This window comes from Oncorhynchus masou, chromosome 28, assembly GCF_036934945.1.
Source record: "Oncorhynchus masou masou isolate Uvic2021 chromosome 28, UVic_Omas_1.1, whole genome shotgun sequence".
NCBI lineage: Eukaryota > Metazoa > Chordata > Actinopteri > Salmoniformes > Salmonidae > Oncorhynchus > Oncorhynchus masou.
The window spans coordinates 15,863,080-16,007,258 of NC_088239.1; the positions used below are offsets into that span (position 1 = coordinate 15,863,080).

Consider the following 144,179-nt stretch of genomic DNA (forward strand, 5'->3'; position numbering starts at 1 on the left):
GTAATAATTATTGTGTGAGTGCATGGGTGGCAGAAGTTGGTGTCTGTATATATACATTTTAGTGTGCTAGTAAATTCTCCTATGGTATCTCTCAGCTATATTTGGATACAACTAAAAATCTACTTCCACTACACAGCTGGAAATAAAGTGATCCCACAAGAGACCGTTTGGAGATGATGCCCCTGCCATCTTCAAGTATTCAGGGTCCCAAACTGGAACCAATTATCATGTGATCAATGGTGTGTTTGTTGTGAAATTTAATTGTTTTTCATACAATCATTCATAATTGGAAAGTCAGTCCATCTGATACCAATGTGAAGCGCTCTCTGCATTTCATCTGCATTTAATAGTCAATCTGCCAGCGGTCTATTTGAACAAAATCTGTCTGCCACATTCAGAGAGAAAAAGCACATTCATGAGAAACAGAGTTTTATAATTTTATCCTGCCAAAAGCACTGAATCTAAATGTTAGTTTGGACAGATATAAAAGGCAGATTGATGTTTATTATACTGATGTCCATCAAAAACACACACGTGAAATCATCCTCCATTGATGAATTTCACAGGCCCATTTAGTAGGCCAATATGGTCAATGCAGAGGGTCATTGACATACCCATAGCCATTTTTAAAATAACATAAAAACCCCATAGAAGGTTTTGAGTACCTTGACAGCCACACATACTGTACAGTAGCATATTCATAAAACTCCAGAGTTACATATTAGTGTGTATATGTCATGTGCTGGGTTTGTGGGAGGACTAAAATATGTTGCGCATATGAAGACTGCACTGCTTGGTGGACTAAGCAGACTGGCAATAAAACTGAGCTGTGACTTTTGAAACATAGGAACACAGTGTTCCGGCATACAGCTTAGCTCTACCTGTGGTATGTGGAATAGGTGGAGGACCCACTCACTTTGGCTCTCACAGAGCCCGAGTCTATACTATCTGGTACGGTTAAAAATGGCACTGCTGGCACTGGGGGCCAGTAAATTAGTGTTTTCTCTCTCAGGCAAACAGTATGTTGTGAGTGGAAGCGAGGGTGTGAATGAGTTCTTTGATAAATCTCTGTTGGCCTGGGGCTGTGGGCATGCGCTGTAGGGGGCCTCTGGTCAGACTGACTCTGCTATGCTCTGTAGGGAACATCTGGTCAGACTGACTCTGCCATGCTCTGGGGGTGACTGCAGTTCTTTATGTCCAACACCCCTGTTGCTCTGCTAGGTCAGAGATGACATCTGAGCTGGACTGTGAGTGCACATCTACAACCTTTGACCTTTTAGGGGGAGGGTTTTGTGTGTGTGTGTGTGTGTGTGTGTGTGTGTGTGTGTGTGTGTGTGTGTGTGTGTGTGTGTGTGTGTGTGTGTGTGTGTGTGTGTGTGTGTGTGTGTGTGTGTGTGTGTGTGTGTGTGTGTGTGTGTGTGTGTGTGTGTGTGTGTGTGTGTGTGTGTGTGTGTGTGTGTGTGTTAGTGACTAGTCAAGTCAGTTAAGAACAAATTCTTATTTAAAATGACGGCCTACCCCGGCCAAACTCGGACGACGCTGGGCCAATTGTGAACCACCCTATGGGACTCCCAATCACAACCATATGTGATACAACCTGGATTCAAACCAGGGACTGTAGTGAAGTCTCCTGCACTGAGATGCAGTGCCTTTGACCGCTGTGAGCCCTAGAAGCAAGTCACGCCTAAATGCAATGTAATCCAATATACTGAGCCAATTGCAATTTTCCTAAATCCCTCTTTGTGGCACCTAACCACACGACTGTACAGCACTCCAGGTGCAGCAAGACTAGGGCCTGTAGGACCTGCATTGTTGATAATGCCGTTAAGAAGGCAGAGCTGAGCTTTATTATGGACAGACACTTCCCCAACTTGGCTACTGTTGTATCAATATGTTTTGACCATGACAGTTTACAATCCAGGGTTACTCCAAGCAGTTTAGTCACCTCAACTTGCTCAATTTCCACATTACTCATGACAAGATTTAGTTGAGGTTTAGAGTTTAGTGAATGATTTTAGTTGTATTTTATATTTAGGACTAACTTATTCCTTGCCACTCATTCTGAAACTAACTGCAGCTCTTAAGTGTTTCAGTCATTTCAGTTGCTATAGTAGCTGACGTGAAGTGTTGAGTCATCCGCATACATAGACATGCTGGCTTTACTCAACACCTGTGGCGTGTTGTTCGTAAAGATTTTAAAAAGTAAGGGGCCTAGACAGCTGCCCTGGGGAATTGCTGATTCTACCTGGATTATTTTGGATAGGCTTCCATTAAAGAACACACTCTATCCACAATATAGCAGGGGGTGTAACGCCATAACACATGTTTTTCCAGCAGCAGACTATGATCTATAATGTCAAAAGCCACACTGAAGTCTAACAAAACAGCCCCCACAATATTTTTGTCATCAATTTCTTTCAGCCAATTATCAGTCATTTGTGTAAGTGCTGTACTTGTTGAATGTCCTTTCCTATATGCATGCTGATAGTCTGTTGTCATTTAATGTAAAATAGCATTGTATCTGGTGAAACACAATTTTTTTCTCAAAGTTTACTAAGGGTTGGTAACAGGCTGATTGGTTTGCTATTTGAGCCAGTAAAGGGGGCTTTACTATTCTTAGGTAGGGGAATGACTTTTGCTTTCCTCCAGGCCTGAGGGCACACTTTCTAGTAGGCTTAAATTGAAGATATTGCAAATAAGAGTGGCAATATCGGCCGCTATTATCCTCAGTAATTTTCCATCCAAGTTGTCAGACCCGGGTGGCTTGTCATTGTTGATAGACAACAATAATTCTTTCACCTCTTCCACACTCACTTTAAGGAATTCAGAATTACAATGCTTGCCTTTCATAATTTGGTCAGATATACTTGGATGTGTAGTGTCAGCATTTGTGCTAATCTTGCCAATGAAAAAATCATTGAATGTCGGTGGGTTTTGTGATGAATGAGCCATCTGATTCAATGAATGATAGAGCAGAGTTTGCCTTTTGGTCAAAATTTCACTTAAGGTGACCAAACATTTTACTATCCTTTGTAATTTTTATTTGTTTAACATCATAGCTTCTTCTTTTTATTCACATGATTTCTCAATTTGTAGTATGTTTGCGCAGCCAGACCTATTTGTCATTTCTTTTACCTCATTCCTCTTAAACATACAATTTTACTAGGCAAGTCAGTTAAGAACAAATTATTATTTTCAATGACAGCCTAGGAACAGTGGGTTAACTACCTTGCTCAGGGGTAGAATTACATATTTTTACCTTGTCAGCTCAGGGATTTGATCTTGCAACCTTTTGGTTACAAGTCCAATGCTCTAAACACGAGGCTACCTGCCACCACTCATCAATCCATGGGGATTTAACCATTTTAACAGTCATTTTATTAATGAGTGCATGCTTATTTGTACCTGGGATAAGCAATTTCATAAATGTGTCAAGTGCAGCATCTGGTTGTTTCTCATTACACACCACAGACCAATAAATATTATTTACATAGGAATCACTACAAAACTTATTGTATGACTTCTATATTAGGCCCAGCATTTGGAACTTTAATTTTCCTAGATATTTCTACTATATTGTGATCACTACATCCAATGGATTTGAATACTGCTATCAAGGACATTTCTGCAGCATTAGTGATCTGTGATCAATACATGTTGATGATTTCATTCCTGTGCTGTTTGTAACTACCCTGGTAGGTTGACTGATAACCTGAATCAGGTTGCAGGCACTAGTTACAGTTTGATGGTTTCTCTTGAGTGGGCAGCCTGATGAAAGCCAGTCAATATTTAAATCACCCAGAAAATATACCTCTCTGTTGATATCAAATACATTATCAAGCATTTCACACATTATCCAGATACTGACTGATAGCACTTGGTGGTCTATAGCAGCTTCCCACTAGAATTGGCTTTAGGTGAGGCAGATGAACCTGTAGCCATATTACTTCAATAGTATTTAACGTGAGATCCTCTCTAAGCTTTACAGGAATATGGTTCTTTATATAACCGGCCACACCACCACCTTTGGAATTTCTGTCTCTTCTGTAGATCTTATAACCATGTACAGTGCCTTGCGAAAGTATTCGGCCCCCTTGAACTTTGCGACCTTTTGCCATATTTCAGGCTTCAAACATAAAGATATAAAACTGTATTTTTTTGTGAAGAATCAACAACAAGTGGGACACAATCATGAAGTGGAACGACATTTATTGGATATTTCAAACTTTTTTAACAAATCGAAAACTGAAAAATTGGGCGTGCAAAATTATTCAGCCCCCTTAAGTTAATACTTTGTAGCGCCACCTTTTGCTGCGATTACAGCTGTAAGTCGCTTGGGGTATGTCTCTATCAGTTTTGCACACCGAGAGACTGAAATTTTTTCCCATTCCTCCTTGCAAAACAGCTCGAGCTCAGTGAGGTTGGATGGAGAGCATTTGTGCACAGCAGTTTTCAGTTCTTTCCACAGATTCTCGATTGGATTCAGGTCTGGACCTAGACTTGGCCATTCTAACACCTGGATATGTTAATTTTTGAACCATTCCATTGTAGATTTTGCTTTATGTTTTGGATCATTGTCTTGTTGGAAGACAAATCTCCGTCCCAGTCTCAGGTCTTTTGCAGACTCCATCAGGTTTTCTTCCAGAATGGTCCTGTATTTGGCTCCATCCATCTTCCCTTCAATTTTAACCATCTTCCCTGTCCCTGCTGAAGAAAAGCAGGCCCAAACGATGATGCTGCCACCACCATGTTTGACAGTGGGGATGGTGTGGTCAGGGTGATGAGCTGTGTTGCTTTTACGCCAAACATAACGTTTTGCATTGTTGCCAAAAAGTTCAATTTTGGTTTCATCTGACCAGAGCACCTTCTTCCACATGTTTGGTGTGTCTCCCAGGTGGCTTGTGGCAAACTTTAAACAACACTTTATGAATATCTTTAAGAAATGGCTTTCTTCTTGCCACTCTTCCATAAAGGCCAGATTTGTGCAATATACGACTGATTGTTGTCCTTTGGACAGAGTCTCCCACCTCAGCTGTAGATCTCTGCAGTTCATCCAGAGTGATCATGAGTCTCTTGGCTGCATCTCTGATCAGTCTTCTCCTTGTATGAGCTGAAAGTTTAGAGGGACGGCCAGGTCTTGGTAGATTTGCAGTGGTCTGATACTCCTTCCATTTCAATATTATCGCTTGCACAGTGCTCCTTGGGATGTTTAAAGCTTGGGAAATCTTTTTGTATCCAAATCCGGCTTTAAACCTCTTTCCAACAGTATCTCGGACCTGCCTGGTGTGTTCCTTGTTCTTCATGATGCTCTCTGCGCTTTTAACGGACCTCTGAGACTATCACAGTGCAGGTGCATTTATACGGAGACTTGATTACACACAGGTGGATTGTATTTATCATCATTAGTCATTTAGGTCAACATTGGATCATTCAGAGATCCTCACTGAACTTCTGGAGAGAGTTTGCTGCACTGAAAGTAAAGGGGCTGAATAATTTTGCACGCCCAATTTTTCCGTTTTTGATTTGTTAAAAAAGTTTGAAATATCCAATAAATGTCGTTCCACTTCATGATTGTGTCCCACTTGTTGTTGATTCTTCACAAAAAAATACAGTTTTATATCTTTATGTTTGAAGCCTGAAATGTGGCAAAAGGTCGCAAAGTTCAAGGGGGCCGAATACCTTCGCAAGGCACTGTATTTGCATTATCTAAGTGAGTTTTATAGATTGTCAGAATATGCATGCCATCTGTTACGAGCAAATTATTGATTTCATGAACCTTGTTTCTTAAGCTACATATGTTAATGTGGGCTATTTTGTAGCACTTTCTGGGATGCTTGATGGTTTTTATTGCTTTACTGGGAAGCTTGGCTGAGGTAGACATGCTCAGGTTATTTGTGATAGTGCGGGGTGAGCTGCACACAGTGGACATTCTGCTAGAGCACACCGCCTCAGTGCTAACAGTGTACAGTGCCTTCGGAAAGTATTCAGACCCGTTCACCTTTTCCCACAATTTTTTTTTACAATTGATTACATAAATAAAAACACGCAGCAATCTACATATAATACCCCATAATGACAAAGCAAAAACATTTTTTTTAACATTTTTGAAAAAACAGAAAAAATGTATTTATATAAGTATTCAGACCCTTTGCTATGAGACTTGAGATGGAGCTCAGGTGCATCCTGTTTATATTGATCATCCTTGAGATGTTTCTACAACTTGATTGGACATGATTTGGAAAGGCACACACCTGTATATATAAGGTCCCACAGTTGACAGTGCATGTCAGAGCAAAAATCAAGCCATGAGGTTGAAGGAATTGTCCGCTGAGCTCTGAGACATGATTGTGTCGAGGCACAGATCTGTGGAAGGGTAACAAAAAAGGTCCCCAAGAACACAGTGGCCTCCATCACTCTTAAATGGAAGAAGTTTGGAACCCCCAAGACTCTTCCTAAATTTGTCTGCCCGACCAAATGAGCAATCGGGGGAGAAGGGCCTTGGTCAGGGAGAACTCGATGGTCACTCTGAAAGAGCTCCAGAGTTCCTCTGTGGCGATGGGAGAACCTTCCAGAAGGACACCTGAAAATAGATGTGCAGCAATGCTCCCCATACAACCTGATATAGCTTGAGGTGATCTACAGAGATTAATGGGAGAAACTCTCCAAATACAGGTGTGCCAAGCTTGTAGAGTTATACCCAAAAAGACTCAAGGCTGTAATTGCTGCCAAAGGTACTTCAACAAAGTACTGAGTAAGGGGTCTGAGTACTTATGTAAATGTCATGTTTCTGTTTTTCATTTTTATTATTTGTAATAAATTTGCAACATTTAAAAAATAAATAAAAAGTTTTTGCTTTGTCATTTGTCACTACTACCCAGGGTCTCGAGCTTGATGACGAGCTTGGAGGGTACTATGGTGTTGAATGCCGAGCTGTAGTCGATGAACAGCATTCTCACATAGGTATTCCTCTTGTCCAGATCCCATTCTCTCATGTCGGGTTAGGGCAGTGTGCAGTGTGGTTGAGATTGCATCGTCTGTGGACCTATTTGAGCGGTAAGCAAATTGGAGTGGGTCTAGGGTGTCAGGTAGGGTGGAGGTGATATGGTCCTTGACTAGTCTCTCAAAGCACTTCATGATGACGGAAGTGAGTGCTACGGGGCGGTAGTCGTTTAGCTCAGTTACCTTAGCTTTCTTGGGAACAGGAACAATGGTGGCCCTCTTGAAGCATGTGGGAACAGCAGACTGATATAGGGATTGATTGAATATGTCCGTAAACACACCAGCCAGCTGGTCTGCGCATGCTCTGAGGGCGCGGCTCGGGATGCCGTCTGGGCCTGCAGCCTTGCGAGGGTTAACACGTCTAAATGTTTTACTCACCTCGGCTGCAGTGAAGGAGAGACCGCATTTTTCCATTGCAGGCAGTGTCAGTGGCACTGTATTGTCCTCAAAGCGGGCAAAAAAGTTATTTAGTCTGCCTGGGAGCAAGACATCCTGGTCCTTGACTGGGCTGGGTTTCTTCCTGTAGTCCGTGATTGACTGTAGACCCTGCCACATGCCTCTTGTGTCTGAGCCGTTGAATTGGGATTCTACTTTGTCTCTGTACTGACGCTTAGCTTGTTTGATAGCCTTACGGAGGGAATAGCTGCATTGTTTGTATTCAGTCATGTTACCAGACACCTTGCCCTGATTGAAAGCAGTGGTTCGCGCTTTCAGTTTCACGCGAATGCTGCCATCAATCCAAGGTTTCTGGTTAGGGAATGTTTTAATCGTTGCTATGGGAACAACATCTTCAACGCACGTTCTAATGAACTCGCACACCGAATCAGCGTATTCGTCAATGTTGTTATTTGACGCAATACGAAACATGTCCCAGTCCACGTGATGGAAGCAGTCTTGGAGTGTGGAGTCAGCTTGGTCGGACCAGCGTTGGACAGACCTCAGCGTGGGAGCTTCTTTTTTTAGCTTTTGTCTGTTGGCAGGTATCAGCAAAATGGAGTCGTGGTCAGCTTTTACGAAAGGGGGGCGGGGCAATGCCTTATATGCGTCGCGGAAGTTAGAGTAACAGTGATCCAAGGTTTTTCCGCCCCTGGTTGTGCAATCGATATGCTGATAAAATTTAGGGAGTCTTGTTTTCAGATTAGCCTTGTTAAAATCCCCAACAACGATGAATGCCGCCTCCGGATAAATGGTTTCCAGTTTGCAAAGAGTTAAATAAAGTTCGTTCAGAGCCATCGATGTGTCTGCTTGGGGGGGGATATATACGGCTGTGATTATAATCGAAGAGAATTCTCTTGGTAGATAATGCGGTCTATATTTGATTGTGAGGAATTCTAAATCAGGTGAACAGAAGGATTTGAGTTCCTGTATGTTTCTTTCAACGCACCATGCCTCGTTAGCCATAAGGCATACACCCCCACCCCTCTTCTTACCAGAAAGGTGTTTGTTTCTGTCGGCGCAAAGTGTGGAGAAACCCGCTGGCTGCACCGCATCCGAGAGCGTCTCTCCAGTGAGCCATGTTTCCGTGAAGCACAGAACGTTACAGTCTCTGATGTCCCTCTGGAATGCTACCCTTGCTCAGATTTCATCAACCTTGTTGTCAAGAAACTGGACATTGGCAAGAAGAATGCTAGGAAGTGGGGCACGATGTGCCCGTCTCCGTAGCCTGACCAGAAGACCACCACGTTTCCCTCTTTTTCGGAGTCGTTTTTTGGGTCGCTGCATGCGATCCATTCCGTTGTCTTGTTTGTAAGGCAGAACACAGGATCCGCGTCGTGAAAAACATATTCTTGGTCGTACTGATGGTGAGTTGACGCTGATCTTATATACAGTAGTTCTTCTCGGCTGTATGTAATGAAACCTAAGATGACCTGGGGTACTAATGTAAGAAATAACACGTAAAAAAACAAAAAACTGCATAGTTTCCTAGGAACGCGAAGCGAGGCGGCCATCTCTGTCGGCGCCGGAAGTTCCTGACTTCCTGACGGGCCGCCCCCAGGTGGTGAGGGTAGGTAACAACATCTCCTCCCCGCTTATCCTCAACACTGGGGCCCCACAAGGGTGCGTTCTGAGCCCTCTCCTGTACTCCCTGTCCACCCACGACTGCGTGGCCACGCACGCCTCCAACTCAATCATCAAGTTTGCGGACGACACAACAGTGGTAGGCTTGATTACCAACAACGACGAGACGGCCTACAGGGAGGAGGTGAGGGCCCTCGGAGTGTGGTGTCAGGAAAATAACCTCACACTCAACGTCAACAAAACTAAGGAGATGATTGTGGACTTCAGGAAACAGCAGAGGGAACACCCCCCTATCCACATCGATGGAACAGTAGTGGAGAGGGTAGCAAGTTTTAAGTTCCTCGGCATACACATCACAGACAAACTGAATTGGTCCACTCACACAGACAGCATCGTGAAGAAGGCGCAGCAGCGCCTCTTCAACCTCAGGAGGCTGAAGAAATTCGGCTTGTCACCAAAAGCACTCACAAACTTCTACAGATGCACAATCGAGAGCATCCTGGCGGGCTGTATCACCGCCTGGTACGGCAACTGCTCCGCCCTCAACCGTAAGGCTCTCCAGAGGGTAGTGAGGTCTGCACAACGCATCACCGGGGGCAAACTACCTGCCCTCCAGGACACCTACACCACCCGATGTTACAGGAAGGCCATAAAGATCATCAAGGACATCAACCACCCGAGCCACTGCCTGTTCACCCCGCTATCATCCAGAAGGCGAGGTCAGTATAGGTGCATCAAAGCTGGGACCGAGAGACTGAAAAACAGCTTCTATCTCAAGGCCATCAGACTGTTAAACAGCCACCACTAACATTGAGTGGCTGCTGCCAACACACTGACACTGACTCAACTCCAGCCACTTTAATAATGGGAATTGATGGGAAATGATGTAAATATATCACTAGCCACTTTAAACAATGCTACCTTATATAATGTTACTTACCCTACATTATTCATCTCATATGCATACGTATATACTGTACTCTATATCATCGACTGCATCCTTATGTAATACATGTATCACTAGCCACTTTAACTGTGCCACTTTGTTTACATACTCATCTCATATGTATATACTGTACTCGATATCATCTACTGTATCTTGCCTATGCTGCTCTGTACCATCACTCATTCATATATCCTTATCTACATATTCTTTATCCCCTTACACTGTGTATAAGACAGTAGTTTAGGAATTGTTAGTTAGATTACTTGTTGGTTATTACTGCATTGTCGGAACTAGAAGCACAAGCATTTCGCTACACTCGCATTAACATCTGCTAAACATGTGTATGACAAATAAAATTTGATTTGATTTGATGTTATTTGTCACATGCATCGAATACAACAAGTGTAGACCTTACCGTGAAATGCTCACTTACAAGCTTTTAACCAACAATGCAGTTCAAGAAATAGAGTTAAGAAAACATCTACTAAATAAACTAAGGTAAAAAAAAATTACAAAAAACTTGCACAAGAAAATTACATAACAACAACAACAGGGGGTACCAGTACCATGACAATGTGCAGGGGTACAGATTAATCAAGGTAATTATCTGACTATGCATAGATAATGAACAGCGAGTAGCAGCAGTGTAAAAACAAAGGGGGGGAGCCTTTTGGTCCTAGACTTGACCCTCCGGTTCCGCTTGCCGTGTGGTAGCAAAGAGAACAGTCTATGACTTGGGTGACTGGAGTCTTTGACAATTTTTTGGGCCTTCCTCTGACACTGCCTAGTATATAGGTCCTGGATGTCAGGAAGCTTGGCCATAGTGATGTACTGTGCCATATGCACTACCTTCTGTAGCGCCTTACGGTCAGATGTCGAGCAGTTGCCATACCAGGCGGTGTTGCAACCAGTTAGGATACTCTCGATGGTGCAGCTGTAGGACTTTTGGAGGATCTGGGGACCCATGCCAAATCTTTTCAGTCTCCTGAGGGGGAAAAGGTTTTGTCGTGCTCTCTTCACAACTCTTTTGGTGTGTTTGGGCCATGATAGTGCGTTGGTGATGAGGACACCAAGGAACTTAACTCTCGATTCGCTCCACTTCAGCCCCGTTGATGTTAATTGGGTCCTGTTCAGCATTCCTTTTCCTATAGTCCACGATCAGCTCCTTTGTCTTGCTCACATTGTGGGAGAGGTTGTTGTTCTGGCACCACACTACCAGGTCTCTGACCTCCTCCCTATAGGCTGTCTCATCATTGTCGGTGATCACTGTTGTTTCGTCAGCAAACTTAATCATGGTGTTGGAGTCGTGCTTGGCCACACAGTCGTGGGTGAACAAGGAGTACAGGAGGAGACTTAGCACGCACTCCTGAGGGGCCCCAGTGTTGAGGATCAGCGTGGCAGATGTGTTGTTGCCTACCCTTACCAGCTGGGGGCGGCCCGTCGGGAAGTCCAGGATCCAGTTGCAGAGGGAGCCGTTTAGTCCCAGGGTCCTTAGCTTTGTGGGAACTATGGTGTTGAACGCTGAGCTGTAGTCGATGAACAGCATTCTCACATAGGTTTTCATTATGTCCAGGTGGGGAAAAAAACAGACTTATAATGTTGTGGATCACATCCTCCTTATAATATGAGCTTTGTTTCCAGAAGGTATCAACATTGTCAATAAATGTTACACTCACAGAGCTGCAATCGTCTCGAAGCCAGTTAAGGAGGGCTAAAAGTCTGCTGAAACGTTCAATGCCACGATGTAGGGAGGGCAGATGGACAGATATTATAGGGCGTTTGTTGGTGTCGGGTAGTGACCCACTAAGTTCTTTAAAATCCATCTTCAGCTATTCTGAGCTGTGCCACGTAATGTCATTGAATAGCACATTAACTATGATAAACTCAATTTCCTGAAGCTGGTTTAAAATGTTTGGGAGCAGCTTATTGATGTCCTGATGCAGGTTTAACATGTTTGGGAGCAGCTTATTGATGTCCTGGTGCAGGTTTAAAATGTTTAGAGTACGCAGCATAGAGTACGCCCAGAGAAGGGGAAAGGAGCCGAAACTTGACGACGAATAATAGTTGGGAGTTAGCACCGCCGTCACAGACACAGGCAGTCCCAGCAATGAAAGCGCAGGTAGATCAGGCACCAGTGCAGCGGAGCTGTTCCTTATGTCAATCTGCTCCAAGCCTCCTGCAGTCTCTCCCGTCCACTTAGCAGCATACCGCTGCTTTCGGTTTCCACGACTAGTGACATGGGACCAGCGCTGATTGGAACACTCATCTTGCTCTTCTCCGTCTACTTCACTACAGGATGGAGGAGGAGAAGCAGATGGAGATGACTTCCTTGACAGGAAAGTTCCAGGTAGCACAGGCCATTCTGATAGGGAAAGATGACAAGGCCGGGAAACATCCACCAGGCCCGAGCGGCGTCCTACCACAGTTGGCCTAGCTAAGCAGCTGAATTTAGATGCCCTTTTGAGGGCCTAGAATATTCTCTAGACATTAGGGACATCAGAGTTGATGGGAAACACACTAGACTAGATCCAGAGATTCACTCTATGGTTAGTGAAGAGGTCGCACCCTGATACTGGATATAGAGATGTCGGGGATAGGCCTACATAACACCAACGCCTATGGGGAAAGACGACAGAGCTGCATTTGACAGAAAAAGAACATCTGCCATCCACAGCCTTCCATCTGCACACACACAATTAGTGAAGAGGACATCTGTTAATAGAAAACAGTGTGTCTGTTACTGGTGCTAAAAATATGACAGGGCAGCATAAAAGACTGAAGGTAGTTTAAAAAAGTGTCCAATGTTGAACTCAAAGGCACCTCACGATTGCTCTTCATGGCTGTTAACCACAACCACAGTCCCACGGTCTCGTATTGTGTGTGATTTAGAAACTTAATATGAGGTTAGTGAGTGGGATGTGTGAGGGAAGAGGTCTGTCTACGCTGACATTGGGATGATGAGTACAAAAATAGATGTGGTTGAGGTTAGCTCGCCCAGGGTTGGTGTGATGTTGTCAAGAGCAACATGTTTAGAACTTCTACCACCATTCATCCTGCAATGGTAGCTATACCACACAACACCAAACACAGTGTGCTTGATTCCATTTGAGAACTAGCCATAGAAGTAGAAAGAGTGGGGAATGCTACCGCCACTGCTTTGGAAGCATTAACATCTGAACTCGTAGCTACACGTACCATGGTCTTACAAACTAGCAGTGGTGGAAAAAGTACCCCATTGTCATACTTGAGTAAAAGTAAAGATATGTTAATAGAAAATGACTCAAGTAAAAGGGAAAGTCACCCAATAAAATACTAATTGAGTAAAGTATGTAATTGCTAAAATGTACTTAATAAGTATCAAAAGTCAAATTAACAGTATAAATCATTTTAAATTCCTTATATTAAGCAAAGCAGACAGACAGACACATTTTCTAGTTTTTAGTTATTTATGGATAGCCAGGGGCACACTCCAACTCTCAGACATCATTTAGAAATTAAGCATGTGCTTACTGAGTTCGCCAGATCAGAGGCAGTAGGGATGACCAGGGATGTTCTCTTGATAAGTGTGTGAATTAAACCATTTTCCTGTCCTGCTAAGCATTCAAAATGTAATGAGTACTTTTGGGTGTCAGGGAAAATTAGTAAAAAGTACAATTTTCTTTAGGAATGTAGTGAAGTAAAAGTAGTCAAACATATAAATAGTAAATTAAAGGGGGATTGTCTAGTTTGAGAAACAGACGCCTCACAAGTCCTCAACTTGCAGCTTCATCAAATAGTAGCTGCAAAACACCAGTCTCAACGTCAACAGTGTAGAGGCGACTCCGGGATGCTGGCCTTCTAGACAGAGTTCCTCTGTCTGGTGTCTGTTCTTTTACCCATCTTAGTCTTTTATTTTGGCCAGTCTGAGACATTGGCCAGTCTGAGACATGACTTTTTCTTTATAACTCTGCTTAGAAGGCCAGCATCCTGGAGTCGTCTCTTCACTGTTGACGTTGAGACTAGTGTTTTGCGGATACTATTTAATGAAGTTGCCTGTTGAGGACTTGTGAGGCTAATCTAAGTTTTTTTAAATGAAAAACTAATTAGATCACCTAACACAACGTGCCATTGGAACACAGGTGTGATGGTTGCTGATAATGGGCCTTTGTAAGCCTATGTATGGGGGGCGGGGTTGCTAAATGTTGCACTTACATTTCGGACTCCACCATTGGGTTTGCTGAGTCTGTTGCCACTATCAGCCACGTGGTAGCTACTGTAAACAAGCAAGATAACGAGTGGGGTTGGGATCTATTTGCATGGGTGAAAACTAGCCTGGTTTCCTAGCCGTGGTTGGAGTCCTTGTGCTATCATTCTGCCTGTTCTCATGCCTGATGGCCTTGGTGAGGACTTAGTGGTCTGTTCTCATGCCTGATGTCCTTGGTGAGGACTTAGTGGTCTGTTCTCATGCCTGATGACCTTGGTGAGGACTTAGTGGTCTGTTCTCATGCCTGATGACCTTGGTGAGGACTTAGTGGTCAGTTCTCATGCCTGATGAACTTGGTGAGGACTTAGTGGTCTGTTCTCATGCCTGACGACCTTGGTGAGGACTTAGTGGTCTGTTCTCATGCCTGATGTCCTTGGTGAGGACTTAGTGGTCTGTTCTCATGCCTGACGACCTTGGTGAGGACTTAGTGGTCTGTTCTCATGCCTGATGACCTTGGTGAGGACTTAGTGGTCTGTTCTCATGCCTGATGTCCTTGGTGAGGACTTAGTGGTCTGTTCTCATGCCTGACGACCTTGGTGAGGACTTAGTGGTCTGTTCTCATGCCTGATGACCTTGGTGAGGACTTAGTGGTCAGTTCTCATGCCTGATGACCTTGGTGAGGACTTAGTGGTCTGTTCTCATGCCTGATGACCTTGGTGAGGACTTAGTGGTCTGTTCTCATGCCTGATGACCTTGGTGAGGACTTAGTGGTCTGTTCTCATGCCTGATGTCCTTGGTGAGGACTTAGTGGTCTGTTCTCATGCCTGATGACCTTGGTGAGGACTTAGTGGTCAGTTCTCATGCCTGATGACCTTGGTGAGGACTTAGTGGTCTGTTCTCATGCCTGACGACCTTGGTGAGGACTTAGTGGTCTGTTCTCATGCCTGATGACCTTGGTGAGGACTTAGTGGTCTGTTCTCATGCCTGACGACCTTGGTGAGGACTTAGTGGTCTGTTCTCATGCCTGATGTCCTTGGTGAGGACTTAGTGGTCTGTTCTCATGCCTGACGACCTTGGTGAGGAGATTGTGTGAAACAGCAGTATCTCCTCCCCATCAGAAGTAAACTTTTATGACCTGACAGATCTCACCACTGGTTTGCCCTTTATTGGGGATCCATTTTGCCCTATTAGAGATGATAGTGCTTTCTGCCATCGAAATGACCCCATCCCTATGAACCCCCCTTTTCCCCGGATTGTTATGATTAAATGACCTTTTAGGAGTTCCATTCAGACCTCCCCTTTCTGGGTAAAATGCCAATTTCCCAGAAACCAGAGTATTTTCAATTCAGTCTGACAACAGCTCAGATATATAATGTATGGTGATGCCTATGGTTTTCATGGCATCAAAAGGGGGAATTGTGGTGACAGAATTTGGGGTGAGCTGATGTAACTTCTCACGTGATATGTTCTGTGTTGGACTGTGACGTTATGCCTTGTATAGACTCGTGTTATGTCTGTGCCCTAACAGAAGGCCATTGTGTTCTGGAACTGTTGCTTGTATAAAATAACTGTTGTGTAACAATATGATTGTATTATTACCTCCCACTATAGAAGAGACATGTAACATTTGCTCTGAGTTCTTCCCTGTGAAATCAGAGGTGGATCTCCCATGCAGCTGCTTGTATTAAAGATGTTTCTATTATATCATTAAATAGTCTCTTAATCTTTGGATCTAATTTTGCACGACAACAGGATTGGAACTTACCACAGATATTGTATTACACTGCAGGTGGAACACAACCATTTTATATTTCCAATGTACACTACCGCTGAAAAGTTTGGGGTCACTTAGAAATGTCCTTGTTTTTGAAAGAAAAGCACATTTTTTGTCCATTTAAAATAACATCAAATTTATCAGAAATACATTGTAGACATTGTTAATGTTGTAAATTACTATTGTAGCTTGAAACAGCAGTTTTTTAAATGGAATATCTACATAGGCATACAGAGGCCCATTATCAGCAACCATCACTCCTGTGTTCCAATGGCACTTTGTGTTAGCTAATCCAAGTTTATAATTTTAAAAGGCTAATTGATCATTAGAAAACATTTTGCAATTATGTTAGCACAGCTGAAAACTGTTGTGCTGCTTTAAGAAGCTATACAACTGGCCTTCTTTAGACTCGTTGAGTATCTGGAGCATCAGCATTTGCGGGTTCGAATGCAGGCTCTAAATGGCCAGAAACAAAGCACTTTCTCCTGAAACTCGTCAGTCTATTCTTGTTCTGAGAAATGAAGGCTATTCCATGTGAGAAATTGCGAAGAAACTGAAGATATGGTACAGCGCTGTGTACTACTCCCTTCCGCTCTAACCAGAATACAAAGAGGAGTGTGAGGCCCGGTGCACAACTGAGCAAGAGGATAAGTACATTAGATTGTCTAGTTTGAGAAACAGACACCTCACAAGTTCTCAACTGGCAGCTTCATCAAATAGTACCCGCAAAACACCAGTCTCAACATCAACAGTGAAGAGATGCTGGCCTTCTAGACAGAGTTCCTCTGTCCGGTGTCTGTGTACTTTTACCCATCTTAGTCTTTTATTTTGGCCAGTCTGAGACATTGGCCAGTCTGAGACATGACTTTTTCTTTATAACTCTGCTTAGAAGGCCAGCATCCTGGAGTCGCCTCTTCACTGTTGACGTTGAGACTGGTGTTTTGCGGATACTATTTAATGAAGATGCCTGTTGAGGACTTGTGAGACTAATCTAAAAAAATTTTAAATGAAAAACTAACTAGATTAGCTAACACAATGTGCCATTGGAACACAGGAGTGATGGTTGCTGATAATGGGCCTATATAAGCCTATGTAGATATTCTATAAAAAATCTGCAGTTTCCAGTTACAATTTACAACATTACAACATTTACAATGTCTACACTGTATTTCTGATAAATTTGATGTTATTTTAATGGACATAAAATGTGCTTTTCTTTCAAAAACAAGGACATCTCTAAGTGACCCCAAACCTTTGAATGGTAGTGTATATTATAAAGCTGTAGCCCCCTCTTTGAGTCGAAAATGTGGTGTTGCTATCCTTTCAAAGGCACTTAGATATAATTGAAATCTTGAGTTTAGCTTTTTCTGTCAGTCTTTATTAATTTGATGTTTCTAAAGTATTACATATCTTCAACCTTTTAGAGTCCCAGAGAACTTCTGTATGTTACGGTGGGTAATTCCTTTAACAACCCACATGTTTGTCCTGATCTGAAGGTGTGATTAGTCTGATAAATGGGTATCAGGTTCCAGGTCCGAGGCCAATCTAAGTGATGCGTGATGGAGGTCTGTTGTGCTTGGCCCAAAATGTATCGAGTGTGAATGGTTTAAGGGGCATCACATCTTCAGTACCACTAATGGCACTTTCTGGCAATAGCAAGTCACCAGCAGCACCAATACATGAATAATCTAGATGCTAACTAGAGTGCAAAGTCATGGGCAATGAACTGCCTGGATTCGGCAATTGACCTGCATTGGCATTCGTATAAATGTCAATCTGTCACCAGTGCCCTGTGGATGCTCTTCAGACCCTAATATGTTAGTACAGGCCTGGGTTAGATATCAGTGAATGTAGTCAAATTGAGAATCATATCCCTTCTCACATACAGTCCCTCACCTGAAGAAAGGATTGTAGAGTCCTTTTGTTGTTCAAGCCCTGATACTGACCACTACCCTATGGTTGATATTATCATTGTCATTGCAATAACTTCAATGGCACTATGAGTTCTTCTTGCCATGTCATGATGAGAAGGCACTACATTTACTCAAATAGCAGTTGCTTCCTTTGGTAGTAGAACAAAGATAGTATAATCTTTGGACATTGTAAATTGGGCATATAGACCAGGGTTGGGTGATAAGATGAATTAGGTTAGTTACAACTGGGGTTGGAGTGTGAACCTACAGGAGGGTAGATCTCCAGGAACAGGGTTGGAGAGCCCTGATATAGACCAGTACTGGTTCCAGTACTCATTGTGGGTGTCGGTAGTGTTTACATTTAGGCGCAGTAGCTCCACAATACTTTTGAACTAATATTCTATAAGAGGAACAGGAGCTCAAGCACTGCATATATGTTAATAAATAAAAGCTTACACACAGAAGAGTTGAACTGGTCTTTAAGATAATTATTGAAAGCAGTCCAACCATGAAAAGTAATGTTTCTAAGAAATATTTTTTTAAATCGTGTATTATTTAACCTTTATTTAACTAGGGAGGTCAGTTTATAACAACGTATTATTTACAATGACGGCCCACACCGGCCAAACCTGGATGACGCTGGGCCAATTGTGTGCCGCCCTATGGGACTCTCAATCACTGCAGGTTGTGATACAGCCTGGAGAGCAAAAGACTAAGATAGTGTTTTGTGTTCAGTTCCAAGAAGAATACTTGAACGGCAGTTTGTGGACTTCAGTTGTAAATTTGACTGTCGTAAAGAAAATGAAGTGTCCAAAACATGGACTGAGTGATTGATTTATAACAATGTAATAACAATGTTGTGAACTCAAGTCAGTGTATTACAGTAACTGATATTATATATAAGACCACTAGAGGGTAGTGTACCTCGAGGTTTAACCTACATACTACCCCCAAAGATTTTGTCTCCTTCACTGCCGCCCCTCTCGATAACTTCCGCGTCAACTACATTTGTACTTTACTGTTGTTTTGACTTTAGGCTTTTGAAGAAATGGTTCAGAAGACCGACGTGACTCTGGAAATGTAGCTACATTTTGCCTTGATATTTAAGTCTATTGGATTCATAAGGACCTGGATCATAAAATACATCTGGAAACCTTGAAGATTAAAGTAAGCACTGATCTGGCTGTTATTATACACTTTCGATTTCAACTTGCTAGCCAGTCATTTAGTAATAAATTAGCTGACGCATGGTCAGATTAACACTTGCCGGCCAACTACATTTTCCACTTCAATTTCAGTACATGTACTAACTGTAAAGTTTACAGCTATCTAGTGTCACTGTGTCATTTTGAGATAATAATAGCTAACTTCAATCTTCACAGTAGAGAGAGTAACGTTAGCTACATAGACAGTACACTCAACTAGCAAGCTAGCTACATTGAAGACAGTACTAGGTCTACCTACAGTGCATTCGGAAAGTATTCAGACCCTTTGACTTTTTCCACATTTTGTTACACTACAGCCTAAAATGGACTGAATTGTTTTCCCCCTCATCAATCTACACACAATATCCCATAATGACAAAGCAAAAAAAAGTTTAGACATTTTTGCAAATGTAAAAAAACAAAACTACTCATATACAAATCAAATCCAAATGTATTTGTCACATGCGCCAAATTACTTACCAACAATGCTGTTTTAAGAAAAATACCTACAAAAAATAAGAAATAAAAGTCACAAATAATTAAAGAGCAGCTGTAAAATAACAATAGCAAGGCTATATACAGGGGGTACCGGTACAGAGTCATTGTGCAGGGGCACCGGTTAGTCGATCTTATGGCTTGGGGGTAGAAGCTGTTTAGAAGCCTCTTGGATCTAGACTTGGCACTTCGGTACTGCTTGCCGTGCGGTAGCAGAGAGAACAGTCTATGACTATGGTGGCTGGAGTCTTTGACGATTTTTATGGCCTTCCTCTGACACCGCCTGGTATAGAGGTCCTGGATGGCAGGACCCGTGTTGAGGATCAGCGTGGCGGATGTGTTGTTACCTACCCTTACCACCTGGGGGCGGTCCGTCAGGAAGTCCAGGATCCAGTTGCATAGGGAGGTGTTTAGTCCCAGGGTCCTTAGCTTAGTGATGAGCTTTGAGGGCTCTATGGTGTTGAACGCTGAGTTGTAGTCAATGAATAGCATTCTCACATAGGTGTTCCTTTTGTACAGGTGTGAAAGGGCAGTGTGGAGTGCAATAGAGATTGCATCATCTGTGGATCTGTTGGGGCGTTATGTGAATTGGAGAGGTCTAGGGTTTCTGGGATAATGGTGTTGATGTGAGCCATGACTAGCCTTTCAAAGTACTTCACGACTACAGACGTTAGTGCTACGGGTCAGCAGTCATTTAGGCAGGTTACCTTAGTGTTCTTGGGCACAGGGACTGTGGTGGTCTGCTTGAAACATGTTGGTATTACAGAATCAGACAGGGAGAGGTTGAAAATGTCAGTGAAGACACTTGCCAGTTGGTCAGCGTATGCTCGGAGTACACGTCCTAGTAATCCGTCTGGCCCTAAGGTCTTGTGATTGTTGACCTGTTTAAAGGGCTTACTCACATCGGCTGCGGAGATTTATATAAGTATTCAGAATCTTTACTCAGTACTTTGTTGAAGCACCTTTGGCAACGATTACAGCCTTGAGTCTTCTTGGGTATGACGCTACATGCTTGGCACACCTGTATTTGGGGAGTTTCATCCTCTCAAGCGCTGTCAGGTTGTATGGGGAGTCGTTGCACAGCTATTTTCGGGTCTCTCCAGAGATGTTAGATCAGGTTCACTCAAGGACATTCAGAGACTTGTCCCGAAGCCACTCCTGCGTGGTCTTGGCCTTGTGCTTAGTGTTGTTGTCCTGTTGGAAGGTGAACCTATTCCCCAGTTTGAGGTCCTGAGTGCTCTGGAGCAGGTTTTCATCAAGGATCTCTCTGTACTTTGCTCGGTTCATCTTTCCCTTGATCCTGACTAGTCTCCCAGTCCCTGCCGCTGAAAAACATCCCCACAGCATGATGCTGCCACCACCATGCTTCACCGTAGGGATGGTGCCAGGTTTCCTCCAGACGTGACCTTTGGCATTCAGGCCTAAGAGTTCAACCTTGGTTTCATCAGACCAGAGAATCTTGTTTCTCATGGTCTGAGAATCTTTGGGTGCCTTTTGGCAAACTCCAAGCGGGCTGTCATGTGCCTTTTACTGAGGAGTGGCTTCCGTCTGGCCACTCTACCATAAAGGCCTGATTGGTGGAGTGCTGCAGAGATGGTTGTCCTTCTGGAAGCTTCTCCCAACTCCACAGAGGAACTCTGTAGAGCTCTGTCAGTGACCATCAGGTTATTGGTCACTTCCCTGACCAAGGCCCTTCTCCCCCGATTGCTCAGTTGGCTGGGCGGCCAGCTCTAGAAAGAGTCTTGGTGGTTCCAAACTTTTTCCATTTAAGAATGATGGAGGCCACTTTGTTCTTGGAGATCTTCAATGCTGCAGAATTTTTTTGTTACCCTTCCCCATATCTGTGCCTCAACACTATCCTGTCTCGGAGCTCTACGGACAATTCCTTCAACCTCGTGGCTTGGTTTTTGCTCTGACTGCGCTGTCAACTGTGGAACTTTATATAGACAGGTGTGTGCTTTTTTCAAATCATGTCCAATCGATTGAATCACAGGTGGACTCCAATTGTGTTGTGGAAACATCTCAAGGATGATCAATGGAAACAGGATGCACCTGAGCTCAATTTCGAGTCTCATAACGAGTCTGAATACTTATGTAAATAAGGTATTTCTGTTTTTGATTTTTATAAATTTGCAAACATTTAGAAAAACCTGTTTTTGCTTTGTCATTATGGGGTATTGTGTGTAGTAGATTGAGGAACATTTATTATTTAATCCATTTTAGAATAAGGCTGTAATGTAACAAAATGTCGAAAAAGTCAAGGGGTCTGAATACTTTCCGAATGTACTGTATATCAGCCAACAATCCCAGCCCAGAGTTTACCATACTGTCCTTATTTATCTCTCTCTCCCCCAGAGTCTGAATGATGAGTACCCAGTCTGTCCCATTTGAGGAGGTGCGGAGGAGAGCTGAGTCCCTCCTATCCTCTTCAGGCTCTGCCCAGGTGGTAAAGGATGATGTCCAGGTCATGGCTAACACCCCCCTGTCCCTGTCTGACAAGTTTCACCACATCACAGCGCAGACCATGGTGACAGAGAACATCACAGGGCACAGAAGGCAAGAGGTGAGGCATGTTTTGACATTCAACTGTATTCCTTGTTTCACATTATGTGCCTCCTTACCGTCTTCACATAGCGATGCTCTCTTTCTCCCTGTCTGCGCTCCTGCTCCCCTCCCTCCACAGGTCCTAGAGTCTTTGGGTCGGCTAATTAAAGCCTTGAGTATCCTGGAGAAGTATGGCTGTAACCTGACCAGCCCCAGCAGGCCCAGGTACTGGCGGAGCGTCAAACACAACAACCCCGTTTTCAGGACCACCGTGGACGGGATCAAGGTGAAGAGACAGACAGGACTCTCTAAACCCTGTCAGCAACCCTATTCTTACAGTATAATGATTGACTTCCTTATGCGTAGTACAGATTAGAGTCTGAAGGTCATCTCATCCATTGATTTCACTATGAATTGTCAGATGGTTGAAAAAGGGAGTGGATCAATAAGAGATGTTTAGAGTGCCTTAGTAGGTCATAGACCGACTGATATTAAAAGCATTTGAGTTGACTTTTTCACTCATTTGAGTCAATGGGCTGCTTTCTTTTCTACAGGGTGGCAAGTCAGTCCTATTTCTTTACGGTTACACCAATCAGCAGCCAGACGGGCTCAGCTTCCCTGATGATGTCACACATCCAGACGTTGAGAAGGTTGCTGCGGTGACCATTGAGGTCATGATCCTGCGCATGGAAATGGACATGCTCATCAAGGTGTGAAATCTATTTTTACATTTGTGTCATTCTCAATTTGAATATGACCACAAAGACATGTTTCCATGTTTGCTCTGTTATGAGGTAATGTGTTGTTTTTTGCCTGTCAGGGTACACATGCTCACCCAGAAATGTACAGCAATATCCTCTCATCCCCTAATCTACAGAAGATAACCCAGGTCTGTGTAACATACAGTTGGTGGTTCATCGGTTCGTCTGTTTCTACCTCTACCTCTTTCTGGTTTTAGTGTTGTTATGCTGACTAATGGCTATTTGACTCTCCTCAGGATGAACCAGAGATGATGTCTGATGTGGTGGTCATTCCACTAGGAGAGGAGCACGGGGACAGGGGGAAAGACCTTCAGCCGCTATCTCCTCCACCCAAACATGCTACCAGTCCTGGACATGTCCCCACCACTCCTACTGGTAAGACAAGCAGCCATTCCCTGTACCAGTCTACCTGTCACCTTGCTTTCTGCCCGCCAGCATTTATGTCACCTGGCCAATGTGTTGTACTGTCAGCGGATGAAAAACCCATTATTTCTTCTTTCTTTCTCTCTCTCTTTCTCTCAAAGATGGGATGTGTGATTTGTGCGGTGCCACTCCCTCTCTCCTCTGCCCAGCCTGTGGTTCTCTTCCTTTCTGTCAGTCATGTGACCTCCTCTACCACCACCACCCGTCCAGAGCCAATCACAGGAGAGATAGAATACAGGGTAAGATATGGGTCATAGCTTTGACCATCATTTCAGCTCAATTGTAACTTTTTAAGTTAGATTTCTTTGAATATTCCATCCTATCAATATGTAAAGCAACACTGACCATCACCCCCCCCTGTAGAGACCTGTATCCTCTGTGGTGTGTCCCAAGTCTCTGCCCATTGCTCCACCTGTTCTCAGAGGCTGTGTCTGGAGTGTGACAGACTGTACCATTCTCACCCTGACCGCGGGGGTCACAACAGGACAGTGGTTGCCAAACCAAAAAGAGCTTTAAGGTTAGAAATTAGGAAGGGTTAATATTTTACTCCACGCGCGTGTACGTACTCACTCACACCAAATCACTTCTTCCTCTCACTCGCTTTTCTTCTCTTTTTCAGCCACTCTTTTTCCTTGTGGGAGTGTGCTCAGTGCACTACAGTCAACGAGGTGAAGGCCGTGCTGTGTGTGACCTGTGAACGACCCCGACTTGCCCTCGCTTCCCTTATAGTTCAGGAGGACCCTGGGCAACCGCCATCCAGCGCAGGTCACATTCCATATACACGGGTCAACTGATGAATAGTTTTCATGTGACGTTCATTAAAACAACATGTCAGTCACCTATCCTATCCTGTTTGAGGTGTTCATGTCATCTGTGCCTCCATAGCATTGATAATACATCAGTAATGTAATTATACAGACATAGCTAGAAACTGAGCTAGATCAATACCAGGTTCTGTTTATCTAGTCTATCTGACCTCTCTCGTAGAGTGGCAGTGTAAGAGCTGTACTGTCGTGAACCAGGGCAGCAGTATACTGTGTGAGGTGTGTGAGCGCCCCCGTCTGGCCACCCGTCCCTTTATCACGCCAGTACTCCCCAGTACTCCAGTACTCCCCAGTACTACAGTACTCTCCATGCAAGGACCCACGTCAGATAACGAAACAGAGGTTTGACCCCCCCAGTGGTTTAAATACTCTCTACAATTGGAATGCTCTGAGACATAATCATTCCAGTGTATCTTTTCTGTTTTAATCTTTCACTCCCCCCCTCCCATGCTGTCTCTCTCGCTCTTTAGTGGATGTGTCAGTTCTGCACCTATGTGAACTCTCAGCCTGTAGTGGTTTGTGAGATGTGCAACTTGCCGTGTAAAGATCCTGCAGGCACCAGCCTCAAGTCCCTCCCCCTGCAGTCTCCGATCAAAGACTTAGCCTCACCTTCTACGCCCCAACTCCATCCCCAGATCCCTCCCAGGGTGAACATCGACATCAAGAGACAGAACCTGATGAGGGATGAAGGGCTGAAACTTGTCCATCAAATACGAGTAGGTGGAGTACAAATGGACACAATGTGAATTAAAACCAGATTAACTGCTACTATATTTTCTAACTTTTAACCTAATGTTCTTCCTCAGGAGGGAGAGAAAAATGGAGTGGGACCAGAGGAGGTCTACGCAGCCCTTTGCGTTTCCGGAGGCAGCAACGTCAACCCCTGCGATTGGCTGAAATCAGAGCTGCCCCACCTACTGGATGAGATCTGTGCCATGGCGGCTTCGGCTGCTTTGCAGAACTACAAAGCAGGGGTTTCTGGGCCGCAGGATAACACCGAGCGGGATGGAGGTTCGACAGAGCAGCAGAGTCCCAGTGTGCTGCTGGGTGAGGGGGTGCGGCTGTCCAGGGTTGAGGCCAAGCAGGCATGGCTGGCAGCAGGAGGCGACACTGAGAGAGCAGTCCGTCAGCTGCTCAGAGACAGACAGGTCAAGGTGAGAACCAGACATGTCACCTGACCCAAATGGTCACTCTAGACAGATATGACTAAATACTTTTGATATCAACTCAAGTAACCAAGATCTTAGAGTTTACTGAGTTTGTCTGTTTAAGCCTATATGCAAAGTACATCCACTGCGTCTGTCTCTGGTGTGTGTAGATGCGCGAGCTGCGTTCTCTGGGTTTCCGGGAGGCGTCCCAGTGTGAGGAGGCTCTGCGTCTGAGTGGAGGAGAGGTGCAGGGGGCTCTGTCCGTGCTGCAGCGGCCCCTCCTGGAGCCCTTCCACCAGCGCATCTGGAGCGACCAGCCAGTGGCCCCTATCGATGCAAAGAGCCCCGACAAACAGGTGTGTGTGTATACGAGAGCCAGCAGAACTCAATGAACTACATTTTTCAAGACCACACACACAAAACAAATAACCTGATTGTTAATCACCATGAACCTACATTGTGTTACCTAAGCGGATGTGCAGGCGCCTGCTGGCGTTGTACGAGCTGCCCAGCTGGGGGCGCTGTGAGCTGGCCCTGTCTCTACTCCAGGAGCCTGATGCCCAGTACTCCCTGGAGGACGTCATCCAGGCCGTCAAGGAGTCCCAGGACAGGGAGTTCCTCCGCCGCCTCCTCAACAAGGAGTGCCCCTGCTGCCTCAGCATCTTCCCCCACAGCAAGGTGGGCTGCTAGGGCTCTGTCTTTGCCTTGGGGTGGATGATGAGCTCTTATTACCTCCTCCCTGTATCTGTATTGCCTTGTCAGTCAATAGTCCTATGGACTTTAAATTGTTACTTTTTATCCTGTATGAATTCTCTGTACCTCTCACAGATGCAGTCCCTGACCTCGTGTCAGTGCTCGGTGTGCCACGAGTGTTTCACGCAGCACTTCACCATCGCTGTAAGAGACAAACACATCAGAGACATGGTGTGTCCCGTGTGCGCAGGACCAGACATCAACGACCCCGAGCACCTGGACAGCTACTTCTCCACCCTGGACATCCAGGTACATACATACATAGAAAAATTTAGAGATACAAGGGAGGAAGGTTATTTTCTACATTTGACATTTTTACATTTAGCAGACACTCTTATTACAGTAGTGCATTCATCTTAAGATAGCTAGGTGGGACAACCACATCACAGGCATAGTAAGTACATGTTCTGTCACGTAGAGTAGGCCAGAAGGCTAAACTGGATAACCTAACCTCTATCAAAATAAAAAGATGGCGGAACCGCAAAAGTTCTTCTGTGCAAAGGTGTTTATTTACAAGTGATTCCGGAACAAAAAACAACAGTACTGCCATCAACGTCTACCTTATGGGACAGCTTAAAAACAATGCTGCCCCATCCACAGCTCAATCCAAACTGCCGTTCCATGACTGAAAGAGAGGCTCCTTTTGTAGGGCTAGCCCCTCCCCTCAGAACAATTAACCCTAATTAATTAATCAATTAACAATACAAACCTACATTTTCCATGAACTAAACATACTGAAGGATATACATTGCAACACGGTTTTAAACAATATCACAACATAACATTTACAACATTACATCACTACTGACAATATCTTTCAATATGCCCATATGCATTAATGAGCCATTTGGGACAGGCACTATAAAGCCAACCCAATTCCCTTAGCTCGGGTCCTTTTCCAGCATACCCGGAAGCTACAGAGAAGGAGAGAGAGGAACAGAACAAACAAACAATGCGCTCATCCACAACATTGATAAGTATAATAATTATTGTATCTCTCAAATATGAACATTGACAAGTGTGAAATGCATGCACCAAGACAGAAGTTAATTTGTGTGTCGACCCACATTGTTAACTTATCTTATAATGGCGCAGGGAGGAGTGATGAATATGTGTGTGCGTTAAAGAACCAAATGCTGCCCGCGGCCAGTGACGGACTTCTACGTCACATTACCTTCCTCCTCTCCTGAAGCGACCATGTTCGGGAGCCTTGATAGGTAGTCCACAGTAACATTCTCTTTTCCTGCCTTGTGACGGACACAGAACCTGAAGGGCTGGAGCTCCAGATACCACCTGGTCACACGAGAATTCCGGTCCTTCATGGTCTGGATCCAGGTCAGTGCTCTGTGGTCCGTGTGCAGGTCAAATTCCCTCCCAAGAAGGTAGTAACGGAGGCTATCTAGGGCCCACTTTATAGCCAGGCACTCCTTTTCGATTGTAGAATACCTGGTTTCCCTGGGCAACAGCTTCCGATTCAGGTACAGCACAGGAAGCTCTTCTCCTGGCTCCCCTTGGGCCAGTACAGCTCCAATTCCTACAGCCGAAGCGTCCACCTGCACGAGAAATCTCTTCTGAAAATCAGGGGTCTGGAGAACAGGGAATGAGCACAGTCGTTTTTTCAGTGTCATGAAGGCTTCCTCACACTCCTCAGTCCACTTCACAGGGTTGCTGGCCCCCTTCGAAGTGAGGTTGATCAGAGGGACAGCGATGGTCGAAAACTGTGGAATGAATCTCCGGTACCACCCTGCCAGACCTAGGAAGGACTTCACTTGTGTCTTGGTATTGGGTCGAGGGCTATTCCTGATTGACTCCACTTTCTCCACCTGAGGCCGAACTTCACCCTTACCCAGCTGGTAACCCAGGTACTTTGTCTCCTGTTTCGCCCACTCACACTTCAGGAGGTTAAGCGTGAGGCCTGCTTCATGGATCTTCCCCAGGACTCTGCTAAGATGCTGTATGTGCTCCTCCCAGGAGTGGCTGTAGATCACCACGTCGTCCAAGTAAGCAGCACAGTAATCGTCACAGTCCTGGAGGACCTTGTCCATCAGCCTCTGGAAAGTCGCAGGGGCCCCATGAAGGCCAAACGGCATGACCTTGAACTGGAACAGGCCCATTGGCGTCCGGAATGCAGTGTAGGCCTTGGATTGTTCATCCAGGGGCACCTGCCAATACCCTTTGCAGAGATCCAATGTGGTGATGTAATGAGCTCTACCTATTCTCTCCAGTAAGTCGTCAATGCGGGGCATGGGATAGGCATCAAACTGGGAGATGGCATTCACCTTACGGAAGTCCATGCAGACGCGCAAAGAGCCATCCTTCTTTGGGACAATGACAATAGGGCTGCTCCATTCACTTGAAGATGGCTCGACAACATCCATCTCCATCATGGTGTGGACCTCTTCCTTGAGGGCTACCACCAGCCTCTCAGGCACACGGTAAGGATGCTGGCGGACAGGGTTCTGGCCAGGTTTCAAACGAATGACGTGTTCTAGGACTTTGGTTCTTCCTGGTCTCTGACTGAAGAGGGCCAGATACTTGCCAAACAGCTGCTTCAGCTCATCTTGCTTGTCTTCTTCCAGGTGAGCCAGTATGACTTCTGCTCGTTCTTTCCATGCCTCTGTGACCCCATCCGACTCATCCTCTTCTACTCTGCGGACCAGAAAGGACTTTCCTTTGGAGAGTTCCTCTTTCTCCTCCCAGGCCTTGAGAAGGTTCACATGGTAGGTTTGCTTCTTCTTACCCTTGTCCGGGTGCAGCACCTCGTAGGTCACTGGGCCCATCTTCCTCCCGATTAGGTACGGTCCTTGCCATTGCGCAAGGAGCTTGCTGGTAGACGAGGGAAGGAGGAGCAGGACTTTCTGTCCTGCCTCAAACTCTCTGTGGCGAGCGTGCTGGTCATAGCCTCTCTTCTGGGCTTGCTGAAGGTTTGCTCTAGCTTCCTCTCGGTACCGTTCCAACCTGTCTCGCATCTGGAGGACATACTGGACAATCCCCTGTCCTGAGGTAGCTACTGGGGAACCTTTCCAGCACTTCTTCAGCAGGTCCAGTGGTCCTTGCACTGGCCATCCATAGAGGAGTTCGAATGGCGAGAAACCTGTCGATGCCTGAGGCACCTCCCTGTAAGCAAAAAGCAGAAAGGGTAACCACTTATCCCAGTCTTTACCAGTGTCAGCCACAAACTTCCTCAGCATGTTCTTGAGCGTTTGATTGAATCTCTCTACGAGCCCATCCGTTTGGGGATGGTAGGGAGTAGTCCTCAAGCCTTTAATGCCCAGCTGTCGGTGGAGTTGAACCATCAGTCGCGAGGTGAAGTTTGTCCCTTGGTCCGTCAGGATTTCATCTGGGATTCCTACACGAGAGAAGAGCTGAACAAGAGCACTGATTATTTTTGGAGTGGTTATGGAACGGAGTGGGAAGGCTTCTGGGAACCGGGTGGCATAGTCACAGATCACCAATATATACTTGTAACCTGTACTACTCTTCTCCAAGGGTCCAACAATGTCCATTGCAATTCTCTTGAATGGGGTAGAGATAACTGGCAGTGAAGATAGAGGAGCCCGTTCAGACCTACGGACAGCACTGGTTTTCTGGCACGTGGGGCATGATTTGCAGTATTTTTGTACATCAGTATACATGGAGGGCCAAAAGAAACGGGAGCCTAGCCTAAGATAGGTCTTATGTTGCCCTAGATGGCCTGCCCATGGAACTGTATGTGCAAGGTTGAGAACAAGTGGTCTACAGGTAGATGGCACCACCAACTTCCTGCTATCTGCCTCTGACCCAAGGTAGAGTATGTGGTTGTCTACTGTGTAAATCCCCCCACATGAAGATTGACTGTCCCCAGCTAAGGCCTTGTCAAATAAACATTTCAAGGTTGCGTCAGACTTCTGCAGTGTAGCAAAATTTTGTGGAACATCCCATTGCACCTCTAACCCAGACACATCAGCAACAGGTACAGGGGTTCCCACATACTTCTCAAGACGCCGCTGGCGGCGTGACTTTCTGGGCCCTTTGGTTCCCCCTCGCACAGACTATCACACAAGTCAGGCAGAGGTTGTAAACCAGCTTTGGCCTGGGCACGAGTGACAACTGAACATGCCATCTGAACATCAGACTGGCAAACTGACTGCCCATATAGCTGACCCCCACACTTCCCAACAGATCAGAGAGTACAGGCACATCCCTCCCCAAAATCATCTCAAAAGGTAGCTTCTCCATTACCCCAACTTTGAGGTGGTATTTCTGACCCTGAATCTCAACTGTGAGTTCAGCTGTGGGCTGCTGTGACTGGTCACCATGGACACATTGGATCAGTGTCTGATGACCATAATCAATGTCATTAACAGGTACATTACCTTTTCTGATCAATGACAGGGAACTGCCGGTGTCAATCATTGCAGTAAGACTTTTACCATTCACTTTTACAGGTACCAAGCATGACCCTTCCCGAGTCTGTCTATTCTGAACACCATCCCCCTCTCTGGGTACATAACAGTAACCTGAGAGCTTGGATTTACGTAGCGGACACATTGAAGCTTTGTGCCCCTGCTGCCGGCAGTAAAAACAGGTCAGACCCCTCCCATCAGAGCAAACTGCATGATCCCTTACCTCCCTCCCAGACACATAACCCCCAGAGTTACCTCCACCATCTCTGGCGTTTCTGATGTCCCTTGTGTCTCTGAGACTCCTTGGAGCGGGTGCTGCAGGTTGTGGTGGGCCCCCTTTACGTGCATTAAGATACTGCAGTGCAAGCTTGGCCGCCATAAGCCCGTCCTTGGGCTCGTGCTCTCGGACCCAGGTTCGAATGTCGTGTGGTAGAACCTGTAGAAGTTGCTCGAGGATGATGACCTCCCCGATTTCGTCCTGTGTCTTCTCCCCGGTCGAACCCATCGTCGTTAGAGACCCTTGAGGCGGTGGTACGTCTCTGTCGGCGACTCACCCGATGGCGTTGATGCAGCTCTGAAGCGTTGACGGTAGGTTTCCGGTGAGATGTCAAACTTCACCAGCAGCGCTTCCTTCAAGCCCTTGTAGACATTGGACAGCCCCTCATCCATTGCTGTGTAAGCCTCTAAGGCCTTGCCCGTGAGCAATGGGACAAGCCTGCAGGCCCACTCTACCTCAGGCCACTGCCACGTCTTAGCCATGCGCTCAAACCTCAGCAGATAGTTTTCAATGTCCTCCCCTGCTGGTATGAGGGCATCTTTGGCTCCTTCCTCAGGAATGCTGGAAGATGGACGTTAACACTGCTGGACTGGTCTCCTGGTACTGGCCTCATTACTGCTTGGGGTGCCTGCTGTGGAGTTGAAGTCCCTGCTGCATCGAGCCTTTGTCGTCCTGGTGTTGGAAGACCCAAGCTTGGGCTCTCACTGACGAGTTCCGCCTGGTGGGGAGCTGTGAGGATAGATTGGCGTAGGCCACGTCCCTCCTCTCAAGGCAGGTGAAAAGTTGCTGAAAAAGGGTTACCATGGTTGGGTGTGGTTCTGGTCCCCCAACTGCTCCTTCAGTCAGCAGCTCACCCAGTTCTGGTTGTCTTTGGCCCCGCGGTCGGGCCCCTAGTTTCTCATACTTGACCTCTTCTTCACCAGACGATTCCATGGTATTCCACCCCGGTTCAACTTCAGGTACCTTTTCTGACAGTTGATGCTGTTGCTGAGAACGCAATCCTGTACGCATTCCTTTACCTCTCTTGTTGGAATTCACTGATTTGCGGTACGCCATCCCACCACTGCCACCATATGTCACGTAGAGTAGGCCAGAAGGCTAAACTGGATAACCTAACCTCTATCAAAATAAAAAGATGGCGGAACCGCAAAAGTTCTTCTGTGCAAAGGTGTTTATTTACAAGTGATTCCGGAACAAAAAACAACAGTACTGCCATCAACGTCTACCTTATGGGACAGCTTAAAAACAATGCTGCCCCATCCACAGCTCAATCCAAACTGCCGTTCCATGACTGAAAGAGAGGCTCCTTTTGTAGGGCTAGCCCCTCCCCTCAGAACAATTAACCCTAATTAATTAATCAATTAACAATAGAAACCTACATTTTCCATGAACTAAACATACTGAAGGATATACATTGCAACACGGTTTTAAACAATATCACAACATAACATTTACAACATTACATCACTACTGACAATATCTTTCAATATGCCCATATGCATTAATGAGCCATTTGGGACAGGCACTATAAAGCCAACCCAATTCCCTTAGCTCGGGTCCTTTTCCAGCATACCCGGAAGCTACAGAGAAGGAGAGAGAGGAACAGAACAAACAAACAATGCGCTCATCCACAACATTGATAAGTATAATAATTATTGTATCTCTCAAATATGAACATTGACAAGTGTGAAATGCATGCACCAAGACAGAAGTTAATTTGTGCGTCGACCCACATTGTTAACTTATCTTATAATGGCGCAGGGAGGAGTGATGAATATGTGTGTGCGTTAAAGAACCAAATGCTGCCCGCGGCCAGTGACGGACTTCTACGTCACATTTTCCCTCAATAAAGTAGCTATCAGCAAAGTCAGTGCTCGTAGGGGGGAAAAGTTAAGTGTGAGTGTTAGTTGTTTTGGTGCAGTGGGATTATTTAAGATACTCTTTGAGAGGTTGGGTTTTCAGATGTTTTATGAAGATGGGCAGGGATTTATGAAGCTGGTTCTACCATTGGGGTGCCAGGAGAGAGAAGAGTTTGGACTGGGCTGAGCAGAGTACTTGGGTTGGGGTGTAGGGTTTGAACAGAGCCTGAAGGTAGGAAGGTGCTGTTCCATAGGTAAGCACCATGGTCTTGTAGTGGACTCGAGCTTTGACTCGAAGCCAGTGGCGTGTGCGGAGGAGCGGGGTGACATGGGAAAATTTGGGAAGGTTGAACACAAAGCGGGCTGCATCGTTCTGGAGAAATTGCAGGGGCCTGATGGCACCAACGGGGAGCCCAGCCACCGAGTTGCAGTAGTTCAGACGAGAGATGACAAGTGCCTGGATTAGGACCTGCATTGCTTCCTGTGAGGTAGGGTCGTACTCTACAGATGTTGTAGAGCATGAACCTGCAGGAGCGAGTCACTGCGTTGGTGTTTGCAGAGAACAACAGGGTGTTGTCCAGGGTCAAGCCAAGGTTTTTTGCACTCCGGAAGGGGGACCCTGTGGAGTTGTCAACTGTGATGGAGAGGCCTTGGAGCGGGCAGGCCTTCCCCGGGAGGAAGAGCAGCTCCATTTTGTCGAGGTTGAGCTTGAGGTAGCGGGCCGACATCCAAGCTGAGATATTTGCTAAGCATGCAGAGAGGAGGACTGCCTTGAGAGGAAGACTGTCGTGAGATTAGTCGGCAAACAGCCTCTAGTATAGATGAGGTCAAGAGCATTGCCTGCCACATGAGGGGGGGGGGGGGATTGGGAAAGGGTGAAGTCAAAAGAGGTAAGGAATGGAAAGAAATTAATCCAAGGCAGATGCCGGGAGGTTGAAGTCACCCAGTACCAAGAACAGTGAGCCATCTTCAGGAAAATAGTTTATCAAGGTGTCAAGCTCATTGAGGAACTCTCTAAGGGCACCTGGTGGGCAATACAGTAGACAATAATCTTAAGCTTGAGTGGACAAGTGACAGTGACAGCATATAATTCAAATAAGGAGATGGACAGGTAAGAGAGGGAGAAAAGAGAAAATCTCTATTTAGGATGAATGAGTAGCCTTGTGCCACCATCGACCAGATTCTGTCAGGCTATGAGAGAGAACATAGTCAGATGAAGAGAGAGCAGCTGGAGTAGCAGTGTTCACTGTGGTGACGTTTCCATCAGGGCCAAGAAGTCTAGGGACGGAATAAAGGGCAGCATAGGCTGAGATGAACTTGGTGATCTTTACCGCAGATCAGCAGGTCCAAACGCTGCCGGAAACCAGGAATTCCTCATGGGTTGTGTGCGCAGGGTACACTACATTAGAATGGCTGCAGCCAAGGGATGGGGAGAGTCTGTAAAGCCTACAGGGAGAGGAGCAAACTGGGATAGAAAACACATAGTTGCCAAAACTACAAAATTGTTTTGCTGACGACACCGCCGCTGACTGATGACCAAAACAACAGTCCCAAATTGCCCCGCCCCTTCATCCTGGTTGATGTGTCAACAATCATCTGCTAGTTATGAGCAGTGAGCAGTTCACACACCTAGTAGACTACTGGGGAGATTCAGCACCTAAAGTAGATGGCCCTAGCTAGCAAAAAAAACAGTACTAGACAGCAACATATTAAAGGAATACTTGATGCCCTTTATCTACTTCCACATAGTCAGATGAATTTGTGGATACTGTGTCCAGTATGAACGAAGTTGGAGGTAGTTTCGCTAGACAATGCACTGGAAGTTTATGGGAATCTGCAAGCATGCTAGTACAGTTGAAGTCTGAAGTTTACATACACCTTAGCCAAATACATTTAAACTCTGTTTTTCACAATTCCTGACATTTAATCCTAGTAAAGAACCCTGTTTTAGGTGAGTTAGGATCACTTTATTTTAAGAATGTGAAATGTCAGAATAATAGTAGCGAGAATTATTTATTTCAGCTTTTATTTCTTTCATCACATTCCCAGTGGGTCAGAAGTTTACATACACTGTGGCAAAGAAGGGGGTCGAGTGGTAAATGGCAGATATGTGAGAGCAGAACTAATAAACGGGCTCTGCCCGATCACTAAAATGGCCACCCCTGTCAGAACTACAGATCACAAAATGGCCGACCACCAAAACTACAAGTCCCAGAAGCAAGGGGAACCCTCAGAAGGTGGAGCCAACCCACAGATAAAGGGTCAATAAAAACCAGGAAGAGGAGAAGATAGTGCTGGAAGGATCTATGAACAATAGAGAAAGAGACAATAGAGATTGGCTGGATTTACCGTGTATGAGCTGGACTGTTTTGGACTTACCTGTTGGCGTTTGGACCTGGACCTACCAAGAACCCGATTCGTGTACCGAACCCTGCTATCCTTGACCTCGCCTACGGCCTGGGTGGACCAGGACGGAGAAACAAACACACAGGTACTGTCCTGTTCGAAAGAACTCTCATTCTTGGGTGATTTGGTGACAGTTTACCACTTAGTTTGTGACAAACGCTCCTAACCTTGAAGAGGTTTGCCACACGTGGTGGAGGATGCGGACATGGACTAACCATACCACTGGTTAGGTAGAAGAAAAAGAAAAATGTTCAGTTAGCACTCCAAAGGGGAGTCAGGTTTTTTTGTGGCTTTGTTTGGTTAGGACAGTTTCTCAGGAAAATGAGTATGGAGGGAGCCATACAGGCCCTGTTACAAGCGGCGGCCGCCCAACAAGAGGCAACTAGAGCTCAACAAATAGCTCATCAGGATGCAATGCGAATGTATCAGGACACGTTACAGGTCCAGCACCGCACCAACCAGCTGCTTAGAGAAGAGCAAGAGAGAAACACCCGGGAGTTAAGAGAAGGCCTAAAGGGTCTAGCGGACCAAATTGGGGCTCAATTACCAGCTGCAAATACCCAGAGGAGGGCCAATCATTTTCTTCAAAAAAATGACAGCGCAGGATGATGTGGAAGCATATCTTACCACCTTCGAAAGGACGGCAGAGAGGGAGAAGTGGCCAAAAGAAGAATGGGCAGGGCTTCTGGCACCATACCTGGCAGGGGACGCTCAAAAAGCGTATTTCGACCTGGAGTTGAAAGATGCACAGGATTACGATAAACTACAGGGAGAGATCCTGACTAGACTGGGAGTGACCAATACCGTGAGGGCACACCGCTTCCACCAGTGGTCCTACCGACCGGGACAACCCCCACGAACACAGATGTTGGACTTGATTCACCTGGCACGGAAATGGTTACGACCAGAGACCCGGTCATCCGCCGAGATCGTCGAGACCATCGTACTCAACCAGTTTCAGCGAGGTCTACCCCAAGAAGTGAGACGATGGGTTGGCCAGAACGAGGTACTTTCCACCGACCATCTTGTGGGCCTGGTTGAACGGTATTTTATGGCAGGAACAGCTGAGCAGGCACAGGAGGAAAGATTCCCGTTCCCCAGGCATGGACAAACCAGCGGACAGGGTAAGGCTGTCCCAGCATATAGAGGGGGAAGAGAGCAGCGTGGGGCCATGAGGAAAGAATCAGAATCAGGCCGAGACATTAAGGGAAAAAACAGAAACCGGGACTGGGTGTCGAGGGGGTCTCCCCCCCGAACCCCTATTATCTGTTACAATTGTAATCAACCAGGACATATTGCAGCCTACTGCCCTATTAAAGAAGAGCCATTGCAATGTAACCTCGGTGAAAATGAAGATGATATACGGTATGCATGTCCTGTTGTAACCACTGTACTTGAAAGATCAAGAAACAAACATATGTGCAGGGTGAAGGTTGAAGGGAAAGAGGTTGAAGCACTGCTGGATTCCGGCAGTATGCTAACCCTGGTCGTTGCAAGCCTAGTGCCGAATCATAAACTGGATACAAGACAGGATATCAGTGTTACATGCATTCATGGGGATACCCGTCTGTACCCCACGGCCTTAGTGAGCATACAAACAGAGGACGGTCTGCTGGATTATGAGGTTGGTGTGGTCCCAAAGATGCCATATGATGTAATATTGTGTAGAGACTTTCCTAACTTTGCGAAGTTAGGCCACAAGAATGGCATATTTGAGAAGCCAACAACCCTGACCAAGCAGGAAGAAGAATGGGGCCTTCAACCAAAGCCAGGAAAAGAGGTCTCCCAGGGGACAACATCACAAGTGCTAGTAGGGGAGGAGGAGGATGAAGTGGCAAACCTCGCTGATAACGAACAGCCTGGTACTAGTGGGGCTGGGGTCGGTCTGAATCCAGAGGACGACGATCTAGAACCCGCAGACCTGGCAGGTTCCTTGACTAATTTTGGGACGGCCCAAAACCAGGATCCAACCCTGCAGCAAGCCAGAGCAGATGTGCAGGTCGTAGATGGTACTCCCATAAATGTTGGTATGATGCCTAATAGTTTCCCCCACTTCATCATGAAAAAGGGTTTGGTGTACAGAGTCTCGAAAATAGGGGTTGATGTGGTGGAACAGTTGTTGGTTCCCACTCGGTACCGGAGGACAGTACTGGATCTAGCTCATGGGCACATTCTGGGTGGACACCTTGGTATCGATAAAACCCGAGACCGGATTGTAAGGAGGTTTTACTGGCCAGGAATTCAAGCTGAAGTGGCTCGGCATTGTGGAGAGTGCCCGGAGTGCCAGTTAACAGCTCCCCGACCAGGTGTTAGAAGCCCGTTAGTGCCACTCCCCATAATCGAAACACCATTTGAGAGGATAGCGATGGATTTAGTGGGCCCACTACCCAAATCCGCCAGAGGGCACCAATACATTCTGGTCATTCTAGATTATGCCACTCGCTACCCAGAAGCCATTCCCCTTCGGACGATGGCTTCCAAGAATATTGCAAAGGAATTAGTGCTCTTGTTCACCAGGGTAGGGGTTCCAAAGGAGATCCTTACCGACCAGGGGACCCCTTTATGTCCCGAATTATGGCGGACCTTTGTAAACTGTGGCAGGTGAAACAGTTGAGGACATCGGTTTACCATCCTCAGACGGACGGGCTGGTCGAGAGATTCAACCGGACCCTGAAGTCAATGCTCAGGAAGGTAATCGATAAGGATGGGAAGAACTGGGATTGCATGTTGCCGTATCTGATGTTTGCCATTATAGAGGTTCCTCAAGCTTCGCTGGGATTTTCTCCCTTTGAGCTGGTATATGGGAGGCATCCCCGGGGAATCTTAGACATCGCCCGGGAAACCTGGGAGCACCAATCCACCCCGTATATTAGTGTCATAGAGCACGTCACAGCAATGCAAGACAGGATAGCCATAGTCATGCCCATCATCAGAGAGCACAGGAGCACCAGCGGCACACTTATAACCGGCAGGCTACCCTGAGGGAATTTCAACCGGGAGATAAGGTGTTAGTGCTGATCCCCACGGTAGAGTGTAAACTACTGGCCACATGGAAAGGACCATATGAAGTACTGGAGAGAATAGGAGAAGTCAATTATCGGATCCGACAGCCAGGTCGACGGCCCCAGAAACAGATTTATCACATAAATCTGTTAAAATCATGGAGAGAGAGAGAAACACTAATGGTCACATACCCCACACACACTCAGGAGACAGCCGAAGTAAATATCTCACCCACTCTGTCCCCAGCACAAGTACAGGAAGTAAAGACCCTGATCCAGAAGAACAGAGATGTGTTTTCAGAGGTACCTGGCCGAACTGAGGTTACGGCTCATGATATCGTTTCCCTACCAGGGAGAAAAGTGAGTATGAGGCCATATCGGGTACCCGAGGCTCGACGGGCCGCGATTAGAGCAGAGGCGGAGAAAATGTTGACAGCTGGAGTGATCGAAGAGTCACATAGTGAGTGGTCTAGCCCAATTGTGATGGTCTCCAAGCCCAATGGGTCTTTGCGGTTCTGTAACGACTTTCGGAAGGTAAATGAAATCTCCAAGTTTGATGCCTACCCCATGCCCCGAGTAGATGAACTACTGGAGAAAATTGGTAATGCTCGGTACATTACGACTCTTGATCTGACAAAAGGGTACTGGCAAATTCCTCTGACCCCCAGGGCCAAAGAAAAGACAGCCTTTGCAACACCTGACAGTTTGTTTCAATACACCGTCATGCCATTCGGCTTACACGGGGCCCCAGCCACCTTTCAACGGCTCATGGACAAAGTCCTAAAACCGTACAAAGCATATGCCGCAGCTTATTTAGATGACGTGGGGATCTACAGCCCAGATTGGGAATCCCACTTACCCCGGGTACAGGCAGTGTTAGACGCCCTTAGAAAGGCAGGGCTCACGGCAAACCCTGCCAAGTGTTATGTGGGGTTAGAGGAAAGAGAGTATCTGGGATACACTGTGGGAAGAGGGTTAATCAAACCCCAACATAAGAAGGTGAAGGCAATTAGAGAATGGCCGAAACCAGTAAATAAGAAGCAGGTTCGAGCCTTCCTAGGGCTGACGGGTTACTACCGGAAGTTCATCCCAAGTTATGCCACAGTGGCCGCCCCACTTACCGACATGACTAGAGCCAGAGGGCCAAACATGGTCAAATGGGATGAAAGGGCCACCAAAGCATTTAGGACATTACAGGAGGCTCTCTGCTGTAATCCAGTGCTGGTGGTACCAGACTTTGAGAAAGAGTTTATGGTTCAGACGGATGCCTCAGAGGTCGGCTTGGGAGCAGTGCTATCCCAAGGGGTAGAAGGGGTGGAACACCCCATCCTGTTTTTAAGCAGGAAGCTGGAACCACGGGAAACCAACTACTCAGTCGTTGAGAAAGAGGTGCTGGCAGTAAAGTGGGCTCTAGAAAGCCTGAAATACTACCTGCTGGGGCGCCACTTCACCCTCATCAGTGACCATGCCCCACTCACCTGGATGCATAGGGCTAAAGAGAAGAACGCTCGGGTGATGCGGTGGTTTTTGAGTCTCCAACCGTTTTATTTTGACTTGAAACACAGAGCAGGGAAGGAAATGGGAAACGTGGATGGGTTATTCCGCATGCACGCATATTTTGCTGCGGTAGCCCGACCTAGGGGGTCGGAGAGATGTGTGGCAAAGAAGGGGGTCGAGTGGTAAATGGCAGATATGTGAGAGCAGAACTAATAAACGGGCTCTGCCCGATCACTAAAATGGCCACCCCTGTCAGAACTACAGATCACAAAATGGCCGACCACCAAAACTACAAGTCCCAGAAGCAAGGGGAACCCTCAGAAGGTGGAGCCAACCCACAAATAAAGGGTCAAGAAAAACCAGGAAGAGGAGAAGATAGTGTTGGAAGGATCTATGAACAATAGAGAAAGAGACAATAGAGATTGGCTGGATTTACCGTGTATGAGCTGGACTGTTTTGGACTTACCTGTTGGCGTTTGGACCTGGACCTACCGAGAACCCGATTCGTGTACCGAACCCTGATATCCTTGACCTCGCCTACGTCCTGGGTGGACCAGGACGGAGAAACAAACACACAGGTACTGTCCTGTTCGAAAGAACTCTCATTCTTGGGTGATTTGGTGACAGTTTACCACTTAGTTTGTGACAAACGCTCCTAACCTTGAAGAGGTTTGCCACAACACTCAATTAGTATTTGGTAGCATTGACTTTAAATTCTGGGTCAAACGTTTCAGGTAGCCTTCCACAAGCCTCCCACAATAAGTTGGGTGAATTTTGGCCCATTCCTCCTGACTGAGCTGGTGTAACTGAGTCAGGTTTGTTGGCCTCCTTGCTCACACACGCTTTTTCAGTTCTGCCTACAAATGTTCTATGGAATTGAGGACAGGGCTTTGGGATGGCCACTCAAATACCTTGACTTTGTTGTCCTTAAGCCATTTTGCCACAACTTTGGAAGTATGCTTGGGGCCATTGTCCATTTGGAAGACCCATTTGCGACCAAGCTTTAACTTCCTGACTGATGTCTTGAGATGTTGCTTCAATATATCCACGTAATTTTCCTACCTCATAATGGCATCTATTTTGTGAAGTGCACCAGTCCCTCCTGCAGCAAAGCACCCCCACAACACGATGCTGCCACTCCCGTGCTTCACGGTGGGGATGGTATTCTTTGGCTTGCAAGCCTCCCCCTTTTTCCTCCAAACATAATGGTTATTATGGCCAAACAGTTATATTTTTGTTTCATCAGGCCAGAGGACATTTCTCCAAAAAGTACAATCTTTGTCCCCATGTGCAGTTGCAAACTATAGTCTGGCTTTTTTATGGTGGTTTTAGAGCAGTGGCGTCTTCCTTGCTTAGCAGCCTTTCAGGTTATGTCGATATAGGACTCGTTTTACTGTGGATATAGATACATTTGTACCTGTTTCCTCCAGCATCTTCACAAGGTCCTTTGCTGTTGTTCTGGGATTGATTTGCACATTTCACACCAAAGTACATTTATCTCTAGGACACAGAACGCATCTCCTTCCTGAGCGGTATGATGGCTGCATGGTCCCATGGTGTTTATACTTGCGTACTATTGTTTGTACAGATGAACGTGGTACATTAAGGCGTTTGGGAATTGCTCCCAAGGATTAACCAGACTTGTGGGGGTCTACAATTTTTTTTGTGAGGTCTTGGCTGATTTCTTTTGATTTTCCAATGATGTCAAGCAAAGAGGCACTGAGTTTGAAGGTAGGCCTTGAAATACATCCACAGGTACACCTCCAATTGGCTCAAATGTTGTCAGTTAGCCTATCAGCAGCTAGCCATGGCATAATTTTCTGGGATTTTTCCAATCTGTTTAAAGGCACAGTCAACTTAGTGCATGTAAACTTCTGACCCACTGGAATTGTGATACAGTGAATTGTAAGTGAAATTATCTGTCTGTAAACAATTGTTGGAAAAATGACTTGAGTCATGCACAAAGTAGATGTCCTAACTGACTTGCCAAAACTATAGTTTGTTAACAAGACATTTGTGGAGTGGTTGAAAAACAAGTTTTAATGACTCCAACCTAAGTGTATGTAAACTTCTGACTTCAACTGTATATATCCATAGACTTCCAGCCATTGTGCTAATGCTAGTTGGCATTGGCTCTTGAAACGACTTCTTCCTTTAAACTGGACACATAGACATACAAGTGGTATCCACAAGTTCATCTGACTCTGGGGAAGTAGATAGATGGCCTCATTGTCAAAATCCCAAAGTATCAATTTAAGACAAAAAAATTCTCTGTTTGACATTTCTGTAATTTTGCAACCCTATTAGGGATATAGGCAGATGGAAATGGGGAGATCATGTGTTGCTGAAGCTTGTGCAATTGTATGGTTATTACATAGTTATTGATGTTGTGTGTTTAGCTGCGAGACTGTCTGGATCGTGAGGTGTACGAGCTCTTCCACAAGAAGCTGACGGAACATGCTCTGATGAAGGACCCCATGTTCCTGTGGTGTTGTCACGTGAGTGGGTTTCTAACCAGCTCCATCACATATAAAGTTACTTCTCTCCTGACCTTTTCACCCACCCCTCTCTTCTCCTCCCTCCTCAGTGCACCTTTGGGTTTATCTATGATGGAAACCAGTTCAAAGTCACCTGTCCCACGTGTATGAAGAGCTTTTGCAACCAATGCAAAAAGCCTGTAAGTACAAAACATGCATGTTGCTGCCTTGCCTGCCATCTATTGTGTAATTTCATAGCTACATGTATGTGGAACCTAAATAATGATGCCTGTCTCTCTCTCCATCTTTCTTTCTCCTTCTCTCTCACGCTCTCTCACCCCCTCCCCCTCTCTCTCTGTGTCAGTGGGAAGCTCAGCACCAAGATGTATCCTGTGAGCAGTTCCAGTTGTGGAAGAGAGAGAACGACCCTGACTACCAGAGACAGGGGCTGGCCGGGTTCCTGCGGGACAACGGCATCAGTGAGTCAGTCAGCCTAAACAGCCTGCAGTTATTGGCCCATATTCACAAAGAGTTTGAGAGTAGGTGCTGATCTAGGATCAGATTTCCCTTTTAGATCACAATAAATAAGATTATATGGACAGACAGGACCTGATCCTAGATCACACAATGCCATCTCACCACCATCATCATTATTATAACACCATGATGTGGTCCTTCTTCTTATCTCTCTCCATAGCCTGTCCTCACTGCAGGTTCCAGTATGCCTTGACCAAAGGGGGCTGCATGCACTTCAGCTGCTCCCAATGCAGATACCAGTTCTGCAGCGGCTGCAACAATCCCTTCCACACTGTAAGTCACGCACAGGGATATTATCTAGAACAGTGGTCCCCATCCTTTTTTGGTTACTGTACCACCAACTGAATTGTGCTCTGCCCGGAGTACCCTTCAAGTACCCCTGTGCATTTTACCAGTAGGCCTATGGTCTCATGAATCTTCTCATGTACCCCCTGGTTAGGAACCACTGATCTAGTACAGAATGTCTTACTAAATGGATTCAGTAAGAGGGAAGGATCTCTCTTTCTGCCAGGGCTTTCTCATCATCCATCCTCATGTCTGTTTCCTTTCTCTCTTTCCCTTTCTCACCCCTGTCCCTCCCTCCACTTCTCTCTGTCAGACGGCGTGTAAGACAATCCAGTGTAAAATCACAGGTCTCCATGCTCATCACCCACGAGACTGTCTCTTCTACCTCAGGGACTGGGAGCCTGTCAGACTACAGGCCCTGCTGCAGGTACAGAGACAATAAATGTTCTGGGAACGTTACAGGGGAAATGTTCGGGGAACTTTACAGACTGAATGTTCTGGGAACATGACAAAGGGAATGTTCGGGTAACGTAACAGACTGAATGTTCTGTGAACGTTACATGGGAAATGTTCTGGGAACGTTACAGGGCTGTCATTTCAATGTTATGTTTCTGAGGTGAGGTGTTTGTATTTTGTCCACAGAGGAATGCTGTTGTGTTCAACACAGACCCCCCTAATGGGACTCAGACTGGTAAGAGTGACCTCCTGTTTATCCTCACTTACAGTGCATTCAGAAAGTATTCAGACCCCTTGACCCCTTTTCCACATTTTGTTGCCTTATTCTAAAATCATTTTCCCCCCTCATCATCTACACACAATGCCCCATAATGAAAAAAAATCACATTTTTTTTGCAAATTAATTAAAAATTAAAATATCACATTTACATAAGCATTCAAAACCTTTACTCAGTACTTTGTTGAAGCACCTTTGGCAATGATTACAGCCTCAAGTATGATGCTACAAGCTTGGCACACTTGTATTTGGGGAGTTTCTCACATTCTTTTTATTTATTTATTTCACCTTTATTTAACCAGGTAGGCAAGTTGAGAACAAGTTCTCATTTACAATTGCGACCTGGCCAGGATAAAGCAAAGCAGTTTGACACATACAACGACACAGAGTTACACATGGAGTAAAACAAACAGAGTCAATAATACAGTATAAACAAGTCTATATACGATGTGAGCAAATGAGGTGAGATAAGGGAGGTAAAGGCAAAAAAAGGCCATGGTGGCGAAGTAAATACAATATAGCAAGTAAAACACTGGAATGGTAGATTTGCAATGGAAGAATGTGCAAAGTAGAAATAAAAATAATGGGGTGCAAAGGAGCAAAATGAATAAATAAATTAAATACAGTAGGGAAATAGGTAGTTGTTTGGGCTAAAATATAGGTGGGCTATGTACAGGTGCAGTAATCTGTGAGCTGCTCTGACAGTTGGTGCTTAAAGCTAGTGAGGGATATAAGTGTTTCCAGTTTCAGAGATTTTTGTAGTTCGTTTCAGTCATTGGCAGCAGAGAATTGGAAGGAGAGGCGGCCAAAGAAAGAATTGGTTTTGGGGGTGACGAGAGATATACCTGCTGGAGCGTGTGCTACAGATGGGAGATGCTATGGTGACCAGCGAGCTGAGATAAGGGGGGACTTTACCTAGCAGGGTCTTGTAGATGACATGGAGCCAGTGGCTTTGGCGATGAGTATGAAGCGAGGGCCAGCCAACGAGAGCGTACAGGTCGCAATGGTGGGTAGTATATGGGGCTTTGGTGACAAAACGGATTGCACTGTGATAGACTGCATCCAATTTGTTGAGTAGGGTATTGGAGGCTATTTTGTAAATGACATCGCCAAAGTCGAGGATTGGTAGGATGGTCAGTTTTTCAAGGGTATGTTTGGCAGCATGAGTGAAGGATGCTTTGTTGCGAAATAGGAAGCCAATTCTAGATTTAACTTTGGATTGGAGATATTTGATATGGGTCTGGAAGGAGAGTTTACAGTCTAACCAGACACCTAAGTACAGTGCCTTGCGAAAGTATTCGGCCCCCTTGAACTTTGCGACCTTGTGCCACATTTCAGGCTTCAAACATAAAGATATAAAACTGTATTTTTTGTGAAGAATCAACAACAAGTGGGACACAATCATGAAGTGGAACAACATTTATTGGATATTTCAAACTTTTTTAACAAATCAAAAACTGAAAAATTGGGCGTGCAAAATTATTCTGGTTGTTGTCCTGTTGGAAGGTAAACCTTTGACCCAGTCTAAGGACCTGCGCACCCTGGAGCAGGTTTTTTATCAAGGAAACCTCTGTACTCTGTACATCTTTCCCTTGATCCTGACTAGTCTCCAAGTCCCTGCCACTGAAAAACATCCCCACAGCAAGATGCTGCCTCCACCATGCTTCACCGTAGGGATGGTGCCAGGTTTCTTCCAGATGTGACGCTTGGCATTCAGGCCAAACAGTTCAATCTTAGTTTCATCCAACCAGAAAATCTTATTTCTCATGGTCTGAGAGTCTTTTTGGCAAACTCCAACCAGGCTGTCATGTGCCTTTTACTGAGGAGTGGAACAGAGGAACTCTGGAGCTCTGCCAGAGTGACCATCTGGTTCTGGATCACCTCCCTGACCAAGGCCCTTCTCCCCCGATTGCTCAGTTTGGCAGGGCAGCCAGTTCAAGGAAGTGTCTTGGTGGTTCCAAACTTCTTCCATTTAAGAATGATGGAGGCCATTGTATTCTTAGGGACCTTCAATGCTGCAGACATGTTTTGGTACCCTTCCCCAGATCTGTGACTTGACACTATCCTGTTCTCTGAGCTTTATGTACAATTCCTTCAATCTCATGGCTTGGTTTTTGCTCTGACATCCACTGTCAACTGTGGGACTTTATATAGACAGGTGTGTGCTTTTCTAAGTCATGTCCAATCAATTGAATTTACCACAGGTGTGTCCAATTAAGTTGTAGAAACATTTCAAGGATGATCGATGGAAACAGGATGCACCTGAGCTCAATTTTGAGTCTCATAGCAAAGGGTCTGAATACTTACGTAAATAAGGTTTCTGTTTTTAATTTTTTATGAATGTGCAAAAATTGCTAAAATCCTGTTTTTGCTTTGTCATTATGGGGTATTATGTGTAGGTTGATGAGGAAAATGTTTTATTGAATCCATTTTAGAATAAGGCTGTAACATAACAAAATGTGGATAAAGTTAAGGGGTCTGAATACTTTCAGAATGCACTGTATGTGAGAACTTTCGTCTTTTTTTTTCTCTTTCTGTCCATACTTTCTATTTATCTTTCTGTGTGACTCAGACACATGTGGAGTGATGGAGCAGAAGGATGAGGGAGGTCAGCAGATTGACTCACCCTGTGGAGTCCAAACTCAGCCAGGAGAAGCTGGACTCTGCGAGTGAGTCACACACACAAAATACCTAATTGTTTGTTATTTGTGCACTACCACACACATATCCTGTGGGTTTAATTGTATTGAAGACATGTCATGAGAAGTTTGTGATATTCACTTTTAAACAACCTTTGTTGGCTGTTCTTGCTTTGTCTCTGTTTGTGGCCATTGTTCTCACTATGTCTGTCTCTGTATGGCCATTGCAGTAAACACTACAGAGAGTACCTGGTTAGTCTCATTAACGGACACACCCTGGATCCCGCTCTTGTCTATGACCAACAAGAGGTGATAGTTGCCTGCAGGAGGTACCAGGTGGAGGAGCAACAAGGGGAGGGGGAGGACGACCGGGTGTACCAGGATCGACTGCTGAAGGTCAGTCATCCATCACTCAGTTAGGCTTGTGGCCTCGCTGGCAGTTTGCACTAAATAGTTTCAATCTTCATTTTGATGTTTTGTTTTTGTTGTGGTTCAGATTGTGTGAAAGTGTATACAACTCTTTCTTTACAGAAACTGATGGAAGTTCCACTTGGAGAAAGGGTTCCTCGGATGAGATGAAAACTGGTTAATAAAATATTTTAAATCCTTCTAAGGAAAGTACAGGTATCCTATTTGCAAACAGCATGAAGTGAAAGAGTCTGGTTTCAAACCTCCCACCACATAGCATTACCAACCAACCAACCAACCTGCTATATTACATCTCATTGAAGTTTAACATGTTTTGTTCTTCACATGCTTCATTAGATTTATGACATCTACAGTTACTCGTATCAAAATTCCTCTCTGTAAGGATACAGTTGCAAAGACAGACATTTGTTGATTAGCCTTTCTTGTTTATTTTTTATTAAAGATATAAAATATATTTTCAATATGTCACTAAACAACTTAAGAAATAATCAGAAGGTGTTTGTCAACTTAAACATGACAGTCTATATTGTGAGATATTTTCAAAGTGTAAATGCCGGGTATACCATGTAATAAATAGGCTACTCATGCAATAAAGTATTTTATTGATTTGAAAATTACTTTTATGACAGATCTCATTTTTCTATTCTCAATTGCTGTCTCTGGGGGTGCGTTCCAAACACGTAAAGTCCACTTACCCTCACCTATTGCCCTTGGGGGAATTCCCGCAGCCATGTTTGCCGTCAGTCCAAACAATTAGCCAAGCAAGGGAAGTTGACAATGTAAGACCCTCAGCTCTCGTTTGTGATCGAGTGCAATTGTGTTATCTCCGAGGCCTGAAACACCCCATAATTAAATTTGTGATGATTGAACATCAGCTAAGAAAAGTCAGACAAAACTTAACTAACATCAATATGAGAGTAGTCAAAATAAGTGTAAGTAAAAACAATTGTAAATAAGTTACAAATTGTGCTAATAAGGCACATGACGGCACTAACATGTTTGATAAAAGTTGTGATGCTTTTGTTTGGTTAGCTAGCGCATACCTGTGGATGGCTAGTATTCAATGTCTGTGGATGCGTAGTCTTCTAGCCAAGATATAGCCCAGATATGAAATGCCACCATAATGGACTGAAGCGCATATTCAGGACACACAACCGCTACCGAACTCCAAAAAGTTCTGGGACACTGTGAAGTCCATGGAGAACAAGAGCACCTCCTCCCAGCTGCCCACTGCACTGAGGCTAGGTAACACGGTCACCACCGATAAATCCATGATTATCGAAAACTTCAACAAGCATTTCTCAACGGCTGGCCATGCCTTCCGCCTGGCTACTCCAACCTCAGCCAACAGCTCCGCCCCCACCGCAGCTTCTCGCCCAAGCCCTTCCAGGTTCTCCTTTACCCAAATCCAGATAGCAGATGTTCTGAAAGAGCTGCAAAACCTGGACCCGTACAAATCAGCTGGGCTTGACAATCTGGACGCTCTATTTCTGAAACTATCCGCCGCCATTGTCGCAACCCCTATTACCAGCCTGTTCAACCTCTCTTTCATATCGTCTGAGATCCCCAAGGATTGGAAAGCTGCCGCAGTCATCCCCCTCTTCAAAGGGGGAGACACCCTGGACCCAAACTGTTACAGACCTATATCCATCCTGCCCTGCCTATCTAAGGTCTTCGAAAGCCAAGTCAACAAACAGGTCACTGACCATCTCGAATCCCACCGTACCTTCTCCGCTGTGCAATCTGGTTTCCGAGCCGGTCACGGGTGCACCTCAGCCACACTCAAGGTACTAAACGGTATCATAACCGCCATCGATAAAAGACAGTACTGTGCAGCCGTCTTCATCGACCTTGCCAAGGCTTTCGACTCTGTCAATCACCATATTCTTATCGGCAGACTCAGTAGCCTCGGTTTCTCGGATGACTGCCTTGCCTGGTTCACCAATTACTTTGCAGACAGAGTTCAGTGTGTCAAATCGGAGGGCATGCTGTTCGGGTCCTCTGGCAGTCTCTATGGGGGTGCCACAGGGTTCAATTCTCGGGCCGACTCTTTTCTCTGTATATATCAATGATGTTGCTCTTGCTGCGGGCGATTCCCTGATCCACCTCTATGCAGACGACACCATTCTATTTACTTCCGGCCTGTCCTTGGACACTGTGCTATCTAACCTCCAAACGAGCTTCAATGCCATACAACACTCCTTCCGTGGCCTCCAACTGCTCTTAAACGCTAGTAAAACCAAATGCATGCTTTTCAACCGATTGCTGCCTGCACCCGCATGCCCGACGAGCATCACCACCCTGGATGGTTCCGACCTTGAATATGTGGACACCTATAAGTACCTAGGTGTCTGGCTAGACTGTAAACTCTACATGACCATCTGATCATTTATCACTCCAGTGCTAATCTGCAAAATTTTAATTATTCGCCTACCTCCTCAGGCCTTTTGCACACAATGTATATAGACTCCCCTTTTTTGTACTGTGTTATTGACTTGTTAATTGTTTACTCCATGTGTAACTCTGTGTAGTCTGTTCACACTGCTAAGCTTTATCTTGGCCAGGTCGCAGTTGCAAATGAGAACTTGTTCTCAACTAGCCTACCTGGTTAAATAAAGGTAAAATAAAAAAATAATAAATAAAATGATGACAGAAATCCGTCGGGACGAACGAGTGACGAATGTCCGGGCAAGGGCGGTCCATTTAAAATGAATCCATTCTTCCCTCACCCCTTGCCCTGCAAGTGTCAACTCATCATGTGTCATGATACGTCATCTTCTTTGGTGGGGTTTATCGGTAGTTGGCATTCAACGTTATGGTGCATTACCGCCACCTACTGTACTGTAGTGTGGACCAGCAACAGTGTGTGAAAACCTTGTGAAGACTTGCAGAAAACGTTTGACCTCTGTTATATACCCTTTGTTGGCAATGACAAAGTATTGAGATAAACTTGTTATTGACCAAATACTTATTTTCCACCATAATTTGCAAATAAATTCATTAAAAATCCTACATTGTGATTTTCTGGATTTTTTTCCTCATTTGTCTGTCATAGTTGAAGTGTACCTATGATGAAAATTACAGGCCTCATCTTTTTAAGTGGGAGAACTTGCACAATCGGTGGCTGACTAAATACTTTTCTGCCCATATATATATATATATATATATATATATATAAAATATACACACACCAAAACTCATAGACCAGGCAAGGAGGGCATTAATCAGAGAGGCAACAAAGAGACCAAAGATAACCCTGAAGGAGCTGCAAAGCTCCACAGCAGAGATTGGAGTATCGGTCCATAGGACCAGTTTCAGCCGTACACTCCACAGATCTGGGCTTTACGGAAGAGTGGCCAGAAAAAAGCCATTGCTTAAAGAAAAAAATAAGCAAACACGTTTTGTGTTCTCCAAAAGGCATGTGGGAGACTCCCCAAACATATGAAAGAAGGTACTCTGGTTAGATGAGACTAAAATTGAGCTTTTTGGCCATCAAAGAAAATACTATGGCTCAAACCCAACACCTCATCACCGCGAGAACACTATCCCCACAGTGAAGCATGGTGGTGGCAGCATCATGCAGTGGAGATGTTTTTCCATCGGCAGGGACTGGGAAACTGGTCAGAATTGAAAGAATGATGGATGGTGCTAAATACAGGGAAATTCTTGAGGGAAACCTGTTTCAGTCTTCCAGAGATTTGAGACTGGGACGGAGGTTCACCTTCCAGCAGGACAATGACCCTAAGCATACTGCTAAAGCAACACTCAAGTGGTTTAAGGGGAAACATTTAAATGTCTTGGAATGGCCTAGTCAAAGCCCAGTCCTCAATCCAATTGTGAATCTGTGGTACGACTTAACGATTGCTGTACACCAGCAGAACCCATCCAACTTGAAGGAGATGGAGCAGTTTTGCCTTTAAGAATGGGCAAAAATCCCAGTGACTAGATGTGCCAAGCTTATAGAGGCATACCCCAAGAGACTTGCAGCTGTAATTGCTGCAAAAGGTGGCTCTACAAAGTATTGACTTTGGGGGGGTGAATAGTTATGCACGCTCAAGTTGTTTTTGTCTTATTTCTTGTTTGTTTCACAAAAAGATATATATTTTGCATCTTTAAAGTGGTAGGTATGTTGTGTAAAGCAAATGATACAAACCCTCAAATCTATTTTAATTCCAGGTTGTAAGGCAACAAAATAGGAAAAATGCCAAGGGGGTGAATACATTTGCAAGCCTCTGTACATGGGCCTCAATGAGGAATGCTCACTCCTTCCCCGTCAGACAGCACACTACATTTAGCAACTTCTTACACTTTCCAACCACTCTCTCAATGTGTTCTGCTCAGGTCAGTCTAGTGTCAAATAGGGTTTGGCCGGGGTAGCCCGTCATTGTAAATAAGAATTTGTTCTTAACTGACTTGCCTAGTTAAATAAAGGCAAAATAAAATATCCCACCTTCATCCTCTACAGAGAACCTGAATCCCCACATTAATGCCCACCGCTCTACCTCATGATATGTCATTAGAACCTACCCTAACTAGAAACCGTGGATAGAACCACCGCATTTACCATGGAAAGATGACTGGGAATATGGCCGAATATAAACAGTGTAGTTATTCACTCCACAAGGCAATCAAACTAGCGAAATGTCGGTATAAGGACAAAGTGGAGTCGCAATACAACGGCTCAGACACGAGACGTATGTGTCAGTGTCAGTGTCTCCAGGCATTCACAGGCAATCACAGACTACCAAAAGAAAACCAGCCACGTCACGGACACTGACATCTTGCTTCCAGACAAACTAAACACCTTCTTTGCCCACTTTGAGGATATTAGTGCCACCGACGCGGCCCGCTACCAAGGACTGCGGGCCCCCACTCGCCTTCTCTGTGGCCGACGTGAGTAAGACATTTAAACGTGTTAACCCACAGCATCCCTAGCCACGTCGTCAGAGCATAAGCAGACCAGCTGGCTGGTGTGTTTACGGACAATCTCTCCCTATATCAGTCTGCTGTCCCCACATGCTTCAAGATGGCCACAATTGTCCTTGTACCCAAGAAGGCAAAGATAACTATCGCCCCATAGCACTCACTTCTGTCATCATGAAGTGCCTTGAGAGACTAGTCAAGGATCATATCACCTCTACCTTATCTGCCACCCTAGACCCACTTCCTTTTGCATACCGCGCCAATAGGTCCACAGACGATGCCATCGCAGTGCACAATCCCATCTGGACAAAAGGAATACCTATGTAAGAATGCTGTTCATTAGTACCCTCCAAGCTCAACCCCGCTCTGTGCAATTGGGTCCTGGACTTTCTGACTGGCCGCCCCCAGGCGATGAAGGTAGAAAACAACATCTCCACTTTGCTGATCCTCAACACTGGGACCCCACAAGGGTGCGTGCTCAGCCCCCTCTTGTACTCCCTGTTCACTCATGACTGCTTTGCCTTGCACGCCTCCAACTCAATCATCAAGTTTGCAGATGACACAACAGTAGTGGGCTTGATTACCAACAACGACGAGACAGCCTACAGGGAGGAGGTGAGGGCACTCCGAGTGTGGTGTCAGGAAAACAACCTCTCACTCAACATCAACAAAACAAAGGAGATGATCGTGGACTTCAGGAAACAGCAGAGTGAGCACCCCCCTATCTATATCGACGGGACAGCAGTGGAGGTTAAGTTCCTCGGCATACACATCACAGACAAACTGAAATGGTCCACCCAGACAGACAGTGTGGGGAAGGTGCAACAGCGCCTCTTCAACCTCAGGAAGCTGAAGAAATTTGGCTTGACACCTAAAACCCTCAAACCTTTACAGAAGCACAATTGAGAGAATCCTGTCGGGCTGTATCACCTCCTGGTACAGCAACTGCACCGCCCACAACCGCAAGGCTCTCCAGACTGAAAAACAGCTTCTATCGCAAGGCCATCAGACTGTTAAACCGCCATCACTAACACAGAGAGGCTGCTGCCTACAGTCGTGGCCAAAAGTTGAGAATTCCCCAAACAATCAGAAAGGGGATTCATCAGAGAAAATGACTTTACCCCAGTCCTCAATAGTCCAATCCCTGTACCTTTTGCAGAATATCAGTCTGTCCCTGATGTTTTTCCTGGAGAGAAGTTGATTCTTTGCTGCCCTTCTTGACACCAGGCCATCCTCCAAAAGTCTTTGCCTCACTGTGCGTGCAGATGCACTCACCTGCCTGCTGCCATTCCTGAGCAAGCTCTGTACTGGTGGTGCCCGGATCCCGCAGCTGAATCAACTTTAGGAGACGGTCCTGGAGCTTTCTGGACTTTCTTGGGCGCCCTGAAGCCTTCTTCACAACAATTGAACCACTCTCCTTGAAGTTCTTGATGATCCGTTAAATGGTTGATTTTGGTGCAATCTTACTGGCAGCAATATCCTTGCCTGTGAAGCCCTTTTTGTGCAAAGCAATTATGTCGGCACGTGTTTCCTTGCAGGCTACCTCCTGACCCCTCCTGTCTCAGCCTCCAGTATTTATACTACAGTAGTTTATGTGTCGGGGGGCTAGGGTCAGTTTGTTATATTTGGAGTACTTCTCCTGTCCTATTCGGTGTCCTGTGTGAAGTGTGTGTTCTCTAATTCTCTCCTTCTCTCTTTCTTTCTCTCTCTCAGAGGACCTGAGCCCTAGGACCATGCCCCAGGACTACCTGACATGATGACTCCTTGCTGTCCCCAGTCCACCTGGCCGTGCTGCTGCTCCAGTTTCAACTGTTCTGCCTTATTATTATTCGACCATGCTGGTCATTTATGAACATTTGAACATCTTGGCCATGTTCTGTTATAATCTCCACCCGGCACAGCCAGAAGAGGACTGGCCACCCCATATAGCCTGGTTCCTCTCTAGGTTTCTTCCTAGGTTTTGGCCTTTCGAGGGAGTTTTTCCTAGCCACCGTGCTTCTACACCTGCATTGCTTGCTGTTTGGGGTTTTAGGCTGGGTTTCTGTACAGCACTTTGAGATATCAGCTGATGTACGAAGGGCTATATAAATAAATTTGATGTGAACCATGGTTGACAAAGGAAGAACAATGATTACAAGCACCACCCTCCTTTTTGAAGCTTCCAGTCTGTTATTCGAACTCAGTCCATCAGCATGACAGAATGATCTCCAGCCTTGTCCTCATCAACACTCACACCTGTGTTAACGAGAGAATCACTGACATGTCAGCTGGTCCTTTTGTGGCAGGGCTGAAATGCAGTGGACATGTTTTTGGGGGATTCAGTTCATTTGCATGGCAAAGAGGGACTTTGCAATTAATTGCAATTCATCTGATCACTCTTCATAACATTCTGGCGTATATGCAAATTGCCATCATACAAACTGAGGGAGCAGACTGTGAAAATTAATATTTGTGTCATTCTCAATACTTTTGGCCACGACTGTACATAAACTCGAAATCATTGGCCACTTTCATAAATGGATCACTAGTCACTTGAATAATGTTTACTCATCTCACATGTAAACTCAGCAAAAAAAGAAAAGTCCCTTTTTCAGGACCCTGTCTTTCAAAGATAATTCGTAAAAAGCCAAATAACTTCACAGATCTTCATTGTAAAGGGTTTAAACACTGTTTCCCATGCTTGTTCAATGAACCATAAACATTTAATGAACATGCACCTGTGGAACGGTCATTAATAAGACACTAACAGCTTACAGACAGTAGGCAATTAAGGTCACAGTTATGAAAACTTAGGACACTAAAGAGGCCTTTCTACTGACTCTGAAAAACACCAAAAGAAAGATGCCCAGGGTCCCTGCTCATCTGTGTGAACGTGCCTTAGGCATGCTGCAAGGAGGCATGAGGACTGCAGATGTGGCCAGGGCAATAAATTGCAATGTCCGTACTGTGAGACGCCTAAGACAGCGCTACAGGGAAACAGGAGGAACAGCTGATTGTCCTCGTATTGGCAGAGCACGTGCAACACCTACACAGGATCGGTACATCCGAACATCACACCTGCGGGACAGGTACAGAATGGCAACAACTGCCCGAGTTACACCAGGAACGCACAATCCAGCCATCAGTGCTCAGACTGTCTGCAATAGGCTGAGAAAGGCTGGACTGAGGGCTTGTAGGCCTGTTGTAAGGCAGGTCCTCACCAGACGTCACTGGCAACAACGTCGACTATGGGCACAAACCAACCATCGCTGGACCAGACAAGACTGGCAAAAAGTGCTCTTCACTGACGAGTCGCAGTTTTGTCTCACCAGGGGTGATGGTCAGATATGCGTTTATCAAAGAAATTAGCGTTACACTGAGGCCTATACTCTGGAGTGGGATTGATTTGAAGGTGGAGGGTCCATCATGGTCTGGGGTGTTGTGTCACAGCATCATCGGACTGAGCTTGTTGTCATTGCAGGCAATCTCAATGCTGTGTGTTACAGGGAAAACATCCTCCCCCCTCATGTGGCACCCTACCTGCAGGCTCATCCAGACATGTCCCTCCAGCATGACAATGCCACCAGCCATACTGCTCGTTCTGTGCGTGATTTCCTGCAAGACAGGAATGTCATGTTCTGCCATGGCCAGCAGAGAGCCCTGATCTCAATCCCATTGAGCACGTCTGGGACCTGTTGGATCGGAGGGTGAGGGCTAAGGCCATTCCCCCCAGAAATGTCCAGGAACATGCAGGTGCCTTGGTAGAAGAGTGGGGTAACATCTCACAACATGAACTGGCAAATATGGTGCAGTCCATGAGGAGATGCACTGCAGCACTTAATGCAGCTGGTGGCCACACCAGATACTGACTGTTACTTTTGATTTTGAAACTCCCCTTGTTTCGGGACACATTGTTCAATTTCTGTTAGTCACATGTCTGTGGAACCTGTTCTGTTTATGTCTCAGTTGCTGAATCTTGTATGTTCATACACATTTTTATGCATGTTAAGTTTGCTGAAAATAAAACACGTGAGAGGACATTTCTTTTTTTGCTTAGTTTATATACCATCTATTGCATCTTGCCTATCCCGCTCGGTCATCGCTCATCCTTATTTATATGTACATATTCTTATTCCATCCCTTTAGATGTGTGTGTGTATTTGGTAGTTGTGGAATTGTTAGATTGTTGGAATCTAGAAGCACAAGCATTGCTACACTCACATTAACATCTGCTGACCAAGTGTATGTGTCCAATAAAATTAGATTTGAAGTGTCCACTTCATTTGAGGGCTGAGGGGTGTCTGGTGTTTTTATGCATTCGGGTGTTAATTGTGGGAGGCTCTGCCTGGGGAGACGAGCATAGGCCATATTCTGAGCATAGGCTATATTTTAAGCGATATGTTGCCCCCTGGCGTCACAACAGTACCTAAGTTAGTTCTGTAGAGTCACGTGATTTCTGGGAAAAGGAACGTCTCCCTCTGCTCTGTGCGAGGCAAGTAAATAACTTCTGGATTTCCAGTCAAAGAGCTATGCGGGGGTGCGCTCAGCTGTAAATTAGGAAACGGAGGAAACGCAACCTAAGGTAAGCGAAACCAGGTCACCCAATAACATACATTAATGACAATCATTCTAAATCTGTGGAAAATATGTATGTTTCGCTTCATGAGCAATCTTGATTTATTTAGTTCGCTATTTTTAGACGGAGACGAATAGTTTGATATATATTTCATACCAACCGATGCAGAATAAAAAGTAATTACTTTAGGATCATGATCAACGTGATTAGGTTGCAAGTGGCTCAGTTGGTCGAGCATAGCGCTTGCAACACCCGAGTTGTGGGTTCGATTCCCACGGGCACCCGTACCAACAGAAAGAAATGTATGCACTCACTACTGTAAGTCGCTCTTATCGGCGTCTGCTGCATTTATAAAATGTAGTTATTTCATGCTTTATCATGAATACACAATTAAATATATTGTAATGAAACAGCAGGGAGCAGGTATCGACTGTGCCGTCAAAGAATGCTCCTGCGGGCAGAGCCGATTTCCGCGTTTATAAACCCAGGTCGTTACACTATAGTATCGTCTCTACGTGTAATCACAGTCAAACCATTTTTGGCAGAATATTTACTCACCAATAATAAATTATTTAAAAGTCCAGTAAGTAACAATGTGAGCGACCCGACCAAATTCATATAGAAATGTGAGTTATGGATATGTCATTTTCATTGAAAGCAAGTCTAATAAGCTGTATATCCATTCTTTGTGCGCTACTTCTATGCTTACGGCTAGCTCATCTTTTTACTTCCGGTTTTGTACACCATCTTCAAACAGCTAAAAATAACTTTTGTTATTTATGCACTACCACACTTATCACAGCTAGCACTCTTCATGTATTCTGTTTGGTTTATTTATTTTCCATTGTATAGTGTATCGTTTTTAATCAGACACAAAAATGTGTATTTCCAAACTAGACTCAAATAAAGTTATACCGCGTCTTCACAGCTATGGCATCTGGGAAAATTCGCTCCACGCGCAGACTTCGCGCTTGGATGGTAGAACAGGTGAGTGTTTGTGGAGGATGGGCTCAATGGTCAAATGTGTCTTAATTGTAACAGCTGATTACAGTGAGTGTTTCAGCTGGTATGTCATAGTGATAGGTAGAGTCAATGTACTGTCTGGGAAATGGGTCGAGTGTTTCCCAAGCAACACTCACCACATCTTGTTGAATGTATTGGTGCAGGTCAGCAGTGGGAAGTACCCTGGCCTGATATGGGACGACGACGACAAGACCATGTTTCGTATACCATGGAAACACGCCGGGAAACAAGAATTCCGCAGCGAAGTGGATGGTGCCATCTTCAAGGTCCTGACACTAACAACTTTATGACTACTAGTTCATTGACATTTTACAGTAGGCTTGTCATGTATTATCTATTTAAAACACAGTAGTAGATATTACTTCCTGTGTCTAAATGCCTTCCTCTTTCTACTCCTCGACAGGCGTGGGCAGTGTTTAAGGGGAAGTTGTCTGAGGGGTGTAATGCGGACCCTGCCTCCTGGAAGACGCGGCTGCGAGTTGCTCTCAATAAGAGCCCAGAGTTCAGAGAGGAACCTGAGAGGTCACAGCTGGAAATCTCCGAACCATACAAAGTCTACCGCCTCGTACCCATCAACGAACAAGGTGAGACCAGCACACGCGCTGTTAGTTTGTTAAACTATGTTTATTTCTACCCCTCTGCTAAGATGTTCCAGCAATTATCTTTTGATCCTTTGTGTAGACATCTATAACAACATCATACCTACGATCTGGCAATAGAAACTGGGTGTAGACGCGTACATTCTTTAAATTTCACTCAAGGTTGAGAAGATTGACATTTGACAACTTCAATACTCTCGTCCACCCAGTCATTCCAAAGGTTCATAGTCATACCAGAGTCAACCGTGACAATTAGCACAACAATAACTCCATTTACTTTGTAGCTATGGAGACAACTTCAAAGCAGGGCAGTAAACAAATTCATGACCTATGGTCCATTTTCTCTTCACAGCATTGGGGAGTGTTGACATGAAGGTCCAAGCCAGAGCAGGGGGGAGGAAGAGAAGGAGCCGCAATTCAGACATCGAGGCGGAGGAAGATGTGGTGAAGGTCAAGCACATGAAAGAGGTTACCACCTCCCTACCAATCACCATGGTAGGTCTGACATTTTGAGGGGAAAATAACAATCCAATGGAAACAAGTTATATAAACTTTTGGATGCATCTCTATTAGTTATGTCAGTCTCTCTCACCGACATGTTTGATGTTTCTATTTATCAGTCTGTTCAGGAGATTGAGGAAAGTGTTCTTACAATCCAGCTAGACCAGGTTGATCAGCCCTCGGTCATGGTGAAGAGTGCTGGGAGTAAGTCTTATGTCTTACTAACGCAATATCATGTCTGTCAGACACTGAATCTCTAATGTTAGTTGATGCTGGATCTCTCAGCCACTCTCTCTTAATTCTGTGGAGTTCCAATAGCGTGTGGTTGATTGACATGCTCTTGACATTTTTGTCTTCCTCTAGCAGTCAATGAGATCCAGGTGAACTTCACGATCGAGACCGTCCCTCCCCCTGGAGGTAATGCTACTGATGCTGCAGTAAATGCTAGACAGAGTATATCAGAACTGTTTTTCATCACATACACTGAAAATGCAGTCTGCTGTCTCTCATTCAATCTCATTCTCTCCCCCAGCCCGGGACTCTTTCCATGTCTTAGTGAAGTACATGGGAGAGGAGGTGCTTAAACGTGGGGTCATGGGCAGCGATGTCCGGATTGCCTATCTGCCCTCTTCGCCCGTTCCCCCCACCCTGATGGTGGCTGGGTTCCCCCGCATCCCCCTGCCCGATCCCCCTTCCACCTTGACCTCCAGCATCGGGCCCCAGTTCCAGGCCCTCTCCACCCTGCTGCCCTTCATGGAGAAAGGGGTGATCCTGACCTCCACGAGAACAGGGGTCTATGCTAAGCGCTACTGCCAGGGCCAGGTGTTCTGGACAGGGCCACATTCAGCCACGGCTGGACCGCACAAGATGAACCATGCTGTGGAGCCCGTGCGGCTCTTCGATAGAGAGGCTTTCAGAATGAGTGAGTGACATGGGGCTGTTCACTCTCTCGGTGAGGATCACCCCACTTCTTTTTTGTCCCCTTAATGGATTTGAGTTTCTGCAGTCAGTGTGTATTTACTGACTGTTTCCTTAGAACTAGACCACTTCAGCAGCCACGGGGGAGACCCTCCTCAGTGTGGCTTCACCTTGTATTTCAGTGACAAAGAGGACCCATCCAGCAAACTCATCATCACACAGGTACAGCTGACTAAGCCATTCCCACACTCATAAAATAACTGTTCAAATGTAAACAAAAAGGTGTAGCAAATGCATACCCTAGAATGTTAATACTAGTCTATTCAATCTGCATCGCAGAAGTTCAGCTTTACAGCGTAATTGAAATTTAAAGGCAATGTTTCTGCTTTAGGGAAGACTGCATTTGTCGGCTCAATCTGAAATTACCTTTAAAATAAAAATTGGGGAATCTGTTAACAGCTTTACAGATGGAATAGATCCCTAAAGTTTATGAAAGTACAGCATTGCTACACCTTATTTTTCCCTGTGAAATAAAGAGGGATTGAACCACCCACCCCCTCTCCTCCAGATAACCCTACCCTGGGCTCAGCAGCAGGTCAAGGAAGCTGAAGACTTCCGGGAGTCAATGACCTACTTCCGCAACATAACCAGCGAATCAGGAGAGGTCACCATCAACCTGGTATCAGGTTCATTGCTATCCGAGATCCTTGGGACGTCCCTACCTTAAACATTTAAAAATGTCAACTTCAAATAGGGGCGGGATAGCACGTAAAAGTGGCCTTTAGCATCCAATCACAGGACATCTTGTATAATTGACTAGTCTTCTACTCCTTGTTGCAGTCTTTGAATGCTGACTGGTACTGCATCAGACACCTCTGTGTCCAAATGTTGCATACATAGGTGTACCTGTTGACCAAGTTGTTTTAAGTAGCATATGAGAGAAACACTGACAGGCTCTGAAGCCATAGTAGGCTGAAGGTCAGTGATTTGATCATCACCATGCCAACCGTTATGAGGCGGGAAACAAACTTGTCTTCGTTTTCTGTTTCTGAAAGTGGTAACGCACATTTCTATAGAGGACATTAATATTCCTAGATTTTGAAGCAGGCTCCTTCACTGGAGACATTGGACTCTTAAATGTGTTTGCAAGTATGTATTCAAGAGCAAGTGAGTTTGTTTTGCATTTGTTAATCTTCTCTCCATAACTCAGCACTTACTACTAGTCCCAACCGTAGGAAGTTAGTGTTAATGAGATTGGCCCAGTTTTGCATGGCAGGTCACTTTACAGGTTTACCCAATGAGTAAATTACACAAGCCACAGTATAAAGCAGGTGTGGAGACTGTTCTAGGGACCATGTCTGAAAGGTTGTTTTCTGCACCTTTGAACTGGCAATCTGTCGTTCGATCTTGCTCTATTGCACAAATCAAGTATGTTTATATATAAGGTCTACTTAAGCCGTTAAGTGCACAAGGCGATGGCCGGCCAGCCGGCCTCGTCAGACTTTTTAGAGCGTGGTTAGAGCGTTGGACTAGTAACCGAAAGGTTGCAAGTTCGAATCCCCGAGCTGACAAGGTACAAATCTGTCGTTCTGCCCCTGAACAGGCAGTTAACCCACTGTTCCTAGGCAGTCATTGAAAATAAGAATTTGTTCTTAACTGACTTAGCTAGTAAAATAAAGGTAAAAAAAAGGAAGAAAAAACAAGTAGAAATTAATGTGAATTGATATTTATATGAACATAGCACATGAACACTTGAAGTAGTTTGTAGATGTAGTTTAATAAATGTATATAAGGTTACACAAAGCATTGGGACAGGATGCACATAATGTGATGCCATTAGCAGTCAGTGAACTATGAGTACAGCTTTGTCAGTTGTAAGTGGGTTAACAACATGGCTACTGGGTTTGACAAGGCACACTGACTGAGAGACCGGAAGACTGCACAGATTTGTCAAACTGTAAATATGTTATTTATGCTTGTCTTTTATTCCATGTTCTGTCTGACCGCATTAAATGTATTTCATATTATCTTGGATGATGTGCACATATTTGACTGTTAGATGTTAATAAAAATATTCTTAATTTGTAGTATCAGTAGGTTTAAGACAAATAATTCAAACTTTTTCAAAGTAACAAATTAAACCAAACTTATCTCAGACATTACCATTGGCTGGTGAGGCAAGCTCTGCTATTTTGGCATTGAGTTTCTGATTTGTCCAGTCCCTAGTGATGTCGTCCAAATGGCTGTCAAAATCCACTAATAATGAGTGATCTCCAGAGTCCAGCAGCTGATTGGCTATTTCCCGAGTCTCCTCCCACTGCCGCAGCATTATCCTGGAAGAAAAACAAAGGTAGCTTTAAATGAACCTGTACTTCCCTCTTCAGGTACTAACACTAACCATGTTTCCATCCAACCTTTTTATGCAAGTGAAGTACATGACAGATGAAAAATGTCACAACAGGCCTGATGGAAACATTACATTTGGCGGTGCACTTTCCAAATGTTGACAAAACATGCTAGACAAGGTGGGATCTTTTTGTCTTAAATTGTGTAAATGACAAAACACTTCTGCACATTGATAACCATATGAAAGTAAACTTGGAGTCAGGCGATATGTTATGTTGTCCTCCCACTACGACTTGGGAAAGTATGCAATTTATTAGGCAACAGATGAAATAAGTTATGATATACTTCACAAGGTGGTGAAAGTGCAGTGATGAGCTTTATGCTCCTTTCCAATAAATATTGAGGGTCTAATTCTGGTGACATGCTTGGCAGCCATTTCAAAGATAATCTCTCTTTTGTCCTTAATACTCATGTAGGTGTAACCGATGTGAAATGGCTAGCTAGTTAGCGGTGGTGCGTACTAATAGCGTTTCAATCGGTGACGTCACTTGCTCTGAGACCTTGAAGTAGTGGTTCCCCTTGCTCTGCAAGGGCCATGGCTTTTGTGTGTGCAAGAGGGTCCCTGGTGCGAGCCCGGATTAAAGTTATACTGTTACATAGTGCGGGTATAGCCTATCTACCAGCTAGAGCACACGTGCCAAGACCAGAGTGGGCACATTCATTATATAACGCAACATTTTGTGACAAAACCATCAGAAGAGTTGAAAATGTGATAAACCCATTTAACTTGTACTTTTTATTATTTCGGTACATGGGAATTTAACCAAGTTGTTTTTATGTGCACTAGGTCATCACACACAGCCTTTTATCTGCAACGAGTCAATTTGATGGAAACATCTCTGGTGGGAAAATACACATTGTTTTTATGCAGATTTTAGAATATTCGCATGAAAATCTGTCACCATTTAGATGGAAACCTAGCTACTGACTATTGGAATTTAGTTCCATGCTCACTCAGATGCAATGTATGTAGTCATATGCAGTTGATAAAAGGTGTGCTATGAACAGAAAAGCAAACTGTAGTTCACTACAGTATCTTGAAAGAAGGATAGTAGATGTCCAGCTCTTACGTATGTTTGTCTTTGAGGGTCCAGCGGGTGTCTTTCCGCTCATACATCACTATGGGAGGCACCCTGTAGTCAGGTGACATCTTTCCACCATCAATCTGAAAAGCCACATAGATCAGAGATAAGTAGATGGCACACACCATAAAGATTTACCAAAAATCTGCATTGTGACCATGTACACACACAGGAATTTAGACTAAATTTTCGTGGATACTTACCATTAACAAAACTGCATTGTGACACTGCTCGGCAATCTTATCGGCAATCTTCAATGCACATGGCGTAGGGCTGCCCAGCGAAGGAGAGAGAGAAGGAATGGTTAGTGTTTAACACAGGTGATATTTTTATTTAACTAAGCAAGTCAGCTAAGAACAAATTCTTATTTTACAATGACAGCAGTGCATGACAGCATATGCATGTGATAAGCAGGCAATCAGCCACAATCTACCTAATAGAGAAAATAACATCTACAGAGGTGAAGCTGGACCACTATGGGACACACCTGTTGTCTGACACACAAGCGTTGGCTTGGTAGTATCCTACAATCCTTTGCTGTGTCTGTGCACACCATACATCCACCTGAAGCAAAAGGTATGATACATTACAACATAACAAATACATTAAGTCAAAAGACAACCACAATGTACATACACCACTGCCAGGTAAGGATGAGTAGTTAGGCTAACTGTATTGGTCATTTCAGACATGTTTGACAGTGAAGACCACTCAGAATATTAAATGGTTACCTGTGTGAGACCCAGCTGGGTGATGGGAGCCAAAGGTAAGTGAGAGTGGAGCAGGGGAACACAGTCCGTCACACACACAGCACCACCTGCTGGACTGGACGACAACAGCAGCCCATTGACACTACACCGTGGAAACAAACAGCCGTGCAGGTACATCTTCACATAGGCCAGACAGGACAGCTCAACCTCCCCCATTGCTGCGGACAGAAAAGGGTGCACAGACCAGAGAAAATGCAGCAAACTACATTTAGTGATGAATACGTTGTTATAGTGACTTGGAATAACTACAATAAAACACTATTGCTGGATGGATTTGAGCATTTTATGGCAGAAGTCATGAAAGCTGAGATGGTAATAAATAGGTGTAACAGCTATGGTAACTAGCTGAAATGGTAGCCAGCTGGTTAGCACACATCTATGGTCGAAGGGCCTGCCTACGTAGATAGTAACTACTATTGGCCATAACTATCCTTTTATTAAAATATAACTGGGAAAGTCTATAGTGTAGATATTGAAAAAATATATATATTTGATAGGATATATAGGCGTTCATCACTAGTTAACGTTACGTTAGCTAGCTAACAGTTAGTAGCAAGCTAGGCTTACCGTCAATGGATATTATTTGCTGGGATGAAATTTCAGAAGTCCAGTAAAATAAACGTCTTGTTTGAAACTCATCTAATAGTGCATGTTAATACACATATAACTGAATATTGATCATTTACAAACGTTTGCACTGTGGAGCTGAAACTGCATCATTCATTAAGACCATTTCCTGTTCCGTGCCCGCCTACCAACAGTACATCTGCATTTGGGTTGGTAACAATAGCGACTGTCTAAAGTTTTATTGGCGTCTCAGTATGCCAATCATTTGGAAGTGGATCCGTTCTTCAAGTAGTGACGGTGTCTCCTCCTGGTGGACAGAGTTTGACATACCTTGTAACCCAATCATGCGTTCGTGTTTTTTTGACACATTTACAAAATATGATATATCTCGTATAGCCAGATCTGTTTGTGCCGTCTTTTCAACTCCTATAGTCAGTGACATTAACATAAATATTGTCAGAGAATGCAGTAAATAGTCTCTCTTTGTAGAAGTAAACTCAGTTGACAATCTGTCTTTCAACTACCAATACAGTAGACAAATATATTTATTTTATTTATTCAATTCTAGATACAATCAACATCAGTCACTAAAAAATATATATACTGTAACTACAGTCAGACTGTTCATTGGACACAGTACTCTTTTCAACCCAGCACCCTTTTCAACGCAATATCCATTGCACTCCTGTTGTGCAATAGAAGCACACCTCCACCAACCATTTACTGATATTTGGACTAGTTTGGACCAGTGTTGCTGTATGACCTGTAAAATACTTGGCAGGACAAGTAAACTCTTAATTGAAAAAAATAATAATGAGCTGATATGTTTTCAGTCATCACATAAATACACACATATTGCAAAGGAGGCTGGTGAGGGGAGAACAGCTCATAATAATGGAAACCATGTGTTTGATACCGTTCCATACATTCTGTTCCAGCCATTACTATGAGCCTGTTCTCTCCAATTAAGGTGCCACCAGCCACTGTGCAGATGCTATCTGACACAATTAAAAACAGTTATGTAAAACAGAATAGCAGGCACCATGTTAAATAGTTCTGTTTTTTTTAACAGTGCTTCCCTTGCAATGTCAACTCGAGCATTAGAGGGGAGATATTCCAACAAGGTGTGTTGTGGTGACTGTTCCAGTTCCAGCCACACAACGACACTTGGTAACTCACTGGCACCCTTTGTTGGCTATTCAATCCATTTTCTGAAGATGGGTGGGTTTCTGAAACAGACTGCATCTGGGTGAGGAGTTTAGGGTTATGAGAACTCCTCTGTGAACCGCTTATGAAACTCCCTGATCTTTTCTAAAACGAGCTTCAGTTTTTCAGTTGCAGGCAAGATGGTCATCCTACAGAAAGAATGAATTTTACGGTGTTATCATCGTACCTTAACCATCACTAAACACTGGCATTGACACTGTACAGTAGCAGTGAATAGGTCTAACCTGAAGTGGTAGGTTCCATCCCTCTGTCCAAAGCCACTCCCTGGGACCAGACAGATGCCCATCTCCTCCAGCAGTTTCATACAGTAGAACATGTCTGGAGCCTGTTCCTGTTCCTACACACACCAAGGGTGCAGGGAGCATATGAGTTGAACAACATTGGAAGAATCAAAACAACAGAGAAGAGCATCAGAAACAGGCAGATCATTTAAATACAAGTAAAGGGGGGTTAGAGAGCGAGGAAGAGAGACCTTGGCCGCCTTGATGGCTTTTTCTGGCAGTGTGAGGCGGGGGAAGGTGTACATGGCTCCCTGGATAGGGTTACAGTGGATCCCTGGGACTGTGTTGAGGACATGCTCTGTCATCTTGGCCTTCTCAGACAGGATATGCAGGTTGGCAGTACGCTCCTGTAAACAGGTCAGGTTAATACCAACAAGTTGGTATATTTTATTTTACATACAAATAAAATAAACAGCACTTGTTACACTGTAATAACCTTCATGGAACATTTATCCTAACTGAACAGCCACATCATGTGTATGCTGACCTTGATGAAGGTGGCGGTTCGTCAGGAAGGTTCGTCAGGAAGGTTCGTCAGGCTGGGGGGGGGTTGACTACCAGGTTCAGTAGGGCCTGCCCAGGGATGGAGGGGCACAGCTGCACAGACACCAGCTTAATCAGCTGCAACTTCACCTCAGGGTCCATGTTAATCACCTCCATGTATCCTCCCCTGAAACCACACCTGCAGGACAGTCCGTGACAAACATCAACATGGTACATTAACTTATCCCTTGCAGAAAATTGGAGAACACTTCATTCACAGCCAACGTATCAAAAGGTACGTTTTTTTATTTTTAGAAAGAGCCAAGTAGTGCAGTCAGTCAACATCTGAGAATGTATGGGTGTGTAGCTAAAGACTTACTCTCCCATGTAGCATTTGGAGGTGGAATGGAAGGAGGCCAGCTCCACAACACTGGAGTACTCAGATCCCATCTCAAATAGAACCTTCTTAAAGGAGTGGAACTGGCAACCCTCCATGTACACATTATCCTGGTAAACCTATCAGGAACAGAGGGAGGGAGTCATACATATTGAGTAACTAGTCTAGAAGAAACACCTTAGAGAAGGGGGAGAAAGGTCAAACCAGAAACCAGAAACAAGAGATTGTATTATTATTAAATTACCTCATCAGCCATCAGGAAAAGGTGCTCCTCAGCAGCGAATCGGATCACATCTTCAATGCACTGCCTATTCTGGACTTGACCTATCACAGTGAAGGGAGTACACTAATCAGAACAGAGATTGGGTATAAATTAAAAAGGACTCACAGATCACTAATGTTTTGGAACGGAAACTTTTCCACATACCTGTGGGGTTTCCAGGGTTGATAATGCATAGGGCGCGGGGGTTACAGTGCTCCCTGGCTGCCTTCACAGCCCTCCTCAGCTCACCAACGTCCAGGCTCCAGCACTTGTCCTCGTCCAGGTAGTAGCTGATCTGGACAGCCGCCAGCTCAGCCAGAGCAGCAGAGTAGAGGGGGTACTGAGGGATGGAGATCATCACCCCTGTACGGGTCTTCCCCTCGCCTGACATCAACAACTTCAGCATGGTCTACAGGACAGAGGGGGGAGATGTGAGGGAGGTAGAAAGGACTGAAAGGGGAGAGTCATGTACTACAGATCGAATTGCCATTGACCGGAAATTAAAATAAAGGTTGTCATCGTCATTCTTACCACTATAGCATCACTGGCCCCAGTAGAGGGGTAGATGTCGTCATGGTTACTGGGAATTCCACTGTCCCGCTTCTCAATGTATTTAGCAACATCTTGTCGTATGACCTCAATGCCTGAACTAGCACTGTATGCACCTGGAGTGAAAATACAAGTTCAGTGGATATTTATCCAATGTTTGTCATTCAGAATGTACACACTGCCTGCCTACAGTAGAACTAGTGGTGTTTCACCTAAACTACCCCCTCCACAGGCCTGAAGGATGCGCCGTGCTCAGTTTTTAGCGTCCTCTGGAAACTTGTCGTCTTCTAGGAGATCCGGGTACACGCACAGCGCTATAGCCTGACAGGAACAAAGCAGATCAAGTCATATTTTGTAAATAGTCATCTGTAATAATGGGACACTTGGATATAAAAATGTACCACAGGTTTAGAACAACAATTAACAGACCTGTCTGAACAATGTGATTGGTTTCTGGCCCATGACATGTGCATCACCTATGTTGGCTTTAATGACCTCAGTGAAGGGCTTCTTAACTCGCTGCAAATAAAACACAGGTACAGTTATTACACAGATATGGTTATCCACAGTGCATTCAGAAAGTATTCAGAACCCTTGACTTTTTCCACATTACAGCCTTACTCTAAAATATATTACATTGTTTGTTTGTGGGTAGGTAGATGCAAAAAAACAATGACAAAGGGATAAACAGGTTTAGAATTTTTTGCAAAAGTATATAAAAAAAAAAAACTGAAACACATAAGTATTCAGACCCTTTGCTTTGAGACTTGAAATTGATCTCAATCTCAGGTGCATCCTGTTTCCATTGATGATCCTTGAGATGTTTCTACAACTTGATTAGAGTCCACCTGTGGTAAATTAAATTGATTGGACTTGATTTGGAAAGGCAGACACCTGTGTAATGAAGTTGGCCAGGGGGGGTAGGTTTATGACAGTCATAAATACCACTTTCCCCCTTTTTCCTCTCTCTACCCTACTGATGTTAGATTTGCAAAATCCTTGGTTAACATAGAGATTCTGGGAACATCAGAATGTGGGGGGAAATTAACTATATTCTAGTAATCTGACCAATTGAACATATGCGGTGGTACTTAATGAATATGATGTCAGTTCGGTTGTCATCTGAGACATTCTCATCAATGATAAGATGACAAACTCTACAGTGGAAAGTCTACACAGAGTTATCGGATTGACATGGAATTGTTGTTCAATTTAAAATGAATATGAAATTATTTGTGATGGGATGAAATGTGATTTTAGCTTCTAAAATGTGAGATTTGGGTTTTCATAAGATAGGGCTCTGCGGCCCGCCAGTGGCCCGCCCCTGTGAAGGGACATGGGCTATAAAACTTTTCAAACACACCCTCCTCTCCCTTCCTATATAAGCCCTTGACGGTCCGATGTCAGAATGGTTCAGATAATAACTGCAGAACGATGCCAACATCAGCATGAGCTTTGGTTGCGAATGGTATGAACTTGAACTCTTATTCACGACAGACGTGATACCTACTAGCCGTTGAGTTAGCAACAGCCGCTGCAAATGAGGGTTAGGAAGGAACAGACAGAGTATCCCGTCTACCACACAACGACGTTACAACAACGTATTCAATTTACCAGCAGATACATTCTTCAAAGGACTTGGTTGGGCAGCACGGCCTGCTATCTACCACCAACCTACCGAAGCGCAGCTCAGAGTAAATATTTATTGCATTTTCCTTTTCCAAATGGCCGGTCATTTAGAATGCATAAGATACTGTATTTACGATAGCACAGCGTCGCCCTTTGTTTCCCTCAGTCTTCCCGCTCTTTCACTCAAACCCAGCCCATTTTCTTTTGTGTAATAAGCTGTCATATCTGTTCCGCCCGCTAGGGACGTTTTCCTTTATGAGGGTAATTTGTAATCAAGTTATGATTTAATTATGTGTATGTGTAATTCTGTGTAATTACTTAGGTATTTAGTAAATAAATAATTAAACCCAATTTTGTATTGCTGGTTCAACTTGTTAGCCAGGGTTCGTGCAGATATCTGAAAGTTGTAAAATCTTGGTTGAGACTGAATTAAGATGACCATTAATATTGACTGCTATTGATGTAAAATATTACTAGGTTAAGAGTTTATTTCGGAAGATAACAGCTCTATAAATATTATTTTGTGGTGTCCGACTCTCTAGTTAATTACATTTACATGATTAGCTCAATCAGGTAATATTAAATCATTTTATAGAATAGCATGTCATATGACTTAATCCGGCATAGCCAAAGACACGACACCTGTCTCGATAAAGGTCCCACAGTTGACAGTGCAAAAACCAAGAGGTCAAAGGAATTGTCTGTAGAGCTCAGAGACAGGATTGTGTAGAGGCACAGATCTGGGGAAGGATACCCCAAAAGAAATTGCAACATTGAAGGTCCAAGAACCCAGTGGCCTCAATCATTCTTAAATGGAAGAAGTTTGGAACCACCAAGACTATTCCTAGAGCTGGCCATACTGAGCAATCGGGGGAGAAGGGCCTTGTTCTGGGAGGTGACCAAGAACCCGATGGTCACTCTGGCAGAGCTCCAGAGTTCCTCTGCTGAGATGGGAGAACCTTCCAGAAGGACAACCATCTCTGCAGCACTCCAATCAGGGGGGAACAATTATTCTAAAATAGATTAAAGGCTGTAACGTAATTTTGGGAGGAAAAAGGTCAAGGGGTCTGAATACTTTCCAAATGCACTGTACAACAAAGTCAGATTTAGTGCACAACAACCTCAAACAGCAAAACTTGTGCCAACTAAGATGACAACTCTAAACTTGGTTTAAAACCTGTGATACTCACACTGTGTGGAGGACTGGGGAGGAGGGGAACGATCTGGGTCAACAATAAGGTTGCTGTGCCAATGCCTTTCTTTCCCGCTCTTTTCTCTCCTTCTCATTCTGCCCCTGCTCAAGGGCACTCCATTTCCCTCCAGTTCTCATAATTTCATTCAAACTCGTGATACTGATGGAAATTTGCAATGCAACAGCTTGATTTCCCAAGAAAACAGGGACAAGAACCAGATTGTGGAACCAGTGTGTAACATGACATTGACATGTTATTTTGTGTAGATGCGGTAGGCCTAGTAGTCATTGAACAGCATAATGTGATAAGCCCCTGAATAAGGCACCCATGTTTCTACTGTGCAGCAACTCAATTAGTGGGGTTTAACATTCATAGTCCCTGGGGTGTTATCTAGGCTACACACTACAGAATATTAAAAAGAGAGTTACACATGGAGTAAACAATTAACATGGCAATAACACAGTAGAAAAATAAAAAAAGAGTCTATATACATTGTGTGCAAAAGTCATGAGGAGGTAGGCGAATAATTACAATTTTGCAGATTAACACTGGAGTGATAAATGATCAGATGGTCATGTACAGGCAGAGATATAGGTGTGCAAAAGAGCAGAAAAGTAAATAAATAAAAACAGTATGGGGATGAGGTAGGTAAAAATGGGTGGGCTATTTACCGATAGACTATGTACAGCTGCAGCGATCGGTTAGCTGCTCAGATAGCAGATGTTTGAAGTTGGTGAGGGAGATAAAATTTCTCCAACTTCAGCAATTTTTGCAATTCGTTCCAGTCACAGGCAGCAGAGAACTGGAACGAAAGGTGGCCAAATGAGGTGTTGGCTTTAGGGATGATCAGTGAGATACACCTGCTGGAGCGCGTGCTACTGGTGGGTGTTGCCATCGTGACCAGTGAACTGAGATAAGGCGGAGCTTTACCTAGCATGGACTTGTAGATGACCTGGAGCCAGTGGGTCTGGCGACGAATATGTAGCGAGGGCCAGCCGACTAGAGCATACAGGTCGCAGTGGTGGGTGGTATAAGGTGCTCTAGTAACAAAACGGATGGCACTGTGATAAACTGCCTCCAGTTTGGTGAGTAGAGTGTTGGAAGCTATTTTGTAGATAACATTGCCGAAGTCGAGGATCGATAGTCAGTTTTACTAGGGTAAGTTTGGCGGCGTAAGTGAAGGAGGCTTTGTTGCGGAATAGAAAGCCGACGCTGACAGTCAGCATGGAATCGTTTTACTTGAGTCAACTCCATTATTTTAACCAACTGATTCCCCTCATTCTATAAATGAACAAAAATATAAAATGTAATGATTTTACTGAGTTACAGTTCATAAGGACATCAGTTGATTTAAAATAAATTCATTAGGCCCTAATCTACGGATTTCAAAAGACTGGGCAGGGGAGCAGCCATGGGTGACGTGGTTACATGTGGTCTGTGGTTCTGAGGCCGGTTGGACTTTCTGACAAATTCTCTAAAATGACGGAGGTGGCTTATGGTAAGGAAATGACCATTAAAATATCTGGCAACAGCTCTGGTGGACATTCCTGCAGTCACCATGTCAATTACATGCTCCCTCAAAACATCTGTGGCATTGTGTTCTGACAAAACCACACATTTTAAAGTGGCCTTTTGTCCCGAGCACAAGGTACACCTGTGTAATGATCATGCTGTTTAATCAGCTTCTTGATATGTCAGGTGGATGGATTATCTTGGCAAAGGAGAAATGCTCACTAACAGGGATGTAAATTAAATGTATGCTTTGTGTGCATATGGAACATTTCAGCTCATGAAACCTGGGACCAACATATTTTTGTTCAGTGTAATTACCATACAGATCTGGACCTGAATCCACAAAGCATGTCAGAAAAGATCCTAGGAATCCTGTTAAAAAGAGACACTGCCCAGAAAAAAAATGAGCCAGGAGTAAAACCAACTCAAATGTTTCTCAGCAAGTAAAACAACAGGTATCGCAAAGGAAATACAAATGACGCTCATTGCATGGTTGCAAATTACGGGGAACAACTAATCGCGATGAGGCATGGACAACGGCGGTGAACACTATAGCACGCTTCAGACAACCGAGTCACGACGTCAAGTAATTTTATTGAAATTACGTGGAAACCTTAATTCAACCGGTGTGTGCCCAGTGGGAGTGAATGTGACCGTACAATCAAATGTTGCGATGGTAAAACGTGATAATTTGCCTGACATAAAATCACTTTGCCTACTCTTAATTATTGGCCAATATGTAGGAATGCATTTTTTTAATCAATTCTGATGTTATTAAAAGCACAATGGACAATTACCGTTATGTCAACACACTCGTCACTCCCGTTTCACAACTAAATTGCTTTGAGACTGTGGGCATCAAGTCACTTGCCGATAATGTTGCATACAACATTTGAAAAGTCTCATTACATTGGGTTCTAAGTTAACATAAGCCTTTGATGCCTTCAATTGCCCAACTTCAAGGCATGACGAATTTATCCTCCAAAAGGGATAACTTGAAATAACAAATCGACAGAAAGACGTGCTTATTTATTTGCCTAGTTATAACTATTTAGGCACAGGCCTATCATGTGAAATGGGCCTCACGTGAAATCACTTTCAAAAGCTTTGTGGATGCGACCCCTAGTTTGACTGCCGTCGTAGAGTCCTAACACTCTTGTTATTCCCATAATTAAATCAGAATCAATGACATTTGTGGTCGCTGCTTCAGCCAGTGTCATTTAGCTAGCCAATGTGATTTGGGACACATGGTAATTGTTGTATAAGGGTAAGCAAATAGCACTTATTATTCACACAGGGGCCTGTTTAAATCTAGCCTGATTGCCGTCTGTTAAGCCATCACATTCCACTCAGAAGTGGAACGTTCCCTATTTTTTTTTTTTTTTTAAAGACTGGTGCCCAGACTCGTTTGAGTCACCATCATGAAAAGAGCCTTCAGGGTGCCAATACTTCAGACTGGTCAGTCATTTACACCAAGGCTGCATCCAAAGACCAGCCTAGACCAGCCTACTTTGGATGCAGCCTAGGTGTAAATGACTGACCAGTCTAAAGTAGAGTCCACACAAAATGACATAATACATACTTGCCTTCAATTGAAAGTCTAATTGTGCCATTCCACTTCAAACCATACTGATCTTTGTCCCATCTGTTGTGCTGAGTTATCAACAATTGGCACTGGCCAGTGCCCTGACAAAGTATCTCAGCTGACTAACCAATGGCATGAGCCAACTGTAGCTTATCAAGCTCATTACACATACGTTATGGCTGGAGGGAGAGAAAACAGGTGCAGTTGTGTTTAACTTGAGACCTACTGTACTTTCTGGCTAACCTGATCACCCTATGACACTCCTTAGAAAGAAACGCTGGGGTGATGTCACAAGGGGAACCTGCTCGACAGTATTAAGCTGTTAAGACGTGGCACAAAGCCCAGTGAACTTTGCTCATAGAATTAGAAGTGACAATAAACTGAAAATATTTTAAAAAGCACAACATGCAACAATTTTACTGAGTTAGTTCATAATAAGGAAATCAGTCAATTGAAATTCGGCCCTTATCTATGGATTTCACAGGACTTGGCAGGGGCGCAGCCATGGGTAGGCCTGGGAGGGCATAGGACCACCCACTTGGGATCCGGGCCTACCCACTGGGGAGACAGGCCCAGCCAATTAGAATTTGTTTTTCCCCACAAATGGGCTTTATTACAGAGAAATACCCCTCAGTTTCATCAGCTGCCCGGGTGGCTGGTCTTAGCCGATCCTGCAAATGAAGAAGCCGGATATGGAGGTCCTGGGCTGCCGTGGTTACACGTGGTCGGCAGTTGTGAGGCCAGTTAAACAAACTGCCAATTTCTCTAAAACTGTTTGAGGTGGCTTATGGTAGAGAAATGAACATTCAATTATCTGGCAACAGCTCTGGTGGGCATTCCTGCAGTCAGCATGTCAATTGAATGCTCCATCAAAACTTGAGATATGTGGCATTGTGTGACAACTAATTTTAGAATGGCTTTATATTGTCCCCAGCACAAGGTAATGTAATGATCATGCTGTTTAATCAGCTTCTTCATATGCCACACCTGTCAGGTGGATGGATTATCTTGGCAAAGGAAAAATGTTCACTAACAGGTGTAAACAACTTTCAAAAGCTTTTTGTGCGTATGGAAAAATTCTGGGTTATCTTTTTTCAGCTCATGAAACATGGGACCAACACTTTACATGTTAAGTTTATATTTTTGTTCAGTCCAAGTAATTTAATAAGGATATATATGACTCTGCTCTACACAGATTCAGACCAGCCCAAGGGAGAGAGCCAATTCAAAGACAGGGATGTCGAACATACCCAATATCTACTCTAAACCAATCCAATGTCAACTCTGAAACATTTGGTTCTTATCCCGACCTCAAGCCATAAGAGGGAGTGACATCTCCACTCCTTTCAGTTGATTGCATTGTATTCGTATGTGACGCCACTAGTTGTAAAAATCCTTTAGGAGACTACTGCCTTGAGAGAACAACGCAGCGTCTCCAAAAGAGCAAGTGGGCATTAGATTCAGTGCAGCCCAGGAGAACATCACAGCCCCTCACAAAGACTAATCCTTTGCCTGTGTTTGTATTTTCTCCTAAGGAAAGCATAGCACTTATCATAGATCAGTGTCACCAATCTCAAATGTTTACATTTAAGTCATTTCGCAGGCACACTTACCCAGAGCGACTTGTAGGGTTAAGTGCCTTGCTGGAGAGCACAGACAGATTTTTCACCTATTCAGCTCAGGGATTCAAACCAGCAATGAAATACCTTCTGGTTACTGGCCCAACGTTCTTAACCGAATGACCTTCTTGATCCAAATCAGTCAGGTTTCAAGACTAGTCATTCAACTGAGACTGCTCTTCTCTGTATCACGGAGGCGCTCCGCACTGCTAAAGCTAACTCTCTCTCCTCTGCTCTCATCCTTCTAGACCTATCGGCTGCCTTCGACACTGTGAACCATCAGATCCTCCTCTCCACCCTCTCCGAGTTGGGCATCTCCGGTGCAGCCCACGCTTGGATTGCATCCTACCTGACAGGTCGCTCCTACCAGGTGGCGTGGCGAGAATCTGTCTCCTCGCCACGCGCTCTCACCACTGGTGTCCCCCAGGGCTCTGTTCTAGGCCCTCTCCTATTCTCGCTATACACCAAGTCACTTGGCTCTGTCATAACCTCACATGGTCTCTCCTATCATTGCTATGCAGACGACACACAATTAATCTTCTCCTTTCCCCCTTCTGATGACCAGGTGGCGAATCGCATCTCTGCATGTCTGGCAGACATATCAGTGTGGATGGCGGATCACCACCTCAAGCTGAACCTCGGCAAGACGGAGCTGCTCTTCCTCCCGGGGAAGGACTGCCCGTTCCATGATCTCGCCATCACGGTTGACAACTCCATTGTTTCCTCCTCCCAGAGCGCTAAGAACCTTGGCGTGATCCTGGACAACACCCTGTCGTTCTCAACTAACATCAAGGCGGTGGCCCGTTCCTGTAGGTTCATGCTCTACAACATCCGCAGAGTACGCCCCTGCCTCACACAGGAAGCTGCGCAGGTCCTAATCCAGGCACTTGTCATCTCCCGTCTGGATTACTGCAACTCGCTGTTGGCTGGGCTCCCTGCCTGTGCCATTAAACCCCTACAACTCATCCAGAACGCCGCAGCCCGTCTGGTGTTCAACCTTCCCAAGTTCTCTCACGTCACCCCGCTCCTCCGCTCTCTCCACTGGCTTCCAGTTGAAGCTCGCATCCGCTACAAGACCATGGTGCTTGCCTACGGAGCTGTGAGGGGAACGGCACCGCAGTACCTCCAGGCTCTGATCAGGCCCTACACCCAAACAAGGGCACTGCGTTCATCCACCTCTGGCCTGCTCGCCTCCCTACCACTGAGGAAGTACAGTTCCCGCTCAGCCAAAACTGTTCGCTGCTCTGGCCCCCCAATGGTGGAACAAACTCCCTCACGACGCCAGGACAGCGGAGTCAATCACCACCTTCCGGAGACACCTGAAACCCCACCTCTTCAAGGAATACCTAGGATAGGATAAAGCAATCCTTCTCACCCCCCCTTAAATGATTTAGATGCACTAGTGTAAAGTGGCTGTTCCACTGATGTCAGAAGGTGAATTCACCAATGTGTAAGTCGCTCTGGATAAGAGCGTCTGCTAAATGACTTAAATGTAAATGTAAATGTAACCGCTAGGCTACCTGCCGCCCAGAGCTCACCATCATTATGCAGCGCTACACTATTTGACCGTGTCTGTGCACGCAACGCTTTAAAACCTTATAGTAAATAGGTTGACTGTGAGTCTGACATTGCCTGTGTCACAACTTATTTAGCATGCAGGGTTGTGTAAGTGTGCAGCCTGGTCTCATAGACTAGACATAGCATTGTAAATGTAAATCTGTGCAACTCAAATTAGTATGATATGGAACCAAACATAATATAAGAGAAGGATACTTACGCAGGACTAGACCGAGTTATTTGCCCAGTTATAGCTCATTTCTGGTCAGCAATAAACATCCTGTAAAAGTAATGGTGTGCGCATCACCTGCGTTTTTGCCAGTGGGCCATTGCCAGAGGAGCGAGAGACATTGCGCAGCAGTTAAAATAACTATATATCCTACAACAGACTAACTAGATAACCATCCTAACTACAGAATATGTATTGAATTAGCTAACTCAGTTTTTTTCTTTTACCTTTATTTAACCAGGTAGGCTAGTTGAGCAATGAGCAGTAATAGATGAAACAGGGAGCAGTTCGGTAGTCGATTACTACGCTAGGCGAGCGGGAGACCTGGCATTCAGGAAGCTAGCGGGCCGGGGGTAGCAGATGGATCATCACCAATATCCACGACGCAGAGTCCGGTTGAGAGCACATCGGCCGAATTATGTCAGCAAACCAGTAGTGATGGATCGGCGGGGCTCCGTGTCGACAAAGGGTCCAGGCCAATTGGTAAGAGAGGTATTGTAGTTGGTGTACTTCGTTTGCTAGCCGGGATATGGGCCTTGCTCAAGGCTAGCTTGAGGATAACTGGTGCATGCTTCTGGACAAAGGCGTTAGCCACAATAGCCACTCGGTAGCAACTAGCTAGCTGCGAAGATCCGGTGTAATCAAATCAAATTTTATTTGTCACATACACATGGTTAGCAGATGTTAATGCGAGTGTAGCGAAATGCTTGTGCTTCCAGTTCCGACAATGCAGTAATAACCAACAAGTAATCTAACTAACAATTCCAAAACTAATATCTTATACACAGTGTAAGGGGATAAAGAATATGTACATAAAGATATGAATGAGTGATGGTGCAGAGCAGCATAGGCAAGGTACAGTAGATGATATCGAGTACAGTATATACATATGAGATGAGTATGTAAACAAAGTGGCATAGTTAAAGTGGCTAGTGATACATGTATTACATAAGGATGCAGTAGATGACAGAGTACAGTATATACGTATACATATGAGATGAATAATGTAGGGTATGTAAACATTATATTAGGTAGCATTGTTTAAAGTGGCTAGTGATATATTTTACATCCTTTCCTATCAATTCCCATTATTGAAGTGGCTGGAGTTGAGTCAGTGTGTTGGCAGCAGCCACTCAATGTTAGTGGTGGCTGTTTAACAGTCTGATGGCCTTGAGATAGAAGCTGTTTTTCAGTCTCTCGGTCCCAGCTTTGATGCACCTGTACTGACCTCGCCTTCTGGATGATAGCGGGGTGAACAGGCAGTGGCTCGGGTGGGTGTTGTCTTTAATGATCTTAATGGCCTTCCTGTAACATCGGGTGGTGTAGGTGTCCTGGAGGGCAGGTAGTTTGCCCCCGGTGATACGTTGTGCAGACCTCACTACCCTCTGGAGAGCCTTACGGTTGTGGGCGGAGCAGTTGCCGTACCAGGCGGTGATACAGCCCGCCAGGATGCTCTCGATTGTGCATCTGTAGAAGTTTGTGAGTGTTTTTGGTGACAAGCCAAATTTCTTCAGCCTCCTGAGGTTGAAGAGGCACTGCTGCGCCTTCTTCACGATGCTGTCTGTGTGAGTGGACCAATTTAGTTTGTCTGTGATGTGTATGCCGAGGAACTTAAAACTTACTACCCTCTCCACTACTGTTCCATCGATGTGGATAGGGGGGTGTTCCCTCTGCTGTTTCCTGAAGTCCACAATCATCTCCTTAGTTTTGTTGACGTTGAGTGTGAGGTTATTGTCCTGACACCACACTCCGAGGGCCCTCACCTCCTCCCTGTAGGCCGTCTCGTCGTTGTTGGTAATCAAGCCTACCACTGTTGTGTCGTCCGCAAACTTGATGATTGAGTTGGTGGCGTGCGTTGCCGCGCAGTCGTGGGTGAACAGGGAGTACAGGAGAGGGCTCAGAACGCACCCTTGTGGGGCCCCAGTGTTGAGGATCAGCGGGGAGGAGATGTTGTCGCCTACCCTCACCACCTGGGGGCGGCCCGTCAAGAAGTCCAGTACCCAGTTGCAAAGGGCGGGGTCGAGACCCAGGGTCTCGAGCTTGATGACGAGCTTGGAGGGTACTATGATGTTAAATGCCGAGCTGTAGTCGATGAACAGCATTCTCACATAGGTATTCCTCTTGTCCAGATGGGTTAGGGCAGTGTGCAGTGTGATTGAGATTGCGTCGTCTGTGGACCTATTTGGGCGGTAAGCAAATTGGAGTAGGTCTAGGGTGTCAGGTAGGGTGGAGGTGATATGGTCCTTGACTAGTCTCTCAAAGCACTTCATGATGACGGAAGTGAGTGCTACGGAGCAGTAGTCGTTTAGCTCAGTTACCTTAGCTTTCTTGGGAACAGGAACAATGGTTGGCCCTCTTGAAGCATGTGGGAACAGCAGACTGGTATAGGGATTGATTGAATATGTCCGTAAACACACCAGCCAGCTGGTCTGCGCATGCTCTGAGGGCGCGGCTGGGGATGCCGTCTGGGCCTGCAGCCTTGCGAGGGTTAACACGTTTAAATGTTTTACTCACCTCGGCTGCAGTGAAGGAGAGACCACATGTTTCCGTTGCAGGCCGTGTCAGTGGCAGTGTATTGTCCTCAAAGCGGGCAAAAAAGTTATTTAGTCTGCCTGGGAGCAAGACATCCTGGTCCATGACTGGGCTGGATTTCTTCTTGTAGTCTGTGATTGACTGTAGACCCTGCCACATACCTCTTGTGTCTGAGCCGTTGAATTAAGATTCTACTTTGTCTCTATACTGACGCTTAGCTTGTTTGATAGCCTTTCGGAGGGAATAGCTGCACTGTTTATATTCGGTCATGTTACCAGTCACCTTGCTCTGATTAAAAGCAGTGGTTTGTGCTTTCAGTTTCACACGAATGCTGCCATCAATCCACGGTTTCTGGTTAGGGAATGTTTTAATCGTTGCTATGGGAACGACATCTTCAACGCACGTTCTAATGAACTCGCACACCGAATCAGCGTATTCATCAATGTTTTTGCCTGACGCAATACAAAACATGTTCCAGTCCACGTGATGGAAGCAGTCTTGGAGTGTGGAATCAGCTTGGTCGGACCAGCGTTGGACAGACCTCAGTGTGGGAGCTTCTTGTTTTAGTTTTTGTCTGTAGGCAGGGATCAGCAAAATGGAGTCGTGGTCAGCTTTTCCGAAAGGGGGGCGGGGCAGGGCCTTATATGCGTCGCGGAAGTTAGAATAACAGTGATCCAAGGTTTTGCCAGCCCTGGTGGCGCAATCGATATGCTGATACATTTTAGGGAGTCTTGTTTTCAGATTAGCCTTGTTAAAATCCCCAGCAACAATGAATGCAGCCTCAGGATGTGTGGATTCCAGTGTGCAAAGAGTCAAATAAAGTTCGTTCAGAGCCATCGATGTGTCTGCTTGGGGGGGAATATATACGGCTGTGATTATAATCGAAGAGAATTCTCTTGGTAGATAATGCGGTCTACATTTGATTGTGAGGAATTCTAAATCAGGTGAACAGAAGGATTTGAGTTCCTGTATGTTTCTGTGATCACACCACGTCACGTTAGCCATAAGGCATACGCCCCCACCACTCTTCTTACCAGAAAGGTGTTTGTTTCTGTCGGCGCGATGTGTGGAGAAACCTGCTGGCTGCACCGCATCCGAGAGCGTCTCTCCAGTGAGCCATGTTTCTGTGAAGCAAAGAGCGTTACAGTTTCTGATGTCCCTCTGGAATGCTACCCTTGCTCGGATTTCATCAACCTGGTTGTCAAGAGACTGGACATTGGCGAGAAGAATGCTAGGAAGTGGGGCACGATGTGCCCGTTTCCGTTGTCTGACCAGAAGACCGCCTCGTTTCCCTCTTTTACGAAGTTGTTTTTTTCGGTCGCCGGCTGGGATCCATTCCGTTGTCCTGGTAGAAAGGCAGAACACAGGATCTGCTTCGCGAAAGTCATTCTTGGTCGTACTGATGGTGAGTTGACGCTGATCTTATATTCAGTAGTTCTTCTCGACTGTATGTAATGAAACCTAAGATGACCTGGGGTACTAATGTAAGAAATAACACGTAAAAAAAACAAAAAACTGCATAGTTTCCTAGGAACGCGAAGCGAGGCGGCCATCTCTGTCGGCGCCGGAAGTATGATGGTCCAGAGCTTGCGGCAGGAATCTGGTGATGTAGTGGGGGGGTAGAAAAGCAGTCTGATAAGCTTAGGGCTGATATCGTCGTCTCAAATAAAACTGTGAAGGACCTCTGCGTTACTCTGGACCCTGATCTCTCTTTTGAAGAACATATCAAGACTGTTTCAAGGACAGCCTTTTTCCATCTACGTAACATTGCAAAAATCAGAAACTTTCTGTCCAAAAATGATGTAGAAAAATCATCCATGCTTTTGTCACTTCTAGGTTAGACGACTGCAATGCTCTACTTTCCGGCAACCCGGATAAAGCACTAAATAAACTTCAGTTAGGATTCTAGCAGACGTATTTAGCACTGCCTAGAACCCAAAAAATGTGATCATATTACTCCAGTGCTAGCCTCCCTACACTGGCTTCCTGTCAAGGCAAGGGCTGATTTCAAGGTTTTACTGCTAACCCACAAAGCATTACGTGGGCTTGCTCCTACCGTACATACCTACACGTACGCAACGGTCACAAGACGCAGGCCTCCTTGTCCCTAGAATTTCTAAGCAAACAGCTGGAGGCAGGGCTTTCTCCTATAGAGCTTCATTTTTATGGAATGGTCTGCCTACCCATGTGAGAGACACAAACTCGGTCTCAACCTTTAAGTCTTTACTGAAGACTCATCTCTTCAGTGGGTCATATGATTGAGTGTCGTCTGGCCCAGGAGTGTGAAGGTGAACGGAAAGGCTCTGGAGCAACGAACCGCCCTTGCTGTCTCTGCCTCTAACCCTATTACAGGGGCTGAGTCACTGGCTTACTAGGGCTCTTTCATACCGTCCCTAGGAGGGGTGCGTCACTTGAGTAGGTTGAGTCAGCTAAAGTGCCTCAAGTCCGAGCTAAAGTGCCTTAAGTCCGAGCTAAATGGTAAAGACCACTAGCAGTGGCTAACAATGACTAAATAGCTAGTAGCTAATTAGCTGGGTTAGCCTTGGAACATGAGTTAACCATTAGCATGTATTATTGTCATGTCCAAAAATAACTTTCCACCGGGACTCGTGTAGGCGATAACTGCAAATGGCCGACACGCAATTGACACAGGTGTGCAGTAGATAAAACCACTGCTGCATTCTCTGGTTCTAAAACAGTCTCAAGCGCTCAAAATTGGCTAGAATTGTCCTCTATTAAATACTGGCCATCTAAAGTAAAAAATTAGAATAGCCTAATTGACAAGTAGCCTAATTCAAATTCAAATAGATAAACATCTTAGTTCAACCTGGGCTCAAAGCATGTTGTATTATTCTTTACGTAAATCAGAGACATTCCATTTGTGACACACACACCTATTACAAAACAGTCAGTATGTTATGAATTTGCAAAACGTATGATATGTTAATTCTGGCTAGCTAACGTTAGTTTCCGTTAGCCACCTAGCCACTGTAACCTAGCTACCAGACTAGTGGTTAGAGCGTTGGGCCAGTAACCGAAAGGTTGCTGGATCGAATCCCCAAGCTGATAAGGTAAAAGTCTGTCATTCTGCCCTTGAGCAAAGCACTGTTCCCTGGGCGCTGAAGACGTTGATGTCAATTAAGTCAGCCCCCCGTGTAACAGCATAACTTTAGTCCGTCCCCATACCCGGGCTCGAACCAGGGACCCTCTGCACACATCATCAACAGTAGCCCATCGCTCCACAAAAGCCCTGGCCCTTGCAGAGCAAGGGGAACCACTACTTCAAGGTCTCAGAGCAAGTGACGTCACCGATTGAAACGCTATTTAGAGCGCACCACCGCTAACGAGCTATCCGTTTCACATCAGTTACACCCTCACCTCTGATTCAGATGGGTTGGGTTAAATACGGAAGACATTTCAGTTGAAGGCATTCAGTTGTACAACTGACTAGGTATCCCCCTTTCCCTATATAGTACAATTCGTAACATATGTATGAGTTGCAATTTTAACATGTTACTAATTGCAATTTGTACAATATCATACGAAATTAATGAACATCCACAAAAGAATACATACCATAAAAAACGTTACCCTAAGTGAGTGTTTCAGTGTAAGTACAGAATACGAAATGCTCTGAGACCAGGATGAAGTGAGGCACTTTGCTAAACCTTCTTATGGCTAATTGGTATGTTTTTACACCTGCTATATTAGTTTAATGGGCAACTTCCCATTGCCCGAATACATCTAGTAATTTGCTCCATGTCACCTGAGCTGTATTCTCTCAAGGAAAAAGTCAACCCCTTGCTCAAAAGCTTTGTTTGTGAAAGCAGCAGGACCGATTATTGCAAACCTCTATCCAATAGTAGACATGAAAATGTACCTCTTTTTCAATCTGCACTGCACGTTGCACAATTGCACCACTGACAGCATACTCAATCCGCTTTACATTCGGGTTCATGGTGTCCACGTTAAGCCCCCTCTCCCGGTGCCCAAGTCCATTTTCAGTCATGTTCGGTTTCTGGAGCTCACAAAAATGTTCCGCTGATAGTCCACGAAATGGTCTGTGGAATTTAGAGAAACAAGGAATAGTGGTTGGGAAATTTGAAGTGTGAAACAACCAATGCACAGCAGCACCACACCAGGATTTACAGTACGGGTAGGTACTAGCCAAAGACAACATTAGGCCTACTGGTGCAGCAGAAGACACGTGCACAATGCGAAGGCAAAAAGCCCACCAACCATTCAGCATGAAATAATTGTTTCCCTAATTGTCTTGCATTCTTTCGTTCAATGACCTAAGCTGGATATAAAACTGTTTTGTTATCAGAGCTTACCAGAACCACCCAAAACGCGCCTTTAAGCGGTCACTAGATAGTGCCTGTCAGTTCCAGCTCTTTCTCTATTCGACTAAAGTGACAACATCTTACAAATAACAGTCGGTTTTATAAGGTTGTCACGTCTCCTTTAGACTTCTGGTATCTAAACCCCCCAGGCCAGTCAATGTCATTTTTTTGTACATCATGTTCTCTTTACTCAATTTAGGAGCACAAAAACATTTATGCAGGTTTAGTAGCACCAGAAAAAGTGATTTAAAAAAAGTGATCCTCGCAACTTTAAAAGCACATCACCTGCTTAAGCTCTCACTTTTCATTTCTTTCGGTGACACCAAATGTTGGCCTACTACTGGTAAAGTTCGCACAAATATGATAACTTTCAGATTGTTAGATAGCTAGCTAATGCTGTAACACGACTGAACTAGGTTATTTAAGGTTAGCGGCTTGTGAGTAGTTTTAGAACGGCCTGTGTGACATAGTTCGTGAATGTAAAATGCTGTCCTGCCTATGTGAAATGAGAAGAAAAAAAACTTTGCATCTGTAATATGTATCATAGATTTTGAACGGTTTGGGCTAGAAACAATCCGTTTTCTCTGTAGTAATGGTGCAAGCATGACAGTAACTGATGGGCTCAGTGTATTCTCAATGGCACTAAGAGATGAATGAATGTTGACAATTATTATCGGCGTTATAATTTTTCTCGGTGGCTAAATTGGATGCATCAACCAATGGTTGCCAACCTCGTCATCGAATATGCAGGCGGGCACGAGACAGCTATAACATATGGGCCGTGCACAAAAAAATATATTACAAAATATATTTTAAAAATATGGGCTGTGCTCTACATGGAACCCAAAGGGTTCTCCTATGAGGACAGCCGAAGAAACCGTTGGCACCCTTTTTTCTAAGAGTGTAGTTACTTACTTAAATAGGCCAGCCTACTTACTTACAGCCTTACTTAAATAGGCCTGCAGAGGTTTTGTGGCAACATCTACAACCAGACTGCTTAGAGACCTGGGAATTAAGGGCCAGAGCCAGCGTTCGGCAATCAAAGTTGTATCAGAGGCGGCAGAAGGCAGCAGTCAGTGGCTCTGGATGAAGAGGAAAGACCCCAGCTGGGCCCCGAAGTGAGAGGGCCAGGAGGTATGCGGTCAACAATGCTTGACTCAGGGAGGAGGACGCCCCTGCCATGCATAGTCCCATGGGATGTTGGCTATCAACAACAAGGCAACTCCTATGACTAATTGGGAATGGGACGCAAGCGTAGGATTGATCACCCTGTCGCTGGCCGCCTTTGGGGAGGGTGTATAGTGTGAAAGGCCGAAACACCCTAGGAACCAAAGGTACACTACTGACGATGCGCTCCCCAAATTTCACCACGTTCACTGTTTATTAACTCTTGGAAGTGCTTGCACAACGGATAGTAACATCTCATCCTGTGTTCTTGGAATCAAATAGGCCAGCCTAGACAATGAAGAGATAGCTGGGGTGGATTTAAAGAACACTTGTGACCCAAAATATTTGTTGTTTTATTATTATCTATAATTATCTCCATGTAGGTTTTCAATGGTCAAAGTTTAAAAACATTAACCATTTCATTGAAGGATTAATATTATTGCCATGGGGTGTTGAAATACATTTTTGCCTGAGCTCTTTACATTGCTTTCTCGAATTGCACAGAACCTGAAAGGGCTACAAATTAGTCTGTGGCACTGGCACAGCACTCTGTGTGCTCTTAACTGGGCCTCTCCAGCCTTCTTCCCAACGAGGGTGTAAGTGTTACTCTTACTGCCTGACCAAATGTACACATGCTGCACCCCCACCCTGAGGTCATGGCCCAACTCCAGAGGTAGCTACCACAACAACACTCTCACACACACCCCTGCACACATGTAATTATCAAACCATTCCCTTGAATGTCAACATCCTAACCTAAATAACTCCTCCCATGTCCTAAATTACTCCAATGCACAAGTTTGCAATTATCCATGTCACATATGTCAGCAATACAATGTTCCCCTGAACATTGTTGACTGATCGTCAAACGAGTTTGTTTAAACAGTCCTTCTAAAAAAGAATGCCCTGTGAAATGTTACATTGCATAGGTACTAATCCAGGGTATCTGTGTGTTTGTACATGTTACAGAATTATTACATAGATTATTTCACTGGTACTCTGGTATCAACTTTATAGCAAGTTGATACAGGCTCAAACCTGTTGCACTGCATTACATGTGTTTGTTAGTTGAGATCAGACATTCTCTGCACGCCTAAAAGTGCTCTGGTCTGACCTACTGAAATGACAGGTGGTTGGAGGTCATCCCTTCATATAGAGCTGGACATAAAGTCACTATTTTGCTTAACCTTTGTGACAGTCCAGTCTAGTCCATGTCTTCCATATGAGACCCTCACAGTCACTCCTACAGTGAAAAAAAGCCACGGCCCTTGCAGAACAAGGGGAACAACTACTTCAAGGTCTCAGAGCAAGTGACGTCACTGATTGAAATGCTATTAGAGCGCAACACCGCTAACTAGCTAGCCATTTCACATCGGTTACACTCACCCCCTTTTTGACCTCCCCCTTTTCCGCAGCAACCAGTGATCCGGGTCAACAGCATTAATGTAACAGTATAGCTTCCATCCCTCTCCTTGCTCCTACCTGGGCTTGAACCAGGGACCCTCTGCACGCATCAACAACAGCCACCCTCAAAGCATCGTTACCCATCGCGCCACAAAAGCCACGGCCCTTGCCACACTTAAACGTCTAAAACTAGATCGAAAGTATGTCAAAATCACAATGTAGCCCTCGAGCCAAAAAGTTTGCCCACCCCTGCATGAGTCAGTAGAAGCACAATGGTTCTCTCTGCATATCCCCATGTGTCTGTGAGGCCGTTTTGTCTCTGCTGTACCCCATTGGAAGAATCCAGAAACTTCCGGTTCTCAGGGATACAGTATTTTCAACCTAGCTTACTTTTCCCCTGTAAACTGGATGTGGTGACCCCGGTAAGGCATTTATTTTACGCCTGCTACATTAGTTTAGCTTTATCCTGACACCCAGGACATAGGAGAGAAAATCAAATCAAGGTGTGGACTTACTATCAGGTATGAAGGGAAGACCCAGATGCAGACCACGTCGGATAAACAATAGTTTAATGTTCCAAACAGGGGCAGGCAATAGACAAGTCAAGGCAGGCAGGGGTCAGAAAACCCGAGATGGGGCAACAGTACCGGAGGGCAGACAGGCTCAGGGTAAGGTAGAGATTGGTAATCCAGAGGGTGGCAGAGGAACCGGTCAGCAGGCAGGCTTAGTGCCAGGCAGAGTGGTCAGGCAGGCGGGGTCAAGAGAGGCAAGCAGGAGCTGAGCCACAGAACACTGGTTGACTTGAACAAACAAGACGAACTGGCACAGACAGACAGAAAACACAGGTATAAATACACTGGATAATGGGGAAGATGGGCAACACCTGGAGTGGGGTGGAGCAGCCCCCTATCTACATTGACGGGACAGTAGTGGAGAGGGTGGAAAGTTTTAAGTTCCTCAACGGACAAACTGAAATGGACAATCGATGCACAATCGAGAGCATCCTGTCGGGCTGTATCACCACCTGGTACGGCAACTGCGCAACTGATTTTTCAACGCCGATACCGATTATTGGAGGACAAATGTTTTTTTATGTATATATATATATACACACATTTTTGTAATAATGACAATTGCAACAATACTGAATGAACAATGAACAATTTTATTTTAACTTAATATAATTCATATGGGCTTTTGGATAGGTGTTCTTAAGGTGATTCCACAGGTTGGTGGTATTTTTTTATTTAGCCGTTGCTGACCCCATGTTTACATCTTTATCACAAATAAGACCTTGCTTTCCCTGGTGCCAATTCCATGTAATAGTCCCACACTGGTGCTCTGCTTTTCTCTGCCATCTGTAAAACACACACAGCTCTGAAGTGACAATGATACTGAAGAGTCTGCTTAGGAGACAAATACTCTCAACTGTTTGAATACAAATAGAGTTTAAGTTACCTGTGATGAATGTTGAAAACAAAAACTGTAATTTCTATATGCAGGAAATCCTATTATAATAACGGACATGGTAAGAATTGACTACCAAAGTGCGAGTCATAATTCCCATGACACCTTCTAGCAAAATCTGAAAAGCGGTTCCTTCATTCATTTTTTCCATAGGATATTTTCAGATTCACTTAAAATAAGGTCTGTGTTTCCTGTAGGCTTACACCAGCTTGCCAATTTTATAGCTGTGTAGATATTCATAGGACATGGTAACTGATCAATATTGGCTAAATATAAGCGAAGATTTTTTTTAAATTGTAAAGTGGATTTATGATTTTTTTGGACAAACGTTACCTTATCCTAGTGAGATTTACACTGGTATCAAAACGCCGAGGCGGTTTAAGCCTGCACGAAACACAGACCTTATTTGAAGTAGATCAAGACATTCTGTATGGAAGACATGAACGGTAAAATAACAAAGGAACCCCTTTCAAGTTCAGCCGCAAGTTATTACAGGAATTATAACGTGTCAACTATTTCTCTCTAAACCATATACAGTGGGGCAAAAAAAGTATTTAGTCAGCCACCAATTGTGCAAGTTCTCCCACTTAAAAAGATGAGAGAGGCTTGTAATTTTCATCATAGGTACACTTCAACTATGACAGGCAAAATTAGAAAAAAAATCCAGAAAATCACATTGTAGGATTTTTTATGAATTTATTTGCAAATTATGGTGGAAAATAAGTATTTGAAAGTCCGTGTTGCAGGCAAAATTGGCGCCCAAAAATACCAATTTCCGATTGTTATGAAAACTTGAAATTGGTCCTAATTAATCGGCCATTCCGTTTAATCGGTCGACCTCTAGTATAGGTGCATCAAAGAGGGGACCGAGAGACTGAAAAACAGCTTCTATCTCAAGGCCATCAGACTGTTAAACAGCTACCACTAACATTGAGTGGCAGCTGCCAACATACTGACTCAACTCCAGCCACTTTAATAATGGAAACATTGATGCAATCAATTTATCACTAGCCACTTTATATAATGCTTGCATACCCCACATTACTCATCTCTTATGTATATCCTGTACTCTATACCATCTACTGCATCTTGCCATCTTGATGTAATGTATCACTAGCCACTTTAAACAATGCCACTTCATATAATGTTTTCATACCCTACATTACTCATCTCATATGTATATACTGTACTCTATACCATCTACTGCATCTCGCCTATGCCGCTCGGACATCACTCATTCATATATTTTTATGTACATATTCGTATTCATTCCTTTACACTTGTGTGAATAAGGTAGTTGTTGTGAAATTGTTAGGTTATATTACTTGTTAGATATTACTGCATGGTTGGAACTAGAAGCACAAGCATTTCGCTACACTCGCATTAACATCTGCTAACCATGTGTATGTGACAAATACATTTGATTTGATTTAACATTGAAACGCTTACTTATGGACCCTTCCCAACAATGCAGAGAAAGAAAATAGAGAAATAATATAAAAGTAAAACACGTAGTAATAAATACACAATGAGTAATGATAACTTGCCTATATACAAGTGGTACAAATACCGAGTCGATGTGCAGGGGTACGAGGTAATTGAGGTAGATATGTACATATACTAGGAATAAAGTGACAGATAGTAGACAGTAGCAGTGTATGTGATGAGTCCGGGTAGATATTTGGTTAGTTAGTTAACTACCTATATAGCAGTTTTATTGCTTGGGGGTAGAAGCTGTTCAGGGTTCTGTTGGTTCCAGACTTGGTGCATCGGTACTGCTTGCCGTGCTGTGGCAGAGAGAACTGTCTATGACTTGGGTGGCTAGTCTTTGACAATTTTTAGGGCCTTCCTATGACACGACTAGTATAGAGGTCCTGGATGGCAAGGAGCTCGGCCCCAACAATGTACTGGGCCGTCCGCACTACCCTCTGTAGCATCTTGTGGTCGGATGCCAAGCAGTTTCCATAGCAAGCGGTGATGCAGCCAGTCAATATGCTCTCAATGGTGCAGCAGTAGAACTTTTTGAGTATCTGAGGGTCTATGCAAAATCGTTTCTGTCTCCTGCGGGGGAAGAGGCATTGTCATGCCCTCCTCATGACTGTGTTGGTGTGTTTGGACCATAATAGATCCTTAGTGATGTGGAAACCGAAGAACTTAACGCTCTCTACCCACTTCACTGCAGCCCTGTCGATGTGAATGGGGACGGGCTGGGCCCTCCATTTCCTGTAGTCCACGATCAGCTCCTTTGTCTTGCTGACGTTGAGAGAGAAGTTGTTGTCCTGGCACCACACTGCCAGGTCTCTGACCTCCTCCTTCTGCCCCTGAACAGACAGTTAACCCACTGTTCCTAGGCCGTCATTGAAAATAAGAATTTGTTCTTAACTGACTTGCCTAGTTAAATAAAGGTCAAATGAAATTATAGGTTGTCTCATCGTCGTCAGGCCCACCAACATCGTGTCTCGGCAAATTTAATGATGGTGTTGGAGTTGTGCTTGGCCACGCAGTCGTGGGTGAACATGGAGTACAGGAGGGGACTAAGCACACACCCCTGAGGGGCCCCCTTGATGAGGATCAGCATGGCGGATGTGTTGCTGCCTACTCTCACAATCTAGGGGTGTCCTGTCAGGAAATCCAGGATCCAGTTGCAGAGGGAGGTTTTCAGTCCCAGGATCCTTAGCTTAGTGATGAACTTAGAGGGCACTATGGTGTTGAACTCTGAGCTGTAGTCAATGAACAACATTGTCATGTACTGTAGGTGTTCCTTTTGTCCAAGTGGGAAAGGGCAGTGTGGGGTGCAATAGAGATTGCATCATCTGTAGATCTGTTGGGGCAGTATGCAAATTGCAGTGGGTCCAGGGTGTCTGGGATGATGGTATTGATGTGAGCCATGTCCAGCCTTTCAAAGCATTTCATGGCTACATATGTGAGTGCTACTGGGTGATTTCATTAAGAGAGGTTCCCTTGGTGTTCATGGGCACAGGGACTATGGTGGTCTGCTTGAAAGATGTAGGTGTAACAGACTGGGTCAGGGAGAGGTTGAAAATGTCAGTGAAGACACTTGCCAGCTGGTCATCACATGCTCTGAGTACGCGTCTTGGTAATCCGTCTGGCTCTGAGGCCTTGTTATTGTTAAGCTGTTTAAAGGTCTTACTCACATCGGCTATTGAGAGCGTGATCACACAGTCGTCCGGAACAGCTGGTGCTCTCACGCATGGTTCAATGTTGGTTGCCTCGAAGCGAGCATTGAAGGCATTTAGCATATCTGGTAGGCTCGCAGCACTGGGCAGCTCGCGACTAGGTTTCCCTTTGTAATCCATTATAGTTTGCAAGTTGTTAATGAAGCCGGTGACTGATTTGGTAAACTCCTCAATGCCATTGGATGAGTTCTGGAGCATATTCCAGTCTGTGCTAGTGAAACAGTCCTGTAGCTTAGCATCCTCACCCAAATAGAGGGTAAAGGAGAGCTTTGTATGCATCTCTGTGTGTGGAGGTGATCTAGAGTTTTTTTCACCTCTAGTTGCACAGGTGACATGCCGGTAGAAATTAGGTCAAACTGATTTCAGTTTTCCTGCATTAAAATCACCGGCCACTAGGAGCACTGCCACTGGATGTGCATTTTCTTGTTTGCTTATGGCCCTATACAGCTTGTTGAGTGCGGTCTTAGTGCCAGTATCAATTTGTGGTGGTATATAGATGGCTACAAAAAATAAATAGTATGATCTACAGCTTATCATGAGGTATTCTAACTCAGGCGAGCAGAACCTTGAGACTTCCTTCATATTAGATATTGTGCACCAGCTGTTGTTAACAGAGACACACACCACCCCCCTTGAGTTTGCCCGATGCTGACGTTCTGTCCTTCCGATGGATGGTATACAGAAGATGGCCCTATTTAGTAAAAGACCAAGTCCATATTATGGCAAGAACAGCTCAAATAAGCAAAGAGAAAAAACAGTCCATCATTACTTTAAGACATGAAGGTCAGTCAATACAGAACATTTCAAGAACTTTGAAAGTTTCTTCAATTGCAGTCGCAAAAACCATCAGGCACTACTATGAAACTGGTTCTCATGAGGAACGCCACAGGAAAGGAAGACCCAGAGTTACTGCAGATGATAAGTTCATTAGAGCTACCAGCCTCAGAAATTGCAGCCCAAATAAATGCTTCACAGAGTTCAAGTAACAGACACATCTCAACATCAACTGTTCAGAGGAGACTGCGAGAATCTGGCCTTCATGATCAAATTGCTGCAAAGAAACCACGACCAAAGGACACCAATAAGAAGAAGAGACTTGCTTGGGCCAAGAAACACGAGCAATGGACATTAGACATTAGACTTTGGTCTGATGAGTCCAAATTTGAGATTTTTGGTTTTAACCGCTGTGTCTTTGTGAGACGCAAAGTAGGTGAACGGATGATCTCCACATGTGTGGTTCCCACCGTGAAGCATGGAGGAGGAGATGTGATGGTTTGGGGGTGCTTTGCTGGTGACACTGTCTGTGATGTATTTAGAATTCAAGGCACACCAACATGGCTACCACAGCATTCTGCAGCGATACGCCATCCCATCTGGTTTGAGCTGAGTGGGACTATAATTTGTTTTTCAACAGGACAATGACCCAACACACCTCCAGACTTTGTAAGGGCTATTTAACCAAGAAGGAGAGTGATGGAGTGCTGCATCAGATGACCTGGTCTCCACAATCACCCGAGCTCAACCCAGTTGAGATGGTTTGGGATGAGTTGGATCACAGAGTGAAAAAAAACCAGCCAACAAGTGCTCAGCACATGTGGGAACTCCTTCAAGACTTGCTTCAAGAAAGCAATCCAGGTAAAGCTAGTTGAGAGAATGCCAAGAGTGTGCAAAGCTGTCATCAAGGCAAAGGGTGGCTACTTTGAAGAATCTAAAATATATTTTGATTTCTTTAAAAAAAATTTGGTTACAATATGATTCCACATGTGTTATTTCATAGTCATATTTCATGTCTTGTAGAAAATAGTAAAAATAAAGAAAACCCCTTTTTGAGTAGGTGTGTCCAAACTTTTGACTGGTACTGCACATATTACGTTGACTAACCTGTACCCCTGCACATTGACTCGGTAACTTCAACAGCCAAGACAGGGTGGTGACCCTACTGTTGAAGACTACCAGAAAGCGGACACCGTCATCTTCAAGAGAGCCAAGCGGGAGAGTTTACCAGATGAGCTCCGTCTCCTGAAAGATGGTAAGCCTGTCCCTTCCAGCAGTCGTCTATTTAGTTTGGCACCTGAGCTTGACAAGTCCAGAGAGCTCATCCGAGTTGGTGGTAGACTAGGTTGTGCCGAAGATCTAGAACATTCCACAGTTCATCACATCGTCCTCAAACCTGGTCATCCATCCACTAGACTCCTTATCCAAGATCACGACAGCCATCTGTGCCATCCAGGCCCTGAGAGAGTGTTTGCAGAGATCCGCCACGTCCTTTGGGTCCTCTGCGGGCGGGAAGCCATCGATTCCAGCACACCTGCAAAGAATGCTGTAGATGTAAATCCAGACCTGCTGTCCCTAAGATGGCTGACCTGCCAGCTGCACGTCTGCGCCTCACGCTCCTGTTGATGGGGCGGCCAGACGGATCCCTGCCACAACTGGTGTACACAGAGACTGAGCTCCTCAGCAGACATCGATCCTGACGAATCACTTCTGGTCCAGCTACATCAGGCACTACCTACCCAGCCTGCAAGCCCGCCAGAAGTGGCATGCCATCCCTGACGACCTCAAAAGGGATATGGTGGTAATGTTGGTGGAACCCAGCTTCTGAGGGCCCTCTGGCCAATCGGACGTGTCATTAAAGTTCACTCAAGCGCAGATGGTCATGTGAGGTCTGCCGAGGTCAAGATCAAGGACAGAACATACACCTGTCCTGTTGCCCGGCTGGTAGTCCTCTCAGCTCTCCCGGACAGAGAAGACAACAACAGTACTCCTGCCGTAACCACGCTCAAGAACCCTTAGCCTATCTCAGAACCAAATTGACATCGCAATTTGGGGTGGCTATACAAAAGACTATTGAGAGTAAATATTAGTTCATCATAGGAGAGCTGTAGCTCTGCTCACTGGTGATGTGGAGCAGAGCATACTGGGCGATCTCTAATTGAGGAGAAGGACGTAACTAGAGAAAGTACACAAGCCAAGTGATAAGTTCCAGCCATCTCCTGTGAGTTCATATTTCTTACTATTCATGTGGAACGTACTCCTTTGTTGTGCTAATTAGTGTGTTTACCTGTAAGCTTGCTAACCCTGGTGTTTCTGTCATCTAATTTCAGACATTTATTATTTCATTGTATAGTATAATGTCCACCAGTGTCTAGTCTACTGTATAGATTGTGGGTATTGGAATCTTCTGTCATCTGTGCCCTCACAAGCACCTGAGAGAGAACACATAGTGCTAAGAAAACACTAAGAATATACAGTCCAACAGGTTCTCCACTACATACAGCCCAAGGAGATGTGTGTGTGTCTCTGTGGCTGCTTGGAAAAGACATTTGTTCCCTCCTCACATGGTGGGCACTCAACCGTGTGATTCTGCCAGCCCCATCGACGTTCATGTACCACACAGTGCACAGTTGGTCATACGACATCCAGTCTGTCATCAAACTATGTCAGTACTACTATTCCTAATCTCCATAAAGGCCTCTTATACCAAACAGCACATCTGCAGACCTCCAATATTCTGATTTGCATAAAGCTCAAAGGCCTTGGTTGTCATGTACCCTTACTGATTGCATTACTGGGTTTCTCTCACACAAGCTTGAGGACAAGTGTTGTCAAAGCCACAGTCAGCACATCAACTGAAAGAGAGAGGGGGAAGGTAGTTGAGGCAGGGGTAGACTGAAGGGCAGGCAATGTGTCCATTACTAGGGGTCAGCACTATAGGGTACATCTGTCCTTCAGCATATGGTAGAATATCGCCCCGCAGCCTCACACCACCCATGTCTTCACAACAGAGACAATACATAAACAAAGGTGAGGGGAGAAACTGGTACTGCCTGGATGTCTGAGAGGCATGTGCTGGGCCAAATGACTGGGCTGTAACACTTCTTTTGAACCTTTATTTAACTAGGCAAGTCAGTTAAGAACAAATTATTATTTACACTGACACAATCAGTAGTGTGTGTGCATTTGTGTTGTGTGTGTGTAAAGCTACGAGAGCTCACATCAGAATTACACCTAGGTGGTGTAAAGAATGGAAGATCTTATGTGCCAATTCACTGTACAATTCCACCACTAAGGGGTAATGTTTACTGTATCCATATGTACTATAAACATGAAAGAAGCACATAAAATACAAGGAAAAGCACACACTCAAGTTTGACATAATATATTTATTGTATAATATATACAAAGGCTCTAGATTTGTTTTAAGGTGATCAAAATGAAGGTACCAGAAATATATTGACAGGTAAGCTACTGTAGGTTCTTGATCAGTCTGAGTCCTTCCACATTCCCCATCCCACACAAACAAGAGGGTCCCCCTTTTATGGTTCATCTTCATTAGCTGGACAGGAAAGACAATTAACTCCAGGAACCTTCAATATTTCAACCATTCATATACTCAGTGCAGGAACTTTCATGTACAATAGAGAGAAGGAAACTGGTGTGAATGTTGAGCAGCATGGTTTTCTTCCCTCAGTGTCCCCCTGCTGGCTTGAAGTACAGTTATGTAGCAGATGAAGGACGCTACACATACACACACTACAGCACCAGAAGTATGTGGACACCTGCTCGTCGAACATCTCATTCCAAAATCATGGGCATTAATATGGAGTTGGTCCCCCTTTGCTGCTCTAACAGCCTCCACTCTTCTGGGAAGGCTTCCCACTAGATGTTGGAACATTGCTGCGGGGGATTTGCTTTCATTCAGCCACAAGAGCCTTTGTGAGGTTAGGCAATTTGGCCTGGCTCGCAGTCGGTGTTCCAATTCATCCCAAAGGTGTTCGATGGGGTTGAGGTCAGGGCCCTGTGCAGGCCAGACAAGTTCTTCCACAACGATCTTGACAAACCATTTCTGTATGGACCGCGCTTTGTGCACGCCGGCATTGTCATGCTGAAATGGGAAAGGGCCTTCCCCAAACTGTTGGAAGCCCAGAATCGTCTAGAATGTCATTGCATGCTATAGCTTAAGATTTCCCTTCACTAGAACTAAGGGACCTACCCTGAACCATAAAAAACAGCCCCAGACCATCATTCCTCCAGAGTCCCATGCCCGGTGAGCTTAACACCACTCCAGCCGATGCTTAGCATTGCACATGGTGATCGTGCAGCTGTTCAGCCATGGAAACCCATTTCATGAAGAACCCGATGAACAGTTCTTGTGCTGACAAGGCTTCCAGAGGCAGGTTGGAACTCGGTAGTGAGTATTGCAACCAAGGACAGACGATTTGTTTGCCCTACGCACTTCAGCGGTTCAATTCTGTGAGCTTGTGTGGCCTCCCACTTCGTGGCTGATTCGTTGTTTCTAAATTACGTTTCCACTTCACAATAACAGCACTTACAGTTGTCCGGGGCAGCTCTAGCAGGGCAGAAATTTCACAAACTGACTAGTTGGAAAGATGGCATCTTATGATGGTGCCACGTTGAAAGTCACTGAGCTCTTCAGTAAGGCCATTCTACTACCAATGTTTGTCCATGGAGATTGCATGGCTGTGTACTCAACTTCATACACCTGTCAGCAACAGGTGTGGCTGAAATAGTTGAATGTTCTAATTTGAAGAGGTGTTCACATACCTATGTATATATAGTGTATCTATTAGGAGAGCAAGCACGACTGTCCATCTCACTCCCAATATATACAAATAAATTACATGTCCACACATGTACTCCTAAGCCCATGTCGCCCCCCCCCCCCCCAATTTCTTTTATTTTTATACAAAAATCTGTGAAAACATGACTTTTTAAACAGGCAACAACCATAGAAATGATGTTCTACATTAAAACAAATGTAAATGTGTAATTGAGGACTGAGTTCCATTATGGAAGGAGACATTTCAATAGTACATTTAGGAGAGAGTCAAAGGCATTTAGTCCCATACTTCACATCAATCAGAATTCCACACGGTCTATGTGGAACTTTGTGCAAGCAATGCAAACTATTTACACTTAGCCAATCAACCCTACAGTAGGCACTTACTGTTGACAAACCATCACATTGACAAGGCTAACCAAGATGGTCTGTCAGTTGTTCTGACGCCCCCTTCATTTCATTAAGGCAGCAATGTAGAAGATACTGGTTTCTAGGCAGGAATGGTTTGTTGTAAACGAATGGTTGAGGTCAATCTACTCCATACACAAAAATATAATACATGTTTCAGTATTATATTTCATTTTTCACTGCCCTAGGGTTATTATTGATTGGATAACCGTATCTACTATTTATGTTTTGATTTTTTTTTCTCCTTTTGAGGTGCACACTGTACGGAACACCGGAAGAACTATCACTGTGAATCATTGTAGTTTGTGTGTGAAATAATCCTGTAAGGGATGGGTTGCCAAATTGTGTTGACACAAAAATGAAATGTCATTAATATCCACAGAGTGTACAAGACATTAGGAACACCTTTAATATTGAGTTGCCCCTTTTGCCCTCAGAACAGTCTCAATTTGTCAGGGCATGGACATTACAGGGTCAAAAGCATTCCACACGGATGCTGGCCCATGTTGACGCCAATGCGGTCCACAATTGTGTCCTTTGGGTGGTGGACCATTCTTGATACACAAGGGAAACTGTTGAACGTGAAACCCAGCAGCGTTACAGTTCTTGACACACTAACCGGTGCGTCTGGCACTTACTACCATACCCCGTTCAAAGGCACTTAAATATCGTCTTGCCCATTCACCCTCTGAATAGCACACATACACAAGCCATGTCTCAAGGCTTAAATATTCTTCTTTTACCCGTCTCCCCCCTTCATATACACTGACTGAAGTGGATTTAACAAGTGACATCAATAATGGATCATAGCCTTTACCTGGTCAGTCCAAGTCATGGAAAGAGCACGTGTTCCTAATGTTTTGTACACTGTGTACATCCCTATTCACAGGATAGAAATAGTTTAAATAGAAATGCCTATAAGAAGTCATTTTATCCTGAGGTGGGACAAACACCATGACAAAAACACAATTTATATTAATTTGAATATTAGATAATCTCTTACAATCATTTAGAAAACAAAACCCTTGTTTACAAATTACACCGTAGAAAATGTAGGTTCTTAGTGCACTGGAACAGTATGTTGATTTACAAACAAAAAAACAATTTTGAGAACAGTGCTGAATGCTGATCAGTAGAAAGGCAGGGAAATAGCACTTGTCTACATGTGTGTAAATTTGATGCAAATTCAAACCAACAAGAAAGAGAAACCATCATCTACAAACACTCCCACTTCTGTACCCTGTCAACAGACAGACTGGTGTGAGTGTGTATAGAAAACAAAACACCAACAAATGCCATTATTATGTACCCTTTTGTAACAATCACTCTCGATCCTAATCTCTCCTTCTCTTAAATCCATTTACTGTGCATATCTCAAATCATGCTCAGTCAATCATGAGTAGAAAATTATCATTCATTGGTCCGATTTTCAGCTTGAAAAAAATAAAAGTAAAATAATCAGGTTCATTCACGCTTCTCTAGCCCCTTTCTGCTTTAAATTAGCAAATCTTATTCACTTAAGTCAGATGGCCAGTTCATATATAATATGCTTGATGAGAAAACACTCTCTTTTGATTGAATTGCCTCAAACAAACATGGAAAAAAGGGATTAAACAAAAGAAAGTACTCCGTGCTATTGAAGGAGTAATACTGGAATCTGTAGTTCTCTTAGAAGCCACCAGGTGGGCACATAAGGTCTCTCTCTATACGAGGTCCATAGATATGCAGAGCAATATCCATGTATGTAAATCTATGGCTCTGGCCACACCCTTATCAACAGAGGAACGTTAAGTGCTCATATATTGGAAAATGTTTTACATTCCCTCCATTAGATAAATCTTGTTTTAGGAGGGCTAAAAATAAATCTGTGCAAGAAGATGGAATGAATAACCACATTGACCAAAATGGAGAGTAGACCAAACATTCAATGGCATGTAATTGATGGACGTAGGCGCTTAACGGAACCAAATAATAAACTTAGAATAAATCCAACTGCAATGAATCCTTAAAAGTATATCTGGTCGTCACCGTAGCTTTTTGAAATCATTTTTGATTGTTACACATCGCCCACTTTAATTTCCAGTCAGGCAGTGGGTGTTTGGAAGTGTTTGTCCCTACATGAGTCCACAGCAGGGCTCCTTGGTGTTGTTGGAGGTGTCCTCCTCTGGGGCTTGTAGTTTGAGCAGGGGCGGGTCCCCGCTGGCTGGGGTGAAGTACACAGTGCTGGGAGAGGCCAGCTCCTCTGTGCTGGGTGTCTCCTGGGCGGCTCCGGACGGGGTCACATCCTGCAGAGGGGCGGGAGAGGGGGGCAACTCCTCTGGAGGGGGTGGGGCTGGGTACTTGTTGAGCTTGGCTGCGGCCCGCTGGCGTTTCAGGTCCGCTAGTGTCTGGTGGGATTTCTCCCGGGTCATGCTGTCCCCTGCCTCCCCGTTCCCCGAGGCAGGGCTCAGCTGGTAAGAGGCGCTGCGGTCCATCCGGCCTCCGCTCCACTGCTCCCCTGGGACTGACGCCGACAGGGCCAGGGGAATCCCACCGTTCCCCAGATTGAACTTCCTCTCCCCTCCCTCGTCATCCTCCACCCTCGACATGGCACCTGCAGCCTGAGAGAGCCAGCGCAAGAGAGTTAATATGACACATTCACCTATCAATTCTGAACCATATCATCTATTCTCAGTGTTAATTGAACATGGTAGCAGTTTGTCCTGGTGTTGTTGCTATGACAGAAGTAATACAGTACCACTCACCATGGCAACATGCTGGTGGAGCTCGTTGTCAGTCTGTCTGTCCTCGTCGTCGTCCTGCGGCTCGGCTTGCCGGCCTCTCTCCTGCCACACCATGGCCTCCTTGTGGTGCTCCCGCCGGTACAGGCTGGAACGCTCATTGATGCTCACACGCCGCACCACCTTACTGCTTAGACAGGGGACGACAGAGAGAGATACTGTAGATACAGCTACAAGCTGGAGAGAGTGACCGTAGCTTGAGGGTTTTACATGTGTCTAAACAAAACCAATATCCTATCCCCTCAATTGTTGAACTAATCCTCTCCCTTGTCCCCCCCCTCACCCTCTGCTGCCAGTGCTGGAGGCTCGTCTCTGCAAGGTGCCCTTGTGTCGGTCCCAACTCTTCATGATGGCATCGTGTTTGTGCTTCAGCTCCATCAGCTTGGCTCTCACCTCCTCGTCCGCACACACATCTGCCACGGACAGAAAACACAACAGGGTCAGGATATGTCATCCCCATTCAGGATTTCAGTCCCTCTGAAACACGTTTATGCTGTGTCTGGACAACAATTATCTACCAAGACAACAGTAAATTAATCTATACTGTCCAATCCTTTTCTGTCATTGCCCTTCACATCTACACAGTCTCTGATTAGGTTGATAGTTGTGTTCTTACCCAGTGGCGTCTCTTCCAGAATGGACTTGGTGTCGAGACTGGCCCCATGAGCCACCAGCAGCTCCACCATCTGGACCTGGGGAAACAAGACACACCAGCATGTTCAGGTTTGTCAGGCAATACAGCCATTTAGCATAGCATGGCATATTTTAGTCATTTAGACGACGCTCTTATCCTGAACAGCAGCAATTAGGGTTAAGTGTCTTGCTCAAGGGCACATCAACATATTTTTTACCTAGTCAGCTCGGGGATTCAAACCAGTGACTTTTCGGTTACTGGCCCAATGCTCTTAACCGCTAGGCTACCTGCCGCCCATAGCATGACCGTTGAGAAAGGGGGAGCTTCTTTCTAAACTGTTCTGAGTGCGGCAATACTGACCTGTCCCCAGCAGGAGGCGGCATGGAGTGGTGTCCAGCCGTCTGTGTCCTTCTCCTCCACTTTGGCCTGGTGCTCCAACAACAGCTCCCCTACCAACAGGTAGCCGTTAGCCGCCGCTAAGTGCAGCTGGATGTGAAGTGAGACAGAGGACAGATTGTTACACGGTCAACCTTTTATACCAGTGGTGAGGTGAATCTATGGATTATAATATGAGACGAGAAGTTCAAACCTTAGTGCGGTTTGTCAGTAATGTGAACCTTAGTGCGGTTTGTCAGTAATGTGAACCTTAGTGCGGTTTGTCAGTAATGTGAACCTTAGTGCGGTTTGTCAGTAATGTGAACCTTAGTGCGGTTTGTAAGTAATGTATTTGAACAGTTATTCCCAGCCAAGTGTGTTTTCAGGTGTATTCTAAGGTTTACAGAGGGGGTATTCAAAATCCTACCCTACAAGGTCCAGAGTACTTCTGGTTTTATCTGATAATTAATTGCACCCACCTGTTGTCCCAGGTCTAAAATCAGTCCCTGATTAGAGGGGAAGATAAACATTTTTAAAAAACAAAACAGATTAGAGTGTCTCACCAGTGTGGCCCCATTGTCATCCTGGGCGTTCAGGTCCGCACCACTCTGGACCAGCGCTCGAAGGTCCGTCAGCATCTCCATCTCCTTAGCCCCACGACACTGGTTTATACGGTCCTGGGTTATACCTGCACAGGTACACAGGAAGTCAACACAAGACCATTTGACTAGGACCGATTTTTAGTAAGGGTCATGGTGGGAATCGCAACTGGGAAGAGAAGGGCTAGGTAGCTAAGGATGAAGGCTCAGGGCTGTAGTCATGGCATGAGAATGATTGGGAGTAGTTGGGAATGCAAATAGAGGAAAAGGTTGTGGAAAAGGAGAGGATGTCGAGTTGGGTTCTGACCCTGCTCTGCCATGACCATCTCTAGCAGCTCCAGCGTGGCCTCGTCCTCACAAAGGTCATAGGGCATGTTGCCATCAGCGTTGACCGCCAGCATCTCTGCACCACTGGACACAGACAAGGAGAACGTTACATCAGGAGACAGGGACTCATTACACCAGTGGCACAGGCATCACCATCACATGTAGCTGCAGTACAGTATATTCACTGACACACAGTGGTAATTTACTGTAGTAAATGATAAGGATATCCTAGAATTGTAACCATATGTTTATATGATACGATAGTGCCTATGAAGAAAGGCTAAGAATAGATTTTGGGGAAGTTCAACCAGGGGGCCGTGTCCAAAGTCATACTTAGTTACTCAAACTTATTTTTCCATGTCTAAGTAAAGAAGTACTTTGTAACTGTGTGTACATTTCTATGACCAGCAGTACAGCGAGAGAGTGTGTCACGTTGAAGTGTTTCTAAATGTGACTCACGACTGCACCAGGAGCTGCACCAGGGCTGTGTGTCCACAGGTGGCAGCAGCGTGGAGCGGCGTCCACAGCTCACTGTCACAGGCGTTCACACTGGCCCCGGCGTCCAACAGACACTGTACCAGCTCCACAAAGTCATCAATGCAGCACTGCAGGGGGGGGGCAGACAGACAGACAAACCAATGAATACATGCTCACCTACAGTGTTCTACCATCAGTAAGTCAACTGCAGTGTAAGCTGAATTTGCATAGGCCCAGGCCTCCAGTCATTTACTAAGTAAAACACATTCACTTTTTTCAAAGGGAAGAAATAATTATAGATAGTACTTACAAAGAGAACACTGTTCTCTCTAGTGACACTCATGTGTTGACAGTGTGTGTTAATGTGTATATGTAGGGTCTGTGTCATTTTGACTTATAAAGAGAGCAGTGTTGTTTCTTGGTGGTGTTCGTAGAACTTTCCAAACAACACAGCAGTGCTATGAAGGGAAGCATAACTAAACTTATCCTCCCCAATGGTCTAGGAATGTAAGCAAGAGCCTTGGTCCAGAGCAGCAGTTACATGTCAAGCCCTAGAAGCAATGTGAAAACGCTCTACAGTGTTTACATAAACTATGATGTTAGTTAGACAAAACAGACAGATAGACACAACAGACAGTACTTACAGTTCTGAGAGCTGACAACACAAAACAATGCACACACAGGCTGACCTGTTGGTGTGGGTGGTCACAACTGTCTGTACCTGGTGCGTGTGTTCGAGTGTGTGTGTATATGTTTGAGAGTATGTGTTTAAGAGTATGTTTGAGTGTGTGTGTGTGTGTGTGTGTGTGTACCTGGTGCAGGGCAGTGAGTCCGTCCTCATTGTACAGATCTGGACTGACTCCACCGTTCAGCAGCTCCCTGACTGCAGAGAAACACAATCACAACAGCGTGGCCGTTACTCACTAAGCTATGCTACGAATCCTAACTTCAGGTCGCCTCTGCTCTTGTAATGCAGGCAAAAGTTAGTTACGAGTGACCACTATAATTAACCATAATCATGTGTGGAAACAATAGCACCATTGAAACCAAATGCTTGGTCTGACAAGTTTAGAAGTATGACGATTCATGCATATTTTTTTGTGAGACACATTTCCAATACACAAGTACAACTTTTAACAATTTCCATTGAACATTTTACAAAAACACATTTACTTGAGGAACAGTGCTGATGCAAAGTTAGGTAACAGAATGACAGCACAAACAGTCATTCTGTTAACAATCATTGTTTTTTGTTTAACATACGTTTTAAAGTGAAAAATCAAAGTCTCAGCATCACTGTTATTGTGGAATTGCCCTTGTGTTTATAGAGTAGTTGTACTGTGTAATTCATGCTAGGCTACTTGGAAGAACAGCAACCATAACAACAACAGTGAGGGTTATTTAAAGCCCTAGGAGGTGTGCTATATGGCCAATATACCACAGCTAAAGGCTGTTCTTACTCACGACGCTACGCAGAGTGCCTGGACACAGACCTTAGCCGTGGAATATTGATCATATATCACAAACCCCAGAGGCGCCTTATTGCTATTATAAACTGGTTATTAAAGCAGTAGAAATACATGTTGTCATACCTGTGGAATACGGTCTGATATACCACGGCTTTCAGCCAATCAGCATTCAGGGCTGGACCCACCCAGTTCATAAAGTGGGATAACCTCTATGGCTGGTTTCCCAGACATGGATTAGCCTAAGCTTAGTCCAGGTCTAAAACACACTTTTAATAGTGATTCTCCATTGAGCATGTTTTTTATTCCAGGACTAGTCTTTATCTGTGTCCGGGAAACCAGCCCATAGTGGTGTGCTGACTGACTCACCTTCCTCCAGGTCATTGCGGGCTGCAGCCTCCAGCAGGGTGATGTTGTTGGGGAAGACCACCCTGCGCGTGCGCCCCTTGTTCTTGTCCACTTTCTGTCCAGCCTTGCCCCCGCCACGGGCCGTATCCTTGTCCATCTGGGCCCAGCCCTTCAGCTGCTGGGCGCGCCGCTTCTGGGCGTGCTTCAGGCGCTCCGTGGCACTCAGACGCCCAACCGTGGCCATCTCACCGAGCAGCTCGCCGTGCTCCGCCATGCCACACCACCGCCCACCTCAGACTTCCTACACCTCCCGTTTCACTGTTCTGATCTGGTTCTGGGTTTTATCAGTTGAAAGTGGACACAAAAATAATCAAAGCTGCTGGAAGGTCAGGTGGCAGACATCTCCAAGGTGTAAAGGTCCAAATCGGTATTCTTTGTGTGAGTAACAGAGAATAAATTTCTCTTCAATGGTCCTATATGCTTTAAAGACTATGTATGGAAATTCAAGACCTGAGAACCAACTGGTTCTTACTCTAGATCTTTATGGAACAGATCTGCTGGAACAGATCCATCCAGATTACTGAACCACGTCTTTAAATCCTGCGTTCCTTCCTGTATTTCTCTGGGTTGGAGGGAGGGGGACCGAAACAGTGACACTACTTCGCCTCTGCCCCCGTCAGTGCCAGCAATGCAACCATTGATGGTTAGGCCTACACTCTCTGGGAAGTGGACCCAACACACAAGTCCCCGGGTGGGAGTCCATACTGAGAGCTCTGGTGCAAACCTTGAAGTGAAGTGGGTACAAACTCAGCATCTAAGAGGAACCAGGTCACATTGTTCAATGTGATAATAAAATATAAACAGAGATTTGGACTAATACTGCATGAGCTTGTTTTTAGAGTGCAGTAGTATGAGAGAATGTAAGGGCAGGGGTTGGTCAGAGGTGGGGGATGCATGGGGATTGGATCACTTCTAGTCCTGTAATAGGCCACTGCAGGGTGTGCTTCGGGAACCAGGAAGAGACAGGCATCAAAGAGTCTCAAGAATCCATTGTGCTTCTTAGAATACAGAACATTCTACTCCCTCCCTGACACCTGCAAACAGAAAGAGAGATACCTAGTCAGTTGAACAACTGAATGCATTCAACTGAAAATGTGTCTTCCGCATTTAACCCAACCCCTCTGAATCAGAGAGGTGCGGGGGGGGGCTGCCATAATCAACATCCACGCCATCGGGTGGAACAGTGGATTAACTGCCTTGCTCGAGGGACAGAACGACAGATGATTTTTACCTTGTCAGCTTGGGGATTCGATCCAGCAACCTTTCTTTTAGTGGCCCAACGCTCTTACCCGCCAGGCTACCTGACAGAGGGAGAGAGTGTGTGTGAGTGTGATATTCAGAGAGAGAGAGAGCCCTGTTACAGTAATGTACACAACCTGCCCTCCTAAGCCTGTTATCTGGAAGCTGTATGCTCCTTATCCTCCACTCTTCACTCCCACTCCTCTATCCCAGGGAAACCGGAGATGGGACGCCTTTCATTAATGATTGACACCCTGCCTGCCCTGCGTATGCCCCCTCAACTTCAGCACAGCACGCTCTGTGGTTGGTTAGTGTAAGAGAACGGATCAGGAAGGGATTCTGTAGGTTGTTAATTAGTCAGGCTGTAGTACTAGTAACTAGACAATGGTTTGGGTGCTAAGTGCTAGGCTAGCAGTGGCACTCCTGGCTGTCACCAAGCCCTCAGTCCCTCCCTTCCCATTTATCCAGGTAAGTAACATCTCACACCAGCCTCTCTTTCCAGGCACCTCATCCATTATTTAGCCTAGCCTGTGAGTCGCTGAGAGGAAGGTCAACTAGACGCACTCAGGGAGATAGAGGGAGCAGTTGCTTACGGGCAGGCCCAGCTTAGACGGAGACCACTCAAGTCACAGAGGCCTAACAGAGGGGACCAGGTCTGGGACTGGAAAAAGACATAAAATATCTTGTAACATAGACAGGAAAGATGGCATCACAAACACATGGCACTTTTGGCTACATTCAAGTATACCTATGGTGAAACTACAGAGACCACTGTGTTGTGACCTTACTGCAGCCTACAGCAGTGGTAATCAATATCGGGGTGTGACGTACTGCAGTGGGGTCGCCAACATTTAAAACAAATTAATGAGACAATATACAATTGTTAATGAGAAAGATAATCAGAAAAATGTATTGATTTCTTTTCATTTTGATAAGAAATTAACATGTAATGAATATAAGTTTATTTGTTGATGTAAAAATCAAAATGTACCAATTAAGGTTGTCATTAGATATGGGATGGGGGTCACGATTAATTCTTGGGGGGGTAAAATAAAAATAAAAAGTGTCCCCCACTGAAAAAGTTGGAAAACAACTGGCCTACAGCATAATCTTTTCATAATCGTCATTCCCAAGTGAATAGACCTGCTTTAGGGACACTTCTGTCACTATGGCTTCAAACTATATTTAGGATGACCTTTCCTTTGTCAGTGCCCAGACCACAATGTAAGGATTTCCTTGGATTCAAATCAGAATGTTTATCCTACATAGCCACACACACTAACAAAGTGGCACAGAGTATACCGGTATTCTTATTAAAATATAATGAGGCCCTACTGCAATATAGAGGCCAGGGCCACACCTTGCTTGATCCCCAATCACAGAGAACTGAACTTTGTTCCTAAACAAGACCTAGCTACAGAGACACCAAGCAGCCATAAACAGACAGACACCTGCTGCTGACACACAGGCTGTCGATGTCTAGTGTGTTCACACTCTACGGAACAGCTTGTAATCAGTGCACAATAAGAAACCGGAGGGATGGTGCCCGGTTTCCACTACAGTAAACACAGAAAGAGAATAATCCTTATTTACAGACTCTTAAAGTGATGCTCTAGAACTTTGTATAATTTTAGCCAGTAGTGTTGAAAGTGGTGCTCACGAGACAAAAATGGGTACTCGTTTTTTGTGTACCACATCATCTAATTGTGTACTACGTCATACATTTTGTATGCTATGTTACAAATCCGATTTGTACAATATGTTACGAATGTATTGTGCTTAAGATCCCAGACTCCATCTTTAATCTGCAGTAGGTGCTGCCCCACCACTGTTGTTTTTGCTGCCGCATTATGGTAAAAAATATATTTATTTTAAATGGTGCTCTGCTATCAACAGTGCAATGAAAAAAGTGTTGTTTTCAGTAACTTCTTTGTTGTTGTAATATCACAAATGGACGTGACAATTTCAGCATTAAGGATTCCAGCTTTAAGGAGATCCCCACAATCCCTTTAGGATCAGCACAGAAGAACTAAACACTTCAGGTAAATCATAACGCTTAAAATAAAATAAAAAGAGCACAAATCAGCACGCGACATCTTATTCAACACCACCAATAGCTAGGCCTATATTTTAATGTACTTCTCTCATCAGAATGTAACAAAAGGGATGAAGTGATGAAGACACAGAGAACTACTGGTCTGTATGCGTTTGTCCTCTGGATCACAGATCATTGGCCGACCTCACTTGGAACACACAACTCCATGGGACTCAGGGACATAATAGCTTTCTATGCATGTCTGTGTTGAAAAGTCGTGAGCCTGTTCAGTTGCAGTGTGTTCAGCGTGAGTGTGACAGAAGTGATATGTGATGTCGTAGCAGTAGGCTACATCTTTGTACGTAAAGATGGCTTAAATCACAAAACCTCTAACTTCCGCTTCCTGCCTAATCTCATTGTCTTTGGCTGACAGTCATCCCAGTAATGCTGTCAATCACCAAGGAGATAAACACAGGAAAGGGTCTCCTTTCACCCTGAATAGCCAGTAGAATACACCTAGATCTCAACTTATGATAACAATAAAAAAGAGATCATGCTCATATTTCTGTGAATATACTGTGCTTGGTGTCTCAAAGGTCATTTTGAAAGTGATAGCTGAATTACATAACCAAACATCGATATGAACTCAGGGCTCTGCCTGGGGTCAGGAAACATGTTGGCGCCTATGGATCAACTTATGACCCTTTGTGTACACAAGGTTGAGGCGGATGGAAGACATCCTTTATAGAGCGAGTCACAAAGTGACATCCTTGCCCGTCTGTTGCAGTTCAAATGCGAAACATAAAGCACACCAAGTCACAGCCAGGCAGTCGAACAGCGAGTAAGTCTGGAACAGAAGCAGATCAGGATGTGTACTTTAGCCCAGCACAGACTGGCACAGTGGCCCACAGCGAGGTTTAGCACAATAACAGCCACTGTGCCTCCTCAACTCAGAGAACATCTCTGCCCTGTAAAGGCATCCACATGCTTCCCACCTGAAACAGTTCGGTAGAGTTTGTGCATATATTATGACAACATTTTGTTATGTTTTTGTTTTGGACTTTGGTGAGGGTTTCTTCGGCTGTTCTGGCACACAAAACAAATTCTGGAGGCAAGCCGAAGTTCGGACCTGAAGTCTACGCCCCTTCGTCGGTGATTGGTCAACAGTAGCGATTCTTCAATAAAGTCTTTGTTGTCATTCAACGAGAGACGACTCGTTTTCATTGACAAATCCTGCACCAAACATCTTTGTTAGATGTAAAATCTCTTTAGTAAAAATGACAAAAATAATGTAATTTCTTGAGTCATCTTATTTTGACTGACACTTCACAGCCAGTTGGCTCTGTTCTGTGAAGGGAGTATCTTGTACAACAGCGTTGTACGAGATCTTCAGTTCCTTGGCAATTTCTCACATGGAGTAGCCTTAATTTCTCAGAACAAGAACAGACTGACGACTTTCAGAAGAAAGTTCTTTGTTTCTAGCCATTTGGAGCCTGTAATCGAACCCACAAATGCTGATGCTCCAGATACTCAACATGTCTAAAAGGCAAGTTTTATTGTTTCTTTAAAATCATCAAAACAGTTTTCAGCTGTGCTAACATAAATTGCAAAAGTGTTTTCTAATGATCAATTAGCCTTTTAAAATTATAAACTTGAATTAGCTAACACAAAGTGCCATTAGAACACAGGAGTGATGGTTGCTGATAATGGGCCTCTGTACGCCTACGTAGATATTCCACTAAAAATCCTAAAAAGCCATTTCCAGCTACAATATCCATTTACAACAATAACAATGTCTACACTGTATTTCTGATCAATTTGATGTTATTTTAATGGACCAAAAAAATGTGCTTTTCTTTCAAAAACAAGGAGATTTCTAAGTGACCCCAAACTTTTGAACGGTAGTGTCTATGTATGTATGTATGTATGTATGTATGTATGTATGTATGTATGTATGTATATATATATATAAACACATATACACACACATACATACATACAGCCGTTGTCGGGTTATGAGTGAAGTAGGCAATTTAACATAGAAGTAACGGGAGTACCCTACCTCGCCGTGGGTACATATGCTGCCTCTCGGCTACAGTTAATTCTAAGCTGAACTTTACCGCAATCATGACTAGGTTGATTCGTGGAAATAAATGTAGAGGCTTTGTCAACCATAAATACCTTTCATATATAAAGAAAAGTCTGCAAAAAGTTGGCGGGATGCTGAATTTGGCAGAAAAAAAACACCTTGGTGTTTAGTGTGTGTGATGGCTGAGTGGCTATTAATACAGTCGATAGAGGAGGGAAGATTAAATCAGGGATCATTTACTGGTAGACTGGGAGGGACGCTCTCTCCTCTATCTCAGTTATTTAGGCAACTGGGCATATTTCAATAGATAGTAAAACCTACTGTACTCTGGCAGCAATCAGATTACAGTTTATCATACATTTTTTTATGGGCATACCACTTGGTAGGCCTACTGAACTTTTCACAACGTCACCATACCCAGTATACAGGGGAAAATATATAAATGCAACATGTAAAGTGTTGGTCCCTTTTTTCATGAGCTGAAATTAAAGGTCCCATAAATGTTCCACACACACAAAAAGCTTATTTCTCTCAAATGTTGTGTACAAATTTGTTTGCATCCCTGTTAGTGAGCATTTCTCCTTTGACAAGATAATCCATCCACCCGACAGGCACGCCATATCAAGAAGCTGATTAAAAATAATCATCATTACACAGGTGCACCTTGTGCCCAGGACAATAAAAGGCCACTCTAAAATGTGCAGTTTTGTCAAACAACACAATGCCACAGATGTCTCAAGTTGAGGAAGTGTGCAATTGGCATGCTGACTGCAAGAATGTCCAACAGAGCAGATGTAAGAGAATTTAATGTTAATTTCTCCACCACAAGCCACCTACAACGTCCTTTTAGAGAATTTGGCAGTACGTCAAACTGGCCTCACAACCGCATACCACATGGTGTGTGTGTGGGGGGGTAGGAGTATTTTTGTCTGTAATAAAGCCCTTTTGTGGGTAAAAACTCATTCTGTCTGTCTGGACCTGGCTCCCCAGTGGGTGGACCTGGCTCCCAAGCGGGTTGGGCCTATGCCCTCCCAGGACCACCCATGGCTGCGCCCCTGCCCAGTCATGCGAAATCCATAGATTATGGCCTAATAATTTTATTTCAATTGACTTATTTCCTTCTATGAAGTGTAGCTTAGTAACATATTTTAAATTGTTGCATGTTGCGTTTATATTTTTCTTCAGTATATTAAAAGCTGGATAGGAATGTTATTTTTCAGGTTGGGCATGCACCACACAGAACGCACTGCAACTGCCTCTGCAACGCAATGCTACAAGGCAAACGCAGCACTCCATTGGAAATGAATCTACTTCTGGTGTACCAAAATGCAATGACGCATTTCTCTGATATCAAATTATATTTCAACAACATAATGTTGCGGGAATGCTAATCTTATTGGTTTCTAACAGAAACTATTTCATAACAATCTGAGATGGTGGGTGTTGAAATCCTCTTTCTTGTGATTTTTGAGGTGGAACGACCCAGGTTATTGGCTTCTGGGCGGCTAGTTTGGTCACCTGCGTTCTTCATGTATCGTCGGTGTACTTTGAGTTTGGTCGGTAAATGCTTGAAACTGTTTACAGGAGAGCCACCATCAATGAGTCATTCAGCCACCATCAATGGGCAGGGAGGGCAGGTGGTTCTGTGGAACAAATCACTCAGTGACTGGCCCTCACTATGAATACTCACACATTCATATGTGTTTGGTGTGGTTTAGTCCCCAAGTAAAAAAGCAAATGACTTAATTTGCCTACAAATCATAAAACACATTTGTGCATAAATGAGTTACAGTTTAAGGCCTACAGAGGAAGGTTTTCAGAAGGACTGTTATAGGGCAAACAAAGGGATTACTTACTAACCAATAGGCCTAAGTATTTGGTTAGACAAAGTCAAAGTCAAAATATGTTTGAGATCTGATTAAAGCAGCGTTATAGGCGATAAGATTAAATAAAGAAACATAGCCTAAGTTGGTAGTGCTACAGTCAGAATGATAGGCCTAGTTGGCCATACCTGTAGGCTACATTTAGGCCTAAATTGTATTTCTGTTCCATCAGAGGACAGAAAGAACCAACCTTGCCTGACAACTCAAACTGAATTCTTCCACTGCTCTAGCGTTCTCAAATACTTCACTCCGAGACTGCCATCATTGAAGTCATTAGTGGTGGAGTCAAAATGAGGGGTGTAGTACAAAACAAAGCCATGAGCGATTGGAACATCTTTAACCAATCAGAGTATCAAAGCCAATGAAGAATTCTCAAAACCCTGCTATACCCACGTGTGTTCTGGCTCTGGCCCAACCCATCGGTTTGTGGGACCAATCTTCCATTCTAGAAATCATCAGGGAGGTTCATCCAGAATCATTGGGCATGGTGTAGCATTTGGGCGTAGCGTTTTTCCAGAGAAAAGAGTTTGGGTAGCCAGGCAAGAACCAACCCCATGTACACTGTGTCTATGGCTTGTGGCTTTCATGTAGGCTAACAATGCTGAATCAATGGTTGGTCTTATGGAATGATCCTGCCACTTGAACCACTGCCCAGTGGTCTAATCTCCTGTTCAATATTCCTAAAGGCTTTTTTTCCATCCCCAGCTTCAATGTGCAATTGGTTTAATGTGCAATTAAAAAGACAAAGCTGAGGAAGAGAGAGATCATTAGGCTATATAGTAGTTAGAGATGGATCAATGACAGCCAGGTTAGTAAAGGCTATACTGTCTGGCTCCTTTGAAGAATGGACATTGTTCCCAATGGTTAGGCCTATATTGATTAAGGCAGAGAAAATAGGAGCTCGTATTGTTTATTCAATAGTTGGATAAGACTTGATTAAGTAGGGTTCTCTTTCCTTTCTGTATGAAAACTGTGCTGCTCAGATAAAAGACCTTAAGAACATTACCCTCGTTCAAAAGTGTCAGCCACTGAGCAAGAGCAGAAGTTTACATAAGCCAGTGTTTGTGCCATGTCACAATGTGGCCTAGGATATTGTGTTCTCAGATCTCCAGAATCTGAGATAGCATACAGTTGTGAGTGCAGCAGCATTGTGTGCGTGCTACTCAAATAAATGTACTAGTTGTAACTAGGGCTGTGACCATTGTGGAATTTGGGGTAATGATTAATTGTCATGGACATGGCCAAGGTTATTGTCATAAATGTTATTTTTGTTGACATTTTTGTTGTTGTTGCTTGCAATGCATCTCTGACAAATAGCTACAAGAAACCTAATTAATACAACACCGCTTTGGTGACACTTTGTGTCTAAAAAAACAAATGGTTTTGACTGCTTGGAACTTTTAAAAATTAAGCTGTTCTGCTCGTAAAATGACTACGAACTTGACCAACTTCATGTAAAAATGTAAAACTGCTATTGGATAAATTATATCTACTACTTCTCCTAAGATTAATATGTATTAAGACATTTTTTTTATCCACGGTCATTGTCCATAATTGTCTGTTATACGATTAATTGTGCCAGCCGTAGTTATATCTAAAAGTTACCTCTAAGCACAATAAGAAATGTGACCTGCTTGCTTCCTCTCTTTCCTAGAAAGATTCTTAATGAAAACAAATAAAATGGAAGTAACCAAATAAATGTAACACGCACCTTAATGAAGGGACTGCCGCCATATGAATGAGAAATGCACTTAGCATCTTAAAGCATTGCATTCTTATAACATAAACTCTATGGTTGCTATCCTGTTGGTCCTGGACACAAAAAAACACTAACATACAACTCAAAGTCAGACTTGCAGAAAAACGCATGGCCAAATTCCACCACACAGCTCATAAGTGGCTAAACATATAATAAAGACTTACATTTCTATTCGAAAGTAAGGTATTACATGTATGCATCGATCTAGGCTTCTTTACCTGGTACCCAGTGAGCAAAACAACAGTTCTGCACCATATTGATTCATAACACTGAATCATGAGCTACAGTCTACAATCATCTAAGAAGTTGTCCACCAAAAATAACAGGAGATGCTAGATTGCAGTGGTTTTAAGGGATAGGTCCATTCTAGGAATTAAGTTTCTATGATTGAAATGCCAGCTACCCTGTTTTCAAGAGAATGCCGTGTCTCAAACAATGATTTTATATAATGGTTTATATACATCATTGTTCTCAACCGATGTGTCTGATGACAGACCAATACATTAAACGCCTTAAATAGTAAGCAAATTCTGCTTCACTGGGTAGATGTTAGCAGATTACTAGCACTCTACAGCCAGGTAACACAGGCGAACTAGCTAGGATGCTTGCTGCCTGGTTTCACTGAATGCGAGTAATTCAGTCAAAAATAGACTATATTATATTCCGGTCACATAACTCTGTAGCTAGCTGCTGAATAAGTTGTATGACCATAAACAAATAATTTTCTAATATCGCTTATCATAACCTTCTAACATCCAACATGCCCGCTCTATCCGTGACAGCAATCTGTTAGTCATTAACATTTTGTAATGCCAATTAATTAGCAACCCAGTAGCATCCACGCTAGCCTGCTAACGTCAGTTTACACAGCTCACATACCCGTCCTCATTCAACCCCGGTAAAAGTTTGCTTTTGGTAACTCAAATGTCAACCTTCAAATGTACTGGAGATTAAAAACAAGACTTGTTGCTTACCTGTGAAGTTAATTCAGTCTGACAGCAGCACAAACTCGTATCCGTGTTCTCAGCCCGACTGAACCCGATCAGCTGTTCTGTCCCCAACCCTCCGGGGAAATGCTTTTCCATAACAACCACTGCGCTGTCATCGAAAGGTGCCCACTAGAGGGAAACATTGCTCAGAGCAAACTCTAGAAATGGAAATGCTGTAAACCGAGTGCAATGTTAACTATGGGACGTAACTGTAATGTATAATTACTCTCACCAAACTATTTCACAACAAAATCCTACGTAAACTTAGTCTCACATTTTCTGACATTTTCCTCTAAAATTCATTCAAAATAACAGCTGTCTGAAAAATACTGCAGCCCACCTGGAGCATCTGCTTATGCTCCATATAATGTACATCTAAATGTATGGATAAAAAAATATGGACTCGTAATCAAGGGCAGAACATTTCCCCCAATGGCATACACTGTAAAAATATAGCCTACCAAAATAATACATTGTTGAAGGTTCGTATGAATTCAATCACTTTCTGACTGCACCCCTTTAGATTTTAACGAAACCTTCCAAACATGTTTGGTCGTGGTAGAGGTCAGAAAGTTACTTTTTGGAACCGAATGCCAAAACATTCAGGAGAAAGAGGTGCTCAAAGTCGACCCATTTTGCATACCCCACACTTACATGAGACTTGCCTGGCTACTCAAACTCCTTGCGCCGGCCAAACGCGACGTCACGCCCAGGGCCGTTAGTTTCTACTCCTCAATTAAGTATGAAGCGAACATACAGTGCATTAGGAAAGTATTCAGACCCCTTGACTTTTTCCACATGTTGTTGTTACAGCCTTATTCCAAAATTGATTAATTAAATACAAATTCCTCATCAATCTACACACAATACCCCATAATGACAAAGCAAAAACAGGTTTGTGTGTAGATTGATGAGGGGGAAAACAATTGAATCAATTTTAGAATAAGGCTGTAACAAAACAAAATGGGTAAAAGGTCAAGGGGTCTGAAGACTTTCTGAACTCACTGTAGAGCAGCAGAATAATTAATTTTGTCGTCAGGCAACCATGACACATCCATGTCTTAATCACTGAGGAAGATTAATGGTTGAGTTTAATATAATTTGAAATCTTAGAAATAGGGTTGTCAAACTATTTTATAATTTATTGAGAGAAAAAACACAACATTGTAATTTATCTTCAACGTCAATTGTCAAAAAAGTGTGAACTCAGATTTTTTTGTCATTTTCAGATGTTGTAGCTTAGACCCTATTTTAGAATATCTGAAGTGTTTATGTTGTGCCCATCATCGGTTGAGAACAATGATGTATATAAACCATTATATATAAATCATTGGTTGAGACACAGTATTCTCTTGAACACAGGGTGGGTGTCATTTCAATAACAGAAACATAATGACTAGAATGGCCCTATCCCCTAAGACCACTGCAATTTAGTTGGTACACTATTGAAATGGACATTTAATTTGATTTTTAAGTTTCAATTACTGCCATAAAGATGGCCACCAGCAGAGGTATAAAATACTTAAGTAAAAATACTTTAAAGTACTACTTAAGTCGTTATTTATATTGGACAAATTTTACTTTTACTTCACTAACATTTCTAAATAAAATAATGTACTTTTACTCCATACACTTTCCCTGACACCCAAAAGTACTCGTTACATTTTATATGCTTATCAAGAGAACATCCCTTGTCATCCCTACTGCCTCTGTTCTGGTGGACTCACTTAACACAAATGCTTCGTTTGTAAATTATGTATGAGTGTTGGAGTGTGCCCCTGGCTATCCATAAATGTTCAAATCAAGAAAATTGAGCCATCTGGTTTGCTTAATATAAGTCATGTGAAATGATTTATACTTTTACTTTATTTTGATACTTAAGCATATTTTAGCAATTTCATTTACTTTTGATAGTTAAGTATGTTTAAAACCAAATACTTTTTGACTTTTGCTCATGTAGTATTTTACTGGGTGACTTTCACTTTAGTAATTTTCTATTAAGGTATCTTTACTTTTACTCAAGTTTGAGAATTGGGTACTTTTTCCACCATTGGCCAGCAGTCCACCAACCATCAAATATCAACTTGAATGGGAATGTCTATTCTAATATCTATATTTCTATAATTTCAATAGGTTTTCTATGGAATATATACAGTTTATTTTAAGACAATGGATATTCCAACTCACGTCAAGCTACAACATATACTACCGTTCAAAAGTTTGGGGTCACTTAGAAATGTCATTGTTTTTGAAAGGAAAGTTAATTTTTTGTCAATTAAAATAACATCAAATTGAGACAGTGTTAATGTCGTAAATGACTATTGTAGCTGGAAACGGCTGATTTTTTATGGAATATCTACATAGGCGTACAGAGGCCCATTATCAGCAACCATCACTCCTGTGTTCCAATGGCACACTGTGTTAGCTAATCCAAGTTTATAATTTTAAAAGACTAATTGATCATTAGAAAACCCTTTTGCAATTATGTTAACACAGCTGAAAACTGTTGTTCTATTTAAAGAAGCAATAAAACTGTCCTTCTTTAGACTAGTCAAGTATCTGGAGCATCAGCATTTGTGGGTTCAATTACAGGCTCAAAATGGCCAGAAACAAAGAACTTTCTTCTGAAACTCATCAGTCTATTCTTGTTCGGAGAAATGAAGGCTATTCCATGTGAGAAATTGCCAAGAAACTGAAGATCTCGTACAACGCTGTGTGCTACACCCTTCACAGAACAGCACAAACTGGCTCTAATCAGAATAGAAAGAGGAGTGGGAGGCCCAGTGCACAACTGAGCAAGAGGACAAGTACATTAGATTCTCTAGTTTGAGAAACAGACTCCTCACAAGTCCTCAACTGGCAGCTTCATTAAATAGGTACCCGCAAAACAACAGTGAAGAGGTGACTCCGGGATGCTGGCATTCTAGGCAACATGAAACAAATCAGAGTTTACTCGTTTTTAGATAAGATGTTAAAGGTTAGAAATAAAATATTTTAAAAAACGTTTATCTTTTTGAAGTGATGGTAGGGTGGTGTACGCAAAAAGGCTCCATTTTGAGCTCCTCTATCACCTGAATGTGATTGAAATCATATGGAAAGAACCTGAAACATACCATACAGGGATATGAAGAGTCTCCTACCCTATCAGTGATAAGATATGTTCTTGACGTAAGACAGAGTCTGTGAGCAGGTAATGTGGGGGTAGGTACAGTATGTTATCTTTTACAGCTGTAAAAAGGAAGGGTGTTGTATCTATCAGAGAATGAACATAGCAAGGGCAGGATAATAAAACTGAGAAGGGAGTGATTTAGTTGATAGTTGTCAGATAGTTGCATAAGAATCAAAACATTGTCTGATGTTCATCTAATGAGATTTAGTTAACATGGTCTAGTAAATTTGACCTGAATCAAAACTTTTTTTTAAATGTAGTAGGTCCTGAGCCTAAACTTATTTGATATATAGTAGGGCCTTAATAAAAATGTAGTAGGCCTATTCTGCTTATGTGAAGGGTCCACTGACTGCTCAAGGTAGGTTGGACTGATAGAGAATCCTGGGAAAAGTCCCAGGCGGGGACAATCTGCTGAACTACTGACCTCCACGGTCAACACAGGAGTAACATTCTGCAGAGGACTAGACACAGGAGATGTGGAGCTTCTCTTGTAGTATTTCACTCAATGACTGATGCGTTGGGAATTATATAATCATGCAATCCCTGTGTTTTCTAAATTGTTCTATGATCGGTGGGGAAATGATCTTTTATTGTACTTGTTGAGGCACCATTGTTTAGATATGATCAGTAATAGGAAGCTCGGGAAAAGAAAGATGACAATTATTTCATGAAGTGTACTGATTCAAGATCACTTAAATAGGATATTGGGATTGCATGGTTTTTGTTCATGTGGATCATCCATGCTGTGCAATGCCCTCATTTTCTACCTCTCACACCAAAAGCTTTGTCTTTGTCTTATCCAAACCAGAGGATTGTGCATCCTGACTGAGAATCCCTTTAAAATGTCTGCAGTTGATTCAGACATGGAATTTGTCCAGAGACTCCTCTCTCCTGACATCTGTACACCCCATTCCAATCCTGTAGGCTACTCTATTCATTGGCACACCGTTTTCACTATCCAACCAAAACCCCTTTTGTCTCTTCAACATCCTGGAAGGAATTGCAGCATGTATTCAAATCTACCTGTCTTTGGAATAAGGAATATTGTGCAACTTGAAAATATTTGTCAAAGTTTAAGTTTCTATGTTTGTTAGCAAACCTCACAAAAACTGCAGATGTGAACTCTTAAAATGCACAATGAAGTGAACTTGAGTGTTTTGGACAAACTATATATCTGTATAATTTCTGTCATTTTGTAGAGATCCTCATACTTGCCATTACACCACAGTGTAACTGCAAAAACACGGCACATTTATTGACTTTTAGGCCTACGAGAGAGCAGTAACATTTTGGACACACCTATTATCCTTAATTTTCTCATTTTAACAGTAATCACCAAAGTGATACCAAAGTATACCAAAGTATCTATTTTGGCCTGAACATTGTCTCTACTCAAATGTCCTAACGAGTTTCTGAACAGCGGAGAATAAAATGTTAGTTCTTCTTTAATAACTATATCACATCATTATTCTATAAATACCAAATGAACCAAGGACATTTTAGTTTCATAATACCTTCAAAATTGTGTTTGTCATGGAAAACGTGTCAAAAACATAACTCATAGATTACAACCAATTGGAAACAAGAGATCACATTAGAGCAATTAGAACATGTGCCAGCCAGGTGAGGACAGCATGAATGCACAACCTTTCCATATCATCTTCACTCAATTTGAAACATTTGACTTTCGATTTCTACACGGTAAGATAGAAGACATGACGGTTGACATAAAAACACTTCAGGCCTAGGCTACATAAGACACACAATAGGCTAAAACTCATTTCACACTTTCATTTATTATACATGTATTTATTTATTCGAAATGTATTTATTAGAAAGTGCAATTTTCTCCCCATATTGGTCTGCTTAATTGTCTCAATAGGCCCAGTTAATTAATTGAAACTTTCACTTGGTTAGATAGCCTTCATCATAATGTGGCCAGCTTCTGCATTGCTTATATTTAAATTAAACCTGTGCATAAATCGGAACGAGATGATATCCCCACCGCGATCATGGATGATCATGGATGATCATGGATGGTGTTGAATCGTCGATTGTATGTCCTGTGGGCCATCCCTGAAACGAGACAGTCAGTCTGTCTGCCAATGAAAATCTGGCTAATCCAACTTGTTTTCACGGTCTTGCTGAGAAGTAAGGGCTTGGGCATTAGCACTACATTAACTTTCACAAAAGAGACATGCATTCCCGAAACTATTATTTCACGTTGGACTCGCACTGCATATTCTCAATGGGACTTCCTACTGTGCGCAAATAGCCTACACCCCAACTGGTACGCTCCTGCACAGTTCCTGCGTTTGAGTACTCTCAGAAGTTTTAATATGCTTTTGAATAAGAACATCTATTTTAATTATACTGACACATGCAGGCTACTGCCAGTGGGCATTAGGCTAGTCTGCCTACTGTTTTATATATTTTCAAAATATGCAATCGGACATATTTTAATAATTACACGCAGAGCCATATATTTAGACAATAAATATATATTTTATAATAGGTTACAATAATATATTGTTTTGTAAGTCGCTCTGGATAAGAGCGTCTGCTAAATGACTTAAATGTAAATGTAAATGTTGTAATAAATATGGTGTACAGGACTGCCTATTTTTTCCATGCTGTTACTATAGCCTAATGTGATCTAGTACTTTTTGGGCTACTAGTTGACAAATTGTCCCAATGGCACAACAAATCAGCAACACAATTAATGAGAAGTACGCCTAATATTTTGAATTGACATGATCTCTATCTTCAATCAGTGTATCTGTTTAGTGGACCGAGGGTGTTAATCCCTCAATGTTTGTATATTAGCTGTGCTATGTATATTGCTTGCCATAAATTGTTGATTGAATGAAAGCCTCACCCAAAATTCCTCGTTTTTTTCCCCTCTCTGCTTGTGGGCCACTCTCGTTCCCTCCCCCCACTCCAACGTTCTACTTTCATTCTCAAATCTCTGGAGTCTCCCACCTCTTTTATATGGGTCACGTTGGCGACTGATATACTCGTGACATTGGAACATCACTACACAATCTGTGTTTACTGTAAGCAAGTCTCAACATTTAAGAAAGTTAGATGGGGGTTTCTCATTATGACCCCCAATACCTTGTTTAAGGGGGGGGGGGGGGCTAATGATTCAAAAGGAACATTCAAGTGGACTGATATACAACACAACACAATTTGGATAATCTGTGTGGCTCAGTCCCATGCGCTAGAAGAAAAAGAAACGCACACATATTAAGGCGAGGTGCTGGCTTGCGGAATAGAAACTTGAAAGTAAAAGAGAGCCCGCACACTCTAGGAGCTCAGATGCAAAAATGTAATACCAACGTTTCGACAGCCAAGCTGTCTTCATCACTCCCATGCGCACCTGCTGCGTAAAAGTTTTGGGGCACCTTTGCCAAAAGGAATGCTGTGGGAAATTGCCTGTTGTCCGAGGGGTTATTTACAGATTTACTGTCTTACTCTCTCGCACGCACACACAGACACCCCCCCCCTTCTGCCCGCAGATAGCGCTTCATTCTCTCCTCCATTACGCAGCGGGATTTACATGAAGCTGTTAATTGTTTGCTCTTTAAATAGAGGCGGCCTGGAGCCAACAGTCTGCCAGAGGTTACGAACCGACTCCCTCCCTCCCCCTCCTGCCCGACAGTGCAGCCCCCTGGATGATCAGCATGACAAAGCACTGGGGGGGTCAGAGCTTGCTGGCACCACCCGCTCTCCTACCTGCGCTCTCCTAGCCTGGGAGGCCACCACGAACATCAACTTGACTTCCATATCCATCCTCTGATTGCCACAGCGCGGAGCTCTGCAGCCTAACACGGGCCTTCCTACTCGACCCAGGTGCCAGTCCAACAGACTCCACGGCTGGAAAAGCTTGCCCCTGCCCAGTTCAACTGGGCCACAGCGCCCATGGATAAAGCGATGCTGCCAAACCACCACGGACCGCCCGGGTCATCCTACCAGCCGTCGCCCGAGCTCAACAAAGATGGGCCGATCAAGGAGGAATCTTGGGACCAGACGAAAAATGGAAAGAAAAAAAACTATCAGCGCTACCCAAAACCACCCTACTCCTACCTCGCAATGATTGCCATGGTCATCCAAAACTCTTCAGAGAAGAAGCTTACGTTGTCTGAGGTAACGTGAGTTGGTGTGCGAACATGCGAGTTTAGAATAAATTGTACATTTTGGTCAAATTACGCAAGGTTATTTGTGTCAATTTAGGCCAAATTACGCATGGTTATTTGTGTACATTTTGGCTGTTAATCATTGTTATTTTCATGTATTATTTAAATTTCAGCAAAGAAAGTTGATATACTTTATTATTTAAAAAGTTCTAATCGGGGATTCTGTCTTATCGCAAGTTTTAAAAAACGGTCATTGTAGGGGTAGGTATACGACGTTCGATTGCATTAAACAGACAGAACAGTACAATCATTTGACGCTAAACAGAGTAAGCTAGTAACCTCTTGGCCCACTTCAATGACTGCCATGCTTTTCTGGGTTTGTTTTGTTAAGGATAGCAGCATACAGTGAAACCAGACACTGAGATGTATCAGCTGGAGTTGGTTGAGTTGATAAGAAACAAAGTCGATGATAGCTCTCTGTGTAGGCTATCAGTCCTACACTTCATCTTACTTCTGTATTATAGGCCTATGAAAAGGCTGCAATCATGTTTTCAATCATATACAGTATCTCTTTAATATAGTCTGCTAATTTGACTGTTTAATGCAGACACCCATTGATGCAAGTTGACTCCTTTCTTATTGTCTCTCCCCAGATTCTAAAGGAGATCAGTACACTTTTCCCTTTTTTCAAAGGGAACTACAAAGGCTGGCGGGACTCAGTGCGACACAACCTCTCTTCCTATGACTGCTTTGTTAAGGTGTGTCTAATTTAGTGTCTTCTTTATTGTTATGTCTATCAGTGGGCTCAATTATATGTTTGATTCTAGAATCCAAACAACCTTTAAGCAAGTATACATATTACATTTACATGTTAGTCATTAAACAGACACTCTTATCCAGAGCGACTTACAGGAACAATTGTTTTTTTACATTTTTTATTTTACAGTGCCTTGCGAAAGTATTCGGCCCCCTTGAACTTTGCGAACTTTTGCCACATTTCAGGCTTCAAACATAAAGATATAAAACTGTATTTTTTTTTGTGAAGAATCAACAACAAGTGGGACACAATCATGAAGTGGAATGACATTTATTGGATATTTCAAACTTTTTAACAAATCAAAAACTGAAAAATTGGGCGTGCAAAATTATTCAGCCCCCTTAAGTTAATACTTTGTAGCGCCACCTTTTGCTGCGATTACAGCTGTAAGTCGCTTGGGGTATGTCTCTATCAGTTTTGCACATCGAGAGACTGAAATGTTTTCCCATTCCTCCTTGCAAAACAGCTCGAGCTCAGTGAGGTTGGATGGAGAGCATTTGTGAACAGCAGTTTTCAGTTCTTTCCACAGATTCTCGATTGGATTCAGGTCTGGACTTTGACTTGGCCATTCTAACACCTGGATATGTTTATTTTTGAACCATTCCATTGTAGATTTTGCTTTATGTTTTGGATCATTGTCTTGTTGGAAGACAATGCTCCGTCCCAGTCTCAGGTCTTTTGCAGACTCCATCAGGTTTTCTTCCAGAATGGTCCTGTATTTGGCTCCATCCATCTTCCCATCAATTTTAACCATCTTCCCTGTCCCTGCTGAAGAAAAGCAGGCCCAAACCATGATGCTGCCACCACTATGTTTGACAGTGGGTATGTTGTGTTCAGGGTGATGAGCTGTGTTGCTTTTACTCCAAACATAACGTTTTGCATTGTTGCCAAAAAGTTCAATTTTGGTTTCATCTGACCAGAGTACCTTCTTCCACATGTTTGGTGTGTCTCCCAGGTGGCTGGTGGCAAACTGTAAACAACACTTTTTATGGATATCTTTAAGAAATGGCTTTCTTCTTGCCACTCTTCGATAAGGGCAGATTTGTGCAATATACGACTGATTGTTGTCCTATGGACAGAGTCTCCCACCTCAGCTGTAGATCTCTGCAGTTCATCCAGAGTGATCATGGGCCTCTTGGCTGCATCTCTGATCGGTCTTCTCCTTGTATGAGCTGAAAGTTTAGAGGGACGGCCAGGTCTTGGTAGATTTGCAGTGGTCTGATACTCCTTCCATTTCAATATTATCGCTTGCACAGTGCTCCTTGGGATGTTTAAAGCTTGGGAAATCTTTTTGTATCCAAATCCGTCTTTAAACTTCTTCACAACAGTATCTCGAACCTGCTTGTTGTGTTCCTTGTTCTTCATGATGCTCTCTGCGCTTTTAACGGACCTCTGAGACTATCACAGTGCAGATGCATTTATACGGAGACTTGATTACACACAGGTGGATTGTATTTATCATCATTAGTCATTTAGGTCAACATTGGATCATTCAGAGATCCTCACTGAACTTCTGGAGAGAGTTTGCTGCACTGAAAGTAAAGGGGCTGAATAATTTTGCACGCCCAATTTTTCAGTTTTTGATTTGTTAAAAAAGTTTGAAATATCCAATAAATGTCGTTCCACTTCATGATTGTGTCCGACTTGTTGTTGATTCTTCACAAAAAATACAGTTTTATATCTTTATGTTTGAAGCCTGAAATGTGGCAAAAGGTCGCAAAGTTCAAGGGGGCCGAATACTTTCGCAAGGCACTGTACCTTTATTTAACTAGGCAAGTCAGTTAAGAACAAATTCTTATTTTCAATGACGGCCTAGGAACAGTGGGTTGACTGCCTGTTCAGGGGCAGAACAACAGATTTGTACCTTGTCAGCTCGGGGGTTTGAACTTGCAACCATCCGGTTACTAGTCCAACACCAATTAGGGTTGAGTGCCTTGCTCAAATGGCATATTTGCAGATTTTTCACCGAGTTGGCTCGGGCATTCGAACCAGCGACCTTTCGGTTACTGGCCCAATGCACTTAACCACTAGACTACCTGTGTAGCCTATCGAAAGCCACTGCAGTGCTTTATGAAACATTAGATGAAGCAAATCATTCTAGCAAATTATGAGATGTGAAACTGGGGAGATCCTGTCTGACTGGTTTTCAGGTTGTACTATACTTTTGATCTCACCGCTGTCTATCACTCCTGGTCCCTGTAGGTACTGAAGGATCCTGGGAAGCCCCAGGGGAAGGGGAACTTCTGGGCCGTGGAAGTGAGCCGGGTGCCGCTGGAGCTCCTCAAGAGGCAGAACACTGCTGTGTCACGCCAGGATGAGACCATCTTCGCCCAGGATCTTGCTCCTTACATCCTGCATGGGCACCAACATAAGCCAGATGCGGAGCCCCCGGCCCCCCCACCACCAATCAATGTTCTACCCCGAGGACCCATCACAACCCCCGCTCCCGGCCCCTCTTTCACCGCTTTATCCCCCATGCCCACTAGACAGCTCTCCCCCTCTCAGGAGGACCTGTACCGGCCCAAGCTGGACTCATCCTTTGCCATTGACTCCCTCCTCCACAGCCTGAGGCCGGCCAGCGAAGCAGGAGAACCCGACAGGGGCAGGGACTGCTGGGGGTGGAGCCCCACTCTCGTCCTTCCCCTCCTCCATGCGCTCGCTACTCCTCCTCCGCCCGCAGCGCCTCAGCGAGCTCCGTCAGCCCCGCCTCGTCTTCCGATGAGGACTGGAGGGGCGTGTCGCAAGGCGGGAAGCAGGTGCCCGAGGGCGAGGCGGGATCAGACGGGTACGAGGACTGCAGACCCCCTCCACACAAGACTGCCCGCCACGGCTGCCCCCCTCCCTGGGAGCTTCCCACCTCATATGCCAAGTACACACCGCCCAATGCTGTGGCCCCGCCCAGCATGCGTTTTAACGGAGGCCCTCTGATGCCTCTGGGCATGCCTCTGTATGGTTACGGAGGGTCTCCTGTCACATCCAGCCATTTTGTAGGTCATGCCTACTGGCCCCTCTTACCCAGCGGGCGCCCTCCCCTCATTATGGACCTGGACACTATGCTCCAGTCAGTACCGCCCAATAAGAGTGTGTTTGATGTGCTGGGTCCACCCAATCAGTCGTCTCACCAGCCTGCTGGTCAGTATGCCCTGCAGAGTGAACCCCCTCTCAGACGTTATCCCCATTATTGACTATGACTCAAATCAAGCCAGCACCGAACATATTGTAAGTACAAGGAAGGGATAAGAATGACCTATCCGTACAAACTTAACTTCGTGTCCACATTTATTAAATGTTTACAGAAGACCAAATTGTAAATTGAAATGTACAACCACTAACAACTCCCTCAAATATACAACCACTAATATCTACCTCAAATATAAAACCACTAATATCTACCTCAAATATACAACCACTAATATCTACCTCAAATATACAACCACTAATATCTACCTCATTCTTATGAAATCAGTTAATACAGGGATGTTGCACTGCCCGCGTTTGCACGATTGTATTGTCAATGTGATCTCTCTTAAATGTTGCCTACCTCGACTATTGAATGTTTTTTCAGTGGATTTGTTTTCCAGAGGAAAAGTCTTTTCTTCCCTTTTGTTTTTATGGTTGTCTTTTGAAAAGCTTGTACAGTATTTTAAGATGTAAAACTGCACATGGAGCCAGTATTGAAAAGTCATCGTTTTCTTCACAGGGTATGAAATAAAATGTTTTCTTTCACTCAACTGTTGGCTTTGATAGTATTCATATAGGAAAAGACATGGCGCTTTTCAATATTGCAGAGAAGTGAGGTTTTCTAAGCCTCACCTAAGTGAAGAGAGAGCTCTTTGTCTTTGTGTGTGTGCTGTGTTGGTCATCTTGTCTCATCGGTGCCCAGTGGATCACTGCCTCTTACTCCAGTGAGGTTAGGTGTGTTTGTTCAGATGGTTGAACCAAAATTGAGTGTTTGTCCCTGACTTGAGATAAGCTGTGCATAATTGGTTCAGAGTTAAAGTTCAGTGTCGAATGCCTTGTATTCTTTGTCCTATAGAGATGTCCCAGTGTTACAACACAAGACAATGTGATCTTACTGTCTGCCTGCCTGACAAAAAGCTTGAATCCCCCCAGCCAGCTCTAAACGGCTTATTTGCATAAGGGTTACTGTTAATGGTAGCTGTTATTCTAGTCTAAATCAAATTTTATTTGTCACATGAGCCGAACCTTACCGTGAAATGCTTACTTACAAGCCCTTGACCCACAATGCAGTTCAAGAAATAGAGTTAATAAAATATTTACAAAATAAACTACTGTAAACAAATCAATCAAAAAGTAACACAAGAAATGTACATAACAATAACGAGGCTATACAGGGGTTACCGGTACCGAGTCAATGTACAAGTTAGTTGAGGTAATTTGTAAAGTGACTATGCATAGATATTAAACAGCGAGTAGCAGCAGTGTAAAAATAAAGGGTGAGTCGATGTAAATAGTCCAGGTGGCCATTTGATTAGTTGTTCAGCAGTCTTATGTCTTGGTGGTAGAAGCTGTTAAGGAGCCTTTTGGTCCTAGACTTGGTGTTCCGGTACCGCTAAAGATTGGTGTCATGTAGTTTCACCCCTAAATGTTCATCGATGTTATCCCTCTATTAGTGTACAATACTGGCTATTACTGAAGAAATACTTGTAGAGAGTCTCCAAGTCGTCTTTCCTGACGAGTAGGCAGATATCCGCTCACTGGGAGGGGGCAGAGTTTGAGGATATCTCTTTGGGTGTGACTAACATTTTGACCACAGGAATTGTGATCCATAAATGTTTTATTTTCTTGTCTTGGATCCATGCTGTAAGGTCCCAAGCCACTCCTTAACATCTGATTTACATCACTCTACCAACGTCCTGCTGCTGGGACATCAATGCTCACTATCTCCCAATCTATTCTCCATGCCTGCCTGCCCTGGGCCTGCACCCCCTCCTCTCCCCTTCCCCTATCATCATAGACACTGAAAACTCTCCTCCCCCTGTGGGGATGAGGCCCTCTCAATCCTCCTGCCTCTCAGACCCACACCTAAACCCTTCTGCCTCTCAGCCCCACCACACCTCAACCCTCCTGCCTCTCAGCCCCACCACACCTCAACCATCCTGCCTCTCAGTCCCACACCTAAACCCTCCTGCCTCTCAGCCCCACCACACCTCAACCCTCCTGCCTCTCAGCCCCACCACACCTAAACCCTTCTGCCTCTCAGCCCCACCACACCTCAACCCTCCTGCCTCTCAGCCCACCACACCTCAACCATCCTGCCTCTCAGTCCCACACCTCAACCCTCCTGCCTCTCAGCCCCACCACACCTCAACCCTCCTGCCTCTCAGCCCCACCACACTCCAACCCTCCTGCCTCTCAGCCCCACCACACCTCAACCCTCCTGCCTCTCAGCTCCACGCCTCAACCCTCCTACCTCTCAGCCCCACAACCAAACCCTCCCGCCGCTCAGCTCCACCACACTCCCAACCCTCCTGCCTCTCAGCCCATGACCAAACCCTCCTGCTGCTCAGCTCCACGCCCCAACCCTCCTAACCTCTCAGCTCCACCACACCTATAGAGAATTTTTGGCCAGAACTGAAAACGTGTGTGCGAGCAAGGAGGGCTACAAACCTGACTCAGTTACACCAGCTCTGTCAGGAGGACTGGGCCAAAAATCACCCAACTTATTGTGGGAAGCTTGTGGAAGGCTACCCAAAATGTTTGACCCAAGTTAAACAATTTAAAGGCAATGCTACCAAATACTAATTGAGTGTATGTAAACTTCTGGCCCACTGGGAATGTGATAAAATAAATAAAAGATGAAATAAATCATTCTCTCTACTATCATTCTGACATTTCACATTCTTAAAATGAAGTGGTGATCCTAACTGACCTACGACAGGGAATTATTACTCGGATTAAATGTCAGGAATTGTGAAAAACTGAGTTTAAATGTATTTGGCTAAGGGATATGTAAATGTCCGACTTCAACTGTAAAACCTCTTGAATTATTCAGCTCGGTTCTGGGTCTGTCCCCTAGGTGCACATTTTGTTTTTTGCCCTAACACTACACGATTGATTCAAATAACCAACTCTTCAAGCTTTTATGATTTGAATCAGCTGTGTAGTTCTAGGGCAAAAACCAAAGATGTGCACCCAGGGGAGTCCAGGACCGAGTCTGGGAAACCCTGGAATAAATTACTGTTTTAAATAGTTAAAAAAAAAATATACAGTACCGGTCAAAGGTTTGGACACACCTCATTCAAGGGCCAAGCGTGTGCAAAGCTGTCATCATAGCAAGGGTTGGCTACTTTGAAGAATCTGAAATATATTTAGGTTTGATTAACACTTTTTTGGTTACTACATGATTCCATTTGGGTTATTTCATAGTTTTGATGTCTTCACTATTATTCAACAATGTAGAAAATAGTAAAAAATAAAGAAAAACCCTGGAATGAGTAGGTGTGCCCAAACTTCTGACTGGTACTGTATATAAATAAACAGCAAGCTTTCACTGGAAGTTTTAATAAATGTATTCTCCAATTCTACAGTTGTATAATAATGCAGGGGTATTCAACTCTGACACGACGAGGTCCAGAGCAGGCTGGTTTTCTGTTTTACCTGATCATTAATTGCACCCACCTGGTGTCCCAGGTCTCAATCAGTTCCTGAATAGAGGGGAACAATGAAAAAACACAGTGAAACTGGCTTCAAGGTCCAGAGTTGAGTTTGAGGGATCTTAAGGTTACACACACACACAAGAACAAATCCAAGTCAGTTATTGACTGCATAGATCCGAAGTCGGATACATCTCGACATGGACAGATTTGAAGAAGGTACAACTGAAGTGAGAGTAAAGTCTTCTTACTTAGCACCCGTGTAGACACATACATCTGTTTCATATATTGTTGCTTTTACATCATGGTTAAAATCAGCTGTGATGAGAAGCAGCAGACTACAGTCCAGAAGAGAGTACACTAGATGAATAGAGATGGACAACACAGACAGTGTGTTACACTAGATGAATGGAGATGGACAACACAGACAGTGTGTTACACTAGATGAATAGAGGTGGACAACACAGACAGTGTGTTACACTAGATGAATAGAGATGGACAACATAGACAGTGTGTTAAACTAGATGAATAGAGATGGACAACACAGACAGTGTGTTACACTAGATGAATAGAGGTGGACAGCACAGACAGTGTGTTAAACTAGATGAATAGAGATGGACAATACAGACAGTGTGTTAAACTAGATGAATAGAGATGGACAACACAGACAGTGTGTTACACTAGATGAATAGAGATGGACAACACAGACAGTGTGTTAAACTAGATGAATAGAGATGGACAACACAGACGGTGTGTTACACTAGATGAATAGAGATGGACAACATAGACGGTGTGTTACACTAGATGAATAGAGATGGACAACACAGACGGTGTGTTACACTAGATGAATAGAGATGGACAACACGTACACCACACCAACAGTCCCATACTTTATAAATGTATCAAAGTTTGTCACTTGCGCCGAATACAACAGGTGTAGACCTTACAGTAAAATGCTTACTTACAGGCTCCAACCAATAGTGTGATAAAAAGGTATGTGTGTGTGTGTGTGTAGGTAAGTAAAGAAATAAAACAACAGTAAAAAGACATTTGAAAATAAGAGTAGCAAACTAGATGAATATGCAGAGACCGGTTGAGGTAGTATGTACATGTTGGTTTGGTTAAAGTGAATATGCATATATGATGAACAAAGAGTAGCAGTAGTGTAAAAAGAGGGATTGGTGGGTGGTGGGACACAATGCAGATAGCCCGGTTAGCCAATGTGTTGGAGCACTGGTAACACAATGCAAATAGTCCATTTGGTTACCTGTTCAGGTGTCTTATGGCTTGGGGGTAAAAACTGTTGAGAAGCCTTTTTGTCCTAGACTTGGCACTCCAGTACCGCTTGCCATGAAATAGTAGAGAGAACAGTCTATGACTGGGGTGGCTGGGGTCTTTGACAATTTTTAGGGCCTTCCTCTGGCAACGCCTGGTGTAGAGGTCCTGGATGGCAGGCAGCTTGGCCCCAGTGATGTACTGGGCCGTACGCACTATCCTCTGTAGTGCCTAGCGGTCGGAGGCCGAGCAATTGCCGCACCAGGCAGTGATGCAACCGGTCAGGATGCTCTCAATGTTGCAGCTGTAGAACCTTTTGAGGATCTCAGGACCCATGCCACATCTTTTTAGTTTCCTGAGGGGGAATAGGCTTTGTCGTGCCCTCTTCACGACTGTCTTGGTGTGTTTGGATCATTCTACTTTGCTGTTGATGGGCACACCAAGGAACTTGAAGCTCTCAACCTGCTCCACTACAGCCCCGTCAATGAGAATGGGGGCGTGCTCGGTGCTCCTTTTCCTGTAGTCCACAATCAACTCCTTAGTCTTGGTTACGTTGAGGGATAGATTGTTATTCTGGTACCATCCAGCGAGGTCTCTGACCTCCTCCCTATAGGCTGTCTCGTCGTTGTCGGTTGATCAGGCTGTTGTGTCGTCAGCAAACGTAATGATGATGTTGGAATTGTGCCTGGTCATGCAGTCGTGGGTGAACAGGGAGTAAATCAAATCAAATCAAATCCAATTTTATTTGTCACATACACATGGTTAGCAGATGTTAATGCGAGTGTAGCGAAATGCTTGTGCTTCTAGTTCCAACAATGCAGTAATAACCAACAAGTAATCTAACTAACAATTCCAAAACTACTGTCTTATACACAGTGTAAGGGGATAAATAATATGTACATAAAGATATATGAATGAGTGATGGTACAGAGCAGCATAGGCAAGATACAGTAGATGGTATCGAGTACAGTATATACATATGAGATGAGTATGTAAACAAAGTGGCATAGTTAAAGTGGCTAGTGGTACATGTATTACATAAGGATGCAGTCGATGATATAGAGTACAGTATATACGTATACATTTGAGGTGAATAATGTATGTAAACATTATATTAGGTAGCATTGTTTAAAGTGGCTAGTGATATATTTTACATCATTTCCCATCAATTCCCATTATTAAAGTGGCTGGAGTTGAGTCAGTGTGTTGGCAGCAGCCACTCAATGTTAGTGGTTGCTGTTTAACAGTCTGATGACCTTGAGATAGAAGCTGTTTTTCAGTCTCTCGGTCCCAGCATTGATGCACCTGTACTGACCTCGCCTTCTGGATGATAGCGGGGTGAACAGGCAGTGGCTCGGGTGGTTGTTGTCCTTGACGATCTTTATGGCCTTCCTGTAACATCGGGTGGTGTAGGTGTCCTGGAGGGCAGGTAGTTTGCCCCCTGGTGATGCGTTGTGCAGACCTCACTACCCTCTGGAGAGCCTTACGGTTGTGGGCGGAGCAGTTGCCGTACCAGGCGGTGATACAGCCCGCCAGGATGCTCTCGATTGTGCATCTGTAGAAGTTTGTGAGTGCTTTTGGTGACAAGCCAAATTTCTTCAGCCTCCTGAGGTTGAAGAAGCGCTGCTGCGCCTTCTTCACAATGCTGTCTGTGTGAGTGGACCAATTCAGTTTGTCTGTGATGTGTATGCCGAGGAACTTAAAACTTACTACCCTCTCCACTGAGCACGCACCCCTGGGGAGCTCCAGTGTTGAGGATCAGCATGGCAGATGTGTTGCTACCTACCCTCACCACCTGGGGGCGGCCCGTCAGGAAGTCCAGGATCCAGTTGCAGAGGGAGGTGTTTAGTCCCAGGTTTCTTAGCTTAGTGATGAGCTTTGAGGGTACGATGATGTTGAATGCTGAGCTGTAGTCAATGAATAGCATTCTCACATAGGTTTTCCTTTTGTTCAGATGGGAAAGGGCAGTGTGGAGTGCAATAGAGATTGCATCATCTGTGGACCTGTTTGGGCAGTATGCAAATTGGAGTGGGTCTAGGGTTTCTGGGATAATGGTGTTGATGTGAGCCATTACCAGCCTTTCAAAGCACTTCATGGCTACGGATGTGAGTGCTACGGGTCTGTAGTCATTTAGGTAGGTTGCCTTTGTGTTCTTGGGCACAGGGACTATGGTGGTCTGCTTGAAACATGTTGGTATTACAGACTCAATCAGGGACATGCTGAAAATGTCAGTGAAGACACCTGCCAGTTGGTCAGCACATGCCCGGAGCACACGTCCTGGTAACCCGCCTGGCCCCGCAGCCTTGTGTATGTTGACCTGTTTAAAGGTCTTACTCACGTCGGCTACGGAGAGCGTGATCACACAGTCGTCCGGAACAGCTGATTCTCTCATGCATGCCTCAGTGTTGCTTGCCTCGAAGCGAGCATAGAAGTGATTTAGCTCGTCTGTAGGCTCGTGTCCCTGGGCAGTTCACGGCTGCTTCCCTTTGTAGTCTGTAATAGTTTGCAAGCCCTGCCACATACGACGAGCGTCGGAGCCGGTGTAGTACGATTCAATCTTAGCCCTGTACTGACTCTTTGCCTGTTTGATGGTTCCTCACAGGGCATAGCGGGATTTCTTGTAAGCTTTGGGGTTAGAGTCCTGCACCTTGAAAGCGGCAGCTCTACCCTTTAATTCAGTGTGAATGTTGCCTGTAATCCATGGCTTCTGGTTAGGGTATGTACAGTGCCTTGCGAAAGTATTCGGCCCCCTTGAACTTTGCGACCTTTTGCCACATTTCAGTCTCCGTATAAATGCACCTGCACTGTGATAGTCTCAGAGGTTCGTTAAAAGCGCAGAGAGCATCATGAAGAACAAGGAACACACCAGGCAGGTCCGAGATACTGTTGTGAAGAAGTTTAAAGCCGGATTTATATACAAAAAGATTTCCCAAGCTTTAAACATCCCAAGGAGCACTGTGCAAGCGATAATATTGAAATGGAAGGAGTATCAGACCACTGCAAATCTACCAAGACCTGGCCGTCCCTCTAAACCTTCAGCTCATACAAGGAGAAGACTGATCAGAGATGCTGCCAAGAGGCCCATGATCACTCTGGATGAACTGCAGAGATCTACAGCTGAGGTGGGAGACTCTGTCCATAGGACAACAATCAGTTGTATATTGCACAAATCTGGCCTTTATGGAAGAGTGGCAAGAAGAAAGCCATTTCTTAAAGATATCCATAAAAAGTGTTGTTTAAAGTTTGCCACGAGCCACCTGGGAGACACACCAAACATGTGGAAGAAGGTGCTCTGGTCAGATGAAACCAAAATTGAACTTTTTGGCAACAATGCAAAACGTTATGTTTGGAGTAAAAGCAACACAGCTCATCACCCATCCCCACTGTCAAACATGGTGGTGGCAGCATCATGGTTTAGGTCTGCTTTTCTTCAGCAGGGACAGGGAAGATGGTTCAAATTGATGGGAAGATGGATGGAGCCAAATACAGGACCATTCTGGAAGAAAACCTGATGGAGTCTGCAAAAGACCTGAGACTGGGACGGAGATTTGTCTTCCAACAAGACAATGATCCAAAACATAAAGCAAAATCTACAATGGAATGGTTCAAAAATAAACATATCCAGGTGTTAGAATGGCCAAGTCAAAGTCCAGACTTGAATCCAATCGAGAATCTGTGGAAAGAACTGAAAACTGCTGTTCACAAATGCTCTCCATCCAACCTCACTGAGCTCGAGCTGTTTTGAAAGGAGGAATGGGAAAAAATTTCAGTCTCTCGATGTGCAAAACTGATAGAGACATACCCCAAGCGACTTACAGCTGTAATCGCAGCAAAAGGTGGCGCTACAAAGTATTAACTTAAGGGGGCTGAATAATTTTGCACGCCCAATTTTTCAGTTTTTGATTTGTTAAGAAAGTTTGAAATATCCAATAAATGTCGTTCCACTTCATGATTGTGTCCCACTTATTGTTGATTCTTCACCAAAAAATTCAGTTTTATGTCTTTATGTTTGAATCCTGAAATGTGGCAAAAGGTCGCAAAGTTCAAGGGGGCCGAATACTTTCGCAAGGCACTGTACGTACAGTCACTGTAGGGACGACATCCTCAATACACTTATTGATAAATCCAGTGACTGATGTGGTGCATTCCTCAATGTCATCGGAAGAATCTCAGAACATGTTCCAGTCTGTGATAGCAAAACAGTCCTGTAATTTTGCATCTGATTCATCTGACCACTTTTTTATAGGCCGAGTCACTGGTGCTTCCTGCTTTAATTTTTGCTTGTAAGCCGGAATCAGGAAGATAGAGTTGTGGCCGGATTTACCAAATGGAGGGTGAGGGAGGACTTTGTACATGTGTCTGTGTGTGGAGTGCTGGTGATCTAGAATTTTTTCTCTCCCTCTGGTTGCACATTTAACATGTTGATAGAGATTTGGTAGAACTGATTTAAGTTTCTCTGACACCGATGTCTTTTGAGGAAAACTCCCAGACGCTGCCCAAATGCTCTGTCTAAACGCAAATACGCCTCACATTTATATAAGCAAGAAAAAATAATACTTTTTTTTAAAGCATGTGTTCGCATGTTTTGGCAGACCAGGTGGGCAACACGCATGTGCCATCGCACAAGCTTTAGGAATGAGGACTGTCTTCATACACAAGTGAGTCCTGTTGCCTGTGCACACATTTGTATGTCTGAGTACATGTGTGAGTTAAAGAGTTAAAGTCTATTTTCTTAGTCCAAATAAAGTGACAGAGGATGGTCATAATGCTTCATAACAGTGTCATGAAGTGCATTTTCTACATGTTATTTAAAAGATGTCTGTTAAAGAATTTATTACAACAGGACTTAAGAAACAAACTTTGAAACGAAAGGAAGCTTCTTGGCAAGGAAAAAACACATTTGAATAAATGTGGGTTTTGACACTCTTATGTAGGTGTCATAACCAGCCATAAGATAATGCAATATACTGTATGTCACAACAGGTGTAAATAATAATGTGTTATGACACTGGGTTTCAAGTGAAGTATTACCCAGAACCCTTACACACAGCATACTGATGAACCCTTACATACACAACTCAGAACCCTTCAACACACACAACATGGACACACAACATGAAACTAAGGCACTAGTGTTTCTGAAGAAAGTAACGGATGATACTGTCATAAATGATATAGTGAAATGCGGCAGCAACATCCTAGGCAACCTTTTTATCCTGGCCAGTGGCCACTGGTATAAATCATGGGACATGAGCAACGACTGGTTGGACTCAAATCAAATGTCACCAGCGTTCAAACACAAGCCCACTATTTTCATGCCAGCCTCGCAAGCTCATTGCCCCTCTTTCACTCACCCCTACTTTCTCCTTCTCCACCTGTCCCTGGGCAGCGTCTGGGAATTTTCCTCAAAAGACTAATGAAATTGGTGTCACACCCTGATCAGTTTCACCTGTCCTTGTTATTGTCTCCACTCCCTACAGGTGTCTCTTGTTTTCCCCAGTGTATTTATCCATGTGTTTCCTGTCTCTCTGTGCCAGTGTATTTATCCCTGTGTTTCCTGTCTCTCTGTGCCAGTATATTTATCCCTGTGTTTCCTGTCTTTCTGTGACAGTGTATTTATCCCTGTGTTTCCTGTCTCTCTGTGCCAGTGTTTGCTGTCTCTCTGTGCCAGTATTTATCCCTGTGTTTGCTCTCTGTGCCAGTGTATTTATCCCTGTGTTTCTGTCTCTCTGCCAGTGTATTTATCCCTGTGTTTGTCTCTCTGTACCAGTTTGTCTTGTTTTCCCCAGTGTATTTATCCCTGTGTTTCCTGTCTCTCTGTGCCAGTGTATTTATCCCTGTGTTTCCTGTCTATCTGTACCAGTTTGTCTTGTTTTCCCCAGTGTATTTATCCCTGTGTTTCCTGTCTCTCTGTACCAGTTTGTCTTGTTTTCCCCAGTGTATTTATCCCTGTGTTTCCTGTCTCTCTGTACCAGTTTGTCTTGTTTTCCCCAGTGTATTTATCCCTGTGTTTCCTGTCTCTCTGTACCAGTCTGTCTTGTTTTCCCCAGTGTATTTATCCCTGTGTTTCTGTCTGTCTCTTGTTTTCTGTACCAGTTTGTCTTGTTTTCCCCAGTGTATTTATCCCTGTGTTTCCTGTCACTCTGTACCAGTTTGTCTTGTTTTCCCCAGTGTATTTATCCCTGTGTTTCCTGTCTCTCTGTACCAGTTTGTCTTGTTTTCCCCAGTGTATTTATCCCTGTGTTTCCTGTCTCTCTGTGCCAGTTCATCTTGTATGTTCCAAGTCAACCAGTGGTTTTTCCCGTACTCCTGCCTTTGATATTCTCCTTCTTCTCGTCCTCCCGGTTTTGACCCTTGCCTGTTTCTGGACTCTGTACCCGCCTGCCTGACCATTCTGCCTGCCTTGACCTCGAGCCTGTCTGCCACTCTGTACCTCCTGGACTGGGTGGAGTCTGAACTGGTTTTGACCTTTTTCCTGTCCACGACCACTCTCTTACCTACCCTTTTTGGATTATTAAACATCTTAAACTCCAACCATCTGCCTCCTGGGTCTCACCGTGTGTCATGATAATAATCCCTCCCCTCAATACCCATGTCAATGCTCTGATTGGACGACATGGCTTCATTGGCCCCTCTGACGAAACCCATGGCAACTTCCTCAACACTGATCTCTGATTTGCCACCCATGACCCTGCTGTTGTGTGAATAGGCGCTCCCGTTGTCACTGCTCTGGGATTGGTTGGTGGAAAGGAAAAGGTTGATCTCGCGGGTGAGCTGGTGGAAGTGCTTCATGGTGTCATCGCTGGACAGAGGCTTGTCCTTTCCCGGACCAAAGATCCTGGGGAAGAAGGAAGGGAGCAGGCGGCCCAGAACCAGGTTGCCATCCATCGTGTCAGAGAACAACCTATGGAGATCAGACAAGAATACCTGTATATTAGACCAGGCCTTAGACCACAGTCTACACTTCACATATTTATGTCTTCTGTGTGGTACTACCAAACCAAAAGTGTAGGGCTGGTTCATAATATAGGCAACACTATAAAGAACACACTTCCATACACCCGTAGCAGGAGTCATACCATACCAACCGTAGCAGGAGTCATACCATACCAACCGTAGCAGGAGTCATATCATACCAACAGTAGCAGGAGTCATACCATACCAACCGTAACAGGAGTCATAACATACCAACCGTAGCAGGAGTCATACCATACCAACCGTAACAGCAGTAATACCATACCAACCGTAGCAGGAGTCATAACATACCAACCGTAGCAGGAGTCATACCATACCAACCGTAGCAGGAGTCATACCATACCAACCGTAGCAGGAGTCATACCATACCAACCGTAGCAGGAGTCATACCATACCAACCGTAGCAGGAGTCATACCATACCAACCGTAGCAGGAGTCATACCATACCAACTGTAGCAGGAGTCATACCATACCAACTGTAGCAGGAGTCATACCATACCAACCGTAACAGGAGTCATACCAACCGTAACAGGAGTCATACCATACCAACCGTAGCAGGAGTCATACCATACCAACCATAGCAGGAGTCATACCATACCAACCATAGCAGGAGTCATACCATACCAACCATAGCAGGAGTCATACCATACCAACCGTAACAGGAGTCATACCATACCAACCGTAGCAGGAGTCATACCATACCAACCATAGCAGGAGTCATACCATACCAACCGTAGCAGGAGTCATACCATACCAACCATAGCAGGAGTCATACCATACCAACCGTAACAGGAGTCATACCATACCAACAGTAGCAGGAGTCATACCATACCAACCGTAACAGGAGTCATACCATACCAACCATAGCAGGAGTCATACCATATCAACCGTAACAGGAGTCATACCATACCAACCGTAACAGGAGTCATACCATACCAACCATAGCAGGAGTCATACCATATCAACCCGTAACAGGAGTCATACCATACCAACCGTAGCAGGAGTCATACCATACCAACCATAGCAGGAGTCATACCAACCGTAACAGGAGTCATACCATACCAACCGTAGCAGGAGTCATACCATACCAACCGTAACAGGAGTCATACCATACCAACCGTAACAGGAGTCAGACCATACCAACCGTAACAGGAGTCATACCATACCAGCAGTAGCAGGAGTCATACCATACCAACCATAACAGGAGTCATACCATACCAACCGTAGCAGGAGTCATAACATACCAACCGTAGCAGGAGTCATACCATACCAACCGTAACAGGAGTCAGACCATACCAACCGTAGCAGGAGTCATACCATACCAACCGTAACAGAAGTCAGACCATACCAACTGTAACAGGAGTCATACCATACCAACAGTAGCAGGAGTCATACCATACCGACCGTAACAGGAGAACATAAAATGGTTTTGTAGGTTACTACTCCACCAGAGCCGTATGTAAAGTTCCCCCTCGGCCACCCAATCAACCTAAAGATGGGGTAGGGGAAACATTTTCCGTATAGATGTTAAATGTCCATACATTTTTATTTAACTGAGTGGAACGGATGAAAGACAAATCTGTATCCTGGACAAAGGGGTAGATGGAGTCAAAGGGTAAAAGCTGGGGGTGATGGGGTGTATGATAAACAGAAAACACAACACTGGGTTTAAAGGGGAAGAGTGTGTGAGGAAGTGGGAAGGAGAGCAGAAGAAAGGGATTGGGGGAAATTATCAAACAGCTCTATTCCACAGAGAAAAGGAGTGGAAAGAAGGGGAGCATATGAGAGAGAGAGAGAGAGAGAGAGTGAGAGAGAGAGAGAGACACCTGGGATCAGAGAGGGGAGGTATGTGGGGTCACGACTATAATGTCACATCTCCCTGTAGACGGACTGGACTAGAGTGACTTCCACCACATAGACAGTCATGCCCTGGGAAGTTATGTATTGCCATCTAATGTTTATCTACTAGAGTCATAGGTCGTAACCGTGTGTTAATGGTTTAGCGACGGAAGAACAGTCTGAGCATAAATTACAAAAGGAAAGAAAATATATTTGAATCATTGTACTTCCAAGACCTTCAAGCAACAGACTGTGTACAGTCTATGTAAACATACAGTACCAGCAAATAGTTTGGACACACCTTCTCATTCCAAGGTTTTTCTCTATTTTGACTATTTTCTACATTGTAGAATAATAGTGAAGACATCCAAACTATGAAACAACATATGGAATCATGTAGTAACCAAAAAGTGTTAAACAAATAAAAATAGATTTTATATTTGAGATTCTTAGTAGTAGTAGCACCCTTTGCCTTGATGACAGCTTTGCACACTCTTGGCATTCTCTCAACCAGCTTCCTAAGGTAGTCACCTGGAATGAATTTCAATAAGAGGTGTGCCTTCTTAAAAGTTAATTTGTGGAATGTATTTTCTTCTTAATGCGTTTGAACCAATCGGTTGTGTTGTGACAAAGAAGGGGTGGTCTAGTGGTTAGGATTCTGTGCTCTCACCCCCGCGGCCCAGGTTCAATTCCCGGTCAGGGAACACACTCTTACGGGCTCCTGAGTGGCGCAACGGTCTAAGGCACTGCATCTCAGTGCCAGAGGTGTCAGTACAGTCTCTGGTTTGAATCCAGGCTGTATTACATGCGGCTGTGATTGGGCGGTGCACAATTGGCCCAGTGTCATCTGGGATTGGCCAGGGTAGGATGTCATTCTTAACTGACTTGCCTATACAGAAGATAGCCCTATCTGGTAAAAGACCAAGTGCATATTACGGCAAGAACAGCTCAAATAACCAAAGAGAAACAACAGTCCATCATCAAGTGACAGACACATCTCAAAATCAACTGTTCAGAGGAGACTGCATGAATCAGGCCTTCATGGTTGAATTACTGCAAAGAAACCACTACTTAAGGACACCAATAAGAAGAAGAGACTTGCTTGGGCCAAGAAACACAAGCAATGGATATTAGACCTAAAAACATTTGTCATAAGAAGCTAGCTCCCTGGTATACAGAAAATACCCGAGCTCTGAAGCAAGCTTCCAGAAAATTGGAACGGAAATGGCGCCACACCAAACTGGAAGTCTTCCGACTAGCTTGGAAAGACCGTACCGTGTAGTAGTATCGAAGAGCCCTCACTGCTGCTCGATCATCCTATTTTTCCAACTTAATTGAGGAAAATAAGAACAATTCGAAATGTATTTTTGATACTGTCGCAAAGCTAACTAAAAAGCAGCATTCCCCAAGTGAGGATGGCTTTCACTTCAGCAGTAATAAATTCATGAACATCTTTGAGGAAAAGATCATGATCATTAGAAAGCAAATTGCGGACTCCTCTTTAAATCTACGCATTCCTCCAAAGCTCAGTTGTCCTGAGTCTGCACAACTCTGCCAGGACCTAGGATCAAGAGAGAGACTCAAGTGTTTTAGTACTATATCTCTTGACACAATAATGAAAATAATAATGGCCTCTAAACCTTCAAGCTGCATACTGGATCCTATTTCAACTAAACTACTGAAAGAGCTGCTTCCTGTGCTTGGCCCTCCTATGTTGAACATTATAAATGTCTCTCTATCCACTGGATGTGTACCAAACTCACTAAAAGTGGCAGAAATAAAGCCTATCTTGAAAAAGCCAAACCTTGACCCCAAAAATATCGGCCTATATCGAATCTTCCATTCCTCTCAAATTTTTGGGAAAAAGCTGTTGCGCAGCGGTCTAAGGCACTGCATCTCAGTGCCAGAGGCGTCACTACAGTCCCTGGTTTGAATCCAGGCTGTATTACATGCGGCTGTGATTGGGCGGTGCACAATTGGCCCAGTGTCATCTGGGATTGGCCGGGGTAGGCTGTCATTCTTAACTGACTTGCCTATACAGAAGATAGCCCTATCTGGTAAAAGACCAAGTGCATATTACGGCAATAACAGCTCAAATAACCAAAGAGAAACAACAGTCCATCATCAAGTGACAGACACATCTGTGTTGCGCAGCAACTCACTGCCTTCCTGAAGACAAACAATGTATACAAAATGCTTCAGTCTGGTTTTAGACCCCATCATAGCACTGAGACTGCATCAGACCGAGGCTCTGCATCTGTCCTCGTGCTCCTAGACCTTAGTGCTGCTTTGATACCGTCGATCACCACATTCTTCTGGAGAGATTGGAAACCCAAATTGGTCTACACAGACAAGTTCTGGCCTGGTTTAGATCTTATCTGTCGGAAAGATATCAGTTTGTATCTGTGAATGGTTTGTCCTCTAACAAATCAACTGTAAATGTTGGTGTTCCTCAAGGTTCCATTTTAGGACCACTATTGTTTTCACTATATATTTTACCTCTTGGGGATGTCATTCGAAAACATAATGTTAACTTTCACTGCTATGCGGATGACACACAGCTGTATATTTCAATGAAACACGGTGAAGCCCCAAAATTGCCTTCGCTAGAAGCCTGTGTTTCAGACATAAGGAAGTGGATGGCTGCAAACTTTCTACTTTTAAACTCGGGCAAAACAGAGACACTTGTTCTAAGACCCAAGAAACAAAGAGATCTTCTGCTGAATCTGACAATTAATCTTGATGGTTGTACAGTCGTTTCAAATAAAACTGTGAAGGACCTCGGCGATACTCTGGACCCTGATCTCTCTTTTGACGAACATATCAAGACATATCAGGACAGCTTTTTTCCATCTACGTAACATTGCAAAAATCAGAAACTTTCTATCCAAAAATGATGCAGAAAAATGTATCCATGCTTTTGTTACTTCTAGGTTAGACTACTGCAATGCTCTACTTTCCGGTTACCCGGATAAAGCACTAAATAAACTTCAGTTAGTGCTAAACACGGCTGATAGAACCCTGACTAGAACCAAAACATTTGATGATATGACTCCAGTGCCTCCCTAGACTGGCTTCCTGTTAAGGCAAGGGCTGATTTCAAGGTTTAACTGCTAACCTACAAAGCATAACATGGGCTTGCTCCTACCTATCTTTCTGATTTGGTCCTGCCGTACATACCTACACGTACGCTACGGTCACAAGACGCAGGCCTCCTAATTGTCCCTAGAATTTCTAAGCAAACAGCTGAAGGCAGGGCATTCTCCTATAGAGCTCCATTTTTATGGAATGGTCTGCCTACCCATGTGAAAGACGCAGACTCGGTCTCAACCTTTAAGTCTTTACTGAAGACTCATCTCTTCAGTGGATCATATGATTGAGTGTAGTCTGAAGGTGAACGGAAAGGCTCTGGAGCAACAAACCGCCCTTGCTCTCTCTGCCTGGCCAGTTCCCCTCTCTCCACTGTGATTCTCTGCCTCTAACCCTATTACAGGGGCTGAGTCACTGGCATACTGGTGCGTTTTCATGCCGTCCCTAGGAGGGGTGCGTCACTTGAGTGGGTTGAGTCACTGACGTGATCTTCCTGTCTGGGTTGGCGCCCCCCCTTGTTGTGCCACGGCGGAGATCTTTGTGGGCTATACTCAGCCTTGTCTCAGGATGGTAAGTTGGTGGATGAAGATATCTCTCTCGTGGTGTGGGGGCTGTGCTTTGGCAAAGTGGGTGGGGTTATATCCGTCCTGTTTGGCCCTGTCCGGGGGTATCATCGGATGGGGCCACAGTGTCTCCTGACCCCTCCTGTCTCAGCCTCCAGTATTTATGCTGCAGTAGTTTATGTTTCGGGGGGCTGGGGTCAGTTTGTTATATCTGGAGTACTTCTCCTGTCTTATCCTGTGTCCTGTGTGAATTTAAGTATGCTTTCTCTAATTCTCTCTTTCTCTCTTTCTTTCTCTCTCTCCATTAGACCTGAGCCCTAGGACCATGCCTCAGGACTACCTGGCATGATGACTCCTTGCGGTCCCCAGTCCACCTGGCCGTGCTGCTGCTCCAGTTTCAACTGTTCTGCCTGCGGCTATGGAATCTTGACCAGTTCACCAGACGTGCTACCTGTCCCAGACCTGCTGTTTTCAACTCTCTAGAGACAGCAGGAGTGGTAGAGATACTCTTAATGATCGGCTATGAAAAGCCTACTGACATTTACTCCTGAGGTGCTGACTTGCTGCACCCTCGACAACTACTGTGATTATCATTCCAGGTTATCGTGGACGAGATGAAGAAGTTTTCTCCAAAGGTTCCATGTTTTCATTTGTTACTAATTCATTTCCTTGCCTTGATGTTGAACACTTTTACATTTGAAAATGTCTTATGTGAGATTTTTGCCTATTTAGGCTCAACCATGGATGGGGAGGGTGGTGGAGATGGTGGCAATCCAGGTTTGTATGTTATACACATGTTTTGACTATGTATACCAGTGATCATCAACTAGATTCAGCTGGGGGGACAAAATCAGGCCTGTGCCCCCAGTTGGGGAACCCTGATATATCCCTTACAGAACACTAATAAAACTTCCATGTTTAAACAATACTTAAAGGGAACCATAGCATATTGTTTTCGTTCCATGCAACTTATTAATGTAATTAAACATCCTCTGAGTGGTGCTACAACTACTTGGGTTTTGTTTCAACATTGACGACAAGAAGGCTGCTGCTCTTCTATTAACATTCAGTTGTAGAAAGTTGCATCCCAAGATGTTCTTTCAGCGGATTCTTTAATTAAATACTTCAGAAGGTTATCACGTTCCCAATTTGTAAGTCGCTCTGGATAAGAGCATCTGCTAAATGACTTAAATGTAATGTAATGTAATTATTATTTGACAATGCTGGTCATTTAGGAACATTTGAACATCTTGGCCATGTTCTGTTATAACCTCCACCCGGCACAGCCAGAAGAGGACTGGCCACCCCACATAGCCTGGTTCCTCTCTAGGTTTCTTCCTAGGTTTTGTCCTTTCTAGGGAGTTTTACCTAGCCACCGTGCTTCTACACCTGCATTGCTTGCTGTTTGGGGTTTTAGGCTGGGTTTCTGTACAGCACTTTGAGATATCAGCTGATGTACGAAGGGCTATATAAATAAATTTGATTTGGAAATCTGTCCTTGGTCTGATGAGTACAAATTGGAGATTTTTGGTTCCAACCCGCCGTGTCTTTGTGAGAAGCAGTGTAGGTGAACGGATGATCTCTGCATGTGTGGTTCCCACTATACAACATGAAGGAGGAGGTGTGATGGTGCTTTGCTGGTGACACTGTCAGTGATTTATTTAGGATTCAAGGCCCACTTAACCAGCATGGCTACCGCAGCATTCTGCAGCGATCGCCATCCCATCTGGTCTGCGCTTAGTGGGACTATAACTGGTTTTCAACAGGACAATGACCCAACACACCTGCAGGCTGTGTAAGGGCTATTTGACCAAGAAGGAGAGTGATGGATTTCGGCATCAGATGACCTGGCCTCCACAATCACCCAACCTCAACCCAATTGAGATGGTTTGGGATGAGTTGGACCGCAGAGTGAAGGAAAAGCAGCCAACAAATGCTTAGCATATGTGGGAACTCCTTCAAGAATGTTGGAAAGCATTCCAGGTGAAGCTGGTTGAGAGAATGCCAAAAGTGTGCAAAGACGTCATCAAGGCAAAGGGTGGTTACTTTGAAGAACCTAGAATCTAAAATGTATTTTGATTTATTTAACACTTTTTTGGTTACTACATGATTCCATATGTATTTTTCCATCATTATGATGTCTTCACTATTATTCT

General features: G+C 44.3%; 5 protein-coding genes and 1 pseudogene across 7 annotated transcripts; 3 read left to right on the top strand and 3 right to left on the bottom strand.

Annotated features, from left to right (window-relative positions):
• The first annotated feature begins 18,798 nt into the window (after positions 1–18,798).
• LOC135517255 (E3 ubiquitin-protein ligase RNF31-like) lies at positions 18,799–47,130 on the top strand. The gene is made up of 24 exons (XM_064941385.1): positions 18,799–19,001; positions 21,890–22,097; positions 22,218–22,364; positions 22,633–22,788; positions 22,899–22,967; positions 23,076–23,214; positions 23,364–23,501; positions 23,626–23,779; positions 23,882–24,027; positions 24,250–24,428; positions 24,557–24,802; positions 24,893–25,240; positions 25,405–25,590; positions 25,706–25,912; positions 26,063–26,236; positions 41,813–41,911; positions 42,001–42,090; positions 42,255–42,369; positions 42,588–42,700; positions 43,026–43,139; positions 43,355–43,403; positions 46,018–46,114; positions 46,315–46,480; positions 46,616–47,130. Exons 2-24 carry the CDS (start codon positions 21,897–21,899, stop codon positions 46,661–46,663), a joined length of 3,381 nt encoding a protein of 1,126 aa, XP_064797457.1. The 5' UTR covers positions 18,799–19,001; positions 21,890–21,896; the 3' UTR covers positions 46,664–47,130.
• Positions 47,131–55,866: 8,736 nt separating this feature from the next.
• irf9 (interferon regulatory factor 9) lies at positions 55,867–61,059 on the top strand. Of its 3 annotated transcripts, none has more exons than XM_064941387.1 (10): positions 55,867–55,997; positions 56,889–56,978; positions 57,158–57,280; positions 57,418–57,598; positions 57,966–58,108; positions 58,234–58,318; positions 58,478–58,531; positions 58,647–59,036; positions 59,151–59,254; positions 59,601–61,059. In XM_064941387.1, exons 2-10 carry the CDS (start codon positions 56,922–56,924, stop codon positions 59,757–59,759), a joined length of 1,296 nt encoding a protein of 431 aa, XP_064797459.1. In that variant the 5' UTR covers positions 55,867–55,997; positions 56,889–56,921; the 3' UTR covers positions 59,760–61,059. The 3 variants fall into 3 exon arrangements, with proteins under 3 accessions (XP_064797459.1, XP_064797458.1, XP_064797460.1); XM_064941386.1 differs by having other exon boundaries at positions 55,868–55,997; positions 56,920–56,978; XM_064941388.1 differs by lacking the exon at positions 56,889–56,978 and having other exon boundaries at positions 55,868–55,997.
• Positions 60,791–64,048, bottom strand: LOC135517257 (ER membrane protein complex subunit 9-like). The gene is made up of 6 exons (XM_064941389.1): positions 63,858–64,048; positions 63,252–63,448; positions 63,008–63,084; positions 62,724–62,793; positions 62,509–62,603; positions 60,791–61,365 (listed from the first exon to the last, which is right to left on the bottom strand). Exons 2-6 carry the CDS (start codon positions 63,444–63,446, stop codon positions 61,185–61,187), a joined length of 618 nt encoding a protein of 205 aa, XP_064797461.1. The 5' UTR covers positions 63,447–63,448; positions 63,858–64,048; the 3' UTR covers positions 60,791–61,184.
• Positions 64,049–65,031: 983 nt separating this feature from the next.
• LOC135518533 (alanine aminotransferase 2-like) lies at positions 65,032–82,921 on the bottom strand (annotated as a pseudogene).
• An 11,717-nt stretch (positions 82,922–94,638) lies between these two features.
• ppp1r16a (protein phosphatase 1, regulatory subunit 16A) lies at positions 94,639–104,567 on the bottom strand. The gene is made up of 10 exons (XM_064941390.1): positions 103,507–104,567; positions 102,484–102,554; positions 101,654–101,799; positions 101,175–101,278; positions 100,832–100,956; positions 100,254–100,379; positions 99,876–99,951; positions 99,543–99,672; positions 99,224–99,386; positions 94,639–99,079 (listed from the first exon to the last, which is right to left on the bottom strand). Exons 1-10 carry the CDS (start codon positions 103,757–103,759, stop codon positions 98,594–98,596), a joined length of 1,680 nt encoding a protein of 559 aa, XP_064797462.1. The 5' UTR covers positions 103,760–104,567; the 3' UTR covers positions 94,639–98,593.
• A 15,827-nt stretch (positions 104,568–120,394) lies between these two features.
• Positions 120,395–124,849, top strand: foxh1 (forkhead box H1). Its single transcript, XM_064943704.1, is given in 5 exon segments — positions 120,395–120,435; positions 120,437–120,857; positions 121,501–121,605; positions 123,867–124,281; positions 124,284–124,849. Coding segments are annotated over 5 exon segments (1,548 nt in total).
• The last annotated feature ends 19,330 nt before the right edge of the window (positions 124,850–144,179 follow it).

What these genes read in the sequence shown, in the direction of transcription:
- LOC135517255 (XM_064941385.1), top strand. Translation starts at nt 21,897, where the DNA reads ATGATGAGTACCCAGTCTGTCCCATTTGAGGAGGTGCGGAGGAGAGCT. An exon ending in TCAGAGACAGACAGGTCAAG is followed by an intron (nt 25,241 to 25,404) that starts GTGAGAACCAGA and finishes TGGTGTGTGTAG; the next exon opens with ATGCGCGAGCTGCGTTCTCT. An exon ending in GCAACCAATGCAAAAAGCCT is followed by an intron (nt 42,091 to 42,254) that starts GTAAGTACAAAA and finishes TCTCTGTGTCAG; the next exon opens with TGGGAAGCTCAGCACCAAGA.
- irf9 (XM_064941387.1), top strand. Translation starts at nt 56,922, where the DNA reads ATGGCATCTGGGAAAATTCGCTCCACGCGCAGACTTCGCGCTTGGATG. An exon ending in CCTCCCTACCAATCACCATG is followed by an intron (nt 58,109 to 58,233) that starts GTAGGTCTGACA and finishes TCTATTTATCAG; the next exon opens with TCTGTTCAGGAGATTGAGGA. An exon ending in CATGGTGAAGAGTGCTGGGA is followed by an intron (nt 58,319 to 58,477) that starts GTAAGTCTTATG and finishes GTCTTCCTCTAG; the next exon opens with CAGTCAATGAGATCCAGGTG.
- LOC135517257 (XM_064941389.1), bottom strand. Translation starts at nt 63,446, where the DNA reads ATGGGGGAGGTTGAGCTGTCCTGTCTGGCCTATGTGAAGATGTACCTG. An exon ending in CCCAGCTGGGTCTCACACAG is followed by an intron (nt 63,085 to 63,251) that starts GTAACCATTTAA and finishes CTTTTGCTTCAG; the next exon opens with GTGGATGTATGGTGTGCACA. An exon ending in ACAATGCAGTTTTGTTAATG is followed by an intron (nt 62,604 to 62,723) that starts GTAAGTATCCAC and finishes GTGGCTTTTCAG; the next exon opens with ATTGATGGTGGAAAGATGTC.
- ppp1r16a (XM_064941390.1), bottom strand. Translation starts at nt 103,759, where the DNA reads ATGGCGGAGCACGGCGAGCTGCTCGGTGAGATGGCCACGGTTGGGCGT. An exon ending in CCGCAATGACCTGGAGGAAG is followed by an intron (nt 102,555 to 103,506) that starts GTGAGTCAGTCA and finishes GTTTCTCTGCAG; the next exon opens with TCAGGGAGCTGCTGAACGGT. An exon ending in GATGGTCATGGCAGAGCAGG is followed by an intron (nt 100,957 to 101,174) that starts GTCAGAACCCAA and finishes GTACCTGTGCAG; the next exon opens with GTATAACCCAGGACCGTATA.